The sequence below is a fragment of the Harpia harpyja genome, chromosome 2 (assembly GCF_026419915.1).
Source record: "Harpia harpyja isolate bHarHar1 chromosome 2, bHarHar1 primary haplotype, whole genome shotgun sequence".
NCBI lineage: Eukaryota > Metazoa > Chordata > Aves > Accipitriformes > Accipitridae > Harpia > Harpia harpyja.
This window is the reverse complement of record NC_068941.1, coordinates 75,817,499-75,961,677: the sequence shown is the minus strand read 5'-3', so window position 1 is coordinate 75,961,677 and position 144,179 is coordinate 75,817,499. Positions and strand designations below refer to the sequence as shown.

The 144,179-nt window shown below is 38.7% G+C and overlaps 2 protein-coding genes and 1 long non-coding RNA gene across 11 annotated transcripts; 2 read left to right on the top strand and 1 right to left on the bottom strand.

The window, feature by feature from the left end:
* The first annotated feature begins 37,318 nt into the window (after nucleotides 1-37,318).
* Nucleotides 37,319-109,922, top strand: STX18 (syntaxin 18). Of its 5 annotated transcripts, none has more exons than XM_052780485.1 (11): nucleotides 37,324-37,591; nucleotides 75,161-75,228; nucleotides 86,704-86,819; nucleotides 87,927-88,004; nucleotides 88,108-88,174; nucleotides 91,924-92,039; nucleotides 96,583-96,671; nucleotides 104,574-104,632; nucleotides 105,439-105,508; nucleotides 106,066-106,146; nucleotides 107,566-109,922. In XM_052780485.1, the coding sequence occupies exons 1-11, from the start codon at nucleotides 37,430-37,432 to the stop codon at nucleotides 107,659-107,661; spliced, it is 1,002 nt and encodes a 333-aa protein (XP_052636445.1). In that variant the 5' UTR covers nucleotides 37,324-37,429; the 3' UTR covers nucleotides 107,662-109,922. The 5 variants fall into 5 exon arrangements, with proteins under 5 accessions (XP_052636444.1, XP_052636445.1, XP_052636448.1 ...); XM_052780488.1 differs by lacking the exon at nucleotides 107,566-109,922 and adding an exon at nucleotides 83,242-83,408 and having other exon boundaries at nucleotides 37,572-37,591; nucleotides 106,066-107,127; XM_052780487.1 differs by lacking the exons at nucleotides 37,324-37,591; nucleotides 107,566-109,922 and adding exons at nucleotides 70,806-70,883; nucleotides 83,242-83,408 and having other exon boundaries at nucleotides 106,066-107,127.
* Nucleotides 108,065-132,709, bottom strand: NSG1 (neuronal vesicle trafficking associated 1). 5 transcript variants are annotated; one of them, XM_052780490.1, is made up of 5 exons: nucleotides 132,419-132,702; nucleotides 131,698-131,848; nucleotides 128,068-128,184; nucleotides 116,105-116,215; nucleotides 108,065-110,735 (listed from the first exon to the last, which is right to left on the bottom strand). In XM_052780490.1, the coding sequence occupies exons 2-5, from the start codon at nucleotides 131,824-131,826 to the stop codon at nucleotides 110,535-110,537; spliced, it is 558 nt and encodes a 185-aa protein (XP_052636450.1). In that variant the 5' UTR covers nucleotides 131,827-131,848; nucleotides 132,419-132,702; the 3' UTR covers nucleotides 108,065-110,534. The 5 variants fall into 5 exon arrangements, with proteins under 5 accessions (XP_052636450.1, XP_052636451.1, XP_052636449.1 ...); XM_052780491.1 differs by having other exon boundaries at nucleotides 131,698-131,851; nucleotides 132,483-132,702; XM_052780489.1 differs by having other exon boundaries at nucleotides 132,483-132,702.
* Nucleotides 132,710-132,873: 164 nt separating this feature from the next.
* On the top strand, nucleotides 132,874-138,184 carry LOC128138861 (uncharacterized). The gene is made up of 2 exons (XR_008234170.1): nucleotides 132,874-133,295; nucleotides 134,597-138,184. It is a non-coding gene; the product is annotated as an uncharacterized LOC128138861 (long non-coding RNA).
* Nucleotides 138,185-144,179: the final 5,995 nt, after the last annotated feature.

Here is a 144,179-nt window from a genome sequence, read left to right as displayed (position 1 = left end):
TTGCAGATTATTCCAGTATCAAAGTGGGGAGAAAAAACCCAAAAGTTATAAATAAGCCAAGATTTAATAGCACTAAAGAGAATTCAAAGCAATTACCAGATAATGTGTGTTTTACATGAATTCAGGCCTGTTAAAACTGATGTAATTTGCTTTTGTAAATAAAGAATAACATCCAAGCATACATGCTTATCTCTTTCAAAAAGATAAGTGTTCCATCTGCTAGTAGCCTCTGCCTAGGAGGCTGGGTTTTTATCTTACTGTATATTTTCCACATCTAGCTATCAACAGTGATCTTTCCCATGTGGAACTGCTTTGGCATTCTGACTTCATTTTAATCTTATTTTTAGTTAGCTACAATTGCACTTTAACACACGATTCATAAAAAGCAAAATTAGGTTGCCAGTGTCTGGGTCTTAACAATCAGTTTTGTGATGTCTGCTTTCCTGCAATAATGGTTCATATAAATCAGTGGAATTTAATGCCAGTAACCACCTGTACATTTCCCTCTTCTTATCCTTCAGCACTTATGACGGTGAGAATTATTGCTGTCTGCTTCAGTGCAGAAGGTGAGAAAAACCTGGCAGCAAGTTTATGTACCTATAATGTTGTTCAAGCTGCAAGCACTGATGTATGATATGCATATGTGATAAAATTTCTGAGAAGAAATATGATCAGACAAATCATTATGCAAGTTGTGGTTTCACTTAACCTTTTTAGTCTGTGAACATATTTGATGTTTTCTTACAGCAAATTTAATAAATTCAAACATCCCTAGACTTCCTAGCCACCACTGTCCTTTAGTGGTATGTAGATCTTTGGAACTTGAATAGCTTAAGGTAACTTACTTACACAGTCTGTTCATGCTACCTTTGCCACTTACACTGTAATCCAGTATAAAGCAAATAAACTTTCATCTTTTAGGCACTTAAGCTAATTACATTTAGCCAGAATCTCAAGTACTGGAATCACTTCTACACACAGCCATTACAAAGCCAAACATCATAAAATCCAGATGCAAAAAACATGGCAACTTAGTCTAACAAATTTTCTTTGGTGTGAAACATAAACAAAACTGTATCAACCACTGTAGCACTTCAGGTGTCAAACTGTTCATCAGTGTTTTAAAATAAAAACTTATTTTACTATGATGGTTGTATATATGTACATTATTACGAAAATGTACTTTGATTCAAATACTAGAAGATGTTAGTCTAACTAGTATGTTGAATCTTTGAAAGTATTTTCCCAAAATAGTAATCATAATTCATAAAGTCAACTTCAGTTTAATTTGATACTGTCTATTATTTTTTCCACTGAAGGGGTTTTCTGTATTTTCATTTCTATGCCACAAGTATTGGGGCAATTAATGCTTTTTCAAAAACTACTAGTAGATGTCATAATTATAAAGAGTCTTTTTCAAATCAATCCAACTTTTAAACTTGAGTTAACCCTACAAATTTCTTTCCAAGTCATACTAAACAGTTGATAAAATAGAACTAAAAGAAAGAGCTCATAGAAAAGAGTAGGGACATAATCTAGCTGTCTCATTTTTGGCAAAATATTTCATATATGTGCCAGGCTGTGTGACATATTAGCCTCCTGTCTTGCACAGGTGCATTAACACCCTGATTTGGGAGCATATTACTCCATTCTGCACAGTGAAAACTGCTTTTAATATTCCCTTGTTATATGTAGCCCAGTAACAATATAAATTAGTTCAAGGTCCAGAAAAGATCATTTTAGCTTTAGAAAGCTTTGCAGTGCTTGATTCTTCTCTTACATTGCTAGTGTAAAATTGTTCCAACTTCAGCGTTCTGATTCCCAAACTCACTCTCTAGTTCATACTGCTGTTCCTCTCTTTAGATTCATAAGGTTGTTCACATAAAAGTAAGCCTTTATTATTGTATGGATTTTATACGCTCCATAGTGCACCTCATTTTGGCAGTAAAAATTCCATTTAAGATAATTTGGGAGTTTTGTATCTTATTAATTCATTGTAACTTGTTTACCACTGGGTTCATTTAGTAAAAGGTGCGCTGAAAATGAGTGTGGGGTTCAGTTCCTCTTGTTGTTAGGAAAGTAATTTGAAAAATGATCGCCTGGCAATTCCTGGAGGCAGCCTGTGAGCTCATCTGCTTTTGAATCACTATGAATCCTCAGTGCCTGTGAAGCAAACGTGACACCTAGAGTTCAGCAGGGATTTCCTGTCATGTCATTTTCAATCAATGTCAGTCAAAATCAAAACTTCTCAGTGGGATATTTGCACCAGTTCTAATGAAGGTGCAATTCTTGTCCAAAACAAGACAAGGAGAGTAACCCACATTAGACTAGTCAGTATCTGCGATATGAGAGAATAAGGTTCAGGATTTAGATCTAGTAATTTTTTTTTTTTTTAATTTAAACAGATTTAAACAGCTCCTAAAAAAGACTGAGAAGATCCATCTCAAAAGAAGCAGATGGTGGAGTCATTCACGGGGGATTTTGAAGCCTGAGGCAGGGCATGGATATAGTAGGACAAGCTGAAAATGCTAGTACTCCCTTTTGGCTGTGGACTATTGCCCCAAAGCTCTGCTGGAGGAAAGAATCATGTTCATGCTGCCTCAGAAAAAGCCAGTTAAGTTAAATTAAATTGTTAGTGTAGGTGTTTTGATATTGCCTGATACAGGCTAAAGAGTGCTTTTGTAATTCTTCCTCCACCTTCCCGTTGGCAGAGAGAAGGGAGATTGCGCACAGTAGGTGTTGCTTGAGCTGGAGGGCACTGTCTTTGCTGCTTTAGATTCAAGTCCTTTGCATCTCAAGCAGCACATGACATGGTTTTTCTCGTAACACAGGTTTAGATCCTAACTACTGGTTGTCTCACCTTTTTCTGCTGTGAGATAGGAAATGTCTTTCCTTATCACTCTTACTGGTAACCATTATGTCAGAGAAACTGACACTGAAAGCACCTGAAGAGCCAAAAGGTGAGATGTTCCAGGATTCAACTCTGCTGCTGCCATGCAAAATGCCTGTTAGTCAAAGTTTGGCTAAAAGCTGCCTAAGCAAAACTTGTAAGTGGATTCCATGATTCCAGCATTCAAACACCAAATTAAATGACAAGCCTAACTTGACCAGTTAACACATTTATTTAAGCCTTTAAAAAAAGACTGACTAGGATTTTTTTTGTTGTTGTTATATTACTGCTGCCATTCTCTGAAACATGATTATTTCAAGGACAAAAACCAAAACAAAACCTAACCCATCAAAAAGAGAGTAGTAATACTGGCATTTTGAAAGGAGCCAATGTCACACAAGTTACACTCCAACTTCTTCACAAGGGATTGCTAAATCTTTTTAGTGTTTAGGGGGATTCCTTCCTTCACCTAAGTAAGCAATAAACCAGCAATACAAAGTTTATAATGCAGTTTTAACAACCTGTGTTATTTCTTTTCCTCATGGATGCTGCAGGTTGTCAGCTTCCTCACAGCCTTCCTGCGAGATTAAGTTCAGACATTTTGCCTACAGAAAAGCTAAATATGCTCTATTTACACTCAGTCCTGTTAGCACATCTCACACAGAAGTATACATTGAATCTAAATATTTTAAGTTTTAACTCTCCTTGTGCTCTAATTCATGCTACTGTGCGTCAACAGAAATTATACTCACAGGAAAGGTGTCCATATTATCCACATCAGAGTAAGCATGACTTATAAATATCTTCAGACATACCACCTATATGTATTTGAGGAAATCTGAATGTAAGGGAATCTGAGTAAGTATAATAACTTACCTGCATAAGAAATCTACTAAATATATTTAAAATATTTACAAATTTATATAGTTTCATTGGTGCAAACCTTTGCTAAAATAAGCTTAGTTTTCATAAATAAGTTAGGAGAGCAGGTCTGACATTTCTCGGGTTAATACAGATTTTTGCACAGTGAGGGTCTGAATTAGCTAAAGTGTGCAGGCCAATCTCAGTGTAAACTTGTAATAACTGATGACATCATAGATTTTGAAATGCATGAGTAGCTCTGGGTTACTTAGTTTCCACCAGAAGTCAACAGCAGTTAGATGACTAGTTTCCACGGTGATCCCTTCCTGTGCAATTTATTTTTCATAGCCGTTAGATTTCTAACTTACAAATACATTTTAAAGCAAAATAAAAGTCATTCTTCTTTCACACACTGCTCATAAACTCACAGCTTGCTTTCTCCTATGGAGAAAGGTGGTCTATGGGGAAAGATAGGGCCTGTGACCAGTGTGCAGTCACTATAGAATTAAGAGTTTGTTTTAATCTAAGTATTTGATCATACCTGAAGTACAATAAGCTGTGCAGTGTCCTCTGCATAGCTGCTGGGATAGTATTCAGACACCTAGGAAGTCTCTTCTAGCCAAACATTTTGTTTTGGGATCAGTTTGATGTTAGCATACATGTGCCATAATGCTTCATTAGAGTTAAAATTCAGAGGTCTTACTCTCCTCTGAAGTCAGGGTTCCCTGATGTAGTAAGGTCACATCTGCCTTCTGGTTCACTGGACAAGGTCTCATAGGAACTGTCTGACACAGGGCATTCAAGGACAGGACATTTATATTGGAAGTTCAGCCAGTTAAGGAGAATCAGGCTTGAGTCACTCAAGCTACAATTCCCATGAGGCAGCATGGCAGCTGAAAGATACACATGGCTGCAGGCCGAGGCTAGGCATTCAGGCACGTATCTGTGAAAATCTCTATGCTTTAATTTTCTTGGCATTAGTGATATTGCATTCCAAAGGAAGGCCTATTTCTTCAGATGTCTGGCCTAATAAATGAGTTACTTGAAAATATAACTTCCAATACAAAGCTAAAGAGGGAAAACCTTAATGTACTATTGAGTCAGCCATGTCCTTTGCTGCTTTAACCAGAATGACAGAAGAAGTATGTGTCAGCATTTTCTTAGACACTTACACATTCAGCTTTTCCAAGTGACATGGATATCTCATTGCAATATTTGAACTCCATTAAGAACAATAGTTTCTTCTAAGAATGGGGCGGAACTTTCCTAACTGTTTTTCTTTTCTTTGTTTTCCCCCCAAAATGTATAGTTTTAGTGAGGGTCCACTGGGCCGTTAAGGACTGTCTTTATTTTGGCTTTCCTTTTGACTGAGCCCTTTATAAGAGATGATGTGTAGTTTCCCTTTAGAAGGAGAGGAGTTTTGTGAGTAGTTAAGGGCAAAAAATTGAATTTGTTAGTGGTGCATTCCACACTTTTATGACTAAGCCCATAGCACATGTCTATGTAACTGGTACATAACATGATACTAAATCAGCCCGCATAACTAAATTGCAACATACCATTGATTTTAGTCACTAATAAAACACATACATGTGTTTCAAGTGGTTTTAATTATCTGTTTATTATTAAAGCATGTTTTCTTTGCTGTGTTTCTATAAAGTTTTGATGTAAGAAAGAATTTTGCTTCCAAATTTAAGCTTAACTGTATTACTTCAGACATTTTTGGACCAGGCAAACAGCGACAAATGGCTATTTACCAAACAATTGTTCTTTAACTTTGACCTCTTAAAGGTGCTACAGAAATCATGCCTGAGATCTGGTGTTCTGCAAAAAATAATTAGAGGTCTGACTCATTGCATGATAGGACTATGTCGTTAGCTTCACAGAAACGAACCACGTCTTGAGATGAGGCCAGAACAATCTGTGAGCCTGACTAGCAAACTCTCAGGAAACCATGACTCTGCCTCGCACTCTGTTCCCTTCTCTCAGTGATCCGATAATTCCTGCCTCTGTGATTCCCTGTCCTCCACATCTTCATTTTGTTTTTATCCCTTCTCTGACAGCAGACCCCTAACTCACTCCCATCGCTCCTTTCCCCTCTTCCTGATCTTGCACAGCACAGTATGACTTGGTGGCCTAGATGCTTTCCTGTACCATAGATGTGTTTTCTCCTCCAGTTTTGCCATTTCCCTAAGTAACATTCTTCAGAGTAAATCTACTTAATCCCAGTAACTATTTCCACATCTCTGACTCACTCCTTAAGCTTTCCATCCTCCTGTATCCACTTCTCTCTCTCCTCAAATGGCATCTCACTGACTTTTTGGGAGGAAATCAGCAAAGGCTTCTGCTTTGTCTTGCTTTCTCTTCTCCTCCCCAACTTTCTCTCCCTTTCCCTTGAGGCAGAGATGCTATAGTGGCTCTCTTCTTCTCAGAGTTCTGCTTTCTCCAGCAGCCCCATCCCACCACTTGATCACCCTCTTCCATTTTATCCATTACTCTTCCTACAGCTTTTGTCACTTTCCCCTTTCAGTCCAGTCCTGCTTCAGCCTATCCCACAGTCACCTCCCCGCCCTTGTCTCTCTAGCAATTGCCCTATTTACTTTTTACTTTACAAATTCACTGAATGAAAAATTTGAGTTTCTCTCCTCTGGATCCATCAGAGAATATCTTCCAACCAACACTTTTTGTATTCTACCAAAATGATGATTGCCAAAGTCTTTTCAAACCTTTAGACGAGGTATCCTTATCCTGCTTAGCATCTCTCATTCATTTTCAAATATTGGCTCACACAGATATTAACAGGAATGTAATGGTGTTCTCAGCAGTTTATACTCACATAATAAATTTTAAAACAAGTACCTTCATTCCTTTGCCCACTTTGTCCATTATGCTTGGGAGGAGCTACCCACAAATGTTGGCAGGACACAGCTTCTTCACAGTCTTGTCTTTCCTTGATGTCTGTGGATAATCAGACAATTGCTAGATTACTGGCCTGCAGAGACCTTTACTTATCACTACTTTTACTAAATTAATCCGATATTGCCTAGTTTCCTTGTACTCATTTGTCTCAATCTGTTCCTTTGTCTTATATTTCAATGATTTTTGAGGCAAGGCTGTGGTTTTTATCCATTCTTCATAGAACTCTTCCCACAGTGGGGTCTCAGTCCATGACTAGGGCACCACTTCATTTCAGTAATAACAGCCATACCTTAAAGGCTTAACTGAATTTCAGCTGTATATAAATGCACATAATTGTTAATAAATCAGACTCTTACTTTTATTGGAATTGTTTAAATTTAAGGCCTTTTTCAGTAATTTACTCTTCTTTGTAATTAACAATAGTGAGAAACGTGGTTATTCTTTTTGATCTGAGCAACTACCTGTATTTTGAGATCTCATAGGTTATTCCCATTGAATGGAGAAATTGATGGGGTAAATTTTCTTTGATGTTTATTTCTGTTTGTTTCTGAGAAGGTTTATTTCCAAGAAAGAAATTCCTGCTTTCTTGAAACCATCGGGATTCAAGCTACCAGGAATAATAATACATCCTCCAGTCAGTACCCAACCAATAATACACTCTGTAGACTTCTCCTAGGGCATATACTAGCATTGGTTCTTTTTATGTCTTCAATCTATTTCTGAGCTTTGCTCCACTTCTCAATTTGAAGTCTCTTCTACACACACATATATCCATGTATGTGCAAGCTAAGCAAAACTGCTTCGCTATTTTTATTTGGATTTGTGTTTTGAATCTGGAGACAGCTGCTTGCCTACATGGAGGGGTTGAATGATGTCTTACAACTATTATAAACAAACAGCAAGTTCATCCCTGCCCCAGTAATGTATCTATTAAACTGAGGTTTCTTTTAAGAACTGTATGCAGATGCATTTACTATGAATTTTGTGGCATGATCTGTAAAATCCTAACAGATAATAAAACTACTTTTGTATTTTGGCTTTGTAAACCTCTGGGAAAACTGTTTCACTCAAAAACATAAAGGATTTTTCATGGATCACTAGAAATGCAACATTTACATTGAGACATTGAGACATCTCAATTTTAAAGCTATAAGAAAAACATTTTTTTTCATACAGTAAGATAGATAAATTTTGTAGGAAGTCCTTTACTAACACTCACTGTGCTCTGTTTCGGAACCTGTCAGAAACCCAGCCAGAACCTTTGCATGTACCTGTAGGCTTTGCTGTTCATGTGCATTTGGAAGACTCATTTGTGGCTATATGGTTACTGCATGTAATTTTGTGGTGAAATGAACAAAAGACTTTATTATAAACTGTAAATAATGTAGTACAGGCCTTGTTAAAGCATATGTAAGAGCCGTGTTAGTTTTACCCGCACATTCCATAGCTAGTATTTTGCTGTCACTTTTTATTAGCACATAATAATTACCAGCTACCAGCTATTTTATAACTGTAATATATGATGATACATTAAAGAATGCATAATGTATTTATGTCAGGAAAAATACTTTTCACTTGCCTTATTTTTTTCTTTGCACTTCCAATTCTAGATTTGTTTGTATCTTCTGCTGTACATACCCTGTATGCAATAACTTGTCTTCCAGTGGCAGTCTGGCTGCTGTGGAGGAAAAAGCTAATTTGGGATTTTATATGAATATTTTGGGTCATTTTCCTTGGATCTTAGTTCACATTGAGATGCCCTTTGCTGCTTTAGTATTCCTATTGGAGCATTACTATTTTGGCTTTTTTATTCCCCCATAAGCTTTCCACCTTTGCTAGTTCTGCCAAATTAGAGTCAGTTCTACCAACACTGAGATTCATTGAGTAAAAGGAACATATGAATATGCCTTCAGAGACACAACAGACATGGGTGTGCCCTGCCCTGCTTTTGAGATGGCTGCTTACAAGCCTGCTCTAGTCAGAAGCTGGTTAGTTGTGTTGTTAGTGCAACATGATGTCTCAGCTAGTCAAATTTGCTGTGAAGGAGGTATAGTGTTTTGGGAATAGTGCTCCCTAACACAGTTGTGTGGCTCCTGGATTGTTCATTACTTGTGCCTACCAAGCTCATGACTGTGTCTATGCCTAATCAAGGTTAACATTCTGTATTTTAAATATTGTGTTCTTCACTTGACAGTGTTCAGATCACTGGTGTGTTCTCTTCATTCAGCCTTAGATCAGGCAGATAGATACAGAAAGTTGAGTGGACGACACCTGCTACAGCTGTATATATGCATCCTCAAATGATACGTGCAAATTTCTGTAGCCCCATGAAAACAAAAGTTCTTTTTCAGTCTCATTTATAGTATAACAAAGTAGTTGTTATAAACTGTAACCTTTCAACATTGATACTGATGAATATGCAACAAAAAGATAAGGTTTTTGAGAAAAGCAATCGCAATGATCTAACTATAATAATACCTAGCTCTTGTACAGTCCTTTTCATCAACTGATCTCAGAGCACTTTGGAAAGGAGATCAGTATCATTACCCCCATTTTACTCATTGGCTTCATTTTCTTACAGCGCATTGTCTTGATTTGCAAAATGTATACAAAACTCTTTATATTCATCTTTCAGATCTAATGTGAAGTGGGAGTTATACTCACTCTGGCATGAGAGGGTGCTTTTTGCCTTTCACATCCTCCAACCCCTACGCACACAGACCCCTCTATTTTTTCTGACTGAGTGGTTTTGCAGAGCAGAGATCAAAAGGAAATTTATCAGTATCTGTCTCCCTTCAGACCATTGAAGCCAGACTTCTGACAACTGTGTAGCAGCCTTAAAGCTGAAAGAGGCATCAAGAAAAGAGAGAAAAAGAAAAGTCCCATGGCTACACTGTCATTGTCAGATTATGGAGGAGGAACTCGCAGTGTGAGAGCACCCACAGATGCTTTGAAGGTAGGGTGGCAGGGGCTGGGGACTGTGGCCTGACTTGGTTGTTGGTTTGTCCAACTCAAAAGACTCCAGGGCCCCCAGTCCCTGAAGACCCTTCAGCTCTGAAGTTGAAAGCTCTGAGCATCCTCGTGTGTTATACAGTTGTGATTAAAGGTCACCTAAAGTGCTTTAAATATATAAACCTCCTTAAAATGTTGGATCAGTAGCAGAACATACATGTACAACCAGAAATGACAACTACTTCACTGAAAATGCAATTTAAGGTGCGTCATTTAAACACAGTCCTTCCTTCATCTAACTACTAAAAATGGGGCAATAAAGTTCAGAATTTCCTCTGTTAGAAAAGCTCTTGTGTATAAATGTTGAAACCTGGAGCAAAAAGCTTAAGAGTTACTGGTCTGAACTTTTCCAGACTCCAAGGGATTCGGGCTAGGGATTGTCTGAAGTCCCTTGCTTAAATACTCAGCCAAGTCTGCCGAGGTGATATTAGACAGCACAGGCTCTGTTCAGCTAAACCAGAGAAAAAGAATCAGTGGATCCTTTTATGTCAGATGTGCTCAGTATTCGTTCAACAGTGTCCTCTATCTACCGTATTGCAAGCGACTTCACTAAAAGCGCTGGGGAGATCTCTGTTTCTGCGTTGCTTTAAATAATCATGTTAGTAATGTGATTCACTGATGAAAGAGGAGCAGATAAATCCCTAAGCTCTGAACTTGGAAAGCAGAAAGAAATGATGGATGAACCTTCTGCACTGGCAATTCAATTGGGTTCAGATAATGAATCAAATGTTCAGCCGCTTATCCGGACCCTATCCCCCAAAACCCCTCCAAACAGTTATACCTGATACTGGGAGTTCATCCAGCTCCCTTTGAAATCAATTAACAGACTCTCACTGACTTCAGCAAGGAGGACATCAGGCCCTAGGGCTCAAGCAGGTTTGCTCTCATGTGACTTACAGATTTTTTTACATTTTGGCTGAGGTGGGGACAAGACTGACAGAACACTAGTCTAAAGATAAATCTCCAGTCAGGGAGAAATGGGACAAGTGAAAATGCCAAGGACTTTAAAAATCCCCTAAGAAAACCTCTGGTGGCAGACCATTATTATGTATTTATTCACTTAAGAAAATAGTTGATTCAGTTTGGGCTTTGTGGAAAAAAATCAGATTTATTCTTATTTTGACCATTCTGGTTCACCTGCATCAGTAAAATGCATTATATTTCATTGTCAATAGGTGATTATTTTGAACTTGATGTCTGAAAGACGCATTTTGTTAATGAGTGGGACCTGAAAGAATCTTTTTGAAAAACATTCAGATTTACCTTTGAGTTAAATAATGGCAGCATACATAGCAAATTCTCCACCCATGGTCAGGGGAGAGTTTAGAGGTTCCATATGGCAACTGGCACCAAACAAAAGGAAGCTGGTCAAAGAGGTTAATTAATTGGGACACATCCTCTCAAAGTTTTGCAGTGTCATTATTACCCACAGATATTCAACAGGATGTGGTTACATTTTGTCTTCTTGGCATTTCAGAAATGTATCTGAGACTGCATCGTTGAGCCCTTTTCAGATTTAAGAGCTGTCAGTCCCAATCTTTTTGTGTGACAGTGTAAATAAGAAAAGGATATATGTTTATATGGAGGTTGTCAACATAGCATTCATGTATTTACGGGGGGGGGGGGTGGAAAATCTCTGCATTTCTAGTAACTAGAAATATTTTTTTTTTCAGGGAACAACATTAGGTTTTAATTTTTTTTCTAACAGAAAATGTAAAACATTTCTAATGGAAATGTAAAAAAATGGATTGTATGTTGGAATTAAATATATTTTCTTCATATTTTTCTTGTAAAAAACTTTCAATCAACCATTTTCTCATGAAAAAAAACAGACTCTGATCAACAAAATTACACTTTCTGATAGGAAGAAACTTTGTAGTAAGAAAATGAGCCAGTCCCATTAATAACTCCTTGGATCTTCATAACTACTTGGGAGATATTTCTGGACTCCATGGTTTTCCTTCCAAATTAACCTTGTTAATGTGAAGGGGAGAAAAGAACACAGATGTTTCAGTCTCTGTGAAGTAGTTGGGGCATAGTTGCAGACCCTTTTTATTAATCTCTTGGTCCCTAGACACCCCAAAAAGAGTACAAAAACCTTTGAGGAAGTGAAGCCACAGCTTTCAGTGTGGTGGTGCCATTTTAGGCCTCATCTATCACAGCACTGAGCTCATCAGGCACAGCTGACAAGAGCTGCTGTAGAAATAACCATCTACCTAGTGTGGCCACGCACAGGCTCCTTCTCTAGGAGCACAAGTCACTCTAATATAAAAAGACTACATAGAGCTGTGACAAACAAGACCATACACACCCTCAGGTGCCTATTTCTGGCCCCTAGTCATGAAAATTGTTTCATGAGCTTCTGTGGAGTGACTGTGGTCTTTCTGAAGATTTTAGGCAGGGTACAATTTAGAATATGCCTGTACAAGGGGGCACAAATGCCAGACAGAATTGAGTCCAAAACATTTTTTAATCCAATTTTCTTATTATTACCTTCCACTTGAGTTAAATGCAAATGGAAAACAGTGTAGTCCATGTTACTTGTTTTTATAGCTGTTTTCTGGCTGGGTTCATAGTCTGGTTCTCAGGCACTCCCAGAGTGTTAGCTGGACTCACAACACTGGAAGGGAATGTTCACATGCAAAACATTTCCCTTTATAATGAGCACAGATCATGGCAATATTTCCATTCCTACTGTCTTTCAAAAACCAACTTTATGAAACCTAATTTGAGGCCCTAAACCACATGGCACAGCCCTTGTGATGGTAAAAAAAAAAAACATCTGAAACAAAATGTTCTTTTACCTACTTAGTTACTATTTCTGAAAGGTGTCGCATAGTTTTAACTTCCACTCAGTTCAGGGTGGTTGTGGTGAAAGTCGTTTTCTTGAGGAAAAAGGCAGACCTTATATTGCTTCTGCTAAGAACTAATGCATTAACTTCACTGCATCCGATGCAGACAAAAAATTAGGATTTGAAGTATGTTTCCTTCTGTGGCTCTTCCTTTGCCTTCTCTGAAAGTAATCTAATACCAGTCTTATCAGTAGCAGTTTACCTCTCATGTCTGGATCTGTTACTTGTGGTACAATGTACACAGTGCTTGAGAAGACAAAGCATGCCTGACGTGCCACATCAAAACCACAGGAATATCATAGGGCTTTTTCTTTAGTCTACATTTGTCTGAAGGAATTGGCCATAAATCCCGGTGCCTTGAGCATGCCTATCCAAACATGATCACTGTGAGGTGCAGTTTGGCAGATACTGTATCACACTGGTGTTCAAAGGCTGTTCTGGAAACATCTCCCAAAAGCGGGCATAAAGATTAGATGGTTTCTTTGGAGGGCTGGACAATGGGGACCTCAGGTAAAGGAACCATAATCCACAGGAATGACTAATGGAGTTGTTTGCACTCCATTACAAGACATTAGAACATAAGGCACAGATGATAATCATATTCAGAACAGTTTATTATGAACATCCAAATTCTACAAAGATCACAAAAAATTCCCCATTCCCTAGTGGTGTTTGTCACAACATGATGAAGCTCTCTTTCAGACTGTTTTGGACAACAGGTGCTTGTAGAAAACCACTTCGTGTTGTGGGTAACCTCACAGGAGAATGTATTCTTCCGTTTAATTTAGAAAGTATTGGAAAAAGTAGCTTTGGATTCACATCAGCATACTGGAGATCACATATAGTTCATGGGTGGAAAATCTTGCCTGTTTGTGAAGGTTATTCGGGAAGACTGTGCTGACACTGCAGTTTCAAGCCTGGTGTCACCATTCACCAGAGACATCTACTCTTTTTTGTCTAATGTGCATATGAACCAATGCCAGTGCAATTTTGCTGATGGAAGATACTGATTCTGAACTGCTCACACATATATTTCAAAAGTCAAAATCCAGCACAGAAAAGATATGTTCTTTACTGCAATTAATTAAGTTTTTTTTAAAAGGTGTTGTTTCTTAAGACTGTAGCTACAACCACTGGGACATTTCTTTGTAATGAAAAGTCTCAGGTGATATAATTCTTAATAGTCAGGTCAAACTATACATTTGCAAGTCTAACTGCTCCTGGAAAGGCATCCTAGAGCACAACTATGACTGGAGAGCAATTAAATTGAAAACTGGAAAAGCAAAACCAGCATAACAGATAGAAGAATGGCTAAATTATATGTTAGGCCCTTCCATTTGCTGTCTTCAGCAGGCCATATGCTGAAGTTCTTTTTCAATTCTTACTACCGTTTCTAGGAAAAACATCATTAAAGTTAAAAAGTAATAATTAAATGATAAATAAACATAGGAGGCAGATTTGGGATTGGGGGGATAACTTGTGTTAAGGTTGAAATTTTCAGTATTGTTTGCATGAGAACAGCCACATTTTGTAAGTACCTAACAAAGCAACCCGGTTTTCAGGGAAGTGGAATCCACACAGGGAATGCTCTTTTCTCGCTTGGAAAATTCTTTTTTTTTTTTCTTATTCTCTCCAGAACTCCCTCCTCCTTTCTTCTTTTGGCCTTCTTTGCTTATGACTATACCCATCATGATTGTGATGCGTTTGGAGAAAGAGAATGTGTTGATAAACCTCCTTACTTGGTTATGAACCCAAAATACAATTACAGCAATTACATATAATAGTGGCAATATATTTTTAAAAGCCTCCCTGAGACAGCTATTTTGAAACAATAATGAACATCCATGGTTTAAATCACTTATGACTGAGATTAGCTCTTTTGCCTTGTTTATGTTCCCCTATTTCCAAGAAACGCTTCTGGAAAATATTTAAGGCAGAACAGCATAGACTTGCCACTGAAATTTTGTGGCAAAACATGCAAGTAGACTTAACAGAGATTACAGTCACCTACTGAATTGCTCTAATTTCTTAATTACTTATTCCCACATGTAGAATTAAGGTCCTTAGGAAGTGTTTTAGGAAGACATGAACTCTTTTTGTGCCAAAATAAGTGGTCGATCATCAACATTTCAGCACCGCTTGACAGAAGAAAATCCCTCCCCATAAGCTCTGCCCTGGGATCTGCTGTGTGCCGAGCACATTTGAAATGTAAATCTCACTTACCTGCCCAGGTGGGTGCTGAGCTTTTCTGCAACTCTGGTCCTCTGGTATTCCAGTGATGAATGATCTAGAAAGAGTTACAAATGTCTGTTTCTTGTGGCTTAGACTACAAAATACTTTCAGGACAAAATCCAGGTGTTTATCCCCCCAAAATACACTTGCGTCTTACTTGAGCTAAAGAACTATCTACTGACTCCTTATAAATGTCTATCAATCAAGGCTGTTTTCCTCTTCTTCATTCTACGTCAATTGATGGACACTTTTATCAGATATACTTTTCTGTAGAGAGGGAGTATACAATCAGCATATAACCACAGAGTCTCTTCTTTTTCTCTGGTCCCATATCACCTGACTCACTATATTTTTAGACATCATCATCTCTTACTTCTAGACAATTTATAATTAACACTTTACAATGACTGGAGACTTCTGGAAAACTTGGATGATACTAAGCTATCACAATGTCACAAACTTCGCATATCCTTTAATCTGCATAACCAGATGTCACTGCAGTAGGCATGTGCATTAGATATGTATTTATTTGTGCACATTACAATGAGTGCAGTATATGCTGATGGTGGTGTTTTTCCATAAATAAGGACTTAGGCTCCTAAAGTGGCACTTAGGTAGAATTAGAGACTTCTGTCTCACTCATTCTTAACCTGTAATCACCAGTTAATAAACTGCATCTTTCTTCCCCTGTCATTGCATCTATTCTTTTAAACACCATTCTAAGCAATTTACCTTTGAATTGCATGGGAATACTTTGCAGTATTAAGTTCTTCAGCTCATTTCAGAGGACAAATGACAAAATATTAGCTATAGCACTATTTAGCATTGTAACTACATGCCTTCCGAGATACAGCTCCTAAAGTATTGTAGATGAAGCCTTCAGAGGAAGAGCAGGTGAAGAAAGATATAATAAAAACAATAACAGGACAGGAATGTTTACATAGCAAAATTTTAGTTGTGAAAAATACATTAACATGCAACAAGTGATTTATATTCCCATGCAACTCAAATGCATTTAGAGATCATGAGGAAAGCATTTGAGATCAGTTGGGAAGCATTAGGTATCTTGCAAGACTAGACCCACATGAGGTTGTCCTTAGAATTACCTTTTTTACTTATCACTAATCACTTCTACCTCCTTTTTTTTCTTAGTCACTTTATTTGTTTCAAGGGGACTGATAGGGCCCTTAAGGCAGTCCCATAATGATACTAATTAATTAATAATTGGTAGCAATTTGGGTGTGTTGAAGAGCTGACCTTGGATAATTCATGCATTGTGACATGATGTACTTTACAGTGCCAGCAGCAGAAACAGCAGGAGTGCCATCCTCCAGCTGCCAGAACTAATTATAAGCAGTTTGTCTTTTCCCTCAATGGCAGATTCTGTTTGTTTCACAACAGCCAATTTAAAAGTCACTTTTAATATCATCATCAACAAAAGAATACCTGGAAAAAATGCGCTCACTTTTGACTGAGAAACTGCAGAATGAGTTGGATTTCCATGGTCACTTTTGTTAATTCAAACAGTGAACTGAAGGCAAAAAGCAGATGGAAAGTCTCTCACAGGAAAGCATAAAAACTGTTACTGCTTCTGCACAACTGATGTGGTGCTGATGGATTAGTTAACACAGCAACTTAAAGCATAAAGTCCCTTTCTGAGGCTTTTACATTATATGATCAAGCTTCTGATAAAGGACCACAGGCTATATTCTCTATGAAAACTAATTCTGTGTAAATCTTAGTAGGGATAAGGTGCTGAGAAAGTCATGCAGTCTTCTAGAAGAATCTCAGTGTTTGTTGAAGTAGAAGGTAACTCACTGTTATGAATTCTCATCCTTCCTATTACTCAGTACACTCACACCATTAAAATCCCTTCTCAAAATTTCATCCTGCCCCTATAGTAAGGTGAAAAGGTTAATTCCCAAGGGACTAATCCTGAGCGGTGCTGAGCTCTCTCAGCTCCCACTGACTTCAAAGCTAAATATTTGGTTCACATGAAAGCCTCTTTAATTCCCCATTACTGTAAGGTATACTTGTATACAACAGTGGGAGCAGTTGTCATTATAAATCAGACAGTTTATCAGGGGAGCTATTCTCCAGGGCAGAGCAGATTCTAACACACCACGACATACTTTATTTGTTAGCCTCAATTCCACAGGAATTTTATTCAGGCAGACACCTCAAGGCATGCATCTTTTCAAAGTGTTTAGGCAGGAAGCGAAATTCAAATTAGATACACTTACGATGCAAATGCATTATTATTTAGCTCAAAACGACTGAGGCTCAGGGGTCGTAAATCCTGCCATAAAGAGATCTTTCAATTACCTTCTGTTCAGTGAATCAGAGAAGAGGAACCCTTTCCCTGGCTTTTTCATGCAGAACAAATTTGACTCCCAAACAAATATCAATCACCATAATACTCTATATTTTGGCCTCTATATAGACCTAACTCCAAGCTGTTTTATATGGGGTTTTCTTTTAAGACGGTGTCAAACCAAAACCTTGCATCTTTAGTGTGACTGAAATCTGAACCCAGTCTTGAATGGCTCCTCCCTTTGTGAGCTGAGCCAAAACTCCAGAGTAGAGGATGCTTGAAACCTGGAGCCAGATCTAGATCTGATTTAAGAATTATTTTCTTTCCTTTGAAATTTCATTTCTTCCTCAGCTCATCCCTGTCCTACATTCCAAACATCCAAACTACAGCTAAAATGTATTACTGCTTTCTCCCTAATGTTTCCACAGCATGACTTTTTCTGGTGGCTCACATTTCCCTTCACCTCCTTGCTTGATGTTTGGCTTTTCTAGCATCCAATTGCTTCTCCTTCTCCCTCTCTCCTGCCCCCAGCTGTGCCAGTCTGTTCTACATACCATCTGTCCCTGCAAAACACTGCTGCTATGGTCGTTATCCACCATATTGACCATGGTATCCATCACAGGCACCTTGAATCCTTTCATTAGTTACTCTCATTCCACTGCATCAGATTCACACCGTATTCCCCTCAGGATGCCTTCAACTTCTCCTTTCCCTTGCTTCTCTGTTGTTCTGTTGTATTGATCAGTTACACCGATCTGCTCGCCAGCAGCCAAATTTTACATTACCATCCTTGAGTTTTGTTGCACAAAACATTAGGAAATTTTATGTCTGCTTCTGCTTTGATCTTCTGAACAGGTATAAGACCAGACAAGCACAACATCTCTTTTCGTAGTTCTTTAAAAAGCATGTGAACACCTGTGTCCATGGACAGTTGCCTTGGCTGAGAGTGTTCCAGTAACTGTGAAGTGTTTGCAGTCAGCATAAGGCTTCAATCAGTACAGCTCTTGGCATGTATATCCACTCTTCAGATTGTCTGTAGGAAATTTCAGTTTTCTCATTGTACAGGGATGATTGTATAACTGGTGGTTTAAAGCTTCTGTATGACACAAACTAAAGGAAAGAAACGTCTCCTCAGATATACAAAGCCGTCCTAACAAAAATTCACAAAAAGCCTATTTCTCTGACATGGAGAAGTTGTAGGCTCAAGTTCTAAGTTCCTTGTATTTAAAAAATTCTTTAGGTCTACATTTAAATATCATTTGAGGCCACATGTATAACAATACACATATTCCAGCAACACTTTATGCAAATATATATTGTATATATGTTCAACAGAACAACATTTAAATACATCTTCTCAGCAAAACTTGCTAGTAAAGGTCACATTCATCAAATTAAATATTTGGTTCATTCGTCAAGTTAAACGTTTGGTTGTATTCTAATTGTACACATGTATTTCCTCACAGAATAAATTAATTGCTGTAGTTTTCAGTGTATTTTAAATCAGAGCGTGCTTTTCAAAAATAATGGTGTGGCTGCAGAGCTAGTGAAAGGTGCCAAATAAATATCTTCAGAGACTACAATTTTCTATGGGTTTCATCTAGAGACTATTACTTTACATCAACTATTACAGAAGTACAGGTCCTGTAGTTAGGGAATAGAGGTGTGTGTCAAGAGGTCAGGTTCCCCCTCCCCACCCTGCTGGACCTGCTGCCCCACCTCAGGCCAGCCACCTGATTGCTTTGTAATGCAGTTTGCCCATCTGTGAGGAGGGCTTAATCTTTCCTACCTACTCTGCAGGGAAGCTGTGAGGCTTATTTTGCTAATGTTCATAAAGTGCTCTGAAATATTTGGCTTGAAAGCAAAGCAGATCTCTTGTGGTGGTGTTTTTATCCATAGAACTGGTACCACATTTATAGTCATGGTACCAGCTCTCCAACACCACTAATAAAACTAAGTCCTCATGAGAAGAGTGGCTCCCATATTGTAACTTCCACATTTTTTCTTTCCTGTTTCCTCTTCCTGACAGTTCAGGTGATTTTTTTTCTTTGCTTTTTCCAGACTAAACCCACAAAGATTCAAAAGTATATAATATAATTTTCAGACTACCTCTCTCATTTTCAACCAAAAGGAGAACAACAACAAAAAACCCAAAAAACATTTGGACTGTGTACATTTAAAATTATTTGTAAATCAGGCTTTATGAGTATGTATAGTAAATAAATACAATGGAAGCCACCACAGTGCCATGGCTTAAAAGATAGTATCACTGGTTCTTGAGTTTGTGCAGGCCTACTTAGGTCTTTATCTGGGATTCCACTACCTAAACAAAAGCTTATCTTTCTTTGGCTGTCCTTATCTTGTTTGTCAGTTGATTGTTTGCTAAGTATCTCAGTGAACAAGACCCAAATGAAAATGACTGTTCAGGTATAATTTGTTTGGATCAGATTAAATTGGAAAGAAGGTAAAAGTGAGAGACAGAGAAAGTAGAATGGACTTTACAAACCAGTAGTGGAGGTCAAAATGAATTAGCAAACATTATGCTTGAGGTTTTCTCTTCCTCTTGTCTGCCTTTTCTGTGTACTTTCTGGAAGTGGGTAGCTATAACAGCATGTCCGAAGGAAATTCTTTAGATCATGTGAATTTGAAATGTCTCTTATTGTTGTAATGTAAGAAAATGTCTTGGGAAGAATAAAAGAATCTAACACAATTAAAGTTAACATAGTTCCCTTTGTCACACTGTTGCCTGCTGACAATCCTTCCAGTGGCTGCTATTACTTTCTGTTCTACTACACATTTCTCATACTGATTCATTTTAACTGTTTTATCAGTGCAAGTCTTTGATCCTACATTTCTTGCAAGAAGACTCAGAAGGCTGGCTGGGATGCGATTTGGAAAGGAGAAACTAACCACATTAAAGTCCTTTGTTGTTGTTCTGGTTTTGTATTGCAATAATACCTGTACCTGAGATCTGGACTCTGCTTCATTCAGAAGCAGCACTACCTTATGACTTTATTTCAAGTAGACAAGGCAATCAAAGAATGCCTGGGGAATTAAAAACCTTGCAGGACATCATGACTTGCCAAAGTCACAGCAGGCCAACAGCGGCAGGGCCAGGATTCTGGAGATCTGTTGTGCTTCAGCAGCATCTGCAAGCTGCTAGTATATGCGTCTTTCCCACTTTTCACCCTCTCCTCAGCTCCTTTTTATTTCAACCTCTCATAGATATAAATCTAGAGGAAAAAAATACAGTTACCTAGTCAATGCCCCTTCATTCTACAAGCTGGATAATTTTGTTATGGTGCCCGTCTTCCTTCCTTCTGGCCTATTTTTTAATTAAGATAGACTTGTTGATTTAAAACCAGAAAGCAAGACCCAACAACCCTATGTAACTTTGCACCCTTGCGTAACCTCTTCCAATGGTACATTTTCTAAAATGTATGATTTATTTTTATTTTGAATTTGTCAGGCTTCAGTTTCCAGATGTTGATCCTTGTTAAGTATTTGTCTGATAGATTAAAATCTCCTAACTAAATGGATGGTTTTGAATGGTCTTAGGCTTCTTTTAGATAAATTAAATAGATTAGGATTTTTAGTCCTTCACATAGATCTTTATAGCTTTTTTCTGTAGTTCTTCTACCTTGTCAGTGTTTTCTTTTGGGAGAATGAGTATCCAAACTTGGTACAATATGCTGCTTCTGCAGCAGTTTCAGAAAAGACCATGTACTGTTGCAATATTTTCCTTGTATTTGGCAAGTCCTCCGCTGACACATCCAGAGACCTTCCAGCCATACAATAGTCAGTTCATTATTTACCATGATGACTAAAAGTAGGTAACCTGTACATGCCTCAGACCTCTGTCCACACAGTCTTGCTGGTCTCCCACTACCACAAGATACTGATATTGCTTGATGATTCAACCCCCCATTTAACTGAATCCCCTCCCCCATCGAGTTACCTTCCCTCCCATGCCTAACCTCACAGCTCCCTATGTCCTCCTAAGTCTTTTCTTGCTTGGGCCTTCACTGAACCCCACAAACTCCACAGATCATTTTTCATCCTTGTTGTGAGCAAGTCCAACAATGTGATGTGATCAGTGCTAGCAGTAGGGAAATTATTTATGTCAGAGACAGCTCAAAATGAAAAGTCCTAGCCATCATTTCTACATGTTCCTAAAGTCTTTCTGTTGGATGGAAAAGGTCAATGGGAAGTCAACAGAAGAGAAAAGGAAAACATGTAGCAGTGTTCTTTCAACAAGCTACCTAGTCTACATTTCTATGCTGTATATGCATATACTTTTTAAAATTTGCAGGGCTGAGGTGCTTTCCTTTCTTTGCCTATCTCATGGAGACATTCTCAGGCTCATTTAGTCTCCCATGTGCTTTGAGATCCTCAATTCACAAAGAAACCTAAAGCATTATTTACTCACTGACAATTTATACAAAATTTAAAGAGAACCCACCACTCTCCCAGGGTGATGAAATCACAAGTAGTATTAAACAGCCCTCAATCCACAAAATGCCATCCTAAAGACTCTGAAAGGACCTCTTCTGAAACTCCATGATGGTAGCCTGACATTTCCAACAGCACACCCTGATCACCTCTTTCTGACTTTGGTACCTACCAGAAGGCTCATTTCGGCAATAAGACTCCTCCTTCATTGTGAACTGGAAAAGTCAGTAGCTCTCTCCTTAGCACCTTCCAGGAGAAAACGACAGAGCATATCCCTTTCCAAAATAGTATGGTTCACATTCGAACACGAATTTGACTTTTTCTGCCTCGTTTACTGTGACCCCCATGCAGAAGATTTCAAAATGCTGCCAGGCAGGCTATTCCTACAGGGAGGGAATATTGCATCGCGGGAGAGTGCGTAAGTGGAGAATAGCTTATCGCGCTGCAGCGGAGGACCAGTGAGCGCGCCTCTGAATTGCCCCGGCGTTGATCGACTTGTTCTGGCAGAAGGCCCGTGTCACGACATAAAAAGGACTATCTATAACTGTGCTGGGAAAGTGAGGAGTGAGTTAGTAGGACAACATCACGCGTGAACATTGGCAGGGTGGATCCAGTACATTTCTTGGTGCAGGCTAGGCCCTCGGCCTTTTGTGCGAGCCTGGCTTTCTGCCGGGCAGGGGAGTTACTGGGGCGGAGGGGCCGGCAGCCGCCGCCGGCGCAGGGCAGGGCAGGGCAGGGCAGGGCAGGGCAGGGCAGCGCAGCGCAGCGCAGCGCAGCGCAGCGCAGCGGAGCGGAGCGCAGGGCAGCGCTCGGCCCCGCGGCGGGCTCGGGTCCCGGCCCGCGGGCGGGGCGGGCCGGGCCGGGCCGGGCCGGGCGGCGACGCCGGCACCGCCGTACCGAACCGCCAGGCGCCTCCTGACCCTGCAACCAGGCGTCGTTCGCTCGAAAGCCGGCCTTGCGCAAACAAATATTTTGTGGGGCCGTTATGATTATTGTCAGTAACTGTCCCCATTGTTCGGGCGCGGGAATTCCTTTGGTCTCATAAATACTAATCCAAGCCCTCCCCTCCCCCCTTTAACTGTCAGATAATTACACAGTTGGCTTTAGAGTTTAACTTGTCAAAGGAGTTTCATTACTTTGTTCCTTTTGGGCAGCTTCCACTATTGTGCTTTCTGAACACTAAACAGAACCTATATTAACTGTCAGTTAATTACACACCGTTTTTCTTCAGTATTTACCAGTCAAAGGGGCAGGTAGGCTGCAATCCTATCATCTCAATCACTGTCTCTGCTCACAAAAGAATCAATAAAGATGAGTCACTTAGTGTCACCCAGTGTCTGATACTCAAAGCCACCCATTCCTAATTGCCTTTAGAGATGGATGATAATACAAACTTTGAAGTGATAATCAGCCTAATGAGTGGCCTTGCTGAGAGGGTAGATCATGTGTCAGAACAGTTTGCAGATGCTTACAGGCAAACAAAGCCAGCTTTCCTTTTAGACCTGAGAGGACCATGGCGAGTCTGGTACCCAGAGCCCAGCACAATGGCAGAGACTGGAGCACAGCAGGACGCTGTAGCCTGCTGATCACAACTGACTCCATCCATCTTGCTCTTTGCCTTTAATCAGCACAGTCAGAACAAGTCCTCCAGATCTCTGCATGTTTATGCGGGATGTTTAGGCAATAACTGTGTAAAAGATAAATTCTCTGATTCTGACTCGCTGGATTTAAATAATAGTGATTGGACTTGATAGGTAATGGCCGGGGATCCCGGCTAAAACTACTGAGTAAATGTAATTAAATACAATCGGGTGCAGTCAGCCAGGCAGAGGCAGCGACCATAAAAGGCTCATTCAGACAGCAATGAAAACAAACAACGTCAGCAACAAAAACAAAACCAGTGTTTGGTTTGCTAATAAGAGCATGATATGAGGCCTGATCTACACTCAATTTTTGCACCCAACAATCTGACCAAATCAATAATTTGAAAAAAACAGCATCAAACAAACAAACAGAAAGACAAATTAAATTGTTATAATCCCTTAGTCTGGATGCAGTTATATTATCATAAAGACATTTTCTTTTCAAAAGAGTTAAGCCGTCATAAATTCAGGCAAGTGTGAACAAATAGGCTATGACCATGTTTGTGCTGATACCACTGTCTCAATATAAAAGGGTTGTTTTGATTTAACAATCCTCTACCAATTTAGCTAAATTTTGACAAGAGCTGACTGTGGACATGGCTTCAGCATCATCTCACACAAAGACTGAGAGTCTATAGGATTACACCAATTTGATTTCAAAGTATAAATGAAATATATGAATGTGTATAAATAGACTGGTTAACATGTTTAGCAATTTGGACATAACAATTTAAAACTATTTTTGGGACAAACACTAAAATCTGTATTCACTTTCTTAGCACTAGTTTTCAGTGATTCACTGTGAGTCAGGGAGAGAAACGTGGTAAAAAAGCTGAACAAGTGGGTTCAGGATTTGACACTGTTTTAATAAGAAGCTGTCAGAGGTTTTAATATTTTGTAGTCAACTATGTTGCTTGTAAAACCTGTCATGCAAATAAGGAGTTATTGCAATAAACCAAATGAGAAACAAATTGTCCTAAAAGCAAACTAACCCTTTGAAATGAAAAGCAAGATTATTGCTGCCTTTTAAAAAACTACAGAATGAGGCTTCTTTCAGATTAAACCGATCACATTTACATATTTTTATCAGCTTTTTATCTGCCTTGCTTCCTATCTTCAAGTCAGTGAGGAAAATGCAATCTTTAGGATCTGAATGGACAGAAAAGATAGCCTTTTATTTTTTGTAGTTCATGTATGAATATAACAGATGTGCCAGTGGAAAGGTTTTAGAGCTGTCTGATTGTATTGGAGTTTTCATTTTGAGGCAGCGTTCTCTAAGTGATTGTCTAGTAATGCTGTATGTTCATATGGAAACCCAGAGTCAAGCTCTCTGCTATAATTAATACCAGTAAGTAGCCCAACCTAACACTATCTGAAACTGAATTCACAAGAAGGAGTTTGTTTAGTTCTTTTGGTAAAGAACATGAGAAAGAAAATACCTTACTAATTTTTAAGTGGGCTCCAGAGACATGTGTCCACCCGTGGTCATAGGCTGCCGGTGATCACACAGGTTCCTGAACTCACAAAGCTGAAAACACGTATGCCTGTCTGCCAGCACTGTGCTCTCAGTCTTGTGGTAGCCAAGCTAACTCAGCTCTGCTGAGTTCCCTCAGTGGCAGCTGTGAATGACACAAGAGTTTTCCACGTGTTGAGGCTCTGGGCTTCTTCCCTACAGACAAACTGCCCCTTCGTCTCTGCCCACAAAGCACCGCAGAGAACCAGACTTCTCTAACAGTGCTACCACAGAACTTTTGGGAAGTGGTTTCGAGCTGTGGAGGCACTTTGCCTTCCTTCTTACCTGGGGAATCCGCTGGGAAAGACCACCCCGGCCATACTAAAGTAATATTCTTCTCCAAGGCAAGTTCTAACCCACAGTTATATTTTTCCTCCAGATAATATTCCTTTAAAATCCTCTTAACTTACACAATCATAGTTCATATGATTCAAGTTAATTTTTAAGTAACAAAGTTACTAAATAGTTTTTTTAAAATTACTGAATAGCCCCATATGCATATGCTTTGGACTATATGCACACCATAGGTTCATGCTAATTTAGTTAAACACAAATGTATTCACAAGCATGCAAATCTAAAAATGCCCTTTCAAGCACAAAATATTGCTATCATTACATATCTTATCACTTACAATCACATTCCAAATCTCTATCTGAGCTCTAAAGTGTGTTGGACAAAGGGAAAACTTACCTGTGGTCAGACCTATAGAACTGAAGTCGATAATTTGTGATTAGTTAATGGAAATGTGTTGACATATGAATAACAGTTGTGAGTTTAAGCATGTATGTTGCAGGCAACTATGGGTTGGAAATGAAAGGGGACAGTGAGTTGAATAAATGGGTTTGGTGATGCATGATAGCTGATACCCACTCAAGTAATCTTGATTCAAAATTTGGATTGTAGGTAGAGATGTTAAAATCCGTGTGACATGATACACTGCAAGGAATTTACTAACTTTTTTTAAACAAAACAAACAGGACTTTTAATGCATCTTTGAAATACTAACCTTAGGATATGAGTTTGCTATTATCTTGATATCTCCTATTTGTATTATTGCATCTCATATTCATAAAGACAGGTTTTTGGATGCTCAGCTCTGTACAAGTAACAACCAAATAACCCATGTCTGAAAGACTTCCCTAGATATAAAGCCCTAAGAAAGAGAATTATAGCTATAATTTTCAGAAATGATTTAATTTTTTGGATCAGCTCAATTTGAGTGCCTTAAAGGGATCTGGTTATGAAAGGATTTTGAATTTCACACGCTCTAAAAATATCTTAAATTGGATACCCAGAAATAGAGGCAGCCATAATCACTAGTGATCTTTAAAAATCACAGGTGTGGTTTCTCCATCAGCGCATGTCACTCTTACATGGGGTCATTGCTGAAAAAGGGAATCCTAACCTCCCAGTTGCCTCTGGTTATGCACTCTCACTGCATTAAATATGCTGGCACTCGTGATCACGAGCAAGCCAATCTGATGGAAATATAAGCCTACAGAAAATGCAAGGTGATCTGGTTGACTGGGCAGCCACACAAGTGGTAATGACAGCACATGGGCATAGGCTGCCAGGGCCAGCAACAGGCAGGCCAGGTCTTTCAGCACCAGCCTGAATTTATATTACCTTAAGAGATGATGTAACTGCACCCCGAGTCTGCGTGCGTTTGCTTCTTGTACTATGTAAGCAGTCTGCTGGTGCTTTGCCAATAAGCAGACAAAGAAATACAAACAACAAAATAAATATTAACCTTTAATAAAAGAAATACTTTAACTTCATGTTAGAGTAAGAGAAGAGCAGAAGAGAAAAAGAAAGACCGGAAAGCTTACAAAAGAATGTAAACTAAGTATGCCCTTGCTTTAAGCTTTTGGTTTACATATTGAGATTTACAGCGATTATGAGTTTAAACCAGCATCTCCAAGCTCTTTTTCAAACATGTAGCTCTAAGTATTCTACATATACGTACAAAATTCCATAAATCTTTCCATGAGGCAGCAAAGCGTACCAGGAGCTAGTCACCTACCAGTGGAAGGCAAATACATCTTGAGGAAAACACAGCAGGATTAGTAAAACCTAGCAACACTATAAATAATAGAAACCACAGGAAGAAACTAAGGTGGTTAAAAATAGTTACTGGAGATGAAATTTGGCCAAGACATGATGGTGTACAATCCTTTTCCCAAACCCAATCCTATTAAAAAAATGCCAAGAAACTGGTAATGACAATCAGGAATGGGAATCTCCATTTGTCCCATCTGAGACCTATCTCCAGAGTAAGAAAGCAGCTTGCTTTTAAAATGATTAGCCCTGTATTTATTCCCTCTGAGCCAGTGTAAATTTTACCAATTATTTTAATTGGACCAGATCCTGAGTGTGCTCCTGAATAAATTACTAAACCCACCTCCTACTTTTCTTGGAAATGTCTCTATTGCCCATATTCATCCAGTCCAGCTCTTCCCTGAGCTGCAACTCTGTCAAGTATTAGAAACTACTAGGGCAGGAGAAAACTGTAACTGTGGAACTCTGCAGCAAATTTTGAACATTTTCTGTAACACATGCCATATGGTAGTATATTTTTAAGCAGATAAACTATATAGCAAAAGTCACACTCACAAGGTCAAATGTGGCTTTTGCAGTTTTTTCTTTTTTTTTTAAAGAAAACACAGTATATGATCACTGTTATGTTAAAATGCAGCCTGATTCAGCACTGGACTGTATTGCCTTCCCTCCTATTGACTTCAAAATGAATAAGCTCAGCCCGGGTATTTGAGAATTCATCGCTGCTAAGACATATTCTGGCAGGTCAACACAAGCATTATTCATAGGCCTCAATTCAGTCTGTCATCTGAAATGAAAGGGAGCCTTTCTTTAAAAAGCTAAAATCCATCTTTAATTTGTTATCCCAGTAACTGTATCAAAAACTGTTTTAAAATAAATATTAAAAATGAGTGTGAGATGATGAGCAATTGAAACACAGTAAAATAGATCTGGAAGTGACTGCAGGGCCGCCAAGTCCATGCTCCAGCTATTGCAGGCAACCAGCTCATATAATCTTTTTCATAAATATATCAAGCTGTGTCTTAAAAGCAGCTAGTTTTATTTCTTCAGTTACTGCTATTGTACAGTTATTTGTATTTCTTCCAGTTTGAGTTACAGATTCATAGATTATACGCCAGAGGGGACCACTGTGATCATCAGGGTTGACCTCCTGTATAACATAATCTGTAGGATTGCCCTGAATTCATTTAAGAAGCCAGTGATTTTGCAGCCATAAGGTTATTGGGGAAAGGGCACAAGAGCCATGGTATCAGTGTTAGACTGATGGGATTAATCAGCTCATGTTAGCACACTGATTATCATATAGTAAAGGGAAATGTTTCAAAAGAATACTCCAGTCTGAGACGTAAAGTGAAATCATTTGGACTTCCAGAGAGGTCATGGTTGAAATATCACAAAACTCTCTTTACTCAAAGCAGATGCTTATTAAGATTAATTTAGTGTGAAAAGTGAACCAGAATGCATATAAAAGACAATGCTTCCTCAATTATGTAATAGGACACCTCCTCATTATATTGTGTTCGTTGAAGATGATGGTATTTTCCTAGGGGATGTATAACTACAGTTTGCCAAAGTCCCTCTCCCTCATTTTAGATTAAATATCAGACTGCAGAGCATGAAGCCAAGTGAAGAGAAACAAGAGAACTCAAATAAACATCAATTTAAATGAAAAAGAAAAGGCCTGTTATGTGTATTTTCTAAGTATACATGTTCAAAATAGAAAATTACAATGATGCCAGGATACAAATACAAAGAAAAATTACCAGCATTTAATATAAACAGATATACCTCTTTCTTACATCTGTACATGGATTGAAATGAAATACAATATAGAGGTGTAAATATTCATGTAACTTTTCACATAACTGGAACAACTCTTTCTTGCCACCTTTTCTCTTTTTTTCCTGTCTCTTTATGTGAGCTCCCTCCAGTGTTCTCAAGGAAGTACTGAATGATTTCATTTTGGTATATTCCATTTTTATCACAGGAAGTACCATGATAAGAAAGATTGCATTCATCTAACAAAAATCATCTGCCTCAAAACTAGATGCCCAGTCTAAGCTGAAAGTCTAGTTTAAACTAGATTGTGAAAATAGGCACTGCAAGAAGAAGATGCATCTCACCCATCACATATGTCCCTTAGAATGAATGGCACACTTTGCCAAAAGGACTACTGGCTGTAGAGGTGGCTAGAGAATGATTTGAGACTGTGTACCAACTTTGAGATTATTTAGAGTTAAGGAGTATCAAGTCTTTCCTTCTTTTCCCCTTAGGGACTAACAAGAAGAATTTCTGCTCTAAACTGGAGGTTCATCAGTTGGAAAAGACAGACGACCAGGAAAGCCCGGATGCTGACTCTCAGTCATCAACATGAAAAGAACAAGTTGGCTCTAAGACACTATCAGGTAAGGTACATTCTGTATAGTCATAATAATGCCTTTGTACAAGTCTAAGCTGAAAGGCTAGGGGGATATGATTACACCCTGGCAGAAAGCATTCAGGGCACTGAATCCACAGTACGCTGTGGACATGCTAGCCTGCTTGGAGCCAGCTCAGGGATCTCTATACATTGCTGCTATGCAGGCTGTAAACATGTCATAACTGCTCTAACACCTATTTACATCAAGTTTAACTCCTGCTTCTACCCAGATAAGCAAGAATAGAGTCAGACACTATATTTTCTATGCCTCTTCCACTGGCTTTGTGGAGTTACTAAACTGAGCCGACATACAAATGAGAATAAAATTATTCTCTATAAGGCTACTCTGCCTGGTTTATTTCTGCTGGCTTGTTTTTTGGGTCTGTTCACTGGCAGAATAAACCAATACAAGCTGGGGCTGTTGCAATCCCTTTCTACCCTTTCTTCCTCAAGCTGTTTGTTCCCATCCCATCCCTTGTACCCACACAGTGCTTTGTGCAACTGGGCCATGAAAAAGTTCAGGGAGCTTAGCTGGAATAAAACTAGGCAAATGTTGTGAGAACATACATAAGCTTAAAGTTATAAGGAACAGAACTAAAGATAACTTAATTTTGAGTACTGCAATGTTAATTAATTTGGTGTCTTTACTGGTGTTTTATTGTGAAAGCCACCACGACAAGCCACTGTACTGCTAATCTGCATGATATCCAGCAGATAGTGAGACATTGCCTAACCTCAGAAATGTCAGAATGGAGCTATGGAATTACTCCAGTCCTTTGTGGGTTTGGCAAACACTTTGTAGGATCTCTAGTGACGTATGCTGGGCCTGATTCAAATCCCAACAACGGAAATGTCTTTGATTTGGCTTATTGTTATTTCTGACCCTATAAATGTGGGGAGCACTCAGGCATTAAGAAAGATATTGTTTCTCTGACATATCAGTTGGTCATTGCAGTTAACATCAAATGAAACAGAATGAAAATCCCAATTTGAATTTTCCTCTTTTACTTTCAAAGCACTCATAATAACATAAATTCAGTGCCCATCCAACCACCATGGTTTGTTATGTACACACCAGGATTTGAGTTTCTTATGAGAAAATTGAACAAAAATGGTCCATATTTCACAATTCCCTTCCTTATACCATTGTCTGTAAATAACTTCAGAGAAGCTCTTTGCTTTTTCTCTCCTCTTCTCCATTAAAATAATTCTTTAAACACATTCTTTTTACATTTTAATTTTTCTACCCTTTTTGCATTTTTGTTCTACCCATCCTCCTGCAAGGGCCACCGCTCCCACCACTTCTGAATGTTGTTAACATAGAATCAGTGGAAGATCACATTTAAATACAGTTCCTCTTTAATGCAAGACATTAGTATGCTCTGTACTGTGTTCCATGACTGAAGTTCACCTTAATATTTTGTAAAAGATTTTTTCCTTCTCCATTTTTATTAAGGGGTTGGAATTTTGGAGACTAGCTAGGTTGGTTTCACTCTTAAACCTATGAGTCTTCAGAAATAAATTGAATCTGGACTATGTTATGGGGAACTGCTGTGCCTGCGCTGCTTTTCAGTCTTCACAGGAGGATGGTTCCTGAAAACTGTTTCTTTCCAACCTCTCTCCTACTCTTTTCACAGTGGGCATATCAACATTATTTTTCTTGGGGAATTTCTAAAGGATCTCTTGCATGTATACTTTTAACTCTGCTCAGTGCCAGTAACTCAGAGCCCATGGGACTATGTGAGCATCCCACATATACAATATTTATTGCATATAAATTTTCAAGCCAAGTCCTCTTGCATCCAATATGGTGGGCAGTGGTGTGCAAAATCCAGTCCTGGCTGGTTTGTGCTCATTTTATCCCATTTCTAAGGCCCCATAGGCTGACAGCCACATATGTAGTTGTTAGGGATATTCATGCTCTTCGCTATCTGTATTAAATTATACTTGTAAGACCTCTATGTTGAGATTCCTTTGTGTTGGCTGCTGCTCAATTTAGAAGGGTTCGTCTACTCAGGGAAGGTTGTGAGCAGAAAACTTGGTTGTGAATGTACTAGACACTAAACCAAGCACTACCTAAAACATCTGGACATTCCTGCACTTAACCAAAGCTGCCTCTTAACATTCATCAGAGCCATTCAGAGAGTGATCAAAGGGCTCACTTTGTCTCAGATGGGTTATTGCTACATCAACATTCAGCTACATGGAGTTGTCTGTGCCCTGCCCCAAGATCTTCCAGTCCCATATTTGTTTTACAAGCTCTTAAATTTTTTTGCGTTACACTTTGCTCCCAGCTTGAATTTATAGTAAGATTTGAATTTGTATAGACCTTATCTGCATCTCTTCTTCCACTTTCCAGCATTCTTTTAAGCTCATTATACTTCTTTCTTCATTCTTAATTTCCCATTCTTCTAACTGCCATCACTTGTCTAATGAAGAAGCTCTTCAGATAGCAGTATGTTAAACTATAGAATATGCAAGTCTGCAAATGTTGCAGGTCTAGCAGCAGAGACGTGGTATTCTTGTATATGCAACATAGAATTGGTCTGAGTATATGCTCAACTATTTTTTCAAGATTTCCAAAATCAGTGGGTTTGGAAGGTCTGAATACATTTTTCATTCATGAAATGTTTTTCTTAAAAATACATGTAATGTGCATGCTACCCCTGGAGACCAAAATATAATGTTTTCAAGGCACATGAAAAATAACATCTTGGACTAGTGACAGTTCAAGCCTTCCTGTATTATCTTGCTAATATGTTAGTGGCTGCTCTCAAAAATGACTTTACTGATGAAAATTAGAAGGTAATCCAGCTATTTAATCAAGTGCCAGCTGTATTCTTTTCCTGCAGAGTTTCATAGAAGAAACCATCCAGTCTGCAAGAATCTAGGAGGGTATGGGAAGTTCTCAAAGGAGAGAGACTTTGAACGAGCTAAAATCTCTTCAGCAAAATTTAAGACAAAGAACACTGTTGGCTTTTTCTGGGTGTATATGCTGGTTGTGGGAAATGACTGCCATGGGTATTAATGGCCTTATTTATTCTAATTATGACAGTCATAATGATGTTATGTAGGTGCCCAATGTCAGGGCAGAGCGAGGACCAGCTGCTCGCTCAGGGACAGGGAGCTGGGTGCCACACCATAGCCAGCACAGCAGAGCCTCACCGGTGGAGCCTCCTGCTGCCCCAGAGTGAGGGGAGCTGGGCAGCCAGGGACACCCCCAGCCCAGGGCATCGGGCACCTCCCTGACATCAGCCCACAGGAAAGTCATGAGGGAGGCCCCAGAAGAGGCTGGCCAGGGACAGTCAAGGCTGTTGGTGAGCCCTGACACCCGAAACACACTGAAATCAAGTGATGTATAAACAATTTGAGTGGGATTCAGATCTCCTTAGGAGTTCAGCTCCTAACTACCTTTGGGGAATCTGACCTAAGGCTTTGATTCTAGGCTTCCTCTTAGCTACCATTGCATTGGATCCACTAGTCAGGTGCTATCCAAGTTAGATGATAATCTGCTTAAAACACTAGCAGCAAACGGAGTTATTAGTTGCACAAATACATTTGCTGTAACTACTGCTGCTGTTGGATCAGTCAAGAAGCAGCCATGATAATAAGGCCAAAACCCCCTAATATACACTGTACTATAAGGTTCAAAGCCTTGTAGGATAAGAAGAGATCTGCAGGTTTACAGTTTGAGTTGTGAGCAAAGAACTGAAGATTTTACCCTCTGAAGTCTCCTGCTTTGGAAAATAACATTTATTTTGGTGCATAGGTTAAGTATATAACCCAAGACATTCTTTTTTATAAAACCTTGCCCTATAAGGTAATGTTTTTCTGATGAAGACCTACAATTTTCTTCCTCACTTGGAATTTCACCTGCTTTTTACATACAATGTCCAAAGGCAGGGACAGTGTTTCCATTTACATGAGGAAGAATCAGCACTCCTGAGGATTATTCTTGCATGGAGTAGCCAGCTCTTCAACATTTCCATAGTTCAAGATTAATTGCATTGGAGACACACACACACACACTTCTTTGATGATGTAGTTTCAATAGCATATATCATGTTAGGATTTACATTACAACTAAAGAATGGTTTTATACATAACATCTCCAAGAATTAAACAAGCTTCTGAACAATCGGAAGATCAAGTTATCTTTTTTTCCCTGAATTTCTATTGTTAGACATCATATATACAGATACATTTTAAGGCAAAAATATATTTTACATGAGAGGTTTCTATTTTTTTTTAATTATTTTTGGTGTAAATTTTGGTGTGATGATCTAGTTTCAAGAGGAATAACAGAACCTTGATGTTACTGCCAATTGAACTCGTTACTAGTGGTCAGTATTTGTTGCCACAGACAATACAAGTTGCTTATTGCTATGCAATTCATACCCATTCTTTTCACAAAACTTTGTTTCATTGCACACAGTGACCATACTTCCTTTGTACAGGTTGTACTGTCTTCCAATCCTACTTTTAAACACCAAAGAAGATTTCTTTACACATCCACAAAGTTGTTCTATTTACTTTGAGTTTAAGCCAATAAGCATGCATGCTATTGGCTTAAAAGTTTAAACAGTTATCAAATACAGCTTCTTCCCTTTTGTTTGTCTTGATTACAAACGTGCACTGTAAGCAAATTGCCTTCCTTTTGATATTTTGTTCAGTTTGCAACACTGCCATCACATGAAGAAAGTAACTGGGTTTATGCCAGAAAAAATATAAAATGTATAAAATGGCCCGCATGTAGTTTTCTATTGTATGTGCCAAATTAGGACCTTTGTAGCTGGAGTGCATTGGAGGGGAAGACATTCAGGAGCTTTATCCCTTTTTTTTACCTCTCACACAAAAGGTAATTATAATTTGAGGAGTTGCCTGTCTCTGAGTGGAGATGAACCCCACCGGCCATCTTTAATGGGCACATTGATTGATAACCACAGGGAAACATGGACTCCTTTTCACTGGCAGGTTTGCCCAGGACATTTTGCTGGACACGCCTGTTCAGCAGGTACACCAAGACCTGATGATCCACATGCTGTCCTCACACTGCACACAAAACTGTTGTAAACTCCTAATTCCTCCTCTTCCAGACATGCTCCTGCTGGGGCACAACAGAGTGCGCAGTGCATGTGTTCTTACAGATTTACCTGCATTGCTTCTGGTGGGACTGTAGTCCTTTGTGTTTTGGAATTTTACTCCAACCTTAAAATCTTAAATTTCAAGGTTAATCTTTTTAGCAATTACAGGAAGCTCCAGCATGTACTATTGAAACCTATCTGCTCGAAAGTAAGCTTTAAGCTTTCAAACCAAGGTGGCTGTGGAAGTGCAAATAACTACTGAGTAGATGCAGTTACTGTATACAGGAAGCTAGGATCAAGTTCAAATAAAAGCTCTGGGCACCAGTTCTTAGCAACTGATTTTAAAGCAGTTGTAATCTTCAAAGCTATCTATTTATCTCTACAGCAGAGGCCCTGGGTATTATATACCTAATGAGTTAGACCATTTGAGCAACCTTCTTTCACATTAAAAAAGTACTTTAACTTTTTCCTTTGCCAGATTAACTGTTCAGTCCATTTCTGACAGATGAGATCAGCTATATGGAATTTTAATACTGTGTTTCTTTTAAAATGTGTCTCTGTTTATTTCCTTGTGCCTGAATGGAAGTTTTAAGACTGTCGAGGTTCAAAATTGGTTGTGTAATATTACTATTACTGCTTTGGGGTGTTTTTCAGTAACTACTGGTCACATACATAAAGCACAAATAAATAAGTAAAAGTAGAAATAAAGACGTGATCTTGTTCCCAAAGAATTTCCAGCTAAGGTCCTGATTTGGTAAAAGGGTTATGTGCTTAACTGTATGTGCCATGTGTGGTTCCGTTGACCTCAATGGGAGTATTCGCAGTATTCACAGTGGTTTAGTATGTGTATAAATATTTGCAAAGTTAGGAGGTAAACTATAGTATGTTAAAATTTACTTTGCTTTAATGAGCTGTAGCTTCTTTTTTCATCCAGAAATATACAGAGTATTCCAGTTATTTTAAAGTACCTAAATTTCATTAGAAAATGAGGAAACATCACACAGGCACCAATAAGTTGTTTTTTCTAAAAGCAGGAAGGGAAGGTGAAGTTCAAAATTTCAAAAATAGATTTCATATTTCTACAGTTTAAATGTAAAAAAGCAGCACTCCAATAGCAAAAATCTATAGATTCTTACCCAATGCCCACTTAAGTGGGAATACTTAAAGGGAGTGTAAATGTTACCTTCATTAAATGCTGGAACAGGCTATATAGCTGAATATGCACAAAATCAGAGGTTAATTCTAGCACTTACATTTTCAGGAGCATACTACTGTGGGCCAAGCTGTGAATTTCTTATTTCTATTGGCAAGAAGTTACCTGTGCAAGTGCCTGTGAAATGGCATGTTTGTGGAGTGAGGCATTAGGTACCGTAAGGATGGCAGAACCACAGCATATGAAAAGTACCATAACATGTAGCATTGGTGAACATGTCTCAGAAGTGTCTTCAGGGAGTTTCAGAATGAGGGTGTCAGCATGATCAAGACATTCCCGGAATTTTATTGTGTGCTTACTTTGTTTTTGGTAGTGCAAAGAAAACAACCAATTTTAGGAAACATACCCGAAAGTATCTGATTTACTATGTGTAAATGCTACACTGCTTTATTAAATATGTCCTTTGCTGAAGTATCTTTACGATGAATTTCTTGACCTTGAAAGAGCAAAGGCATTTGGCTCAAGGTTCAATCAAATACTGCTGGCATTTCTGGAATTAGAATTTTAATCTCCTTCGTTGTCCACTTTTTTAATACCTTGAATATATTTTCACAGTAAATCCAGCACCGAGGACAGGGACTTAAAACGGCCTATTCCTTTAATTAGAAATACATATCTGTACCACAATAAAAACACAATTTAAAACAGAACAATAATAACAAAGTATGAATGAATACTCATCACAATACAACTCGGAGGGAACCACTAACCTATAGCTAAGGCTGAATTGATGAGAATTGAACTGAAAGCAGAGTAGTAATCAACAAGGGAAGAAAGCCCTGGAGCAGACAGGAAAAATAGTTGTGGTTGATTAAGTTCCAGTCCTCTGGGGAGAGGCAGGATTTTGAAACTGTGTTCTTTGGAGACCATCTCGAGGAACGTGCTTCTCGTCAGCAAGAGCACAGTTAAAAACTACATGGTATCTGCTGGATCCCAGAGCATTACATGGCATATATATGTGTGTGTGTGTATATATATATATAAAAAACCCCACCATATATATAAAACACCATCACTGGTTATTTGGTCAAAAGCTTTCCCCTCTGTGTCACGCAGTTCCGTGTAGCTAGTCTACTGCACAGAACATGGTAATAAAGTTGCCTCAATAGGGAAGGTTATTTCACAAAGCTTTCTTCAGAATGAGATTACAAACAGCGCCTCATGGTAACGGACTGTCCAATGTATCTGCCAGGTATCGGTGTGCTACTGTCCTGCTGCCGGGGGACCTCGGAGGTCAGCTGCGGACCTGGGAGGTCAGCATCCCGGCTTGGAAGAAATCCTCGCTCCCCGCTCCGGGCGTAACAAGGCAGCTCCACTCATACAGCTCGGGCATACGTAACGGGGGACACACACACGCGTGACCATTTCCTGGCGGAGTCTCACACCAGCGCCAACCCCAGACCCCAGTGCAGATCCGCTCACGTGTATTAATCAACTCCAATTACCCTGCCTTTCCACGGCTCAGTTGCTTGGGAGGCCGCGTATAACAGCACCACCTGGCGATACCTGCCACGACGCCACAGACGTCAAAGTTTTGCCGGAATATAGCTTTTATTGCGCGAAGTTGCTATTAGATAGGAGGAGGCAGTAGCCGGGCGCAGGGGAGCTGCGTACGCCTCGGCGGGCGGGTAGGCCGGCGGGCAAGCAGGCAGGCCGGCGCTGGGTTCGGCTGCCGTGAGAGGCGCCGCGAAGGCAGCGGGCAGGCGCTTCTCCCCGACTCGAGCACCGGCAGCTGCCCGGGCTCGGCCCGTTGCACACCCTGCCGCGGGGCCCAGGCGGGCTCGGCGGCGGCTGACGGCGGCAAGGAATTAAACCGGGGGCGCAGGGAAGGCAGCGTGGGGACGGGGCTCTCCCCCGGCGCACCCCTCTCCCGGCCCCACGCAGGGCGGAACGCGCCGCGCGGGGCCGCGTTGCGCGGGGAAGAGTGCGCGGCGGCACCGGCCGGCGGCTGAGGGGGCGGGCCGCCATGGCGGTGGACATCACCCTGCTCTTCAAGGCCAGCGTGAAGACGGTGAAGACCCGCAACAAGGCGCTGGGGGTGGCGGCGGGGGACAGCGCCAGGGACGAGCTGCTCAAGCGGAGCGCCGCCCGCTCCAAGAGCGACTTCACCAGCCGGGCGCGGGAGGTGGTGAGTGCGGCGGCGGGCACCTAGGCCCCGGGACGGGAGGGGACGGGACGGGAGCGGGGGGTGTGACGGTGACGAGCGGCAGCCGGGCCCGGCGGCGGCCCGCGCTTGGCGGCGCCCGGCCAGCGGCTCCGCCTGGGCGCCGCCGCGGGCAGCCCGCCCCCCTCGCCCCCGCCTCGGAGCGGGCCGCCGCGTCCGGCTGTTCCCCGGGGGCCCGGGGCGAGCGGGCGGGCAGGCGAGCGAGCCCCGGAGTCGGCCGCAAGCAACCCCGGGGCAGCTCTTTCCCACACGGATGTGGGCTGGGAGGGCGGGAGCGCAGCGTGAGAGCCGGGAGCCCGGCGGCCGATGTGGCGGCTGGGGAAGGCTCCGAGGCCGCCCGTCGCCCGCCTTCCCCCCGGGCGGGGGCCCGCTCCGCGGCAGGGGCCCGCAGGGCCGTCCCGGGGGGCTCTGCTGGCTGCTGCCCCTTCCTGCGAGGGCTGACGCTTCTAACCCTGCAAAACCGACTTTCCTCCAGTCTGCGCCGCGGTCGTGCGCGCGTTCACACGAGTATTTCTTCGTGCCAGTTGCCACGTAAGAGAACGCCTCCATAGCACGTAGGAGCATAAGCGTTCATAATGTCGCACTCTGTATGCTGTCTTTAGTATTCTTTTTTCTTCTGTCACGCAGTATGGCTGTAAAGTGCCACTTTATGCATCTACATGTGAAAAGGTAATCGGAACATTTTAAGACTTGAAAAGGCAAGTGCAGAGAAGTTAAGGAATTGCAGAGCCGAAGGCTGACCAGCATTAATAATAGTCCTCAGTCCACAGTCGTGCTCTAAAACCAAATTCGTTGCAGATTATTGTCCTCCATACGGAGTAAAAGGCAGGGCAAAAAGTCTGATACCAAGGCAGGGTTTGAATAACACACGTTTAATAAGGTATTGGACCGTATTTTGAAAACCTAAGAGAAAAAGACTGCTGAGTACACTCTGAGGAGACGGGCTTACAGAACACATATGCAAGTTTAGGACTAAACAAAGAACGCACAAGTAACCTTGTTCTGTTGTTTTCTAACTTTTGAATAATTTAGTTTTCAAGCACAGATATTAATGTCATGTTTCTGTGCTCATTGCACTTTTCCCAATTCTAAGAGAGAGTACTTAGAAACTAATGCGTTTTATAACAATTGATGTTTGATGTTCAGTAGCTCAGTGATTGCTTTGAGGCCTAAGCAGAGGGTGTTGAGTTGGGTACCTGTTAAATCAACGTATAATTATTAATCATTGCAAAAAGTTGATTTAAGTGACTTGTCAACTGTGTCTTGTATGGTAGGGATCTATCTGCAGTGATCAGACCAGTCCATAAAACTACATTCAACATCTTTGTCCATGAGATCTACCTTTCTTCCCCCACTGCATCTCCTGATTTTAACTAAAGATATTCCACATTCTGCAGTGTTAGAGAGAACAGGTTCCTTCAGTCTTACCCCAGAACAGGGCAGCTTTTTAAATTTTTAACACAATTTTTGTGGGTGTAAATTTCTAGAATTCTAAAAAGGGTTGAAATTTTATCACAGGGCATCATGTTGACATTTATCTGCATGATCAACACAGCTGCAACTTTTAAATCTGCCATTCAGAGCTCCAGCACTTGGGCTGATGCTGAGAAGAGGTTGTTACCCTCTGAGGGTTTAGGACTAGATGGTGTTTGGATGCTTTGCCAAAGCGTTTCACGGTTATTTGTGGTAGCAGAGGAAGCAAGAGGAAATCCAAGGTTTTGGGGTTCAATTCTAGGTACTCTTATAGCCGCAGATTTCTGTTCATTCCCTCCAAAGCTTTTTACCTTCTGCCCCATTGCCTCCAGTACTGTCTCTGCACTTCGGTTCCTTCTTCTCAGTTTCAGTGTCTGTATTCCAAATAATTTATAGCCTTAGACTAGGCTCACACCTACTTCTTCCTCCCTCCTAGTCTTTTCTCTCTTCTCTTTCTACCACCAATGCTCCCTTGCTTTTGCTTCCTCCCAGTTTTGGTTTTCTTTCTTAAGTTCTGTTCATACGCAAGCCTAGCCTCACCTTCATCTTCTTCTCACTGCCCAGCCGTAGTTCTGTGCACTGATGGTGTGCTATAGCTACGTCCTTTTCCTTCTGCCTAAGTCCTTTGTTCCCCCCTGTTTACAGCTACTATTTCCTGTTGGTGCCAACCTTCTCTCTGAGCTCCTCGCCCTTTCTGACTTTCTTCAGGGCACTGTCCAGGCAACAGAAAGAAGGACAAAGATGTCGATAAAAGTATCTTCTTTAATTGCAAGAGCTTCAAGTGAAATAAACAGCTAATGCCAACATGGATGAGCTGAACAGTCTGTCTGAGGGGGACGATGGGTTTAATTAATGGTACTTGCATAAACAATGACTTTGGAGAAAAAGCCAAGGCTAAAAATGTGTTGCTGAAGCACGTCTGAACATAATTTCTGTCAACATGCTGATCAGTGAGGAGGATGAGATGAATTGGCCTTGCTCTGCTCCTGTAACTCAGTTACATTTGTGACAGTGAGCCAACAACCTGCCAGACCGGAGACCACCATTTTAATGTGTGAATAAAACATTGAAACTGCAGCTAGAAGAATAAGCTTTGTAGTAAAATAAATTGTGATTTTTAATTGCTTGTTTCAGCCAAGTACAATTTGGTTTGATTATGTATGTGTCAAAAGCTCTTTCAAATACTTTGTTGTAGCCTTGCAATTAAAAATTTAGCTGCTTCTACCAAGACTATGCAACTCAGCTTGCAAATGTAATCTTTGATAGATGCATTAATTCTTTAAGATATTTCTTTTTTTAAAAGCTCCCCAAAAGCTAGTGAATTCTTCCATGTCTGTATACAGGTTTTTTGTTTATTGTTTAATCCGAGGAACATATCAAATGGTTAATTAGTGTTGTCTTTAAAACTTCGGAAAGATACTGGTCAGAATCCATATAGGATAACAGTGGAGACCCCGAATAACCTACACCTAGTCACCAGGTTCCTTATGCCTTATTTGGTTGCAGAATAAAATAGTTTCAGTTGGAAGGGACCTACAATGATCATCTAGTCCAACTGCCTGACCACCTCAGGGCTGACCAAAAGTTAAAGTATGTTAGGGGCATTGTCCAAATGCCTCTTAAACACTGATGGGCTTGGGGCATCAACCACCTCTCTAGGAAGCCTGTTCCAATGTTTGACCATCCTCTCAGTAGAGAAATGCTTCCTAATGTCCAGTTTAAACCTCCCCTGGCACAGCTTTGAACTATTCCCATGTGTCCTATCACTGCGTACCAGGGAGAAGAGATCAGCACCTCCCTCTCCTCTTCCCCTTCTCAGGAAGCTGTAGAGAGCAATGAGGTTGCCCCTCAGCCTCCTTTTCTCCAAACTAGACAAGCACAAAGTCCTTAGCTGAAGATCTCCATTTGGCATGCAGATGTGGAAATACTGAAATACTTGTGTGGAGTCTACACACAGACCTACTCCTTTCAATGTTATGTTCTGGGTAGGTTTGCCTGGCTTCTTGCAGGTAGAGCTGTGCTGATGCTGCTTGCACTCCAAGCTGTGTGAGGGGCAGCCAGCCCTGGTCCAAACACATGGCAGCACAGCTGGAGTACGGGGCTGGGAGGGTGCTCAGCCTTGCCCTGGGGCAGCCACACAGCTGTAGGATCAGAATTCTCCTTTCTAGTGCATCCCATGGAGGTTTTGTATCACATTATTAATGTGTATGAGCACTTGGCTGAACTGTATTAAGTGATGTAACTCTCTCTATCATAGATATTATATTTTCTCCCCCCCCCCCGTCCCTGCAGGACTGAGTTTTGCTGTAGGATCTGAGGACTGTGGAAATGTTTACTTTTTTTTTTTTTTTTTGTCTTCTTCATATCATAGGCAGACTCTAAGTGGTGTTTAAGAAGGAAGACTGAAGGGGCTTAGCATTTGGAGAAGAAGCTGGCAAAGTTGTAATAGTTCCTTATTTTCTGTTGAATTTCATTTTTCTTTCCTAAGAAAGCTCTGTGTCTGTACAGTGGGCTTCTGTATTTATGGCAAAGTTTCATTGCACCTGGGAGATAGAGTTATTCTCAAACTTAACACGATTTTTTAGGTGGATTGAAGTAGGCATGGAGAATGGAATATAAGAGCTCTGACTTGAATCAATACTGCGTGGGGAAACCAGTTTAGAGATGGGGGGATACATTTTGTGTGCTCTTGGTATTTTGTGTTAGTCACAAAAAATACTTCAACATTCTGTATTTGTATTTTTTCAAAGCTGACTGTTTTATGCTCAGGTATACTGTATTGCTGCAGTCTGTGTGGAGCTGATGAAGGTTTTTATATTTGAGACTAAGTTGGTAACACAAGGATGTTAGAAGGTTATCTAAAACCATTGCAATGTTAGTTGCAGAGAGTGCTGTTGCTGCTGATATTGTTAAACTGTGACAAAACTGATCTGTTTGCCTATGGATGCTCTTCTAAATCAAAGAGGAATGTTATGGCTGTGATCTTTTGAAAGGATTTTCTTTGCCCCAGCGTTGACCCATCACTGTTTATTTGGTTTGGGTTTTCTTTGGTCTGTCAGCTGCATTGTACAACCACTGTGTTGTCTGATGTGTAATGAAAGATGACTAATGCTGTATGTATGGTGAATGTTTTTGGCGTCTTTCCACCTGTTCACCAGTTACATATTGACTAGGACCAGGTAAGAAATGGTTGTTGAGGGATTCCCTATAAGAAAGCTACAATAACAGTGACAGACTTTCCATTGCTTGCAATTTATAAAAAACTGTTAGAATTCATTATGTATATGTTAGTGCTTTTTGGTCAATTAAAAGCAATTTTTCTTTTTTCCTTTAGACTTTTACAGTGACATGGCTATTTAAAATGTGGTATACAGGGATATTAAAGTTTGCATTTCCTTGTACTTTTATAAGCTGACATAGTTGCTGTCGGTTGACCCTGGCTGGATGCCAGGTACCCACCAAAGCTGCTCTATCACTCCTCAGTTGGACAGGGGAGAGAAAATATAATGAAAGGCTTGTAGATCGAGATAAGGACAGGGAGAGATCAATTGCCAATTACTGTCATGGGCAAAACAGACTCGACTTGGGGAAATTAGTTTAATTTATTACCAATCCAATCAGAGCAGGATAATGAGAAAATAAAAACTAAATCTCAAAACACCTTCCCTCCACCCCTCCCTTCTTCCCGGGCTCAACTCCACTCCCAATTTTCTCTCCCTCCTCCCCACCAGTGGCGCAGGGGGACGGGGAATGGGGGTTGGGGTCAGTTCATCACACGTTGTCTCTGCCGCTCCTTCCTCCTCAGGGGCAGGACTCCTCACTCTTCCCCTGCTCCAGCGTGGGGTCCCTACCACAGGAGACAGTCCTCCACGAACTTCTCCAACATGGGTCCTTCCCATGGGCTGCAGTTCTTCATGAACTGCTCCAACGTGGGTCCCTTCCACGGGGTGCAGTCCTTCAGGAGCACACTGCTCCAGTGTGTGTCCCCCACGGGGTCACAAGTCCTGCCAGAAAACCTGCTCCAGCGTGGGCTCCTGTCTCCACAGGTCCACAGGTCCTGCCAGGAGCCTGCTCCAGCACGGGCTTCCCACAGGATCACAGCCTCCTTCGGGCACCCACCTGCTCCGCCGTGGGGTCCTCCCCGGGCTGCAGGTGGAGATCTGCTCCACCATGGACCTCCCTGGGCTGCAGGGGGACAGCCTGCCTCGCCATGGTCTTCCCCACGGGCTGCAGGGGAATCTCTGCTCCAGTGCCTGGAGCACCTCCTCCCCCTCCTTCTGCACTGACCTGGGGGTCTGCAGGGCTGTTTCTCATATTCTCACTCACTCTGCCGGCTGCTGTTGTGCAACAACTTTTCCCCCTTCTTAAATCTCTTATCCCAGAGGTGCAACCACTGTTGCTGATGGGCTCAGCCTTGGCCAGCAGCGGGTCTGTCTTGGAGCCGGCTGGCATTGGCTCTGTTGGACACAGGGGAAGCTTCTAGCAGCTTCTCGCAGAAGCCAACTCTGTAGTCCCCCTGCTACCAAAACCTTGCCATGCAAACCCAATACATTAGTTCCTTGGTACGGTATCAGATTTGAGATTAAGCTGAGTTAATGTGCTAAGTGATTGAAGAATTTTAAGGATTAGAGCAGAAGTATTTAAATTAAAAAAATTGGGCTTGAAGTAAGTGCTCAGTGACAAACATAAGCAGTTCAGATATGGCATAGGCCCACTTTATGTGACACTCGTTCACAGCTTTACCATGGTCTTAAACCTGCAGTTTTGGTTATTTTAAAAGATTGTCAGTTTTAGAAGGTGTTTGGCACTTGAACTTCTGTCTTAGGACAGTCTTAGGAAATCTGACTATTTAAGCCTTTCCTGTTACTTTTTTATGGCAGCTGTGAGCTACTGGGAATATAACTTGTCAAATATGCTTGCTTTTTAGTTATTTGAAAATATTGAAGGAATGAGAACTTTTTATCACTGCTGACTGTTCAATATGTGTTGGAGAAATGGAATCAGGGCTGATACAGCCTATTGACAGAAATAAAGATAAATTAACGGTCAAGCAGCATTTCATGGTGGGCTTGATTGCAGCCATGAATGAAATTTTGTGTTTTGCTGGGGAGATTTTCTTCTTTAAGGTTTTGTGAAAAGCTGAAAAATAAAGTGTTGGAGCATGAATTCTTCAAAAGCAATACCAGACATATCTGAAAACATATCCTTGAGAATGGAAAATTTGAAAGGTTAAATGTTTCTAAGTCTTTAAATGCAAAATTTCAGAATGATCAAATGTCTGTGTTTGAAGCTGTTGAACGCATAAGGATGCCAGATTCATGAGGCTACAACATCTGTTACTCATATAACTTCTGTGTATGGATTCTGTAGAATGATTAACCGATTCTTCAAAAAAATCAGTGTGATAGGCCAATATTCACATCAAAAATATGCTTGGCTGCTCTGAAGAAATATGTAATGAGGAGGAAAAATCCCCACATAAAACTTGTCTCCAAAACTAGTTCTTGTGAAAGCCAGAACAAATGACATTGTATATAAATTTTGAGCAAACCTTTTAATTACAAGGCCACCTGACTTTTGTAGTATACTGCTCTGGATACACAGAGGTTAGCGGTGGCTTTTTTTGTGTGGTGTTTTTGGGTTTTTTTTTCTTTTAATTTTACATACTCTGAGTAAAACAGCTTTTCATGCATGCCTGTGTAAGGCCAACATATCTCGTTTGGATGCAGCCCATGGGATAATTGAAAATAGCATTGCTATTAGAAGAGATGGAGAGCTGATGTTTTATGCTTGGTCCCAAACATGGGATCTTCCTGCACGTCTTTGCACAGTTTGGTATTTAGAGCATTCTTGTAGGAGAAAAAAGGGGTAGAGGTGTTTGTATATGGTGTTTACAATGGCTTAATCTTTACCCCTGTCACTGCATTAATAAAGCCTAAAAAAGCATGGGGAATGCCCAAACCAGTAGCTGGTCCCCCAAATTGACCACATAGGACCACCTTGAATAGCATGACATAATTATTGGCATAGCACAACTAAAAGTGAGTGTTTTTAAACATATATACTTTCTGATCCCTTTCAGACTCTTCAGGATCATTTGAAGAGGTACCAAGAATAAAATTCAGCCACTGAAATTTTGTAATGGGTCTGGTTATAGTACATGATCAGTAGCCAGTACATAGCGCTAATAGAGAAAGACAAGTCTGAACCCTCACTGGAAAATTTCTAGGGGTTTACAAATCAAAAAAGGTTTGAAAAACATTACTAGATGATTAGATCTAGACTTCAAACAAAGAATTCCTTGTGCTTAATACCATTTTAGTATCATAAGAAAAAAGAGTTGGCTTGCAGATTGGGACATACACAGGCTTTTCCACTGCCTACTTTTGGGTATGTAGTAGCTTTGGTGGTGGGCAGGTACCAATATGCTGATGCAAAGAGTAACACCATCCCTGTTATAAAAAGTAAAAGTTATATGAAAATAAAACTGCCAAGTATTAAATGTTTTATTGGAATATGACAATAACTACTATGCTGCTGCTTCCAAGTCAGGTTCAGGTTGGTGTCTCCAGAATGTATCAAATTATATCTAAGCTTTTTAAGAGCAAGAAATATAAAAAATAATGGAATAGCTAGCTTGCTATATTAACTTTTTATAGGATGGGATGTGTATTTGCCAGGTCTAGAATAGACCTGAATGGGGCTTAATTCTAAAAATTTGCATATCCAAGAGTGGTAGCATTAAAGTCCATGGCAGAACACAGGCAGTGCATTGAAGACTGCATGGTCATGTGGTGAACTACTTCTGTTGTACTTGAATAGCTGATACTAACCAGTGCTGTGAGGGAAGTGGCCAAAAATGGTTAAAATGGTGTGCTTTAATGTTTTTGGTTTTATACTCAAACTAAAAAATTCTAACCTGATTTACTAAGGATAGTTTATACGATCGTTTTGACTCTAATGATTACATAAGAATAACTCCCATGAGAGAATATTTAGATGCAAGGGAAATATATACTGCTTATGGTATAGCCAAATTATAGCCTTTGTTAGAAATTAATGACTGTGCCAAATTTTGGACAGCAAGTGATATTTCAGTTCACTTCTTAACTTTTAATGAGAGGTAAGATCTAATAAATTGGGCCCATAGCTGAGGTAATTAGAATTAATTCTGACTTCTCCCACATACAGTTATGAACAGTCACTTTCCTCCTCAAAGTTCACTGATAGTGCCGTATTTTGTACTTGTTTACACGCACGTGGGTTTCAAGGCAGAAAATGTGGTTCTAAATTATACTTTGTCAAATGGGGAGTTACAGTGTACTACTTTCTAATATTTCAGATTTATCTCTTCCCCTCTGCAAATTATGGTTAATGTTACTTTTTTATTATGAGCATTTATTGTTCTTACTTCTCATTTCCTTCATTCTTGTTAGAGAAGACATTTAGCCCGAGAGGTGGAAGGGAAAGAAGTTGATAATTTTAATTAGTAGAGGAGAAACACTTAAAAAGCCGGTTAAGGAAATAGCAGAGGAAAGTTTTTTTTTTTTTTTAAAGATTATTAGAGAGGAATGAAATGCTGACCTTGTTTAATGCAAAAGGATTAAATGCTAAATCACTGATGTTCCCCATGTGATGCCTCTGATTTTAGCAAAACTCAGATCAGTAATGGTGGTGAGGGTATAGGTTGGCCTTGGGGGAAGAGTTTTGAACTCTTACATTTTGGGAAATGTCTGTGCAAATGTCTGTTGTTGTTGTTGTTGTTGTGTCCCCCCCCTTTGTTTGTTTTTAAGTACATTCTTAACTCCATGGGAATTATTTTCTGACTATAACTGAACAGCAGGATTGAAAGTTGGCTTGGGAGACAACTTTCCTTAGTCGCATGTTAGTTTTGTTTTGACTAACTGGACCTCATGTGGTGCTGAGGAGTCCAAAAGTGTCTAAGGCTGCAGTTCCCATTTTGAGGATGCTGTCTTCACCCTCACCTGCTTCCAGGTTGGTCGTGGGAAGTTCTTTGCTGACTTACAGTTGTTGGAGGAATTGTTATATCATGTAGCTGGTCACCATGAACTTTTTCCTGACTGTGGCTGTCCATTAAACTGACACCTCCTGTGAGTTCTTGATTTGTCATCTTGCCACAAATAAGGATAAAATTTATGGAAGTTTTGAGTGCATATGGAAGCGGAAGAAAGCTGAGGTGTTTATCATGTGTAGCCTCCTTCTTTTCTTAAACATCGGTTACGTTAGCATGATATCTGAAGAAGGAGAAAGGCGGGCTGGGGCTGGGTGGTGGGTCCTGTGGCATCTGAAAAGCTGGAGAGATACAATGGAAGAGAAAGACAATAGAAAGTGAGCAGGCTTTGCTGGAAGAAAATAAAATTATGTAGGTTGGAGAAGAGACAGACTAACATGAGAGGTAGATATATAGGTTAAAAAAAAAAAAAAAAGAATACCAGGAAATGATACAGAGGTTATGATAGAATACATCTAAATAGGAAAGAAAGAAAGAGAAATGGAAGAAGAAAGAGTGAGAATGAAACTTAATATTTACAGGTCAGTGAATTTAATTGATGCATTTATGCTTTTTACTTTTTCTCCGAGTTCTTTATCAAAGATTTTGGAGCAAGAACAGCTCATTATTTTGAGTACTTTGATACACTGTCATTGCCAGAAGCTTTGGGCTCTGTGTTTATATTTTTTTTAAATACAATCTCTTGTTTGGGACAGAAATTAACTTAAAAATAAGCAGATTCAAAAGAATACTGGTGTGATTTGTTAGAGATTTAACTGCTGGGATTTATTTTTCCAGGTATTAGCAGTGAGGCCAAAATAAAGCTAATCTCTCTGGAAGTTAGTAACTTTAAGGTTCTGATTCTCCTTCTCCTCCTCTTTTTTGAAAATAGGACAAGTTTGGTGGATAGTAGCCCAGGGAACTTGCCTGTGACTCTTCCCAGCATCCTGCAGTTGTCATTTTCTATGTGCATGGCTTGTTAAGTTAGGTGGAGAGGGGTGTTCTTGGACATTCAGAAGGTACTACTTTTGTTAGCTTCTGCTAAATCTGGACTTGGACTAAGGAGTTTTCTTCTCTTGTGGCAATTAGCGAACAGAATTTCCAAGTCATCGCACGTTAATTGCTTTGAACTCTGAAGTGTACTGAAATATTAATAAAATGGGGAGATATTATAACATAGGATGCTAGCTATGCTTCACATGTGTGATCAGAAAAAAAAGTTTAAACTGTCTTAATCTCGGGGAACAGCTATTTCAAAGCATAAAGGTTTTGCAACTTCTCACAAAAATCGGTTACAAATTATTGCTTTCAACAAGTAGTACTGACACTTGTGTTTCTGCTAATTGGGGCTGGCTTTGGTCATCAGGATTAGTTATTGCTGTAATGCCGAGCTGATTCCTTGTGATTTTTGGTAATGAGTGGATTAAGTTTTTGTGTGTTTCACCATAGACAAAAGGATATAAATTTTCAGTGATTATGTAATTACATGCTCTGTCTTTGAAACTTCAGACCACTATGCTTGAAAATATTTTTCAGACTGGCAAATATTAAACCTTGGGATGATAGCTTCAGCAGTGAAAGCAATTAAAGGGTAAAAATTGAAGGTATGAATTGTTTTCAGCAATTTTGGGAAAATGTTCTTTAATGTTGAAAATGTTACAGTGTGATATAATAGCACAGAATTTTAAATTATGGATACTTTCTTGAAAATACAAGTTTTCTGACTTCAGGGTGGTGTGTCAAAGCCAAAAAATGACATTTTATAGTGATCCAGTACCAGCCTTGTGTTTGTTGTCCCTTTTTACCCTTTCATTCTGACTCTGCCTTCCCTTTTGATGGAGGGTGGTGAGAGCAAGAGAAAAGCGGATGTACTGCATCTGCTCATATTTAAATTTATTCAATTTCCTTAGGTATTGTCCATCATTTGAAAAATAAGCAAACAAAACAAAAACCAGATACAGTTAAATGTAATCCAGCTTCCTTTCAATCTTTTGCTTTTCCACTATTAATAGATTGTTTGGCCTTTTCCACTGGATGCTTCCTTTTTTGGTTGACTTTTAAATGGTTTTGAATGTGGATGTAATCTCACTGATTCTAAATTGAATATTTAATTTCAGTAGTACAAGATGCAACTGGCTGGTGGTTCCTATCTCTCCACGTCTCAGTTGGGTAGAAAGCGTGAAATGGGTTTCAAGTGAATGTCGGTGGCAGTTCTGTGAAGTTTTCCAGAAGCTCTTAAATGTTATGTTGGTCTATGGTTGAAAATAAGAGAAGGAGACTTGGCTTGACTCATAAGTTTATTAGAGCTCTAATATGGAGTAATATTCTAATTAGAATTCTAATATGGTCATTCAATGATTTTTTTTTTTTTTTTAGTGGAAAAAAAAGTAAGTCCTCAAATGTTTAGTACAGGTGAAAGTAAAATATCACTACATTTAAAAGACCAGAAATAATCTTGCTGCAGGACTTGTGGGGGTTTCTGGTATAAAATACACACCTGAGGCCTGGCAGGTAAAAGGAGCTGAGAACAGAGCACCAGCTTGTACAGCAGCCCACCATGAGTGCGGTGGGGACTCCTCCCCATGGTGGCAGCATGCCTGGGAGTGCAAAGTAGCCAGAGTCCTCAAACAGTCTCCAGGGAAGGGGAGAATTGATTAAAGGGGCAGGAAGACAGGGGAGTTTGTCAGGAGTGTGTTGAAGCCAAGGTGTTCTACAGAGTATTGGTATTTTGGGGAGGAAAACACACTTTCGGAGTTCTGAGTTGTTCTAGAAGTGCATCATCTGCTGGTTTTCAGATTGACGTGTAAAATACAGATGTAATTGCATCATGGATTTTTTTTCTTGCCTATTTTCAGGTGGTTTGGATGTTCTTACAAAGTAGAAACAACTTTAAATTCCCAGGCTTTTTGAACTTTCTTATTCTTAAAGAAATTCCAGCTTTCCTCTGAGAGTTTTTGGCTGAGCTAATGGTCTCATTTTCCCCCCCTACCTTATCTCCAGTTTAACAAGTTTTTTCTTCTTGCTTTTACTCTTGCTCTTTCCTGGAAAAGAAGCAAAACATTGTGTGAGCTGCAGAGGAACGTACTGCTTACTCTTATGACACTTTATGTATAACATAAACATGTTATAAATCTATCTTTTTTATAACTAGTTCACTTATATTAAAAATAAATGGTGATAGCAAACTGACATGTGAAAGACAAATGTAATGGTGATGAAAACCGTTTAATGATTAGTAGGGAAACAAATATTTATTGAAAATAAAAACCATGTCTAAAGGCTCTAATGCTGACTTTTGGAAACACTGCCATGTTGTGGTATTTGCAATACCATATGTCCTGTACAGTAGATATTGTTTAAAATTGCTTGGGAACTGGAGCTTGCAATTGTGAGCTTGGAATGTCCTGCAGATAATTAAGTTGTGGTCAGGCTTTAGAAAAATAAAAAGTTCTCGAACTATGATTTTATAAACATGCTACAATAACATTTCTTTATATTTAACAGTTTCTTATAGAAAGCTGATACTCTCACGAGGCATTGACTAAAGGTAAAACATCAAGAAAGAAAAAATATTAAATTAAAACTTCACTTGATGTTGACAGTTGGCTTGTAATATTAAACAGATGTGTGTGTTCTTGGGATATTCTTCTTTCAGAACCTTGTTGCATACCCGTTTTCAAGTGACAGCTACAAATTTTTGATTAATTTAAAATTCTCCCTTCTTCAGTTGTCTTTGCTATATATTATCTTCTTTGGGTCAATTCAGCTGGACATTGTGATGCATACTGTAGTTTCTGCTGTGATATTCAAGGGAAAGTGTTCCTTTATGTAGGCTTAAATTGAGGCACGGCTCATTCAACTATGCAGAAAAATTATTACGTATATGCAGAGATTTTTGGGCGTGGTATTACCTTTGCATGCATTAAGTAGGGCATTTACTGATTCTGGTTGTGGATATGGTAGGGCGTAATTTCACCTCTTTGGCTCCTAGTAAATACTGCACGTAGGAGTCAATACCAAAATAAAGAAACTTAAGTTTTTAAAAGATGTAAGTTTAATGAAACGTGGAGGTAATTATCAAGTAAAGGAAAAGCGTATAGCATTACTAAAATGACAAAAATAGTGTCCAGTTCTGATGTCAACCTTTTTCAGAAATATGGTGGTAGTGGTGGGAGGTTGTTTTTGTTTGTTGGGATTTTTATAGAAAAGGGCTACAAAAATGGTCTAAGGTCTGAAATATCTACTTTGTGGTGAGAAATTTTTTCATCCTACTTTGTTAGGGGACATGATCACAAGAAAAAAGTCTCCGATTTGTTCATGGGTCTTATGAAAAAGCAAAAATAAGGTACAGTGCTGAAAAAAGTACACATTATTGGTGGTATGATTCAGCTGATCCTTGATTTGGTAGACTCTGCATCACTTGAAATCTGAGTCAAGTGCATATATTCCAAAATACATATGGTACTCAACAAGTAATTCAGGAGTTAATACAGAGGGATGGCTCAGGAATTCCTTTTTACATATGGGACACTGCTTCATACCAAAGCAAAGAATTGGATACTGGTTTTCCAAATCCCAGACTACTGCTCCAGTGACCTATGACTCTGATCAGTCTGACCTTAGACTGTGTGAATGTATGAATGTTCTGTCTTCATTTTTAATAATAAATGAACTTACAGGAAACAATGTGTTAAAGTATTTCTAAAATAAAATAGCTGTTTTAGACTTAACAGGGTGCTTAATCTAATTATCTACCACAGAAGTTATTTACCGTGAAGTAAGGGACCACTTTTTAATGTTGGGGTGTTTTTTCTGGTGTCTTCCTTGCAAATTTCAGAGGGTGAATGGATGTACAAAGCCAGCTAAGTGATTTTTTTTTTTTTTTTAATGACTGGAGTCATTAACCAATGTGAGGTATTCATTGATTAAATAATATTACATTGCTGTAGTCTGCATACTGACTCAGTTTCATGTATGTGAATTGGATATCTCCTTTCTTTGTTTTTTAAGATTTGTGTAAAGACACAATGATACACCATAATGTGAGTGAGACTAGCTCATCGTAAGAATACACTTAATTTTTCTTAATGATGTTGTTTCCAATTCCTAAGATGTGGAACCCATTAAAGTGTAGATGGGAAATACTTATGAGAGCTCAGATGCTGTTTCTTGTGGTTTTGAATATGATATAAAGGAACGTACAGCAAATACAGGAAAATGCTTCTTAGAGATAATCAAAATGTGAAGGAGAAGAAAAAAGGAAAAAATATCAGAGAGTTAATTAGTTGGTCTAAAATGTGACCTAGTATAACTTTATATCATATTTCTTCTGTGTAACGGCATACAGAATGCAGGGTGCTGTGGTCTGGCTATTACTTTACCATTTCTTCACAATTTAACATCTGAAAAACTACAGTAGTTTCAGGAGTGGTTTGTGGGTTCACACAATACACTTGAAATACTTACTATAATTTTATTTTGTAGGGAAGATAAGGCATGTGCATTTTTTGAAGGAAATTTTTTTTACTTACAGTGAATGAAAAGAAGCCTTTTCTATACAGCTCTTAAAGATTGATTCTTATTTTATTGAATTAAGCATATGCACCCTATGTAAATTCTAATCTGAATATTATTCCAATTTTAAAGAAATACATTTAAAAGCATTCAGTAGAGATATGGGAAGGAAGATAATGCAGATATTACATGGATTTTATCTTTTGAGTAAATGTGGATTTTGGTTTTGACACTAATAATCAGAAGTTTACTTCAAAGACCGTTTTCTTTTTTTTAATTTGCTTATATGGGTTTGTTACTGATGCTTTTACATTTAAAAAAGAGCTACTATTAAACAACCTCATTGTTTGCAGGCATTTTGTGGATTGAACTGTTTTGAACAAACTGATTTCTATCAATCAGTTCTTTAAAATATAGTGGAAGAAGCTTCTTCCTTCAGTGAGACTCGTAAGTTGTAGTGGGAATTCTGCACAGGCTGATGATGATAGGCACGGTGTTCTGTCAGAGCAGACATATGAGTAACATGAGTTGTTATCATGCATCTTTCTGCTGGGGCTTTGTGGTGATTGGTTTTGACTTCAGGTTTTGTCCCTTGCATGGAGGACTTTGAAATAATGTGAATAAAATGTTAACATGGAAATTACATGAGATAACTTGCTATGCTCTTAAACCTCTTTAATTAGCACACTTGGAGGCAGAGGAAGATTATATTAACATATTTCCTATTATCCTTATTACTGGTGCTTAAATACTAAATCTCTGGCAGAACAACTCTATAGGTGTCTGATCCTACAAAGATAACTGTTTGACTGAGGCTGTTGCCAGTGAGATATTGTTGTTGGTTAAACACAAATGTATGTTGTAACAAAAAATACTTTCTTATTGGGATTTTATAAGGAACAAGATTGTTGTAATGCAAATAAACTGAAACTCTTGAATAGTAAGTTGTTTGGAATTAAGTTTGCTACCTCTTTTAGGACTATGAACTAAACTATTACATTGCCTTCTCATTGCGTGGTGTGTTTTCTGCTTTAAATTGCTATTGTGGTAGCTCTGGGAGTCCCTAACTGAGAGCAGAGCTAGATATCCTTTGTGGAGCATTTGAACTTTTAACTAAGCAAGACATTTGTCGTGGTTTAACCCCAGCCAGCAACTAAACACCACGCAGCCGCTCACTCACTCCCCCCCACCCAGTGGGATGGGGGAGAAAATCGGGAGAAGAAGCAAAACCCGTGGGTTGAGATAAGAACGGTTTAATAGAACAGAAAAGAAGAAACTAATAATGATAATGATAACACTAATAAAATGACAACAGCAATAATGAAAGGATTGGAATGTACAAATGATACGCAGTGCAATTGCTCACCACCCGCCGACCGACACCCAGCCAGTCCCCCGAGCGGCGAATCCCTGCCCCCCACTTCCCCGTTTCTGTACTGGATGGGACGTCACATGGTATGGAATACCCCGTTGGCCAGTTTGGGTCAGGTGCCCTGGCTGTGTCCTGTGCCAACTTCTTGTGCCCCTCCAGCTTTCTCACTGGCTGGGCATGAGAAGCTGAAAAATCCTTGACATTAGTCTAAACACTACTGAGCAACAACTGAAAACATCAGTGTTATCAACATTCTTCGCTCTGAACTCAAAACATAGCACTGTACCAGCTACTAGGAAGACAGTTAACTCTATCCCAGCTGAAACCAGGACAACATTTAAAGACACAAGATGAAATCCTGGTTGTACTGAAACAGGCTGCAGAGTTACGGTTGATTTAATTGAAGAAAAGATTTTGCAAAAAATTCTTAGCAGAGTGGAAGTTTAACGCTCTTTGTTTGTTCCACATTTTATCTTGTGAGTGAGAGTGAGGATAAATGCTCAAATAAGAGTAATAAAAGAGAAGTCTTCAAGTGCTTTTTAGGATTTTTTTATTAAGGTATGTTTCTAATCTTTTTTGGTTTGTAAGAAGTGAACTGAATTCATTGGGGCTATTCATACATTGTTGAATTGGGTCCTAAGAGAGCATTCTCAGAAACTTCTGACAAATGGGAAGGCATTATGAGTAAGAACATTTCTAATTTGTGTTATTTATTCGTATTTCCAAAGATACTCTGTACCCTAAACCAAAATAATTCTACAAATATTTATGCATAACAGTTGTTGGGTAAAACTTGCAATTTTTCAAAAAAGTGTAGTTTTGAAAATATGTACGAGTTGTAGCAATTAACCTACATGCACATTTATAATTCTAGAAAATGGACAGCATATTACATTCAAAGACTGGATCTGATAGACCCAAATTGCTTAAAACATCAGTTATTGAAGATGTCCCCCTGGGACTTTGAGAAACAGTTTAACAGATGAAAGTACATTTTGAAAAGTTTGACCTTACAGGCAATCATAAAATGAATCAAAACAGTTCTTTCCTCCCCTGAAATGTACAGAGCCCATCTGTATCTAATCCAGTAATTATAGACTGAGTTCAATTACCTTTTCAAACTTGGAGCAGACTGGAGACTAGGCAGTGAACAAACATAGGGTTTTGTCTAGACCTCAATTGACCACAGTCTAAAACTTGAATTTATATCTAATTTTATTTTTAGCTTTGTTTGTTAGTTTTTAAAGCTTTTATTTTGCTACCTAGTTGCTAGATCATGAAAGTTTTTACTTTTTGATCTAGTGTTTATGGCTACGTTTTTATCACAGTGAAGTTAATAAAATGTCACCAAGTCCTAAGAGTTTACTGGATAAATCATTTTAAATGTAACAAAAGTGGGTTAACCAGCTCTTTTGAGTCTTTAATATTGCAACAATGAAATTATGAAAGAATATGAACAAAATTGTATAATTTATTCTCTGTGCTCATATCTGTATATTTAATGTTCAGATTAAAAAAAAAAACTTTGATGTTTTTTGCTCCTTTAGAAGAATGAACCCCAAACCTACCTGACTGCAATATTGCCAGTAGTTGACACAGATTAGAAACTATGCTGAAAATAGATTTTTCGACTGTTTTAATTTATTTCAGTTAGAGCAAACAGACTATCCATTCAGCCATACAGACAGTGTTAAAGAATACATATGCGGCTACAAGTTGTAGCAGCTAGTATAGGTTATCCCTTTGACCACCAAGCTGAAGCCCAGCCATCTTTTGATATTATCCCACAACTGAAACAAACCACATAATGTACATCTTGCTGAGAAGTTTCTTGTGCTGCATTCACTGTCTGACATTAACAACATCACCAACATGATGTTCTTATTCCTTATATGACGAGTTTATGTGCAACCTTCACCTGAAAAGCGTTCTTTGCAATAAAGATGTGCGTAGTTTGCAGAAACCAACCAGAGTGTGCAAGACACTTGCTGTTACTATAGTACATTTCCTATCTCTTGGGTAGCAGTGGAGGAGCAATGATTAAGGACAAAATAAACACTATATTTTTAACTTTTAATTGTGCTGTGTGCTTTGGATGGAATGGTGTCTCTTGGCAAGTGAAGGCTATGATAATTGGTGCGTTTACTTTAACATACTGTTTCTTAATAGTAATCAGTATTTTGTAGCAGTTGCTGTAATTATTTAAGAATGTGGTTCATGATGACTTCCAAGTCAACACGTATTTAGCGAATAACGCGTACTGTTCCAATGAGCAGTAAATTTGATGTTACAAGCAGGAATCTTTTGATGTTTAATTGGTTTTCCTTGTAACACTTGAAAAAACTAATCTAATGAAACGTTGTGTAACTGTAAAGCTGAGAGGCCTAAGAGATTGCATTGATTATTCTGAATGTATTTTATAAGCATGGGAAAAGTTCTCTAATACTTATCTTCTGTTTTTTTGTAGTGTGTAGTAGTTTTCTGGATGAATGATAGTGTTCTGAAAAGGTAATATGGAAATATATCAAATTATTTTCATACTCATAATTTTAAAGCAAAATTTGTAATAGTATATGATGAGGATGTAGTTTTTTGTATATAACATCAGTCTGGGTTTTTTTCTTTCTGTCATACACTCAGAGGTCAGGAAATCCAGTTTTCAATTTCAGTCCTTCATCAAAATCCTATTTACAAAAGCACTGAGAACTTCTTGTTTCCTCCTTGCCTTAACTCCACATCAGGAGCTAAGAAGACCTTTCAGCTGTTGCTAATGGCAAATGTCATAATCTGTGGTACAATCATATTTGTATTAGTAAATTTATCATAGAAGATAGGACCATACGGTGTCTAAAAACATTGAGTGCTTCCAGTAGGACCCCTAGCACTTTTTTTTTCTCCTCTTTACCATAATGTGGCCATGAGAAATAAACAGTTCACCTGGAAATTCTGGTAAAGTTTATGCTGCCATTCAGCATACCACCAGGCTTTGTAATTGAAAGGATGGTTGATATAAATTTCTGAATTTTTAATTTATGTAATAAAATTGTGTTATAGCTTCATAGGAAAAGGCTCCTACATCCAGGATGCTGAATCTGTTACCTGTGCTCCATTTCATTTTATAGGGCTTCAGTGTTGCACAGAACTTCAGAAAAAGCATTTTAGACCAACAGTTAAAATGAGTATGTTCCAAGAGTAAAGTAAGGCAATGCCTTTAGTCTGTAGGTTAACTGAAATGAGAAGTCTAGATTTTTGCACTGTGTTTAGTCCATTCTAGATAATTGTAATTCTAAGGTGTAGTGACACTCTTCCTCTCACCCCAAATGCTAAGGCTACTAACAGTGATCATTAAAAGAGTAATGCCTGCTACAATAGACAAAAAATGTGTTATAGTAAAAATGGAAAAATGACTGTTTCATAGTATATCTCAAGATTTTTCATGACCTTATCAACTCTCTGTCTCCAGTGAGGGTTGGTGGGTACAGTTCCACCTCTTTGCTCATTAGCAAAAGGACTTTGTTTTGTGACTGTTGCAAGAAACTACTGAATTTTAGTTAGGAAGTCGCATTCAACTAACACTGGCTAATAGATTTTCTGCCATGTGCATTGCATACGCTTTATATTTGTAATGTAAGAGAAAAACAGTACTATTATTTTTTAAAAAAAACAACTGTTTTTTCAGTTTAATGGAAAGGGAAATTTTAAAAGTGAAAATATTTGTCCTTTGTGCTTCGGTGGATATTTTTGTGTTGATTGTTTCCAAACCAGATTACTTAAGTCGGCTCTTACAATTTTATGTATGTCCTCTGCCTCAGAGCACACACTCCGAACCAGGTGGAGAACAAGCATCTTTTAACTGCCTCTCTTCAAGTAAATGCATTTAATTTTCCTTGTAGGATGGCTCTTCAGGAGTTACCCCATTTTCTTCTGTTTCACTCATTTAAAAGGAGTAGCTTGGTTTTGCCTTCATTTGTTACTTCCAACTCTTACTTTTTTTTACAATGTGTGCTTTTATTTCTGGCTCTGTGTGTCGTATTTCGTCATAGCTCTCTGTTGAAATCTCTCTCACAATTTTAGTGTCACTGATTTCTTATTGTTGGCATTTTCCTCTTCGTTTACACTCCATTTGATTCCTTTGTTATTGTATTTGTTTCCTGATTTTTCTACCAGCACTTATCACAGAATTAATAGTTGCTTGTTTATTTAAATGGTAAGAAAACTTTAACTGCAGGAAGGATAAATTGGTTGCCTACAAATATCTAGTGAGTTTTTTGACTTTCTTTCTGCAGCAGAAGGCAGGCTTATTCATTTTTGTTGCGGCATAATTTGTCTTATAAGACAAAGAAATTAAAAGGAAAAGGGCAGTCCATGTGAAGCTCTAATCTATATAATTAATTTTTCCTTTGTCTTTTCCCCCCCCTCTCTTGCCCAGCTCTTGCTTTTTGGACTTTCTCCTTTTTTTGACTCCATATCATTAATTAGTATTAATAATGGCTGCTAATTAAGCAATAAAAAGATGCATGCAGTCATTAAAGCTATGCTTTTTTATTTTCTAAAGTGCAAATTCCTCAAATCAGTTTAAATAAAAGAAAAACCAGCTTGAGTTAGGTGAACTGTGTCTTTTTATGAAGTTTAAGTAATTTGATACAGTGCAACTAAATAAAGTTACATTAGTAAAACTTTCTATTTAGACAACGATTTTTATTTTCCTTCTCTGTTTTTCTATCATTAGTCATTTTTGTCTGTCTCTTCCATGTGTATTGATGCTGTAGCATGTCAGACACTTGAATTGCTTATTGCAGAAACAGTGTTTGAATCATTATGAAGGGGACTGAAGAAAAAAAATACCTTCAAACTGATTTAGATATCATGGCTTTCAGTATCTGCACTGCTGCTATACAGTTACACAGCTATGCAGGGCGGTCAACAATGTGCTTTTCCATTGGTATAATATTAGAGCTGCAGGCATTCGAAATTGTTGTGTGTTTCTGTGGGGAAAAATTATAATTTGGGGATGCTCTGGTTCTAATGTAGATGTGCCAAGGAGTAAAACATGCTATTAAAAACATGTTAACCCTCTTTTTGTTAGCATATATATAGCATACAGAGTTTTGTTTAGGCTATTTTGAACACTTTCAAGGAGAATATTTTGCATCCTAATAATTTAATTATTGGTTGGAGGGGGGGTTGTTTCTTTCCCCATTAAGTGTTTTTTGTTTTATTACCCTAAATAAGGGTTCCATTCTTCCAAGTGCATGCTAGCTCTTGTGTCTGTCACATGTGTCTCACGTTTACACTGAAAATACAATTATTGCTTTAGCAAGGATTTATCTTATGATGTTTTGGGGTTGGGGTTTTTTTTTTTTTGTTCTTTACTGCAGACCATGCCATTCTGCTGCTGTTTTTATTCTCTCTTTCATCTTCAATTCTTCCTTTCCTTCACTTTTCAGTGTTGCTCTTTATTTTTTCACCTCTGTGTGACAGTAAGCTTTCCCAACTCCTGTTCCATCTACTGTTACAGTCAGCTATCTGCTTGACATTTACCACGTAATCTTGACCAGTCTCTTTATGGTAAATTCTCTTCCCAATATTAAGCTTTCATGTTTTAATTCTGATTCATAGCCTTAAAATTTTCATCTTAAAGTTGCTAGTGAGATAGCTCCCCAGTGGGGAGGTACCTCATGTTTACCCTGCTCTCTTCCTAAGTACATCATGCCAGTGCATGGGCAGAATACTGAAATACAGATGAAATACATTTCAGTAATACTGACTCATCTGTAATGCAGAGCAGAACTGTGGAGCAGTGGTATGACATCTGTAAATCAGGTGTTTGTAACTCCAATAAAAACAGGAAAATGTAGTATCACCTCTGTCCTTGACATGAGAGACTGTTCACAGAATTCATCTAAGAGCTCTGAAACATTAGAGTAAAATGCTACTGCAATTTGCCACACCAACGTTGAGTGAAAATTGCATACAAACCAATATCCATCTTAGAAGAGATACTCCTATTTCTACATATGCATATCTGCTGAAACACAAGTATTTTCTGTCCAGTTGTTTTGTTATTTTCCCCTCCAATGCAGTAGCATTCAGCCAACCTGGGCAATCTGGTTTTATGGCAAAAGGCAAAGGGAACATTCATTTCTTCCCTGTGTACAGGTTGGCGAGACACAATGAAACTGCTTGATGGACACTGAATCTTAACACAGAGCTTCTTAGTAAGTCTTAATGGCTTAACCTGTAAACTTGTAGACAGTTTGTACCTGTTTACTTGTTGACATGGTGGTGTTTTAGTTACCTGATGGTTCCTTCTTGCCCTACATGATACAGCAATGCCCATATGTAGATTAGCAGAAAGTTGAGGAAAGTAAGGCCTCTATGAAGACTGTTAACGTCATTGAAATGTTCATGTGCCACAAGCTGTTGAAAAACTGATGTCGACAGTAAAATCTATCTTAAAAAATCGGAGGGGGCAGGGAAGCAGTCCCTGTTTTATTCTTTCTAGCAGATTGTTTCAAGTAAAATCAGAACTCAAATTCATTTTGCGAAATGGTGTTTTAGTAGATTTTTATCTTATGAAGCTCTTCTGATTCATCAAAGTTTACAGAATAAGCACAGTCTCTTTCCTCCCACTGGTAGTTAATGTGATCTTACCTCAGTGTACTGAGGTGCTGGATAACTGAAGTGTGCTCTCACTGCAAAGTACTTGTGAACATAAATCTGTCAATAAATACAAGATGTGTCAGTGTGTGTTTCACCATCTTGTTTCTTAAGATTGTCTTACAGCTGGCTGGGCGCTCAGTCGTATTTATAGTCACTTAGTAATTTCAGAATGGAGACTCTGTTGCTTTCCTGAGCAGCCATGAAGGTAACTGTACTTTACAGCCCATTCTTCTGGGAGGCTCTTTGGAGTTGACTGCTGGCTGAAACCTCAGGCTTGATGCAGCAGTATATGGTGGTGATATGTCTCAGTGCAGATGCTGTTTCCTTTTATTTCAGACAACCCTTTTGTTTCCTCTTCTTGTGTATCTGTACTAAGTTTTTCCCTTAGTTTTTTGGGGTTGTTTCTGTGTTCTCTCCCTATTTGCACACTGTGTATTTTCTTTCCTGTGGATGCATACCATCAAAAATCTACACACTATGTTAAGTTGTGGGTTCCTATGAATTTGAGGCTTTGTAGAGATAGACATAATGCTTTCAGAATTGAGTAATGTGTTGCAGGGAGAGGTAGCCTGTTACAGTAAACAGGTGAGTTAGCTAGGAGACAGGAATGGACTGTTGTATTTTCAGGTGTCTTGTATAGCCTTGCAAAGCTCACTTCACTGAGTCTCTTCTTTCCCATTTGTATTATAAGCCAAGCTTTCTTATGTTTGTATGAGCATTGAGTTTGGACAAGTCTCCTAGATCATTCTCCTTTATGGACTGGGGTAAGAGGAGGAGACCAGAAGCTTGTATCTCCCATGTTAGCATTGGTTAGGATGATGCATATTCATGCATCTTTTTATACAGTTGCTTAGCTCTCCCCAGTCACATCCAAGTTTCTTTTCTGCTGACTAATAGTGATGTTGCAAGAGCAAGCATCAATTTGGGCCAGTATGCTCCAGGCCCTAAATGTGTGCTATTTTGGCATATTTTTGCCATTGCTGCTAAGGAGCATTACTAGATACAGAGGTTTTCATAAATCCCTCTTTGAGGTGCTGATAAGAGGAACATATAGTACGTTCAATGTCATTGGGCTTTGGATGCAGCTGGAAGAAATAGAAATTTTTCCTGGGAGGGTGCATGTGTTTGAAGGAGGGAGTGTGGGGAGGATGACGAGGGCACGCAATTTACCTTTTCGGCAAGACAGGAGCATGTTACTTTGCCAGGAAAAGTTGCCTACGTTCTCTGTTTGAGAGAGATGACTTTGGAGGGAGCTCATGTTAAAATGTTGTCAGTGTGCCATTGTGTTACCTTTGTTTTCTTGGTGGTAAAAGTTAAAGCTGTTGTAAGTAACAGTTTGGTTTCTGACTGTGAACAAAGAGCCAGGTTCAGGTTTTGCTCAAATGAGGTTTTACAGGGGGATCTACGGACAAAAGTATTTGGAATAAACCAATAACACTGCAAATTGTGGTCTAGTTGGATTCATAGAGGCATCCTAGAACTGTTCATACATTGCAGTAGAGAATGTTGTTATTTTATGTATTGACAACAAAAACCTACTCTTTGAAATTAGCGCTTTTGTAACAGTTGCCCTTTTACATTCAGCTGTTCATTTCCTTCTAAAGAAGACCCTCAGTCAAGGAGGTAAGGACATTGCCATACTGGGAACTCATCTCTATCACAGGCAGTGAGAAAAAAATTAAAGTTGGAATAAAGTTTTAAATGATGGGAAACACTATGTTTTTTCAGCTGCAAGTATTGTAGCAGCTTGCTGGTTTTCAAATCGCGAAGCTAGACAGTGAGTCACCCCATGTAGAGGGGCTTCCTGAGGACTTCAGAGTTGGTACTCTGGCTTATGAACAGCTACTGTCTTTTTAGAAAATTCTGGCTTTAAAGCAGCTTAATTTTCTTTCTTTCTATTCTTCAGTTGTATATCTGTCATTGTATAATAGAATAATTGAATAATTGAGTTTAGAGTTCAGATTTTCACTTTCTAGTTGTAAATAAGGTTTTTGGGGGTTTGGTGTTTTTTTTTTTTTTCTGCTATGGTCTGAAAATTTCCTGTTGATATGATTGAGGGAGGCTTAGAAGAAGGCCTTATACAGGTAATGTAACAGCTAGAAGTGCCACATAATAGTTTATCATAATACATATGAGAATTAGAGAAATGATCTGTTAGGTTGTATTTCTTTTGATAAAGATTCCTTCTACTGTATACTTGTATATTTTTCACAATTTCTGTTAAATTTATGTGGCTGTTATGGGTGTTCCCAGAGGAAACTATTTCAATCTATTGTGATGTCAAAAATTTTCTAGGTTTTGGGCTATGATTTCTTGTTTTGATGTTATATTGTGAAGCGTATCAGTGTTTCCTCATGTGAACTTCAAGTTCTTTTCCTTGCTCTTTGAAAATACAGCAAATGCGGATGCTCTTTTAGCTCTTCCCTGAGCTATAAATATTTAATTATTTTAACCTTGAAGTTATTTATGCATTATTGTTGGTTTTGACGGTCTGCATGCTGGAATGTTTCATGCAACTTTGTAAATACTCTTAGTTTATAGAAAACACTGTGTTTTTTCTGAACAGAATGTAATTTTTTTTAGCTGTGCTGACATAGAAAAATGTTTCGCAGCTTGTGCTTTTTTTCTTCTCTGCTATTCCCAAAGTTTTACATGAAAAAATCATAAAAATTTTTGTGCTGTCTTCTTGTTGGCCTCACAATGTCATAGCAGTTTCTCATGATTGCTCTTATCATTAAAAATGTTTCTTACATTTAACTTCAGCTTCTTTAATTTGAAAAGTCTTTAACTTTTTTCTTACTGATTGGCATCTATCTTGAGTAAAATTAAAATACTCAGAAATCTGAATGCTTTGATCAAATTAGTTAAGCAAGTATGATTAAGTTGTAAGAAGTAGCCCATCAAGTAAAATCTTACGACTGCGTACAAAGCTGTCTGTTGAATTAAAAAAACCTGAACTTTCATTTGCAATAGCAGTGTTCTGATTTTCATTAAATAAATTATGTTTTACTCTATTTTTTTTTTTTTTTTAAACTCAAGATTAATTTCTATGGTTACAGTGGATATAAATCTCTAGATTGCTTTAAAAGGGATTGTTTATTCAGGACAGGGTTGACAGTCTCTCCTTAAGAGAAGCTATTACTTAATTTTATTTTTCTGAGTTTAAATGCTTAAAAAATATTTGTAATGATACCCCAAAGGCATCATAAAAATGTAAAAATAATTATACTCTAAAATTACCAAAATTACAGGAAATGACATTTAAAAAAGTCTTACTGAGATTCATGGCTGAGAAAAAGTGAGAAAGGAAAAGTGCCTGACTTCACAACTTAAATTCTTGTCAGGAGTTTCTGCTTTTCAGTGATTAAAAATATACTTTTGAATTGTCAGCATTACTCAGATGCAAAAGAATAGCATTGATTTCCCTTTTAATTACAGCTAAAGCTTACTGCTCCCAAATTCTGCAAGCACTTTCTTGGGAGAAATTTCTACATGACTATGTACTGGAATTTTTTCAAGTAGAAATTATTCTCCCCCGTGGTTGGGGAGGACCATTTTTTTCATAGGCCAAACCAGTTGGCAAATACCCAGATGGTAGATCAAAACCAACACGAATAGCATTTTGTGGTGAACAAATGCAGGGGTCCAGAGACACTTTGTCATGCCACATCATATGTTACCTTGGGAAGCTAATGGTCATTTGGTAGTTAACTTAATAGAAATAGGACAGAGCAATGTACTCTGAAGGAAGGGATTTTTCTCAGATGTTACGGCTGGACTTCGGTCATGTCAGAAGATTCTTGAGTGGGGACAAAGTAAGGTGCTTTCATTCTCAGTGATGCTTTTAGGCCAGCTTGTGCTCTGATAAGCTTCAAGCCCTTGCTGTGGAGTTGAGAACCTGTCATGGTTTGCCTTAATTACCATTTTATAAGACACTTCTGTTTCTTAGAAAGGGGCAGGGTGGAGGGAACGGGGTAATATTGGGAGAGTGGATTTCAGACTGAGTGTTAGTATCCCTGTCCGGTCCAAGAGTTATTAAAAGGATGATGCTTTTTTTTGCTACTGTTTTCCTCACCTCAGTTTAGCCAAAATTTTCGCTGTTAAAAGGACTAGTGGAGAAGAGTTATATTCCCAAGGGATTTATTTGTTTGGTTCTACTTCCTAGGTGCTATAACAGGGGAGTAGTAGCTTGCTCAGAAAATGCAGCAGAGCAGTCCATGTGAAGTGAGGCAGCATGGAAGAGATCTGTGTGCCTGACTGAGAAACTTGGTCTAGATTTACTGAAGATGTGAATAACCTCTATCAGTGCGTCACTCCATCAGCTACATAAGGACTTACAGTGACCAGGGCCCACTAAGTTCCTAAGATTTAGGGCAGATGATCCAGGTCTTGGGGTTTTGTGTTACACTGGGGGACGGACGACGGGCCCTTTGTCTTAATTTTTCTGCTGATACCATAAAGCACTTGGATGAAAATCTTAATGTGTACAGAATTAGCTTCTTTCCAGTATATTTATTTATTTGCTTTTGTGCCTGATCTATACATGTTCTTTAGGTAAGGAATCATAAACGTCTCATTTCCGACTGGGTGTTTTCTTGGTCCAGCCCAGTGTTTTAATGGGGGAGAACCTTACTTGGCATAAATGCTAGAGCAGCCGCTAAAGTAACGTTTCATCTGTGTAATACAAATGAAGGTGTTGAAACATAATGAAAGGATTTTTGCACTAAGAAGATTATTGTACCGATGATGAAAATCCAGAAAAATATTTGGACACTGAAACAGAATGGTGCTTGTCCCCTTGAACTGTATTTGACAGAGTGGTAGGATTTTGAGACAGAGTAAGTGCAGTGTCAGTTCATGCTGCTTCAGGTGTGTTAGTGTAAATACACCAGAAATATAAGAGACTCAATGAAAAGGGCCTGGCAGAGGAGCGTGGGACTGCAGCGTGTGCGAGGGAGGCTCAGGTCTGGCTGCGGCTTCAGCAGAGAGCCTGTCGGCACAGCTCATGCCACAGGCTGAACTGCTCTGGTGCCCTGTGATAGCTTCTGCTGAAGCAGATTCAGTTTAGTCCCAAAGTGAAGCACATGCACATGTAACTCTCTCTGAATTGCACTGCAAAAACTTGGATTCTGAATTTCGTAATGGTGGTCAGACAGAGTAACCTTTTATTACTGTCTGTCTGTTAAATGAGACTGGAAATCTCTTTATATCGTAAAACATCTTTGAGTCAAGAAAACATAGTACTAAATGAGTTCAGACTGTGAGAACAAGGGACAAGAAAAACATCTCTTACAGAAAGACACAAGCAAATTTGAATGCAGTTACTGAAAGGTTGTAAATGGAGCGTTTTGAACAGCAATGGTAAAGGCCAATTATTGCAAATATGTATTTTGACCAATTTACTTTTATCTCTCAACCAAAACATTCCCCACAATTGTTGTGGGGTTTATATTTTAGTCAATGAGGTTTTGGATGATTATGTAAAAGTATAAATGTTAAAGAAAGTTATGATTAGAGTTGGACAATAAACAAGAAAAAGGAAACAGTAAGTTTTATTAAAATCAGATGTTGCTTTTTTTTTTAATTGGAAGTATTTGTTGCCACAGAGAATAAATGAAGACTGGTTACTAAAAACGTTTAGCATGATGTTACATTGTAGAAAACCTACTGTTAATTTTTTCTGGAGGTCACCTCATGTTCCTATTGACTGTCTACAGACTTTTTTCAGAATATTTAGATGTGCTTCTGTACGTGCAGGTATCAAACCAGTGTGTTCCCACAAGACCTAAGAAAACAGTGACAAAATTAACACAGACCTCTATCTTAAATTCTACATGTATTGCAGTATTCTGGTTCAGAATTCAAATTCAGTGTTTAGAAGTAATTATCCTATAAAAAAAGATTTTTTTCTCTTCTGTATTTATAAATGCCTGAAATACAAAGCATTAAAATGGTTTTAAGAATATACAATATACTTTAGGATAATTTCAATCTTAAAATTCAATGGCTTCAAAAAAAGTTTTCTATACAATTGGAGTTTTTTGTAGGTACCACGCACATTTTTAAAACATACAGCAACCCCAGCCCCAAATAATACCCCAGTAAAACCTTCATCCAGTGATAATACTGGGTACTTTCACTCTTTACTGTGGTCAGTAGGGAACTGGAGCTTTCGAGCTCTTATGTATTAATTTTGCTTTACTCTTATTAGAAGAGTCTTGAACGAAAAATGTTTTGCAATTGTGTCACAAAATTCCAAACATAATCTCGTCATCATGCACTCGACCAAATTTTATAGCAACTCTGGATTATTTTTAAGGAAAGCATGGTAAGATGAAATGTGAGGCTTTTAGGCTGATAGTAAGTTATTTACTACCAGATTTTCCACTTTGTATAATAAACAGTGAATAAAAAATTGAAATAACCAAGTGCACTTTAGAGGCTAAGTATTTCAAATGTGAACTGATAGTAGCAAAAATCAAAGACAATTTTTTAACTATAGCAGTATTTATAAATACATGCTAAGTAAAGCAGGAATTAAAAACCAAAAAATATTTCCTTTAAAAGCAAACTTTTTTTTTTAACTGCACAAGGCAGTGCTTTCTTACTTTTTCCTTTTTGCCAGTTTGATACTAAGCAGAAGGAAGCATTTTGTGCTCCAAACCAGCTGTTAGGAAAGTGGCTTTGCTTCTTACTGCAGTTTAGAGGTTTCTTAATTGGTTCATTAATGATCACCAAATACTGCCTGTGGTATTCTGCAAACAGGTTTTATCTTCCAATATCCCACAATGGCTTATGAAATTTTTTGCAGCGATTCCTTAAAATTTTACTTTGGTTTTACAAAAAAATACTTTGTTATTTTAAATTAGAAATATTACACATTTTATTTTCAAAATATTTTTAAAGTTTTGTACCATCTTTACCTTGAAGAGTCAACATGCCTCAGTCTTAATTTTCATGGCCTTTAATTCAGTTAATTCAATTTTGAATGTTCTTATCCCACGTACCACACATTTTATTAATACAACACCCCCATTCTTGGTGATGTTAATTCCTTTGCTCTGAATGCAAGACTACTAATAAAATGCAATTATGTTTCCCTGCACGTTGCTGCTGCTGTAACATATATGCTGATGTAAAGCAGAAACTGAACAAAGTCACAATTTTCCTGAGATTAGAGGTAGCCAGGCTGGCTGTCTCCTCGCCTCCTGCTACCCGCTTCCAGTGTAGGGCCACCCCCACGCCACAGTTTAGATATTATTTGCTCTTTTGGGTTTCAGATTACAAGAGCAATTGATCTATGTGACCTGTTTTAGAAACTTTCACGTTTGCTGGGGAAACCTAAACCAAATGTATCCCCTCAAGAGACAAATCAGCTGAAAACTGGCCAGTTGACATTTGGAAGCAGCCAGTGCTCCTCTGCAGTGAATTCTGGTAGGACAGCACCACCTCATGGCCTACGAATAAGTCACCATCCAAACCCTTGGAAGTAACAGTTTTCACACTATTAAATTCAGAGCTGAAGCTTCTCAAAGGTTTAATTTAATTGGCTAAATATTTGTTGCATGTCACTGTATCGGAGAATTGTATCATCTCATCTTTTGAAGGTTCCAGTTTCCGAAATGTAGAATCCAGTAGTATTTTAAAACAAAATCTTGTCTGTTCTTGGGCAACATTCTGCAGGAGCCTCTGTGAATTCAGTGGGCTGACAGTGCTTAAAATATAGCCTACAAGGAAGCTGTGTGGGACCTGGCCTTTCATATGTTTGTACTTTTAAAAAGTTCACAACGCTATTAATCAAAGGTAGTTTGTAGTGGAAAACTTCTCCGTAGGAGTCATTTCTGCTTCAAAACTTTTCTAACTAGTCTTTCCCAACTGTAGTAGTTTAGGTAAGAGCTCAAGCTCTTAATTTTAAAATTTATTTAATATAAATTTGGTTTCTGTTTATAGTATCTATTCTGTTTGGGTTTTATTCCAGATTTTTGAAAATACTTGCCTTCATTACATGCACTAACCATGGAAAATTTCCTATCGTCTTTTTTTTTTTTTTTTTAATATGGTTTAGACATCAGAAACAATTTTTTTTTTTTTTAATAAGGACTAGCTTATGTTCTTACACCAGTTGCTGTATCTCCTCTTAGTACTGAGACTGTACTTTTTTTGGTTGGAAACACGCAGTCTCTGTACATCACCTAATGTCTTATTGAAATTCTTAATTTCTTCTGAAATAAGCAGGAGGTATGTTTGGGTTGACTGTATGTTTGGAATTGAAAACATCATAGTTGTCTAGATACTAATATTACAACAATCTTAATTTTTCTGCTCTTTGCAGAGGGGATTGTAGAATGTAGTCACCTTTTCATGAATCTGTAGATGGAATCTATTTAGGTAAGACAGTTGAAGATCAAGCTTTTTGGACATACTGAAAAATTAAATGTAAAACTTCTTTCATTTTTTTCTAAATTTATTTTTGTGGTTAATCAGACACTTCCATCAGCAGTGCTTGTCAGTACTGCTGAGTCAACAGTAAATGCTGTGTCTCTTACGACTTTTGCAAGAGCCTTTCTATTATGTTTTGGTTTTAAGTATTTTTAAAGTTTCCTTTAACAAAGTACATCTTTTAAAAATTCAGAGTGGCAATATAGTGTGAAGTGTAACAGTCACTTTTATATGGTAGTAGAGTAGTTGCTTATTGTTCTGATGGAGGAGTAAACTTGATAAAATGCTATGTTTGTTCAGTGAAAATGACTATTCAGCACTGTCGAATTCTCTCTACAATATGTCACGGGAACCTACTCCAATCATTTTAATCGTAAACAATGCTGCTTCTTCTTGCAGTGGGTTAAACGTATGCAAATTGGAACCTACTGTTTCATGAGTGATCAATTCTTTGTTGGGAGTGGAAAGAAATGTTGTACGTATTGCTAAGATACTGAAGGAAGCATAGTCAGCGTCTCCATTCTAAAGTATATGCATCTTTTGAAGATGCTGCTTTGCAGAGAATGCTTGCCTGTTTCTCTTCTTATTTAAAAATATAGCATGCTCTAAAATCGTAAGGAAAATCTCTAAATAGAGGAACATCTACCACTTCTAGTGAAGGCCCCAAGTATAAATAGAGCTGTGCGTGCCACCTGTGGTAGCAGATGGCAGCCATTCACAGCTTCCTTTTGTGCTGGACCTGCATTATATGCAATATTTGCTTTATGTTTTAATAAGAGTTGTTTAGAAAATCTACAGTGGCAACAAAACAGATATATGCATTAAAGAGGTAGTTTACAATGAACATAAACTTTTTAAAGTACAAACTGGAACCTAAAGTAATTTAAAAACATTACATTACAGGCTTTAATGTGAATTTATAGAGTGTTTTTTACTTGTGTGATGCTGATGCTTTTGTTGCCACCCTGTGGAAAACTGCTTCTGCTTCACTGTAGAAAATCAATTGGTTTTTCATGATCAGAACTACACTTGGGAGTTTTTAAATAACACCTGGAGTCTCCAGCTTTGATACTTGAGCTTAGGAGGTTATCATGTTAAGTTTCTTAAGTTGTAACTAAATATACCTCCTTTCACGGCAGATGCGTCTTTTAGCAAGTTCCCTACTAGTGCTATCCAGCTTCTACTCTCCCTTGTGCTGATACAGGAATTTGTGGAGTTGAAATGAAAGAAACAGATTCTTTATATTTGGTCTTTTGCATTATTAACTCCCATTTCCAGAAGAGTAATTTAAAAAAAAAGTAATTTCAGTGTTCTGGTGTGTGGTATTGACCCTTAAGGGAGTGCTGGTGGGAATGGGAAGAGAAGAGGGAGAGCCTGGAGTTTTGTAAGCGGTCTTCATTGTCAGGAAGAACGTAAGCCTCCGTATTCTGGTAGTGAACAGAAGCTCAAGAACATGCTGTTAGTGTAATGGTATAACCGATGATGGCAATATAGAGAGGAAACATATTTTTCTCCCATGATTCTCATAAAAATGTCAGTTATATCTGGAAATTCAGTAGCGTTCTTACCCATAAGAGAAGTTTAGTCTTAATGCAGTGCAAGAGTGCTGCAACTATGAAGGGCATTTCTCTAAGCCCTCCTATCCTTTCAGGGAGAAAAGGAAATAATTTTATTATTTCAGGGTTGAAGGAGAGGTTTATTTTTCTGCTCCAGACTTTCAGAGAAGAAGAAAGCTAATTTCCAGAGGCAAAGAATGGGAACTATGACAAGAGGCCAATGTTCAGGTGTGTTTGTGCTTTGTCTTCAAATTGCTTTCATCTATCCTTTTGACAGCTGTGTCAACTGGTGGTATAATTGTTTTGAAAACAGGCATATACAGCAAATAGAAAGTTGCAGTTATGGATGGGTAAATGGAGTGGAAAAAATGGATATGCTGAAATGCAAGTGGGATTTAAAATTGTTCTAGGTCTACTTGAAAGATAATTAGAGAAGATACAAAAAATTAGCCCAGAGGCAGTAAAAAGCAGGGGAGGGAGAGAGGCACTGACTGGCCAAGAAAACTGTTGCAGAAGGGAAGACTTTGTAGAGATAAAGTCAGGTTTGGCAAAATTCACAGAGAGTTAACTTAAATAGTTAAGTTAACTTTAAATCCCCCAAAGTTAAGATTTTCTTTAGCTGTGTAAATAGAAAGAGAATTAGCAAAAAAGTGGATTAGTCATGTAGCTGGAGTATAGATTAAGAATAGTTTAGGCATGGTCTCCAGACTAAATTAATAAGGAAAGAGCCATGGACCAGCAGGGTAAAGGCAAGATATGTACTGGGAACCAGAGCATGGAATTAGAAATCTGTACAAAATCTCAGGACTTTAATGCAGTCAAATTGTGGTTATCAGATAATCTCTGCATTGAGTTCAGACACGGGGGATTTGAGAAATCCCAGGTTCTGAAGGCAGCTATTTTTAATGAAAATACATTGAATTGAAGATGGTACCATTTGATTAGAGTGAAGCAAATTTAATGCCTATAATTAAGTCAGCAGAGGGAAACTGATAATGGCATCAGCAGGGCCTGATCCAGAAGTGGTCCAGAATTCAGAAAAGATTTCGAGGGGAAAAAGATAAATACAAAGCAAGATACAATGCAGTATAACTTGCTATCTTACTAAAAATAGGATGTGCCCAACCAACTTGATGCTTTAAGAAAATCTGCTTTTCCTTTGTTAAGATGACCTCGTGTCTGATGGTAAAGTGTCTGATGAAGTGCTAATAGGAAGTCTGGAGGAGATTAGCAGGGAAAATATTAACTGAATAAGATGAATAAGCAGAAGCAATTCTTCTGTGTTGAAGGAAGAGTTGGGCTGAAGACGGGTTAATATCAGAATTACTTTTTGTATTCCCCAAAATAAGAACAGTACTAAAGAAGATGAGTTTTAAAATCAATCCCAGAGTAAGATGGATCGGTAAAATTTACTGATGAGGGAATGCTGAGAGGAAGGAGAGGGAGGAGCATGAAATGTTACAGCAAGTGCTGAATGACTCTGGAGTCTGGAGTTGTGGGGAGAAGAAAGAAATTCAGCAGTAGAATATGTATTTAGAGACTGAAACAAAGAATAAGCTTGAAAGTAATCGATGAAAATGGTGGAAGAAAAGGTATTTCCGGCTGAGTTGCCAAGTAACCAACACCAGTGAATGCCCTTCTAGTCATCTGCATCGGAAAAGGAGGGATGTGAACTGGAGCAAATGCAAAGGAAAGTTATGGGTTAGGCAACTTCATAACTACATTGCAAGAAGCAGCTTGGGGTCATTTGTCTGGGGCTACAGAAGTTAGAGGGAGATAGGATTATTGACGGTAAACTCAAACATTCATGCAGGGAAGCAGAGCTTTTAAGGGAAAGGACTGTTTTGAAGCAAGAACAGATGGATAGAAGTTGGTAATCAGTAAGTAAACCTGGAAATTTGTCAGTTCTCATTCATAATGAGAGCAGTAGGATTCTAATAAAGCCATCCAGTTGGAATAGGGAGATGCTTTATTACCTTTAGGTTGGAGCTTGATAACTTTGTAAAGAGTGTATGGTGTGCCTCTGATAACCCCAGAATAACTGCAGGTTGATGACCCTTGAGGTACCTTCAAGATATATATTTGTATAATCAGGGATATTTTGTGTCTGCAGAAGATTAAGCTTAAGATTAAAATCTTTTTTTTTAAATAAAATTCACATTCATTTAATGCTAATGAGACCTTTTTTGTAAAAATTGTTTGATTTTGTTGGTATGCTAATGACATTGAATTCGAAACTATATCAGTAGTACACGGTAAGAAAAAGCAAAAGAGAAACAGCAGCAGCGTAGGATCGCAGGAGGTGCTGTTAGAATTTGAGGGAAAGTAGAACAAGTAGTCTCACTTCTGATGCAAATCTTGGGAACTAAGAGCTTGATGCAAGTATGGGCATAATGGTGTCATTCTAAATTCATGAAAATAGCTTTACAAATGAAGGAGAGGCAAAGTGGGGTCAGTGCAATTCAAACACATGATGACAATTTTAGCCTAAATAGAATGCTCTTTGTGACTAGATGAATTAATTACTGTAAGACAGTGTTCTTGCTTGTCATTCTGATTCTTTCTGCTTGTTAATCACTCCTAAATTGTAGCTATTGCAGTAATATTAGGATTTATTACTTGAAAATAGATTAGCAAAATTTTCTTAGTTTAGTGTTTGTTCACATATTAATATAAATGTTTTGAAATGTGTTTCTTATTTTACATTTCTAGTCTTTGTCATCTGTGGTACTTTCTTTCTGCCTATTAAGTATTATTGTTCTACTGAAACAGTGTATGACTGTTTTAAATGTTTTGCTTTCATAGTCAAGCTTAATTTACCTATTCAGCAAATTTCATGACATACCAAGTCTGAGCTAAGAAAGAGATTACTATACAGAAAATAAGTTCCAGTGGCAATGAGAAGGAACATCTGTGCCATGGTTTAGCTTACTCTTTGTGCTTTATTGATTGTGTAGTGATTTCAGTATTTCCCTTCTTGCTGTGTATGACAGCGCTAACACACTTCAGGAAACTTCGGATCTGCTGGAGGTACTAACAGAACTCAGTTTGCTATGAATGGGATTACATTTCCTTTGCTGTTAATCACATGGAAGACTTTAAACATGAAAACTGGGAAAATTCTTATCCAATGAGTTGTAGTAAGAATGAAACAGAAAAAAAAAAAGGAAATATATGCGTATTTGCACAAGGAAACACTTCTTTCTGGTTGTACAAATCACTGTAGTCTTACTAAGTAAATTTTTTTCATCTTTTTTCAAAGAGCTGCTGATCTTTTGAAAAAAAAAAAAAAATTGGGGGAATTAATCTTCTATTTATCCAAACTATTCTGTGTTCTGTCTCTGGGTTTTTTTGTTTGTTTAATTACAAGGAACATTTGCATGAAAATAGGATTTTAAGACTTGAACAGCTTCTGATGCTTTTTCCCAGATACATGGAGTAAACCACATTTATTGTATTTGTAAACTAAAATAACTGTTGTTTTGTAAAATTCCTTGCATGCTTTTTTACACTGAATTATTAATGAATATTTGAGAACATGCTTTAGAAAGGTTCCCCCTGCCTCCCCCTTGAAAATATATATCACTAATGTATATAGTTCTCCCCCCTCCTCCTCCCCCCATCACGTCTCCTTCAAGACCTGCTAAGGAAGTCATATTGGTAGTCATGTCATTTCTGTGGCCAATTAAACTAGATTTCTGTAATTCCTCCACTCTCTAAAATGAGCAGCATCTTATGCTACGTCAAATCTTTTAAATCAGACTAAAGATTGCAAAACTTCTTTCAGATTTTTAGGAGTTTTTTAATCTTTTCAAAGGATCTTTGTAAAGACTTTTAGTAAAGAAAATCAAATGGATTTATAGTAAAATGTATCCACAGTGAAGTGGAAATCCAGAAATAGAAATTTGATAGGGATGTATGCTCTGGCAAAACTTAGTAATGATTATCAGATGATAGAGATATTACTTTAGTTTGGGCACAAACCGGTCAGTCTTTTATGGCAAAAATAGAAAGCAGAGGGACAGCACCTTGCTCTACAAGTTCTAATAACTGAACTTGAATATTTGTATTGTATCTCATCAGTAAAATGTTTAAAACTTTGTGTGATCTTCTAAAATGAATTTATTTTCTAAAATATACATTAGGTTCTGGATTGCCAGTTTAGATAGTGTTTTGTGTTGTTATTATGTTTAGTATTTTTAATGTTTAATATTGTAGTTATATTTAGTGTTTAGTAGTGTTTAGTTTATGCTTTTTTGGATAGAAGACATTTTTACGACTCTTTTCTGAGTTGTACTTTCATACAACAGATATTTTTAGATTATTTTTATGTATTGACTGCTTGCAAAATATGAAAATTCAAATGTAAAAGAGTAAATTTTATGATTCTATTTAATTACAGAATAAATAATTTTACAAATTCATGTTTGAAGCATGGAATACTGAACTTTAAACATAAAATTAGTTATCTGACTGAAGTTTAATTATTATTTCTGTTCATCTAGATTTCTCATATTGGAAAGCTGAAAGATTTTCTTCTGCAACACAGAAAGGATTACATTAATGCTTACAGGTAGGTGTGCATCGTGTTTAAATAGATTTGTTTATTTATTTTCAGATTAATAAAGTGAACTGTTTAAAAATCTGTAGCATAATGACTAACACCAAAACATAGATTGCTTATTAATTGGCTTACTGTTAGCTAATTAAGATGAAGAATAGTGCTGTCACAAGAAGAAAATAGTCCTAAATAAAATGAGACTCAGAATTTGAAGAGAATTTCTGACTCTTAGGAGTGAGTTCTGAAACAAAACAACCTGGCAGTCTGAGTCCAATACCTTTTAAGGACCTACAGAGTAGATTTCTGAAGTGGTTTCCGAGACAGCAGAATACTAGATTCAATGATCCAGCTTTTCCCTTTCACTCTGTGACACTAAACCTACCTGTTATCACTAAGTATACAGTCAGTAGCATCAGCAGGTCCTGGAGGAGAGTGATGCAAACTCTTCAGACTCCAGAATGTGAATTCCAGATGAAGGACACCATTGAGAACATGGTGTCAGGGGACCGCAGCACAGGATTTCCTTTTCTGTGACGAAAACTGTAGGCTTCAGTTCTGGTAGTTGTTATTGTTTGGAGAAAGTTTTGATTCTCTTCAGCCATTCAAACATTCAAAACTGCTGTATCTGCTTACTTGCTGATAGCTTTAGTAGTAGGATTTTTAGAAGATTAAAACACAGTTTACAGGTTGGTGTTAGTAAGAAAAAATAAGAGTATCTTGTGATCTGCAGATTTAACATTCTTAATGAATTACTAAATCAAGTTAATCTAAGATCTAAATGTTACAGCAACTTGTATTTTGGTGAACTGAGTACAAATAACCATATCATTTGAGAAATGAAGAACTTGCTTTTTGATGACACTATTGTTACGTGCAAACTTGGTAGTCATATTATAGGTTGCACAATATTTCATTCCAGAAATAGAAAATACTTCATAGGTATCTCCACTTATTTAACTTTGCTGTTGTAAATAGAAGTTTAAGGGTTCCAGTTGAACTACTCACTATTTTATTTTATTTCATATTGTAGAAATGGGTTTGTGACACACGACTGCTACAAATATTTATTTGAAAAACGTAGATATCCTCTTTGTGTCTTTGTAGTGCAGACCCCACAACATCTAACTAATAATTCCTTTACTTCCTTCTCAGTCTATAGGTATGTCTAAGATAAAAAATGAACAGTGCAACATACCTGTCCTGGTTTCAGCTGGGATAGAGTTCATTTTTTTTCTAGTAGCTGGTATAGTGTTATGCTTTGGATTTAGAATGAGTAGAATGTTGATAACACACTGATGTTTTCAGTTGTTGCTAAGTAGTGTTTAGTCTAAAGTCAAGGATTTTTCAGCTTCTCATGCCCAGCCAGCAAGAAGGCTGGAGGGGCACAAGAAGTTGGGAGGGGACACAGCCAGGGCAGCTGACCCAAACTGGCCAAAGGGGTATTCCATACCACGTGATGTTATGCCCAGTATATAAACTGGGGGGAGGTGGCTGGGGTGTGCAGATTGCTGCTCGGGAGCTAACTGGGCATTGGTCAGCAAGTGGTGAGCAATTGCATTGTGCATCACTTGTTTTGTATATTCCAATTCTTTTATTATTATCAGTATTTTATTTTTTTTATTATTACCATTATTATTTTCTTCTTTTCTGTTCTATTAAACTGTCTTTATCTCAACCCATGAGTTTTACTTTTTTTTTTTTTTTTTTTTCCCCAATTCTCTCCCCCACCTCACTGGGTGTGGAGGGAGCGAGTGAGAGGCTGTGTGGTGCGTAGTTGCTGGGGTTAAACCACGACAATGACATACAGTGAATGCTGTCTTTTGGGGAAATATATTTGTGTGGGGAAAAACGCTCACCGAAACTGCCTGGCCTTTGTCATGCTGTCATTTAAAGTGGGTTGATCTGCCACCCTGGTTATGCATAGGGAAAGAGGTGTTCTGCAGGTTTCTGGGACACCATTTTATTTTGAGATTTGTGGTTCAAACCCAAAACTTTTAAAATTTCAACCAGATGTAAAATTGGAAGAATGTACAGTGTGTGCAATACAGAATGCATCCCACTTGGGATGCATTAAAGAACTGGGATGCACTTTTTATAAAGATGCCAATGAATTTCTCCCAAGTGAAGTTTCCACTTTAAAGAGAATGTCAGCAAGTTGTTCTTGAGGTGACAAAGGTGGATCATTGTGGCAATGCCCTTCTTGGGTGGAAGCGTGTGGAGTATCACTTAAAACAAATATATGTCTTTTTTTCCACAGTCATCTGAGAAGCACACAACTCACTTGGTTGTTTTGGTTTGGGGTTTGGTTTGGGGGGGGGTTGGGGCAGGAGTGTGTGTGTATATATCCAAATGGAATAGTGTAGGTAAGCTTTCCCTTTTAAAGGATCTTCTGAAATTTCACAATTTCCTGTGTTGTGTTTCTCCAGTCCCTCAACATAACTGCAGTATTGCATGGGGTAAGTCAGGCCTGTCTGCGTTTCAGTTCTGCCACAACCTGACTAAAGCTAAGCTGTTGCTGCAATTAAGGTAGAGAAAATACAGTCTAAAGTCATCTTGGATTGAAGACACTGAGTCCCAAGTCAACTTAATACCTTTCTCCAAAAGGCTTTACAGATACCAAATAGGAGCGTTATTGAGACAGATATCCATCCTCCAGAATACAACAGGAATAGATGAGCTAACTGCTGTTCCTTAAGTTCAGTCCACATTGGAGGAACAGTCTTTCTGAGAAACAACTTCTATGCCTGAAAGGGTCTTTCATAGTAATAGCCATACTATACAATCAGTGGTATCAAAATGTGTGCCTAAGTTGCCAGAAGACTTCTAGCGCCTGTTTTTGCCTCCCTGAGATTCTAAAAGCAGTATTTTCTTGGTTCAAAAATAAAACACAACAAAAAAAAGAAGATTTTGGCATGTATTATAAGTGTAAGGCCATGAGAGCTATTTGTAGTCAGTGCTGGTGAAAATGAAGCTCGGGGGGATGGGCGTCAATTCTGTATGCAAGGTGTATGAGGAACTGCTTTTCCAAGCAGCAAGCAGAAATGGTGTACAGCTATGTGTTATGACTAGCTCTGTGCTTTTCAGCTCCTGTTGGAATAGGTCATGAACAACACTAGGTGGAGCTACCAATTTAATACTGAAATAACTGTTTTTACTATGTGAAAACTTCGTGTGAATGCATAGGCTGAGAAACTGCAAATAATTGCAGTAAGAGCAAACAGTCAGTAGCAGTTAAATTTTGGGTACCATTTGTATTTTAACAGTAGTGTGCATAAAATTGAAGTGATAAGAGGAGTAAGAATTTGGCCAAGCTATTTTGGTTTTTAAAAGTTTTTAATGTTCTTTTTGTAAACTCTATTTTAACCAGTTATCATTGTAATTCTCAGTGATTTTTACCTCCCCACACCTTAGGTATTAACTATGGAGAGGAAAAAAGAAGTGTCATTTCCTTTATTAAACCATAAAATAATCCTCCAAATCTCATCTGTGATTGCAGTTGATCCTGTCCTTAATGGTCAAACTTATAAAATAGTACTGTCAAATTCCATACTAGATTGCTTATGCTGTTCTACTTTGTGGATGCAAAGAGGATCATTGGACTTTCTCTACAACACATGTTTTAAGGAAAAATAATAAATAATGAAAACACTGAATGAGTAGCAAAGACTGCATGACTCATGTTGTTATTGGTTACACCTACTAAGGGAAGGACCAATAACTTTATATGTACCATTGCTTTTATTTAACATTAGAGCCTTGTTTTGAAGAAAAATAACTTAAATTATTTTAATTATTTTCTTGCTGGTTTCATATACACATTTCAAACCTAACAAAGCCCTTTGGATGTCACATTCATGATCAGTGAACACAGTCAGTGGCAGGGTATTTTATAAGAAACGTGTAGCTAAATCATGGGACGTTGCATCATCATTGTTTCTGCTAATAGTATTTGTCTCTGAGCTGTCACCTGTGGTGGTGTTAACTGTAGTCTCTCTCCAAGAATTTTTGGAAAGAAGTGAAACTCAACAATCAAGAAATGCTTTATGACATTTCAGAGTATTTGAAAATTCATTAGTTTCTATTGGAAAATGCTCTGACAATACTCAAAAACAGCAATGGTAAACAGTATTTGGGTATTTGTTCATATCTGGTTTATGGCTTATCTCAAGGACTTCCTCACCAGCTTTTTCAAGTGGGCTTATTAAGCTTCATAGTGGTGTTTAGAAAGCACATGTGGGGGATAGTCCTTGAGGCAATGTATAAGAAAAATAAACAAGGACTTTTCCTTAAAACAGAACTGATGAACTTTTTTTTCTTAAGTTTACTAGATAATCACAAAAGTAATTTTCAATTTATGAGTAAATATGGTAAACACCTGACATATATTAAAACATTATCCCTGCTAAATTGTGATCTTTAAGGACTTTCCCAGCAATGTTGCATTTGGCTAATGTGTATCTTTAGTGAGTTAGTGATGCACAATACCTTTTTTTAAAAAAAAAAAAAAAAAAAAAAAGGGAAGAAAGCCCCTTCCTGACTCTATAAAGTCTGAACATCAGATTCTTCTCTTGTAAGTGATGTGCTGATGAGACTTTATTGACTTTAGTGGAATAATTTCTCATTTATGTTGCCATAACAGAAAAATGAATAGTACCTTTTCTTTTTTCAGTTCTGTAGAAAATGAGCTGTAGGGGTAGGTGGCTATTTCTTTCATTTCCCTTTGGTCATAAACTGGTCAGAACAAGTTGATCACTCTTCCTGGAAAGGAGAAGGCAGGGACTCTTGGTTCCTGAAGGTGTTAACAAGATGTGGGTGCTTTTTTTTATTAAGCAAACCGTGATCATTCCTTTCAGATGAGGATTGTTACTCACCTTCCCATTTTTAGTGTATGACTGCTATACATTCTATATATCCTTTCTCTCAGTTCATTTGCTATAATGCATTCCTACATTGCTTTCTGTGCTGTGTGAGATCCGATCTTCAGTCTTTGGTAAATTGTCTGATGTTTCATCTGTGAACAGCTTGTGCCTTTGCTTTTCATCATCGGCTCCTTCATGTTTTTGATCATTGAACCACCAAGACAGTTTGTATGTTTGTGTTAAATATAGTTTGAGGAACTAGCTGTAGTGCCCTAACACTTGGGAATTTGAGATGGTCCTCTTGGGATTCCTCCACAGCCTCCAGTTTCTCTGAAGGATCTTTCAAGGTTTAGACAGTTTAAAGACCAGTATTTATTCCTACTGTTTTAATCAGACATTGGAAAGGAATTGAGAGAATTCTAGATTTTTGACCACGGAACACCTCATACTTAAGGAAAATCTTTGAGAGAAGAGCTTTCCATCTGGGATTATTAGACATCTAATTTATTGTCTTTTGCAACTGCAGAGATACTGATGTAGTTCATCAGTGTAGCGTAGGTTGGTTCTGAGTAGAAATGATGCTTTTTCCACAGGAAAGGCTGGATGGGTGGCTTCTGATGTGTCTTCATTACATGCTTCTGAGGTCCTTCTGTGCAGTTAAGTGTTTAAACATTTCATATGTTGCTTATTGCAAATAATATACTCTGAAAAAATTCTTAACAAATTATCTTTCTGTCTTAAAAAATAATGTTGGTGCCCAGTAATTATGCCTTTTGCCCTAGCATTTATCTCCCTAGTAAAGCTGGAGGAAAAAAAAAAAGTCAACAAATCACGTAACGTGTTTGCCACCTAATAGAAAATCGTTGAATGCTTACCCTGTGTTTTGTGGAAAGTGTTCCCTTGGCTTAACCAATAAAAAGAAAAGAAGTAGCCATTAAAGGACTCTAAAAATAGTGTCTTACTGGCTCCTGTACAATGCCAGACTTCTTTCTTGTCTTGACTTAATCATGTTTTTACAAGAAGCATGGCTTTGTTATATGAAAATAGTAAAACATGTCGATGATCTGTAAGGACTTTCTTTGTGGAGGAGTATATAGTATTTTTCTGTTCTCCAGGGAATTATTTTCAAATTATTTCTCTTCTATTGTACTAAGTTCATATATCACATTTTAGAAATAGTAATTCTTCCTAGCAGCATTCTGGATTTTCTCTGCAATATTTTACAAAACAAAAAGTACTAATTCAGGTATGCCTGTACTGCCTGTTCTAGTAGCTGAAGCTTCCCCACAGACCTAAAAAAAAAAGTAATGTTTTAAATATGTTGTTGTGGAATGTTTTGTCATTTGAATAGACAAGTTTTTTACCTTGAATTTATGTCAGACAGCATGTGGATGCAAAAGGCAGTAAATTAAAATGCACAAATTGTAATAAATAATGTTTAAATTTAATAGTTAAATAAGAAATAAAATAATTTAAAACATACTGGATGCCCAAAGGGAAGAAGTTTAAAAATGTCTGCTGTATTTACAACTAGGGTTATACATACATGTACATATGGGCATATACCTATACACTTGTGTGTGTGTAAGAGTGTTTATGTATATATTTGTAAGGCAATATCTGCAGGTGGTAAGTTGGGCATATCTCTGCTAAAACAGTACATATTGATATTTTAGGACTCGTTTATTTCAGCTTATTGCTTCTCTCTCTTTTGTAATACATTGTTGGAAGAAAATCAAGTTTTTCTGCTTGATTTGGTGTCTTTATTGAATCAGTAAGCAGAAAATATTTTATGCACCAGCAGAAAGAGTTACTAATTCCAAAAGCTGCTGTAACGCCTCCATCAGCTCTGATTCCTTGTGCTTTGCCAGCAAAATAGATCATAGAAACGATAGGCTGGAAAGAGCATGGCTGACACATTCAAAAAGAGAATGACTAGGTCATTCTACCACTGTGTTTTGCTTGGTCTTAAATATTTCTTTCAGTAGAGATTCCATATCCTGCCTTTGCTTTTTCCTGTTTCCTTATCCATGCTACTAGAATTTTGTTTGTTTGTTTACACTAACTTATTTTGGTTTTCCTCAGTCTCTTCTAGAATCAACAATTACAGTATATTTGGGTTTTCATACATGTTCTTCTCAACCTTTGATCATACTTTTTTCTTCTCCTTTGGACACTGTCCCAGTAGGTGTTGCAATGAGGTGCTGAAATGAAACAAAACTCCAGCTGAGGCCTTGCCCAAAGCTAAGGATAGCAGAAAGATTACCTTTCATTCATAATGGATTATACTGCATTTATGCATCCCATTATAATGATGACTTTTTATGCAACAACGTGTTGTTGTTATGTTAGGTTTGTGATCCAGTATGATCCCAGATGACTTTCTGAAGAACTGTTCCCTAATCAGTTGTTCCCCATTCTCTGTGGGTGCAGATAATTGTTCCTGCTGCAACAAAGAGCCTCTGACCTTATTCGAATTCTTCATGTCATGTCTCCAAGTTGGCAGTATTGTTTTGAATTGAAGTCTTGTTCTCTTGATACAGTTTTAATTTGCTTAGCTTTATGCCTCTGCAAATTTAATAAGTGTATACTCCATTCTACTGTCTGAGTTGTTAATGAAAGTATTAAATAGCGTCAGATTCAGGACAAACCCCTGTGGAACACAACTCAGTGTGTCCTCCTCTTTTGGTATATAACTACTCCAAGTTCAGCTTTTCAAACAGTTTCACATCCATATGGTGCTTGTTTCTTCTAACTCATTTATTCACTGATAGCTTATGAGAATGTCATGTGAGATGGTAACAAAAGCCACACTAAAGAGAAGATATATAGCCATGATTGTTTTTCATCCATCCATAACACCTGTTACTGTATCCCAGAAGTAAATTACACTGTGTATGACTTACTCTTGATTCATATTGGCTACTGGTTATCTTTTTATTCTTTCATAAGTGCTTAAAAATTGTTTGATTATTCCTGTATTTTCCTAGGCTGAGTGGTCAATAAGTCCTCTGCTTTTTTTTTTTTTTTCCCCCCTTAACCCTATTTATTAAAGATAGTTGCTACGCTTCATCTTTTCATCAACCTAGCAGTTGCTTATTCCCCTAGTTCTTGGCAGTGAGGATACATCCTGTCATTTGATGCATTTCCTATTTTTTTTTTCCAGGGCCTGGTCTCCTGTTTCTGCACACTGTATGGATGTGCGTACACCCTGGGCTTTTCTGGAAGTCAGTTAGTTCCCTTCAAGAGTATACCTTTGGCACACAGATAGGAAGGATATATACTTCATCAAGTTTACCTTCAGCGTTATCCCAGGAGGCACTGCACCTTCAGGTACACTTGTGCCATGACCTGGTTTGCATAGCACTCTTTCTCATACAGTCATTCACTTAGCATCCTGTTATTAATATATCATCTGACACTTGTTATTACTGATGAAAAATCAACAAATAATTATGGTTTCTTTTTTGTTTTTAAAAATAATGGAGGTACTAAATTGGGCCCAGATGATTTAGAAGCAGTAAGCTAAAGGGAATAGTAACTGCAGCTTACAAATGACCTTAGTGATGAAAGTTAATGCAAAAAAAAGCAAGAAACATCTAGAATTTATTCATACTCTGCGTATAATTTTATTTCTCTACTGAGTAACAACCTAACACCATATTCTTAGGTGTTTCTCTTAGTAATGTTTGCAGAGCAGTCTCTTGTCACTGGCATCCCTTGCCAGTTGTGTCTCATCCTGCACTTGACCCTTTTCTGATTGTGTCCCTATATGCTGTGTTCCTTTAGACTTGTCAGTAGCAATCAGACCTAATTTGCACTTTCTGTATTCTGCTTTTTGTGTTTTGAGCTAAATGAAGAGCTCATAAAGTAGCAAAGTTGATGTCTTACTGCACTGCCTATTCTTCCAGTTCATCAAGGGCAGAATTGCAAATTATCATAATGTAATTTCTATATGAAAACTACTAGTTCATCTGAATTCTTTTCCTTTTTAGGTTTCCCTTTTCTATGCAGTTTAACCTAATTTTTCTAGACTGTTGAAGTCTGCCTACTTGATGGCCACTGTCTTTATCTTAGTCTTCACCCACCTTAAAAATCACAAATAACCGAAGTTGCCTTCCAGCCCAAGTTTCTCATGAAGCTTCCTCCTATTGATTAGGATAAAAATCTATAAGAATTTCTTTTCTCCCTTTCTCCCTTCTTTATCTGCATGCATTAGCCAGTGCATGTCTTGGCTAATTCTTCTGATTGCTTCTGAAAAAAATGGTTTGACCTTTCTTGATTTAGTGATGTATCAGTCCATTGGTATGATGCTGCCACTGCACTTCTGAGCAAGTATTTGTATCTCTGACATACAGGACATAGCTGGATTTTCTTGTTGTTGTTCAGTTGTTCTTTTTTAGGTTTTTTTGTGGTTTTGTTTTTCCTTGGCCTGTTCTTTTTGAGTGAATGGTTCTTTTTACAGTAAGGGTGGAGAATGGTGATTAGATGGATTTTCAGTATAATCTCTTGTGGTGGGTTGACCCTGGCTGGACGCCAGGTGCCCACCAAAGCCGTTCTATCACTCCCCCCCTCCTCAGCTGGACAGGGGAGAGAAAATATAACAAAGGGCTTGTGGGTCGAGATAAGGACAGGAGAGATCACTCACCAATTACTGTCACAGGCAAAACAGACTCAGCTTGGGGAAAATTAACTCAATTTATTACAAATCAACCACAGTAGGGTAATGAGAAATAAAATCTCAAAACACCTTCCCTCCACTCCTCCCTTCTTCCCAGGCACAACTTTACTCCCGGATTCTCTACCAACCCCCCAGCGGCACAGGGGGACGGGGATGGGGTTTACGGTCAGTTCATCACACATTATTTTCTGCCGCTTCATCATCCTCAGGGGCAGGACTCATCACACTCTTGATCTTTCATCATTCAGAAGCTGCTTTCTCAGAGAGTGCAAATTAGAGTTACAGCTTAAAAGACTACTGATTACAGCTGTGATAGGGATTTTGCCACAAATTTATGAAACCTGTCTGTCCTGACCAATGGAGAGCAGTTCAGCTAGTAAAATATAAATGGAAACAGTATATATGGCTGCATTTCTGTAAGTTTTCTATAAGTTATAAAAAATAATTTTATAACATCTAGAATAGTTTTAACCAGAGGGGGGAAAAAAGCCCTGATATTTAGATGTCAAATACACGGCAGTGTTGGAAACAAGTAAAAGATAGAATATTACTTCTAGTTAGTTTGCCTTACTGTTCACTAGCTAATCCATGCTTGTGTACTAGCTGGCCAGTAAGCAGAAACTGACTTTCAAGCCAGATGAAACGTGCTGCTTTTTTCATGTGCGACCAGTCACATGGGATGAGAAAGAATAGATTTTGGTGTAATACTCAGGGACCTTAGAGTAGGCTTAAAACTTTGTGGAGGACATCTGAGACACCTGTGCTGATGGTACATTGAAGATGCAGGAAGAAACTGATGGGTTTGTATGTGGTGAGAGGTGATGAGATGGGATGATGTGAATTGGTTGTAGGCATTCCTGTGGCAGGGATTACAGCAGACACAGGGAATATTTGGTGTTATTGCAGTGATGTGTGTGAGATCTCTCTAAGGGTATCAGGCTGGCTTTTGGAACTGAAGATCCCTTCTTTTTCCTTGTATTACTGCATTAATATAGTTGCATTATACATACCTTGAACAAGTGGGGAAATCTTCACATATATTAAAATCTAAATTAAAATGAGGTTATGAGTTGGGTTTTCTTTCCTTTTTTTAAAAGCAAACATGATAGGCTGTAATGATTATCATCAGGAAACCCAGGATGAACATAGGATAAGCTGCTGTAGCAAAGTTTTATTATCCTGTCATCTATGGCTGTGGAAACACTGTTAAATACCTTTATACAGTATGCTTTTCTGGTGGTTATCTACAGTGTGTTAATATTTTACTGACAGGCCTCCATTTTTATTAATTTAGTAACAAAAAGATATATTAATCCTATTAGAAAATATTAAATACATAATGTATTATCTAAAATAGAAATAAACAATGGGAACAGGTTTTAATAAATCTTATAATCGACTTGATATTAAAAATGTGCATTATTTTCCAGTATTATTATTTAGTCTGGTTTGAATTCACAGATTTCATAGTTACAGCTACTTTAAAAATGAAGCTCAGTGTTTAGGATAATGAAAACATACATTTAAGTAAAATAAGTTTCAATTTTTTGTACTACTTTAAACATTTGAGCTATTCCTTTGTCTTACTTGTTTTCCTGGTTTTAGAATTGAAATATGCTTCAATGGAGTAAGTACTGAGGGTAATGATATATTTTTCTAGTTGCATTTTCTCCTTATCTGCTCAGTATTTCATTTATGTACAAGATGATAGGCTATATTGCTTTTTCTACATCTTTTACTAGTCAAAAAATATTTAAAAAAAACCTCTCAACTTTATAGCAGTGGCATTTTTATCACTGATAGTTATTGTACTTTTTACTTTTTTCATGAAAATCAGTGTTGCAGAAAAGCTTCTGTGGAGATGGTGAGTGGGAAGAAGGTCTAAGATGTGTACTTGTAGATTTTATGTCGGGGATTTCTTAAGTGACAGTTTGTCTTGTTTCTCAGCCATATTATGTCTGAGTATGTGAGGATGACAGATACAGAGCGTGATCAGATAGATCAAGATGCTCAGATATTTATGAGGACGTGTGCCGATGCCATTCATCAGCTGAGAACAGAAGGTAAACTGAGGAACTCTTAAATGTTTTTTCTTAGTTATTGATAAAGGTTAATATAATGCTGAATATTGGATGGTGAATCTGAAAGGCTTTTGGAAAGAGATTTGGTGAAGACTCATTGCCTTTTTGTTTGCATCTGTGTAATCCTATTGACTGATTAGTACTGTACTTAATTTTCTTTAGTGTTAGTGGAAGAAGAAACTAGAGCATAGAATTTCATTTATTTGTTCAAATACACTAATTAGCAAGTGTAAAAAAGATAGTCTTAAATATTTACCACTCGAATAGTAATTTAGCACTGTGGCACAGAGGCCTGAACCATAGCTCACTAAATTCAATGGTTGTGTCTGTCTTACTTGTCCATCTGTAAAGTATTACAAATACAATCTTTCCAAGTTTGAGATAATTAAATAACTTTAACAGAGTCCTGGTAAAGTAAGAGCGTTTTTGACAACTTGAGTAGGGGAATCATGCCTTTACAACACTATCTTATGAAAGTTCTAGAGAGAACTTCTGTTTTGCCATTTTCAAGTTGACTTTCTGTATGTGTGTGTTTTACCAATATACCAAAGATTTTCATCAGCTTTGAAATGCCATCTAAACATAGATGTAGCATTATTCAGAATCATTGAAAGTCAGTCATGCATGGGCACAACATAGTATCAAAATAAGAAATACTAATATATGTGAATTAAAAGTATGCTTGACATAATAAATCCCAAAGATTTCCACATAGTCTATACACTGGAGAATTCAAAATGTTAAGAAGTTAAATATTTTAAGGAAGTTAAATCTCTAGATCTGTTTTGCTATGCTTAGCTTGGTGACATCTATTCTTGTTTAGAAATTTAATTGACATAATATGACTCAGTGGCATATATGACAAATCAATAACAAATATTGTAAGACACTAGCTGTTTTCAGCTTGTTTTGTTGTAATTATTTGCTGTTTTACAGAACCTATATTTAAATATAGCTGTGTTTAAATACTAATATATAAAATCTTAATAGGCTCTTGAATATAACTTGCATATCAACTGAAAACGCAAACTTTCGTGCAATTCAGTAAAAATTTAAAAGATTGTGTTATATCTTTCTTATGTATTTCAGCACACAAGGGTGTCCAGTCTGCTCAGGTAAAGGAGCACAGAACAGCTGTCTTGGACTTCATTGAAGATTACTTAAAAAGTACTTAGTATTTATTGAATGGTTAAAAATGAATGATTGCATTTTCCAAGAGAGAAATAATGCTCTTCTAACCTGAAATTTTGTTTACTGCTATCTTGAACAGGAGTGTGTAAGCTGTATTCTGAACAAAGAGCCATACGAGTTAAGCGAGTGATAGATAAGAAGAGACTGTGAGTAGTGTCAAAATTTAGTTTAACTGTGCCTTTCATTTGTAGGACATTCAACAAAACTATTATTCATGTTTAGATTCTAAGGAGATTGTTTTAATGGAAATCTGTAGTTGGATGAGCAACTTTTGCTGTCAACAGGTACATTCCAGGGCTCTCTTACACTTCTGGCATGTGAAGTTAAATCTGTAAATGGCAGAGTGCCAATATAGTGTTGTACTTCTCACTTATGTAAATGATTAAAGCACCAAATCAGTAAAATGTGGGTTAATAAACCTGTTGGACTTCTACAAATGCAACAAAATATCTTTGTGTGTCCCATTAAGTAATATTCTGCATAAAATAATTCAGAATGAAATCTTGCACATTGGTAATATGTCTCAAAGATGCCATTTAGGATACCATCTGTTTAGGTACAAGAGATGTTCACTTCTCTCTCCCCGTCTCTTTTTTTTTTTTTTTTTTTTTTTTTTAAAGCCACTATCTTTCTGCTGAAGCAAGTGATTATGTTGTGAATAAATGCTACTTGAGATGGCAGGTCTTCATGGCAAGTAGAAACATGATTAAAATAAAAATCTTGAATGTAACTTCTTAACTGAAACAAAAGAGTTTCTGCTTCCTGTCATGGCATACATTCAGGCTGTTAATGTAGAGGTGAAAATGCCTAGAAGTTAAAGATCATGTGCTTGCTGGCTTTTTGGTCTGTTGTGATTTTTTTTTTTTTTTTTTAGTCAAGTATCAAAAAACATACTTTTTTCAGATTTTTTTCTGCACACTCCCTGGTGTAAGAATGACAGGGAGAATGAACAGGTTTGCAATTTATTTAATACCTGAAAGGCTTTCCATGTCTTCTCAGTCTGCATTATTTGAATTCTAACCTTAAGTTCCATTATGTACATTTTAATTTAAAAATAACAAATTCTAGAACATACACATCGATAAATAAATTCTTGAGTGTTTTTCAAAGACTTGATGCTGCTTTATCAGTTTGGTGTTTGGCTCGATTAGCTATTTACATTGAAACTAGAGAGATGTTTTCAGAAGTCCGTAAGTACATTTTATTCAGAGTGATTCAGCATGATTAAGCACAATTAGATTCACTCAAATATATCCTCCTAAGACACAAATAGTAGTACAAGCCAAAACCCAGTAAACAAAGTACCCCAAACCAGTTGTGAAATTTGGTAAGAAGTAATGAGAGAAAAGTAAGGCATTGGTATTTTTGTAACTCCTGTAACTGTTCAGAAAAAACATACAGAAACAAACTGTGTGATATTTTTCATGTGTAAAAATACATAACCTTATTGGTATTCTTCACACTAAAGAACTTCAAAGAAAGATAGCATGGTTCCTGCAGTTATAGAATTGGCTAACAAATACCACCTCTTCGGTTTGTGGTACTCTTATATTATTGTTTCCATGTGAAACCCCAGGTTCAAGATTTCTCAGATGACTACACAGAGAAAACAACTCAATTTGATGTATGCTAAACATGGAGCAATGAAAGAGCTATTTCAGAAGTTAAGAGTACAAATAAAGAGCAATAAGGCATTAAAAAATAATCAGGAAGATGCAGTCCTTTTATGTAATATTGGAGGATACTGGAGATTGCCTCTTTTTATGGATGTAAGAACTAGAAAACAGATGTTGCCCAGGTGGAGTCTGTATGCATTGCAGATATGATGTAATGGCTAAATTGTCATTTAAATTAAAATTGAATTTAAATAAATTACAGGGCATAAACCAATCTTTATGATGACTTGAAGAAAAATTCTCTTTTTTCATATGCCTTCAACTAGTTGATTTGTAATTTCCCCAAGGATTTCAGCAGGCACTTTATGTGATAATAAGAACATGTTTCATCGCTTAAAAGAACTAGGCGTTCTTTAAATAGTGCATCCCAGGCATCTTGTTCGTTTTTAATTGAAAACTTCATACATTAACCTACTGTTCAAAGTAAGGACAACAAACAATAAAGGAATACATTTCTTTAAAAGTAAATTAATCCTAGTGCAGTTCTTCTTTCCTGCAATTTAGTCAACTTAAAACAGGAGCGTATCAGACAATACTGAAAAGTTTGCAGTAAAAATATACTTCTTTTATATTGATAAGCTTCCTAAGCTCTTCAATAAATTGCTTCAGTGTTATAATTTTCTTACATAAGTTGCCTTTATGTATTAACTTACATTATTTGATTAAAAATTTCTGCCAATTACATAGGACTAGTTCCCCAGAATGAAAAGCTGAGAAATAGAAAAACAAGCAGCGTTTTCTGTAAACGTACTTCGTTGTGATTTTCAGTTTTTATGTTTATTGGTATTCAAAATTATATTTCATTTCAATTTTAAACTTCCTTTTCCATTAGAGTGTCTTGTGAATTATGTATGTAATTATTAAAATTAAGCTGATATTTTTATTATCTGGGGAATTGGTGTTTTATTAGTATCAGACCTAGTTATTTGAACTGCAAGGACATCCAGATAAGTCTTTTCTTCCTCATTATTAGGCAAGTTTGGGACTTGAGAGGGAGGAGATGAGAGAAAGAGTTCTTTTTTGCAAAATTACCAAAAGCCCAGTACTTGCAGGGGTTTTAGAACTACGAAAAGTTCCCTGTTACTGTTTTTTCCTGTTTAAATAACATAGTCACTCAGTGATGACTAATGCATTATATTCTGTTTTTCTCAGAATTTTCTAATTATGGGTTAGAATTTAGACACAATACAAAGAAGGAAAGGAACACAAAATACAACACCTTCTGTTAAGCAACAGGGGAAGATTGCAGATCATAATGAGATTAACTGTTGATTATATTTGAGAGGGGAGGAAGTGATGAAGGTGGCATAGGAGGTGATTCAGCCCATTGCTTTTTGGTTTTTTGTTCTTTAGCTTCTCTAACAGCATAATTGCTAAGCATTTAACTGTCTAGTATGTAGCAGTTACAGAATTCATTGTAGACAACAATAAACCACAGAAGTTTACTGGAAAAAATATTGCCACCACTTTTAAACTTTTTTTGGTGCCACAGCGAAACATGCTTGACAAGTACTTAATATATAATCAATGAACATGCTTCTCATTTGTTGCATTGCCTTTGTATTAAAATTACATAGCAGGGACTTAGATGTAGTATATATCTGTCCACTGCATACGTTTTTTCTTTTCCTTCTAAATGGTCTGTTATGTCTTTTGGCACACAAAGTAAGGATCACACTCATTATCATTAAACTATTCTTTAAAGCTAGTTAAATAAAAATACTTGTTTTGGGAAAAACTAATTCTGTCATATTTTCTTACTTTTCCTTTATGGTAATCAACAATATAAAGTAAAATTGTAATTATTACTTGAAAAAAATAAAGTAGTGGTTGGTGTTGGCTATTGCTACTAAAAAGAATTTTCAGTATGACTAAAATGTCGTTTGTTTGCTTTTTTTAAAATACATATATTTTAATACACTGGATTTTTGAAAGGAAGTTTAATAAAATGTCTTGTATTTCTATGCTATAGCCTTCAAAATTCTCCTCAACTCTGAACATGTAATGTGTTATGTTCAGGAATACTGTTCGTGCTTTCTTTGCTTTTGTAACAATATCTCAGTGAAAGTTGCTAACTACGTTTTGTATCTTGACTGGGAAATCTTTAATATGAAGCTTGCAAGAGTTTAAGTGTCAAATTTAATAATCTGTGGTTGTTCTCATTTTAGAGAAATTCAACTGTGTAATATCAGTTAAATTATAGGCTCTTGTGCTTCTAGGTCCAGACTTGAGCCTGAGCAGAGCACTGTGTCCAAATCACCTCTTTCCCCTGAAAAATCTTCACAGAATCCTTTAGATGATTCTGAAGAAAAACTTTTTGCTGAGGAAAGCAAAGGTAAGAATAAACCATAGTTACATTTCACTTTTGTGGCAAGGCCTGTCTGTTACATTACAAGGGCCTGTTCCTGTGACTTGCACCTTTTCTATTTTCATCTTCCCTGAGTTGATCAGGCTTTTGTGAAGCACATTGTGAGACTGAGGAAGCAAAATCTTAAACTTTTTGACATGCTTTTTCCAACCAGCTAAAAAAGTCTTATGCCTTGCTGGATTCCTCATCCTCTCAATAAACTCTATGTGAACTCTTTCCTTTTTATTTATTTTTATCAATATCCATCTACTTATTTTGAGATCTGTCTGATTTTTCCACATTCCTTTCACTGATGGCAAGGAATTGGAAAGTAGCTCAATGACTTTCTGGGAACATTTTCTAGTTTTTTAAGTACAGAGACCTTGAGTTGGACACTCCTACAGTAGGAAGTTGAAGGTAGAATATGCTCATAGAGGGGAGGTTACTGGCTGGCCAGATGCAGTAGTTTTGGGGATGTTCTCCACAGCATTGAGTTTACCTGCTAGAAGGATTACATCTCATCTTTCAGTGGGCAGGAGATAGGCAGAAGTCTGAAGCAGTATTTCTGACCCCAGGGTCATTTCAGCTGGTGCTGTTCTTGACAGGACTGGTGAACATTGCTTCTTATTCCTTGGTGGCCTGCTTCTGAGGGCAGGGGACGTAAGTCCCTTCTCTTAGCTGTTTCGGTCTGTCCTGGGGTGTGTATGCTGGCAGAACTTTGTTGCAGAGTGCCTTTCAGAGTACCACCACTATGCAGATAATTTCAGGTTTCACACCTAAAGAGAAGTCTCATTTCTGTGATTCTGGAGTTGTTTTCCCTGGCTTGAATTCTCCTGCTTGTGCTGTCTACAGGAGTCCAAGGCACTCTGTGATTTACAGTGTGAACTTTTTTTAATTTTTTTTTTTTTTTTTTTTTGAGAGAGAAACTATGAAAGGTGACATTACCTTAGGATAATACTTCATCAAGATAGAAGAAATGCACTGGATGGCCACATTATTCTGATAATCAGTTATTGTTTCTTTGGTGATTATTAAAAGAGTAAAGTTCCTCTGGTTGGTGGCTGTAGGGCCATACAAAGGGTGGATTCACATGAAGTGGATGCTCCATTTCTGGATGAAGACTAATACTGAATTACCTGACAGTGTGTGAACGGTTTCATTTTCTGATAGGGCGTTGCTTATCTTCCTAACCAGTTTGTACTTCTGCAGGCCCTATCAGTATGCTTCCCCCCGCCCCCAACACTGAATTTATTGTAAGAAGTAAAGGCTTTGATTATGTGTCGTTTCTAGTGCTTACTATGTTTTTATAGTATGTCTTAAGTGATGCAGCACATAGGCACATAGATGAGTTTCACCTTAACACGTTATCAGTGTTTTGCAGCTGTGAGCTAGTGCCAGCAGAGAAGCAGCAGCGTAGTAGCATCTTCATTGACCTGTGCTCTTTCCTTGTTACTGAATGTCTCCGCAATCTCTGAAAATGTGCACTCCCACCACATAATAGTGTCATTACAATTTTTAGCTGCAAAAATCTGTGCTACACTGTGGAAAACGCTTTTCTTTGCCTTGGACACAGCAAACCAGTGCAGTAAACAGAAGTGAAGCTTTGTTTATTGCACATTCATTTTGATTACTCCAGTTTTCACTTTTATTAGTTTATGCTTTAATTTTTTTCAAGAAAGTAGGGTTCCTGTCACGTAAGTGATGCTGATGCCATACTTACAAGGGATTGCTGACTAGTCTTTGAGAAAACTATGAAACTTGTGTATCAAAATAAATCTGTCTGAAGCAGTTTGTAAATGCACACAGCCTGTGATTCCTCACATAAGAGTAAGTCTTAGTTGCTGCTGCTTATAGAAGTCAGCCTTGAGACTTTTCTGGTAGGTGGTTGTCAAAGCATGGAAATAGCGTGAACAAGATGACTAGGAAACAAGAAGCTCAGTTTAAATCTTATAGCCTTTGGGTTTTTTGTTGGTTTTGTTTTTTTTTTTTTTCAAGTAACTTTTCAGATTTTTAAGAAACTGGAGAAATTAACTGCATTTAGAAAGAAACTATTTCATCCTCAGGATGTTGGTGGTTTAGAGAATGGTCATCATTGGTATTTATGAATTAGCCATCATCAGCATGCCTGGCTCCCTTGCATTAAATATCTCAGCTGTAAAGATAGTTCTTCCAAGAGCAGCTTGTGGTCCTGTTCTTAAATTGAACATTATGATGAACAGCTGAATGTCCTGCTTGGCGTGCTGAAGCACAACTTGGGTTTTGTCTTTTTTTTTTTTGGCAGAAACCAAAGCAAAATGTGATTACATTTGTTTTGAGGCAAAGCACCTGTTTATATTAGAATTATACTGGACGTGCCTCATGGTAGGAAAATAGTCTCTCTGGAGACTGCTTTTATATGCTGACAGTATTTATCTGCATATTACAAATTGGCATTTAGTTTATGGAAATAAATGTAAATAATGAGTAGCTTTTGAACTGGTCGACAAGCCTAGCAGCTGTCTCCTTTCAGCATGGAAAAGGGTTCACAGCATTTGATCATTACTTTGTATCTCCGTCATGGGTTAACTACTTCTCTTTCTGCAAAAGAAGTGTAGTTTGGCTTTTGCTGGGTGAATTGTAGAAAAGCATTAATGTCAGGTCCATGAAAGCTGCAGAACAACTTTCCCAGTAGCCAGAAATGTACCACAGTGACAGGAGGAACCCTGGGGAGATACATGTTTCTTGCTTACCTCTTACCATAAGTGTATTTGCTTATTAGCAATCACATTGGATACAGGTGCTGGTTTTTTAACAGTGCTGACAGTGCCTGAAAGTAATTGGTTCCTCTGGGATAAAATAGGAATATATCCCTTTTTTTTTTTTCTTCGGTCCATAAACTAATTATCTTCTTTTCTTTGAATCCAGTAAATACTTCATTATAATTTTGATATAATGTAAATACATTGATTACCTAAACAAGTAAGTTTTGTGTTTCTGTGAAATAGACTTGAAATACTGAAGATACCCCATGGAAAACATAGAGATGAATCCTTTCTAAACAATTTTAAAAGATATTCTTGTTTTTATTTGTTATTACTTGTAAGAAAGAACAGATCTATTTTTGGTTGTGGTTTGGGTTTTGTGTTTGTTGTTGTTGTTTTTTTTATTTACTATATTCCTTATCCACATCCCTCATTTATAACATTGTCATTGTTTTTATGTTGTCAAGCAAAATAACATTTATAAAGGAGACATAGACAGCAATGCTCTTTTATAATACTTATTTTTCAATAGTTTTCACAAATATTATAGTGAAGGATAAAAGTGAAAATTTCTCCTTATAATCCTTTTCATATATTTGTTTATAAATAGGACTACTCCTTTCAGAGGCTTCCCGAGTCAGTATCTGAATGATGGTGCATCCGCGCTGCTTATGCATTTGAAAAAAATTAGGTTTAGAAGGTTTTAACAAAACAAATGAAAATACTTATAAATGCCTTTTAAAAAATGACTGGGTTAAATAGGAAGTCTGAAATCTATGAAAAAGTAAAAACTTTCTGTATTTTAATTTGCAGCCTGCATCTGGTAAGTCAAAGCAGGTTCAGCTTTGATCCGTTTATGGGGTGGTGCAAATCTCTCTTTTGGGTTTTGTAAAAATGCCACAGCCAGTAGGGAAAAGAGAGGACCTCTCAAGAGTGCAGTCTTATCATTGGGATTTTAAACACTGATGCTAGAACAGCTTCAGAAACAGTAGGTTCCTGTTTCTTTTCTTTAGTTTCTTTTCTTTCCCATGCTAACTTCTGTGTCTATAATCAGAAGTATATAATTAAGCATAAAAATAAATCTTCCAGAAGGAAATATCCCAGAAATAGCCATTTAAGATCTTTTATGCCCAACTCCTGCTAAGATTTATGCAGATTAGCTTTAATCAAAGGGGAAGTGCTATTGAAATCAATGAAGCAGCCATGATGTGTAAGGGTTAGTTTGTGGGATCAGATCTGATTCCTGTTGTATGCAGGAAGACGCCTTGCACAGTGCGCTGTAGGATTTGCACTGTAATACGCAGTTTGAACAACAGCGTGAGGAAATTGAGCTCGTCCTGTGAACTTTGCTCAAAATGTCTTTGAGATTCTGTTTTTAGTCTTTGGAATGAGGAGCTGGTAGTTCTGTCAAGTCTCATTGGAAGATAATAGCTTTGCATATAGACTGTTATTTTGAAAACTCTGTGTTATCTTCTGTTAAAAAACAAATGCTACAGTATTTTGTGCCCTAACAAGTCTTAGTGCATTGCGAGTTGTTTTACATCCTTCACTGTCAATATATTAGTGCAGCTCCTCGTAGTTCACAAAATTAAACTCATGCGTAGACTTTTGTTCCAGTTTAGAAGTTAAATGTTATTGGTGTAATTTTGTGCTGTAAATATAGGGTGAATCTCAGTTAATGATAATGAGATATAACAATTTCATCAGCATTCTGAAATGGATGAAGAATGATTTTCGCTCTACTATTCAGTGTCCTGCATTGTCTCAAGTGTTTGGTGGTTCTTTTACAGACAGGAATCTGCCTGATGCCCAAAGTAACCTTGGATTATGGGGGGACGGCAAAGGTGAAGACGAGTTGTCACCTGAAGAAATACAGATGGTAAGTATATATTGTGTCTTATTGTCCATTTCATTATATTTTCTGCTGTATTCATATGTGTTAAAGTACAGATTCACCCGAACTCATTTTCAACTTTCATTTTATGCAGAATAATGCCATAACAAGATACACCTTTTGTGTATGGCTTCCTGGTTCTTCTGGTAGCAGCTAATATTTAAAAGTGCTTCAAAATACATACATAGAGGCATGAAATTATCAATGATTGAAATTAGAATTGTTTTTAAAATTACAATTATGAGTTCCTTTTTTAGTCAAGAAACAATAGAAGTCAAGTCAACATCAGAAGACGCATTATGAAACTTCTGAAAGAATAAAGTGTTCGCCATTTTTTGCTTGGACTATTTCTAGAACACACCTTAAATAGTTATACTATTTAAGTATAACTATGAAGTTATACTTCATTTTATTACTTTTTATTTTTTTGGATTATCAAAATCAGATTGGTTTACTAGAAGAAATAGCTACAAGCTTGCTGTTGCAACAGAATCTCATGAATTTTACCTTTTGTTCATTTCCCCATTATCAGCACGTTTATGTATTGTTTGATCCAATTCTGCTTACAGTTGAACTGATATACTACAAAATTTCTGACGTAGGCATGATTGCTGACAACCTGTATGTTAGACTTTTTGATATTCCTAAAATTTATTGTTTTGGACATGGCTCAAAATTCTTAGAAAATCTCTCCACATTAGCACCCATTGCCTTATTTTATATAAAGAAGGAAAAACTGATTTATAACTAGCCAGTAGATGTGCAATTTTCAAAATGATGAACTTTACTAAGGCAAAGGGCTCCTGCAGTATGAATATGTGAAGCTTCCTTGGCAGCGATTAGAGATCTTCCCAAACACAATATGCATCACTCTTCCCGCCAGCGATGAGTAAGTTGCACATAATTATGGCATGGTTTGTCAAAGAGAAAAGGTTCTTCAGAGGCTGCTCTTGATGCTCTCATGTTGTCCTTGAGTGCCAGTCTGAAATCTAAAGGCTTACTCCTGCTTTCTTTTTAAAGAGAATTCTTTACATATTTTCATTCTTCTGTGTTTAGGCACAATATTATTAGCCCCCTTGCTGTAATCTTCCAGAGGATCAGGAGGGAACAAGCATCAGAGGTGATGGCTCTGACAGCGTTTACTAGTAACTGACTACTAAATGTTGGATTGCTTTTTGTAGGCCTCACACTGTTAATTAAGTTTTACACATTACATCCCGTGCCATGGTACTTTGGGAATAAATACATTCCTTTTTCATGAAATCCTTTTACACTTTTTAGAGTAAGGCCCCAGATACCTCACGACTTAGATGAGTTGCTGAAGTCTGTGAGTTTTGTTCTGTTTCTGTTATCGAGTGAAGAAAGATAAACATCTTAAAATGCTGATTTTTGCCCGCCAATAATTTGAATTTTTCCCTGGAATAAGTTCTCTTTATTGACTTGTGAGGGGGAGTGATTCCAGGCTTAAGTAAGAGAAAAATTACGTTCATAGTTTAATGCTTTGAAGGATTTCTAGACTCATAAATTGCCAATCCTAAACCGCTTCATATTAGGCATTCAGACAGCTCTTCCTAGGGTAGAACCAACAGGCACTTTTTAAAAATCCATTATTATTCTTTACCCATTCAGAGCTCTCCTGTGCTATGCTTTTTTTATTATTATATATTTTAAAAACTTTTACTGGTTGTTTTGCACTGATTTACTTCTGTTGTGCTTTCAGGAGTTGCACTTCCTGTGAAAAAGGGTATAAAAATAACACCGATGTTCCAAATTAAATGAACTTTTAGCTCAGACAGACTATAATATGTCCTTATTCTTAGCCTACACAGTTCTGCCTATAGCTTGCAAGAAAATTTATACTATATAACAGTGCCTTGATGTCAGTGCCATGATTAAGCTTAGAAAAATTACTTCTGCTGGAAACTTTAGATGTCAGCTTAGATCAGTCTGCTCCGTGGGAAGAGAGACACAAATGTACTAGTCTGTTTAGAGAAGCAGAAGATCAAAATGCTACCAAAATAAAAATAACATGTAGTCCTATATATATTAATCCACTGAAGTATTATTACTGCTCTTGTGCCATAGTTTGTTCTTAAATTTCCATGTGTGAATTCACATTTAAAATTTATTTTTATGTGCTCTCAGTACTTGTGTTTTAGTACTGACACTAGGAAACCAGATTTGAAAAAAGCATACAAAGGGAAGTTACCGCTAGAATAGCCTCCTCTCTGCTTATAATTTATTCTGAGTTTTGCAGAAATCTGGTTCTAAGGTGGATGTCTGAATCTCCTGTTGAATCTTGCTGTGGCTCCAATCTGACCCAGAGCTGTTCTCCCCTGTTGTAGCTCACTGCAGGCTGACAGTATGACCACCAGCAGTCAGGGCTGTCTGTCTCACACGATGAGTCTATGCTTCTGGCACTGTTGTGAAGAAATACAGGCTTACTTTCTACTTCTCCTAAAAATGAACAAGCGTCAGTTACTCCCACGTTATGCCTTGGAAGGAGTCTACATTCATTATGATTTAAAAGAAAAGTGAGTCAGCATTCACGGCAGTGTTAATACAGACATTTTTTTTCTTTCTCCACCAAGTTGCCAAAGCGAGCTGATTGTTTCTAGTTATAGTTAATGCCCCCCAATGAGGGTCATTTCTTGTCAGGTAATTTTTTTACTGTTGGATTGGATTGCATATTATTGGAGTTGTCAAACTGTAAACAGAGTTGTATATTTGTGTAATACATATATGTGCACAGTAGAGTTTCAAATGTAAATGTTGCCACTAACACGTTGATGCTCAGAGCTGAGGAAGCCATCGGTCTGTTCTGTGGACCTAGCGTGATTTTTTTTCTTCTTTTTTTAGGGTTTGGGGGTTTTTTTTCTGAACACTATAATTAAATACTTTACAAAGGCTAGGGATGTATGTGGTGACTATTCCACAGCAAAACTGCTCTTTCAGTGTATTTTTGAGGCAATTTATAGCTAAGAGTTGGCCTTTATTAGTAAAAGTTGGATATTATATAATTGTACTCTTAATGGACTTTAAAGTCACTGGATCCGTTATTCTAATCTTCAGGTAAATTTGGGTTCAAGGTGCAAATATAGGTGTAACTAGCAAATAATTTGAGTATTTGAATGTGCATTCCTTTTTTCATTGCTCGCATAAATCCTTCATACTAACTTAGCAATATTTAATGACTTCATTGTGCTTTTAACGCAGGAATCAAAGCATCTTTACAAACAAACCCTCACCCTTTAGTTAATTTATTCACTCAAAGGACAGTTAATTATTTCTCCTCTGCATTGTTTGCTGTTACAGAGAAGTTAATTTCTACTTTTTTAAAATTTGACTTGTGAAGAGTAGACCAGCTGCATTTAAGTTACTCAGAAAATCCACCAGTTCTCAGAAGAGGGTAGGTTACAGTGTAGAAACTGCTGTGTTGGTTTTAAATTGGAATGTGTTGTGTCAAATCATACTTAACAATTCTCAATCATGGTTCCATGATCCTTCCTGGGGGTAAAATAATGAATTAAAGCCCTATCATATTGCTACAGCAGCAATTTCTATCAGTATTTTACCCACAGGAGAGAGCTTTACATTGTTCAAAATGGTTGCAGGCTATTGTATGATTTGCACAATAAATTTCAGTTTATAACCCTGAGTACAGGTATATTAATGGGTTTTATAGTTATTGTGAGCAGATGTCTTGTGGTTGCATTGAGTGGGAAAAAATCGGGCTCTGCTGTTTGAATTGTGAAAATACCTTTTTCTTCCTTGACTGTATCTTTTTTTTTTTTTTCAGTTGGTTTTGTCTTAAATTCAGGTATAGTACATATAATGACTTCTCTCATGGGATAACAAAAAAGAACTGATCATTTCTTCTTATGCATTAGATCTTTAGACATACCTTAGGCAGTTTGTCACTTTATGCCATACTTTGGTAACAGAATATTTCACTGTCATAAAAGAAGCTACTTTAATAAGCCATAAATCATTGAGCTATGCTGATAGCTAGCATTTGGTTTATGTTCCCCTCATGTAAATCCCTTTGTGACACACTGGCATATGATGTGTTCTGCGCTCTAACCTTTTGTTCAATTGACTGTTTTAGCATATCTTACCGCTGTCTGTGCCAAGCGGTCCATCAGCCATGATTTCAAATTGCAAAAATAATTTAGCAGTTTAAAAGGCAATCTGTGCCAGTGGAGGGTTTTAAATATCAAAGGGACTTTTGAAAGAATACTTTCTCAAGTGGATTTGTGCTATTTGTAAAGGATTAAAATCATTCACTGTTTCTTTATTGAAAATTTGCCTTCTAAATTAGTTATCATCTCATTTTTACTAAGGCAGCAAAATAGGGAATTTTTGATGTTGAATATTTGTGCAGAAATACTTATCCTTACAGAAGTTGGAAAAACAATTACAGTTTGCTGGCCCCATTTAGTCACTTAAGGACCAACCAGTCAACTCGGTGCTATATCTCATGGCTCTATTTCATTGCTCTGTTCCTTGGCTTTGTTCTGAGGTGACTCTACTAAAACCAGAGACATACAGTGGTGTGAATGCACAAGTGCAGTGATGAAACACCTTTAACAATCTGCCACTGTAAAGTAAATATAACTGTATTAGTCAATTATATTTTAACAAATGCTCTGCTCTGTAGGAGACACTACAGACAACGGTGACAATGGCACTTGAATGTATTGCAACACTGATACTTTTTTATTTAACAAAACCACTGGATCTTTAGGGTGGAAATCAGTGGGACTTCAGGGAGCTGTGCAGTATGTTCCTCTCTGTTTCCCCTGAACCCATGGGGCTGGGCTCCTTTCCCAAGGCCTCCACCCCACAGTGAAGGTGACAGTGCCTGACAGCCTTCCTCCTCATCTGTGATCTTGGACCCTCTGGAGTCCTTTAACCAAGGAGAGAAAGCTGTTCTTAGCAATCACACAGACAGTGAACCTCTAACACAAAAAGAAATTTGTATTTTAAAAGAAATAAAAAATCATTTTTCATTATTTTTCATGACATAAATTGCCTATGTCAGAAGACTAAACCTTTTTCTATGAGATTCACCGTTACCCTTCTTTAAACACACCTGTCATTTCACACTCACTTCTGTGAAATTAAATGTACTGCGTTAAAAATCAGAAATTTGTAACCTTTCCCCCTAAGTCATGCAGGTTGACGTTTAATTTGCTGTTGGCAGAAAGTCAGGTACTGTTTTTCCAAGTGTCCTGATGGGCCTGAAGCAGGATGAAAAATGTTACAGCACAAAGTGTGGGGGACAGTGGTGATGGTGTGGGGTATGAGAAGGAGGGAATGAAGGTGAAGGGTATGAAAGGTAGCTTGCCTCTTCTTATTTTCTTGCTTTTCTGTTGGGTCTGTGGCAGTGCAGAAGTCTTGCTCAGCTCCTGCTACCCACGCTCCCTTAAGCCAGCCCTATCATCTGGTCCTGTGGTAGGATTCAGTTTACTAATCTACCAGAAAACGCACAAGGAAAAAATGGTTAGTGAGCTAAAATGTCATACCGTGAAACCAGATGAGCAGCAAGCAGCACTTGCTTGACTGCATATGCGGGGAGAGAGAGAAGAAGGACAAATTCCTTAGTGGCTGCACTAGATCTTTTTCACTTCACCCTGAGTAGTCCACACACTTTATTTCTTCTCTGTGTTAGTATTATAAAAGTACTTGATAGGGCAGAAGTTTCAGCTTGAACATTCTGTATCATTTCAAGGGATGCATACATCAGCATATGAAGTAATGCGCACGAGGAGTTGCACAAGCTGTATAAAGATCTTAGGGATAGAGATGCTGGTGGCATGACTGGGGCAGGGTGGGGGTCACAGTGGTGAGCCAAAGATGGTCACCAAACAGAGCAGTATAATAATGTTAAATTATTACAGACTGGCTCTGTGAAAGAAGCTATGTGTCAGATGAACTGTATGTCATATTATAGCCCCTAGTTTTCATGTTGCATTTTAATGACAAACTGCGTCGTTGTTTAAACTACTTTGAAATACTAAGTGCTTCATTTTCAGCTATTTCAGTAGCACTGCTCTAAAAGCAAAATGCCCATTTGCCTTTCACTGAGGTAACATGACCCTCGGTGTCATAGTAATTCCCTGTGATTCAGTCTTTTTGCCCCCTCCTTCCTTCTTTTGCTTTTTGCACAAGATGATAGTTGTTTCCAAATACTTACTATCTTCTCTGGGCAACACCTCCTTTTCTTGCAAGCTTAAGCTTTGGGTGTATGCTCAGATAGTGAGCAGTTCCTATTGTACCAACTGAAAACCAAGTCTGACTTGTGAGCAGTGCTGCTCTGTTGGCATTTTCATCTTTAACACACTGCTCTGTCTTAAAAAGGATAACGAGACCTTGCAAGGTGACTGAGGGGACTGCTGTGCTTTTACTGCTAATGAAATTGTAATGTGATTGAATTATGCCAAAATCCCAGTGTGTTATGAAGGCTCATTCAAAATAAGGAGATTAACTGAACTAGAACAGGCCTTGCTGTCTTGCACAGCTCCCGTGTCGAATTCCTTGCATTCTGAATCCTGTTTTCTGGTATTTGCACTGCTGCATGTATCACTCGGGTTCGTCAGAGGTGTGCAGCAGGTACTGTTTTCAGCGAAATGAATTTCTGTACAACCGCGTAGACCAGGTCTTTTCCAGCGTTGTGAGAAAAGTGCAAAGATCTAGTCAGTCATCTGTCTCCATACCACAAAGGTCCAGCTGTTACTGGGGCTTTGGCCGTGTAGAATTAATTGGCAGAATACCCTGAATACGCTTCCCTTCCTTCTGCCAGAGTGGGACTTGTGACCCTTCCAATACAGGGTGCTCTGCTGTCCCTGACGGCAGGAGCCTTTTGGCTGGGGCTGGGGCAGGCCACGGAGCAACCCGAGAGCGTGAACGTACTGCCCGGAGCCCAGTGGCTGTGGGGCGGAGAGCTGCAGGCCCCCCTCGGGCTTTTAACCAGCTGTAGCTGGCTGCCAGACTGCAGGGTCAAGCTCGAGTATTCAGGCACCTTGAAAATCCCAGCTCAGCACATCCTAAAGGGTTCTTTCTAAAACACAGTCCTTAACGATGCTGTTTCCAACCAGTTCCACTACAACATGGGATACCTTTCTCAGCTGTGTTTTGGCTGTGCAGTTTTTGTGTCAGCAAATAGTGTCATTATACTTGCTGCATGATCACTTGTCCTGTAATGAATCCCAAATGATCTGACAGTCAAGTACATCTGAAAAGTCAAAGCTCATTTTCCTGTATGAAGTCTTCTATATATGCTTGTATTTGAAAAATGTAGTGCTGAAAGTATATTTAAACGTTTCATTGACTACTGATGAGTTTTAAATAGAAGAGGTCTGCTGGAATAACTAAAGCCAATGCATTTGTAAAGCATGAAGTACTAGATGTCAAAATATTTCCTATTGTAGCAAAATCTAAAAGCTCTTAACTTCATGCCATGGGCAGTACATGAATAATGTGAAGGACATTGCAAAGATCTCATGAAGAGAATCACATGCTTTCACAAGCATGAAAGCCTTCCCCACTCAAATTTCTAAAATAATAAAAAGGACAGGTTTAATCCACTATATTTTTCCTTACTGCAAAGTAACTTGAGCAAAATCTTCAAGTTATTTTGGGGTTTGTTTCATTAATGGGAAGAGAATGACGAGTGTTACAATGACTGGTTACAAATAAGCGGATTCATATTGTTTATTTAGGCCAGTATTAGTAATTCTTGGAAGATCTTTTTAGTTGAGACATACCGTAAATATATTGCAAGGAAGGGTAGAAGTTGGTTGATCAGGGGTGGGGGTTGAAGAAAGTTCTCTGAATCCAAGCATGTGAACTCATGTGTGTCATTTCCTTCTTCCCTTCTTCCAGTTTGAACAAGAGAACCAGAGACTTGTGGGTGAAATGAATAACCTCTTTGATGAAGTCAGGTACAGTTTTCTGTGAGCACACCAGTCCCAGAACCCACACACAGTACATCTGCTGCAGGACACCTGGCTGCCTGAATTGTAGTGGTGTGGTAGAAGGAGGGATGAAATAGGAGTGCCCAGGAAACAAACTGTATGAGTTTACACATTGTGCTGTCCCACAGTGTAAAGAATGGTTCTGAGTGACACACGGACTATCCAAAATAGTACTGGTTAAATTTGGACCGTTTATGTTCTGTCTCACTTATCTAAGTTTAAAAGATTAGTTTTCCATTCCTATGACGTTGTCTGCTGCATATACAGACAGCAGGAGGGGAGGTGCAATCACTGACCCCCATGCAGAGACCTCTCTTCACGGCAGAGCAGCGGTGCCGCTTGCTCTCCACTCGCTGTGCAGAAAACTGGAATGGCTAACTCAAGTGAGAGCTTTACTTTTGGATTATTAGTACTAGGCAAGGTGAATTCTGCACTTCATAGTAGCATATAAAATGTCAAAATGAACTACTTAGGGTCCACCATAGATTTTGTTACATTAGGTGTAAGAAGGAAGATAGCTGAAACCCTTGCAAGTGAAGGCTGGTATCTGCAAATTTCTGGGTGGTGCCTTTCCCAGAGCTTCACTGCGGGCCGGTTGTCTTCCAACCATGAACTGTCAGAGCACCAATCACAGGCTATTGCTGCGTAACAGGCGGCTAACAAAATAGCCGTGCCTTTTGAATAGCCCGCTTACCGGGTTGGAGAATCTGAATCTGCAGGAGCAAGAAATGTTTGCACTAGTTTCTAATGGAGTATTTCTGTTCTTTGCCAAGACAAATTGAAGGAAAAGTGGTGGAAATCTCCAGATTACAAGAGATATTCACTGAAAAAGTCTTGCAACAGGTTAGTATTATTTAATACTAGAGCAGCAAATACAGTTGGAAGATTTTCTTGGGGGTATTTTGGTCTTGGTTGCGCGCAAGATGTAAACATAAGATTAATGAATCTTTGACGCAAATGTGAAGGAAAATTTTTTTTTTTTTCAGATGTGAAATCAAGATATTTACTGTTGTTACTTAACAGTATGTACTGGGAATGGAAAATGCAACATGTGTGTTAGAATGATCCCTCTGCCTCAGAATTAGTGTCCTGTTAAATATGTCACTTAATAGCATCTTTTCTGGAAATGGTGGCACCTCTTCCAAAAGAGTTGGCAAAAATTAGGTTAGATTTGATTCTAGATAACTGGGAGACTCCCTATTGATCTTGGTGGTCTCCGTTCAGGCTCATAAAATCACAGATAAATTACAACTTAATTGTCTCCGTACCTTTGCATCATTGAAACTAAGATGTTAGTAATACCAGATTTTATTTCTGAGTTCTGCTTGTTCCCAAAGTCCTTGGAAGTGTTTTTTCCTAACATACATCACTGTTTCTCAATTATTTTTTTTTTTTAACAGGAAACTGATATTGACAACATCCATCAATTAGTTGTGGGTGCAACAGAGAATATCAAAGAAGGCAACGAAGACATACGAGAGGTAACGCTTCTAAGTTGTGTTTTAAACTCACTTGTTTCTCTTAACTTTCAGTTTTGCCCAGGTGTTGCTTTAAACAGCACATGTGAGCTCACCCAGAGTACAGGTGCAGTGTGTGCTGGGGTGTCGGGACATGATTTTGGAAAAATTGTACAAGTTAGTGGAGGTTCTTAATAGTTTGTGTTGCTTGTCTCACTAACCATGATTTGAATAGCTATACAGGTCTGCAGAAATCTACTTGGCCTCACCTGTGTTTTAAACATGAATGTCACCTGGCATGCATTTAAGCACCTGTGAAGTTTGTTTAAAAAAAAATGAAGAGGGGGAGAAATTGTAGACTATGAATGAAAGACAGTGCTGAAATTGTTGGAACTAGAGTTAAATGCTGAGTGTTAGCAGAAGACTCTCTTTACCATACTGAATGCATCTTGCATGCTCCTAGTAAACAAATCTATCCCATTGTCTTACTAATTAGAATGAAATGATGTTTTCTTTCAGGACCTGAGATTTCAATAAAAAGAGAGTTCCTAAATTAGGCTACTGAGTAAATGGCTCAGTTCTTTTTTTTTTTTTTCTCCCTCCTGAAAGCATACAGAGTATGTAGCTCACCCCTGAGTTACCTTCTGCTCAGCTCTTCTGAAATGTGCATCAAACATGCATGAACTGATGTTATTTTTGCCACAATTTTCACATTTGTAGGTAAAACTAAGTTTCCTAAACTACGCTGAGAAACAGTAGAGAAAGGTGACAAATACAAAACTTTGTCACTCACATTAATGTTTGTATTGCATTAAAAAGTCTATTCCACGTGTAAATCTGAAAAATGAGAGAGAAAAACAGGTCCCCTGCTATATGCCAGTCTCAGTTTTGGGAAGGAGAATCAAAGAAAAATACTTCCTATTCTTGTTCCTTGCCCTACTTGCTCTGAGACTGAAATAAGTGAATGACAGTGCTAAAGCAACTTCCAAAACTAGCTGTCAGGTTTTGGGGTTTTTTTTGTTTTTGTTTTTTTTTTTTTTGTAGTCAGAAGATGTTTATTAGAATGATGAAGGCCTGATTATTTCTAATCACAGAATTTTACTTTTGGAACTTAAAACTAACCTTTATGCATGTATGTTTTGATGTAGTTCTTCATGTTTTAAGTGTATTTCCATTGTGTGGGATCTTGGGATTTTTTTGTTGTGTGTGTTGGTTTTGGTTTTTTTTAATGACCAATTTTAAGATTTTGAGAGAAATTGAAGTGTGACAAATCTAAAGAGGTGTAGCCATTAATTTCAAGTGAATAAAAGTAAGGTTGGCTAGTTTTGTTCTCTCTTGTGGGAGGGAGGAGTGAAGCCACGAACAGTCATCCTGGGTTGCCACTGTTGAAATTCTACTGTATGTTTACTGGTGATGATAATGGCGATAACCTTTTCCTCACAGGCCATCAAAAACAATGCTGGATTTAGAGTATGGATCCTATTCTTCCTTGTGATGTGTTCATTTTCCTTGCTTTTCCTGGACTGGTATGATAATTAAAAATATAATATTGTCTACATGCTTTGTTTGTAAAACTTTTTGACATTTTTTTCAATGGAGCAGGGTATATATGGCATACCTGTGTCTTTTATGCATTTTTTTCATACTGCTATGATGGAAATGTTTTCCAGTAAATAAGTATGTGTATATATCCATTAGTGCAGAGGGAGCAGATAGGATTCATTTTAAATCCCTTTATCGAACATAAACCCACACTTAATCCTGCAAATAACATAGAAACCTTTGAAAGAGCTGCTAAGAAAGCTACAAGCTGGAGCAGAGCTAGCAGAAGAAAAAAAACGATAATGGTTTTATCATAGTCACCCACACATCTGTCATGTTTAAGTCCAGCTCCCAGTGTGCAGACCAGATCAAGAGAAAACTGTTCCTGTGCAAAAGCATCTACACTCTCCCAGGCTTTTATTTAATCATACCACTTCAGTACATAGTGATCACTTTGCACATGTATGACCTCTACTTCTAATCCTTCGGAACTACTCGAGTCAGAGATCAGGTTGATTTAATAGTAATAATAATAAGTCAGCTAGAGAGCTTTACTTCTAGGTGAAAAGAGAGAATACAACACAAACAGATTGTGCAGTGAAACAGATGTTCTGGGATGTTGGAACAAAGCCAAAGGATAGACAATATTTAAGCTAAACTCTTCAAAGTACTAAAATTGGGAGCAATTTGTTAACTAAAAAAAAAAGTCTCAAAACCAACTGTAGATAAGAATCAATAAACTCCCTCCTGTTAAATTGGAGGAAAAAATGGTTTTGACTTCAAGAAGCATAAGCAATCTGTTTCTCCTAGATTGTAAAGCTTAGTATTTTTTAATGTTTAGTGTTATGAGAGAGAGAGAGAAATAAGTTTTCTCATCAGTATTTACTTGTGTGTGCATTAAAGTTTTTATTGTCCTAAATTTAAGGGGAGGAGATGTATCATGAATCACTTCTATGTAGGACAGTCTTGGGGAACAGATCTTTCCATCTTGTAAAATCTGAATGTCCTCTGTAAATATGTTGATACGAAATGTGTGTTTTGCTATCTCTCTTCTGAAATGTACATTTCTATACATTATATGCAACAAGCAGCATCATCCTCATTCTTTACTTTGCAGAGAGTGAAAATGTCAAAAGTTACATGTGAATTAATTACACTCACTGAAGCATATGCCTATTAGAAAATGCAAACATGGTATGTTTTGAGTATCTTAAGCTTCAAATTTTTAAATGCAAAGAAAAATTTGGCACATAATTTATTGCTTTTTATGCATTCCACATACCATAATGACTTAATAAAAAGCCTTTTACAGATACACTGTGTAATGCACATTTCATATCAAACCTAGAGAATTAAGTAATAGTGGTTATTTTTACTGTATTAGTAAAAAAGGTTGTTGATAAAGCAGTTCTACTGGAGAAAAATAAAAGTAGAGCTGAATGTGTTTGTTCTACTACCGATCTTCAGAAACAGCCCATACCCATGTTTGCCCTTCATTTTTGTATAGTCTCTACCAAAAAAAAAAAGGAACTTTTGACATGTCCACTACACCTTGTCCCATTCAAGTTACATGAACAAAAAGGTGACTTGCTTGCCCAGATGTTTCACACACTTACTTTGTCTGTTAAATTAATGTCTTTTTTGTAATATATATTTAAGATTTATAATAAAAATGAAAACATGGTTTCACACAAAGAATAGATAAGTTTGTAATTACAATGGAACTTTAACGTGCATCCACAATACTATGTTCTCCTACGTGTTTTCCCCTCCCAAGCCATACATAAACAGTTCTACTCTTCACTCTGGTTCACATGTAGCTTTAAAACAGCCAGCTGTGTTATCTAATATGCTATTGTTTCACTTGTGATGCTCTGTGTTTTAAAAAGTATCAAACTGCAAACCATACATAAACTGAAAGCTCTAATTAATAAAAAAGGAAAATGTTAATGTAATAAAAGAGAAAAAATTTAGACATATTACTCCCTCGGTTGTATCCATCAGATTACATAATGGACTACATCTACTATGAATAGGCTTTCTGCCTCAAGTATGATCAAAAGATGTAATTTCTCATTAGAACATCCTGAACTGTATATTTTTTACACTTTCCTCAACATCAATCACTAAAACTGGCTGTGTTTTTCCATAATGTCTATCTAGTTTGTGTTTCAGTGCACATCCTTACCAAGATGCTAAAGCCACAGTGGAAATGCAGTTAAATCCTGTTGACAGCAATAATAAAACATTGAGCATGCCTTGTTGCAGAGAACTTCATTATCACTTACAAATAAACAGCAGTAAAGAAAATGTAAGAAAAATGCTACCTGACAGTTTCTTTCTCCATACAAGTCATTACATTATGCCCTTGACATCAACACTGACTATCATTCTTGCTTGAGCCAAAACTAAATATTTAATATAGCTTTCAGCTAAACAAGAGATCACTCTAGTTATGGCTGGGGTGTTTCAGTTTGCAAAATGACAAAGAATTAAAATAATAAATAAAGTATCAGTTCAGACAACAGAACACATGATTTATCTAAGGTCCAAGCCCCAAAAATCCAGTGAAGAAATCTGTCAGTATCCAATAAACTGCAAGAACATATCTAACATTGGATTTTTTTTTTTTAACATTGAAAATGGTGTCCAAGCTCTAAAGCAATGCTGATATGCACCTTGTTTTATGCCCATGAATGTTCTGCAGCAAGTTTTTTTGGTTTTTTTGCAAAGCAGTATCAGCAAACAGAAGCAATTGCACCATAAACATGAGTAACCTCTAAATTATCCATAATTATATTTAATGAAAAGTTCCTTAAAGTCCCTTAGTTACCTTCAAATGACATAGTGTTAATAATTAGCTTATCATACTAAGCTGATTTCTCAGCGGCTTCAGTCTCCTGTTCAGATAGTTTCTCTTCTGACAGTACTGTCATCCATGGGGACACTGAGCGCGTGATGGTTTGTTTGGCCAGATTGTAGTGGTTTATGACTGTGTAAAATTTCCCTCGAGCACTGGAGTCTTGCTCGGAGTAGTAGTTTTCCAACCCAGCTGGAATGCATTGATTATTCTGAAAAGAAAATCCATCACTTAGATTACAGATACAGCCCCATACACACCAAAAGTAGGTTAGGGGTTTTTTCCTTTTCCTTCTAGTCTAAGCCAACATCATTCAATTTCTGTGAGTCAAGATGCAACATACAGCAATTAACTACAGTGTTGTCCTACTGTGTTCAAAATGTTCTTCCCTGCAATCCTTAAACTACTCCTGCATTTGCCAGGAAGCCGAATCTGGGTTTATATGCCAGAGTAATTAACATACAGAAACATGCTTGCCTGAAATTATTTTTAAAAGGACTCAATCTCTAGTTCCAGCCATATTTTGCTGTTTTTTCCTCCCCACCTAGTTCCAGTGTTTGGTCTACAATTACAGATGTCTGCATCCCACTGTTAGATTAGCTTCAGGCACTTCAATACTGTGGTTTCAGTCTGAGGGACAGAAATTAATACAGATATATTGGTGCCAACGTATGAACAGTTTTACAGCCCAGTAAACAAGTCATACAGGGAACACATTGTGGGTGGCCAAGCTTATGTGCAAGTGTGTACACACACACACAGAAAATACTTCACGCTTGGTTGTCAGAAAGATGTAGCCAACAGCAGGCTTTTAAAAAGCTATCTTTAGCTGTGGGACTACATTATTTAATCTCCTAGAAGTGTAAGAGCACAACATAGAAAATGCTAGATGCTCAGAGCTTTTGAAAGTGAAATACCTGATTTAGAAAGTTAAATACTAAGGAGGATCCAAACTTTGCTGTCATCTTAAAAACCAAAGTGAATGTGCACGTGCAGTGCATTAGTCGGCAGTTATCCTCTAGCAACCGTTCCAGTGATGATGCAGTAAAAGCCAACGAAGCAGCTAGTTGCACTGAAGGAAAAAACTGACTTAGACGTATCCTGTGACCCCCCCCCCAGGTTTTGCTCCAGAAGGTCATGGGTCTCTCCACAGGTCCTCTGCCATCTCTGCCAGTCCAGACAGTCTTGCCTGATACCTCAGACTGCTGGGGTAGTCATCTGGGCAACTAAATTGACCCTCTAAAATACAAGCTGTAAGTAGCTGCAGCTTGAGGAAAAATAATCATTTCTACTCTGACTGACTATTTTAAAAAGAAATAGGCTGTTCGGTCTTCCTGCTTCCAGCACCGCAAGACCAACATTTATAATACTACAGCACAGCAACTTTGAACTGCTACTGTTCTCATAGAACTTGGCAAATGAAACTTAATATTGGAAATTTCTGAGCACAAAAACACATGCAAAAATGTCATGGTTTTTAGGACCAGATGCTATCTATCTCAAATGTGTCCACATTTACTTTTGGGTTGACTCTTGTCCTTGTCAGACCAAAAAAAAAAAAAAAACCACAAAAAAAACCAAACAACCAAAAGTGGCATAAATAAGCACCAGTAACAACAGTTTCAAATGGTTTAAATCATAAAGCTCAAAATGACTGGGGGAAAGATCCAGCAGACAGTCTTGGCTGAATACAAATTTTGCATCCTAAAAATGTTAGACTGAAAAAAAGCATCAAAAGGGATGAAAGTAAAAAGCAAGACTTGCCAAAACAACAGGCCTACAGGTAGTCTTATGAACCTGCCTGCCCCCAGAGAATACAATCCTGTGGCAAATCTGACTGCTGAAAAGTACAGTCGCTGTCACAAGACTAACAGTCCTCCCACGGAGCTAACACCTCATCGGCTCTAACCTGCTTGTGTGACAGAAGCCTCGATGTGTGTCAGACTTGCAATAGTGCTCAAAGTTACCACATCCACCCAGGTTCAGTTTATTTGTTACCTTTTGTTAACATAGCAACCAGGGCAAATCTTCCCTCACAGTTTTGTTTGAAGTAGCGCTAGAAATCAGATGGGATTTAACCCTGGCTAAGAACTGTTTTAAGTCAACAGAGGTTTCCCCATGGTCATAATCATCATATATGCCAGCTGCAAGCCTGGGACATAGATTTTTAAAAAAATAATAGTCCAGGAATCTGGAATACAGCTATTTGATATGGATGTTCACCTACAACAACCATGCCATCTTCTAGAAGTACCATCCATGCTTTATCTGGGATAACTGACACTACTTCTGATGTGATAAAATGACTAAGTACATAGACACAGACATCTTTCTAGTGATTATTTCACCTAGTCATGGGATGTAGTCACAATTCTAAATATTTAAAATGGGGGAAGGAACACAATCCATTGATCTAATGAAATCTGCCAAGGAAATTGAAGCAAATATAATTATTAGCACTGAAGACAAGCCGAGATTACTGCCAGTCTAAAAAAACCGCCACAGAATCTTGTGTTGCTTTTAGAAGCAATTTGCTTTGTAACAGGCAAAATGACTCAGTAATGTTATTTTTTGTAGTTACAAGCACACACAACATCTGACAAGAGCCTAAAAGAAACATGCAGCAGAGTTTCCATCTTGACTGCATTTTTGCTCCCGGGATTTCATGCTTCTAGAAAAGACAGGAAAAACTTCCCCCATTGCTCATTGTTCCTTGTGTACTGCCCAAGGACAGCCCCCCTTTCCTTAGCTCTTAATCAAGGCAAGCCATGCAGCACTCAGGAGTGACTGAGCGATGGGAACTGGTGCTGATTCTCATCCTGCCACTTGCCTGAGACCTTCAGCTTATGCAGAACATTCCTCTCCGTCCTTTTTATTTGTTTCCGTGGTTCCCAGGTGAGAGAAGTAATAAGGAAGGCCATGAGGAGACACTGGGATGCTCCACAGTGAGTTGCCAGTCTCTTGTTTCTTTCACAACCCTTCTATTTCAGAAATTGATTATGGGTTAAGGCCTTTGATGCCAGAGAAAATCCTGGTTGCCAGTCTGTATCTGGCTGTATTAAGATGACTCCTTTGTTCCCTTGACATAAAGACCCCAGTGGTATTCACTTATAAATAGTATCTTCTGTCACATTAACTTTGCTGGGTCAGCAATTCCAAACTCAATAGATGATGGTGTTGTCTTTAATGCATTGAAATTACTTTGTTGTACTGTCCATGAGTCTGACAGAATGCAGGTGCCTTGGCAACGAAAGCTAAAGGGTAACAGATGCAGTATGGAGCATACTGAAGCCCTGGAGAAATTCCTCCAGGATCCAAGTGCACTCAGGTCTTTGAGAAAAACTCCGGTGAGTCTCACCAATAGCCAGTAAAGAGTGCTTCAGAGTGACCTACACAACAGCAGTATCAGGGCTGTGTCAGAAAGCTTGAGCAAGCACAAAATTGAGGCTCGTGCAGTTTAAGATTGCTATACAAAGGAAAATAAGCACCTTTTTAAGCACACCTTCAAGCCCTGGATGTGTAGGACAGCAGAAAGGCTGAAAACACTGAAACCTTTGGAACTGCTCCATGTATGAGAGCATCAAAGCAGAAAAGAGTGAGTCTGACTCACAGCTGTGGTAGCTCAGCCTTTATGCAGAGATTCCCATGGTACCAGGCTTCCTGAGGCAGGGGACACCTTTGCCCTTATCCAGAAAAATCACATCAGCATCCAAAGCCAGAGGACATCCAGGCCAGAGAATGCTGTTGAGTTCACCTGAAGCACGAAGCCAGTTCACAGAGACATTGGTCGCAAGGTGACAGACTTCTTCATCTCTCTTAGGACATCTGTGCCAAGCTATGCCATTATGTGTTATGAACTCTCCCAAAAAAAGATGCAAAGGCAATAAATACAAATTCACGTCAACACTGCTAGTTTCAGGCCTTGTGTCATTTGCCAACATGTTTATCCTGTAAAACTCTCAAGAGTTACATGACCAAAGATGCTATGTCTCCTGGCATTATGCCATCAAGCAGCTAGGAAACAGCTTCCACAAAACCCAACACTGGGGGAGAGTAATAGTAGCACAGCCCTGTGTATGTGCTGCACCTTAAAAACAAAGCATGAGCTATGCGACGTTCTGTGTGACTTCTGTTTCAAACACAGGGCCCTAAGGAGAGAAACCCAAGCAGATTCTGTTCGCAGTGTAACTGAAATATAGCTAAGAAACTGTTCTCCCCTTCAGTGTTTGTGACACTAGGAAGAAAGAACAAAAGAAGCCATAAGGCTGCAACTCAAAGCAGGGGACAACATGGTATGAAAGGAAGCAGAAGCAGCAGACTGTTAATAGACTTATGACAGGAGCACGTAACTGGCCATTCCTGTCAAGTCAGGATCACATCACGATAGGCTCGGTAGGGATGTACAGTTCATATCCCAAATTGCTCAAAGCCAAGCGAAAGCTTAGAGAAAAAAAAAGGCTATCGTCCCATGAGACATGAGCACAGCAGGATTTCAGTGCTTGTCTGAGACAACACAAAAAACCAACAGCAGAGCCAAAAGCTGGATCTCCTAAGTTACAGCCGAATATTCTAACCACAGGATCTTTTGCCCTTGAACCAAGGGAAAGCAGTAACCTAATACTGAATCTTTGAGCTAAGTTAATCCAGCAGGGCATCACTGATTATGACAGACTAGATTCTTGTAAGATATTTATGCACCTGAAGTGACAGAATCAAAAGTCCTGAACAGGATCGTCAAGGAGTGCTGAGGCAGCCACTCCTTCTTTAATCCTTTTGAAGATCACACTAGGTACCCATTTGATTCATTACATAACTAAATATTCTTAAAAAAATTAGAGGGAAGAATGCCATCCTCACTGTTACTTTTCTTATCTAATTACAGCCAAATTCAACCCTGCTAAATTTACAACTGAGAAATCAATGTTACCTTTCTGACTTTCAGCCCAGGTCATAGCTGAGGAGCCAGCACTACCATCTCACACAAATGAAGTGAGCCCCAGACTCCCTTTCAGTTAGCACCAGGATTTTTTCCAGTAAATGTGTTTTCCCTTTTTTGGCATCACTTTTAGCCTGTGGCAGTAGGGCTCAGAGGTCACTGTTCTAGAACAAGAAGTTCTTTCTACAAAAATAACCCTAAGGTAACTGCTACTCTTAATGAGAACATCATTCTACTGTTTTTGATGCATATTCCAGAGTAATTTTTTTTTCCCTCCAGGTTTTATCATTCTCTTCTTTCTTAAGACACATGAACTTGGAGGAACATGCAACACTAAACCATACGATCCAATAAATGAGGGCTTTGTCCAGACAACTGCAGATAAAGTAGGTTTGAAGGACGCTGGTGTTGGGTCTTTTGCTATATTTTCAGTGTTTAAAGCATTAGCAAAATAACATTATGGAAACTGTGCAATAGTACAACCTCAATTATAAATTAGGCAGAAAGAAACACAGCAGGAAGCACACTAACGTATGAATACAAACTTCTATGCAATACAGCGTGACGTAACCAAGGTTATGCAGAAAATACCACAGAGAATATTACATACTCTCCCATTTTTCTAGAATGTGTACACAATTTACCTTGAAAACAAATCCTTCTGGACAGGTATGATCATACTTGTAAACCTTGTAGACTACCAGAAATACAACACACGTTAAGAATGCAAGGGCAAAAAGGACCAGCACGGTTACCTGTGAAGAAAAACAGAACATGCTTATGTTAGTAATGCACTGCTTATTATATTGCTGTTTGTTACTGTAGGCAGCAGAAGCCAGCTATCAATGCAGTTAACAGTAAAATCAAGCAAAGGATAAAAACAGATTCTTAATTATTGAGGGAGAACAGGGAAGCAGCACATTAAGTGCTTCTACCTCCCCCTTCTCAAAGAAGAAACTGGGTATCTGGTCAGTGGCCCACTGCCTCTGTACTGCAAGGCTTTTTTGGTTGCATTTCTGTTCAGCGCACACAAGGCCAGAAGGACACATCCGAGGTAGTGTGGGTCTGCTGCTTTTTCAGTATTTGGATGATGTAAGTGTAAGTCTAGTTTATGTCAGCTGGTATGCATGTTTGTTTTCTGTGCGCCTGTCCAAGAATGGAGTCAGGTGACAGTAAGTTAGCACAGGTGTCATCCAGATAATACAAAGGTGACTAGCAGGGCAAGGAGAAAGTGATGTCTGCCCTCTCTTGTTAGGATGAGAATTTGTTACACCTGCTATGCATGTATGGATAGTTACACCAGTAGTCTGCATACTTGGTTGCTCAATGCTCCTTAATTTATAGGTTGAAACAGTCCATCGTCATCACACAGAGACCGTACAGAAGTAGTTCACTGCCAGATCCATAAGGGAATACACCATGGTCAACATAGGGCTAGCCTCGAGAAGTTCTGTTGCAACTCTTTCCACAGTGCTCACAGGGAAGCCTTTACAGACTGCATTACATGGCACTGACTTTTTACCTCCCTGGTCCTGAATTTGGGCTGGAGGAAAATCCAAGACACACCATAAGTTGAATCTGAAATCAGTGTTAGTATCAAGCTAACCTTTCCCAGGAGAAAATTCCAAGCAGCTGGCAGCCTTTTAGGTGAGATGAGAGACAGAACTACCTCTAGAATTACCTCACCCACTGACAAGAGAAAGCACAAGGTTTTGGCTTTGCGGTTACGCTGCAAAGCTCCCTAATTCAGACCCGTTTTTGTGGAAGGTGTGAGCAAATAGCATTCATTACGTGGGACAGTGTCCCTGATGTGTGTTTTTATTATTCTAAAGCTTCTACTGATAGACAAATGAGTAGCTCAAGGAGATTACAAAGTAAGAGTGGTTGAGCTTTTTTTTATTTTTGTCAAGTTAGAAAGAAGCCAGCATGTGCTACGGAATAAGAAACAGTAATAAAGCAGAAACAAACAAGATTATGTGATTAATTAATTAAAGTATAATATGATCTAATTTTTAAAGAAAAATGAGTAAGCTAGCTATACACCTCCTAAAAAGAGAACTTTGGCACATCAGGGTCAATTATGCAAACAAGAATAATCTGGTATTTGAGAAAGCAATAAAAAAAATTGTAGCTTTGCCTCTTGGTAAAAAACCCCACCACACACTCCCTTTATGATAAACCCCAGAACTAATAGGATTTGCAACACTGCAAACTGCGTGTGGCAGTGGGACTAGCATACTGAAGGACCGAGATGAACTTTTAGGGACTTCTCATGCTGGGGAAGTGAACTTCACCATGGGCAGACAACAGTGAGAGCTGATTTCCTGGCTGAAACCAGGCTGGGGAGTATCATGTGCTGCTGAAGCCAAGGATTTTATGAGGATTTTTGTTAGACAGAAAATAAGCAAAAAAAAAAGGAGGGCTGGAGGAGAGGCACAGAGAACTGCAGATCAGAAAGTAATTTAGCAGAAGAAATACAGATATTAATGTAACAATGCCAATCAAAATAAGACATGGAGCAAAGGACCTTCCTGGTTAACAGCAACATCTTCAGTTTCTCAGAACAATCACTGGATCACAAAAAAAAACCCCAAAAAACCAAAAAAAAACAACCAACCCAAACATATTCTTAATCACCCTCAGAAAACCTCACACTGACATAAATTTTAAATCCAGCTACTCTTTCCCCAAGTTTATTACTCATCTGCATACACAAAGGTTAACATGGATAGATCACTCTGTCTTGCCAACCTCATGTTTTCTGCTCACATGTCCCATGTCTCAGTATGTCCTGCACGAATCCAAGAGATAAAGTGCATTTTGTTTTCTGGTCATCCTCTCTGGCCCAGTTTAATAATGAACAACGTAACCCCCACTCCCCCCATTCCTGGCCAAACTATGCCCTACCTCAGCCCTTCTCATATGTTTTTAATCAGGCCTCTCCCTTTTTTCTTCTGTGGTTGGTTGGGTTTCTTCACTTTCTTCCTGTGTTTCCTCAGCTCTCACCCACACACGTGTACAATGCCCTTCACACTCCGGCTTGGCCCAAACCCTGCATCCCATCTTCCAGTGTTTTCCCCTCCCCAAAACTGTAACGAGCCTTATTCTCTGTTCTCCCCCCAAAATTCTCCTTGCACTCCAGGTTCTAGAAAAACTGACCTTTCTCCCCTAAGCTTGCAGTTCCCACTTGGGGCTCCTTGTCCGACCTCTCTAATGCCTTGCTGGTATCTCCAGGTCCCGCACACTGCCTGTGTCACGCTGTACCCGAATGCAGATGCCCAGGGTACACCTGCCCCACCAGGCCAAGGCGCCCCAGCACAAGTCCACAGCCCTGTCTGCCTGTGGGGCCATGGGCCCAAGGCCACCTTTCCCCACGGAGCTCCAGCTGCTGCTGGGCAGCATGGGAAGATGAGGAACCAGAAAGGAGGAAGCACTCCTCATCCAGCCCAGCACCTCTACAGCACACACGTGGCGTGGCCCAAGTTGCAGGTTTTGGGTCATTCACTTCCCACTGACTCAAAGTGTATGTTACACTGTTCCTTTTGCTCTGCCAGTCACTGCTCTTTCCCTTAGAGCAGAAAGGCAAAAGAGAGACTAGAAAGTGAAGATAGAAAAGATAAAATCCGGATGGGATTATTGCTGAGGCTGCCCATGCCTTACAAGGTATATTCCACACAGCCTTCGACAAAGGCTGCTCTCTCTAGGAGCACAGGCCTGTGACATGGGACACGGCCACCAAGCAGAACTATTATTATGATACCTATCAATTCAGCTCACATTTGTCTCCTCCACAGATAGGAGTAAACAGTTTAAAATGCTTTGAAAAATACTCTCAAATCTCAAAGCATTTTAACCATATTCCCTGGCCATCCTACTAGCAGGGAATAGTAGAATTGTAACATTATTTCCCAGTTATAACCATTTTGACATACAGATGAGGCCTCAGGAACATACTGTAAAGCTAACAAGCTATTTTGTAGTTCAGACCAAATATTAGACAATAGAAAAAGATCTGTATTTCCACGGTCACTGCAGGATCATTCTCCAAGGCTCTGAAACTGTTTTGGAACATAATTATGTTTTTTGAAAGAGGTCAAAAGCCCAGTGTTGCGTGGATTGCTGGAGCCTGGCAAGTTGCAGAGCCACAATCTCAGGGCTGATTTGCTGAGACATGGAGCATTTACCTGTTTTAGCGACCTACATGGAGCTGTGAGTTCTTACTGCTTGTACAAGTCACATCCAGCATGGTTCTTCCGTTGCCACACAGTAAGCCCCTGGGAAGAGCTCTCAGGGCTCCTGGTTCATAATTCTCACTGAATCTTTCTCCCTCACTGTATTTCCTTATTTTATTAATTTTGGTATTAACATGTAAATTTTTACTCTCATTATCTCCAATAGTTCGCAATCACACTCCATTTGCAAATCCCTAATCAAGTAAGCTCTTGTCTCCTTCCTATTAGAAGAGAAGCTCCCTTCTCTTACCATCCTTCAGGATACGAGTAACTTCTATTTAAGTAAAGGACAGTCACACATGCAAATGACACAGATAGAAAGAAACCCATCACTGGATTCCAAGGTGATAGCAATCACCTCTTAATCCAATCCACTTCTCCCTTATAAGCTGAAAATCATTCTCTTCCTTCTAATAGCCATTTTCCTTCACTCTCATAATAACCCACCACTGATGGTCTACAATTCTCAGATCCCCAGGTTCACTTCTGAACCTGAGGCAGTCAGCTTCTCTCCCCCATGAGTAACACTGTGCAACCCTACCTCTCTGCCTCACCTTCTGAGCCCTCTCCTCCCAGATGCCTTTCAGAAATAAAAACATGGAAAGAAGGAAGGCGACAAGCTGCTCTTTAGAACACAAGCACTACCAAAGCTGTCATTTTATTGCTTCCTCCCACAGCAACTTTGCACACTCACTATAAACTAAAGGGAAGTTACTCTCTTCTTCCTACCGAGGCACTAGCAGCAACTTTCCCTCTTCCCCTGTTCAAGGTACGGGAGGATGCAATGCATGCGCAAGCACCACTCCCTCTCTTCTGGAAGGAAATCTTGAACCTCTTCTCTTTGCAGTAGCCAGCTGGCTGAGTGTAGGACCCCACACAGTGGCAGCAGAAGTCTTTTGAATTACTATGATCATTCACTGCCATGTACATCCTGCAGAACTCCAAGGTGACTGTCACACCACACGAGTGATGGGCTTTTAAAATACTTTTTATGAAATAACTACAACATGGCACAACCAACCATTTCTTTTAACTAGGAACTCAAAGTGTGGTCTTGTTTTCATCTTGAGAGTGTCCTTTAAAGTTGGTTTTAAGGGGATCTGGCAGCAAAACTAAGTGAACAGAAAAGATGACAAGATACTATGTATGTGGCAGATTTTTTAATAGATTGTAAGTGAAGAGCAGAAGAAGGACAATGTCTAGCCAGAAGCCATTACAGTAATCGAAATGAGAGATGACTAATGAATGAACTAAGTGTACCCACAGCAAAAAAAAAAACTGTCTTCAGACTCTGTAAGCATTTAGCTGAACAAATGAAACTCACTAGATCTGACAACTACACTAACATGTAAACCGCTTGTGATAAGGCCTTACCATCAAGATCTGCTAGATCTTCCCAATCAGTCTGTGCTCCAGCTGCAAAAAAACTGCAAGCTGTATTTTCTCTGCCTGGCTACTGTAGTCTCCTCCTTCCTCACTTTGCTAACATTTATTGTGCTCCCTTTTTAATCAAGCCCAAATATTACAGCAAAATTCCTCAATTGCACCAACTGTGCCTGCTTCTCTTCACACCCCTTCCTGACTCCTGTCCCTTTCTGAACAAATTACAAGCCATGTTTCAAGGCATGCACAAATCTGCCCCTTTTGCTCCTCTTACCTCTATCTCCTTCCATCCCCTTTTGCTCCTCTTACCTCTATCTCCTTCCATCCCCTTTTGCTCCTCTTACCTCTATCTCCTTCCATCCCCTTTTGCTCCTCTTACCTCTATCTCCTTCCATCCCCTTTTGCTCCTCTTACCTCTATCTCCTTCCATCCCCTTTTGCTCCTCTTACCTCTATCTCCTTCCATCCCCTTTTGCTCCTCTTACCTCTATCTCCTTCCATCCCCTTTTGCTCCTCTTACCTCTATCTCCTTCCATCCCCTTTTGCTCCTCTTACCTCTATCTCCTTCCATCCCCTTTTGCTCCTCTTACCTCTATCTCCTTCCATTTTGCCTGTATCCCACTGTCCCACTAAAGCCTGGATGCCATCTGGTTTTCCTCTGCCTTCACCTCAACTTTCCTTGTCATGCCTCCTCCTCTTGCCTGAAATTCTTTCATTAACCCACTCTTACTGTGCTGCTTTGCATTGCCTTCCTTCACGCTTTTCCCTCCATCATGCACCTTTCGGCACACAAACCGACCTAGGAGCATTCCTGTTATTACAAGAAGTGGAACTAAAGTGGAACTAACAAGACATGCAGTCATTTTCACTGCTCAATCACTGCCACTCGGTCACATCTCATCTCTGCTCTACATCTATGCATTATCTGTTTCAATTGCAGCCTCTTGGGAACACAACTTTAATTTCTGATTCGTCTGTAAAGTGCTACACACAGACTTGGTGCTAGCACCAAACAAGAAGAGTGAAGACATACATTTATAGAGCACCTTTCATATGAAGTGATTTACAACCAATTTATGCTTTGCTCACCAGTGAAATGCAAAGCCCTCTGGGATGAAATACAGCAACTCTGTACAACATTTAGGACAGGAAATTAAGATTATTGCTATCCAATTTAAACTACAAGAGAATTTTAGGCAGGCAGACTGTAATTACAATAGATTGCGTCTGGCTACATCCTACAGACTAAAATTCATAAAACATCACACTGACTTCCCTGCAAATGGCCGTGACCTCCATTTCACCTCTCTCCACTAAAATCCTGCATCTCCAGCTGCACAATGCCCTCTACCAGCACGTTAGAGAACACTGAAATCAGCCCTCCACTTCCCCTAACATTCCTGCTTTTCCAAAATTATATTCTTGTTTGCTACTACCTGGGCCTGTCCTAGAATTTTACATGAAAAATGCATCTGAAACAATGCACTTGAAGATTAAGAAATGTTCAGTTTGAAGTAAATGGCAACATGAAAGAAAAAAGGGAATATTCACATCTATACATGCAACATTTGACTCGTATTCATTCATGGAGTAATCCAAATTATACAGAACAACTTGGTACAATTTCCCATACTTGCTGTGGGAATATACATACATATACAAGATGACTGGTGACTCAAAACACAACCAGGTGCCTCATTTCAGAAGAGTATTTCTAACATCACGTCAGTCATTAGCTATATGACTGGTATCTATCAAACTCAACTTCTTCACCAGAACGTTCCCATCAAAGCTTTGTGCTCAAAGAGGATGATAGTTTTGGGGTAAACTGTACAGAAAAAGCGAGAGAAATCAAAAGACTGTCCTTCTCAAACAGAGATGACAAAGACGAAGAGAGAACTGGCTCGGATGCTTACCTGGAGATGACTGGGAGTAGCAGCAAGAAAGGCAGATAAGGTTCATGAAGGACAGTAACTGAAAAGAAGCTACAGACCCAGTGCTTATTAACAGCAACAGTGCAAGACAACAGAACCAGCCTGCAAAGAAGTTCATTAACGAAACCTGAGGGAGATACTGTTAGACAAAAACAGGTTAACAAGGCAGTGGCCTTGAGAGTCTAGCACCATGGCTTAACACAGCTGTTCAAGACAGTGTTCCCATCATCCTCCATCACATGGCACCTATTAGTTTCTTAACTACAGAGATCTGAGGAAGCAGTTCAAGAAACCCTGTGGCCCTGAGCTAAGAACCTTGTTACCTTCCCATACAAACCCAAAAGATATTACTGAGGCCAGGAGAAAGGCTGGAAAAGGTTACCACAGAAGAGGAAAGGCTATTTGATTGTTACATCTGGAGAGACCCAAAACATCTTCTGTGTCACCAGTGTCCCTGGTTCTGCTCCAAGAAAAGGATTTCTAATGGATACAATGGCAGAGGACACCTGACTTAGAGCAGGGGAGCTGCTGTTAGGCATCTACTTTATCTAAATCTTCCAGCTCTGACTGTAAAAAACCTCCTTTTAGCCAAAAATTTAGCGGGAGGATTGTCAATGTTGTATCAGAGGATTATCAAACATTTTAAAAAAAGGAAAAATGACAGTTGCCATGCAGTTAATTACATCAATTGTTTTAAAATAGCAGTTACATTGAAAGAAGAATCTCCTTTCTTTTTCTTGCTTGAAGTAATAACGGAAAAATTCAAAGCCTGCCAAATGCTTATACTTGTGAACAACTTTAATCCTGTGAGTAGTTCTACTGAAGAAAACAGAACTACTCATGGCAGTAAGTACCTGTCACTCTTCCAGCACTAAGTGACAGACACAGAATATACTTAAGGAAGTGATACCCTGTACAGGAATCAGCTGACATCTCATGCACCTAGCAGACTTTTTAAGTGGGAGCAAAGAGCTACTCAACACACAGACTAATCACACAGAAACAAAGAAAGAAGTATTTTCCTTGTCTCTGATTATTTTTTGCAGCAGTAATAATCATTGGTATTACTAAGAACAGGTAAAAAAGCCTTGAGGCAGAAATCTGTTATAAAGGATGCCCCTTTAAGACAGACCAAAAGTGGAATATTTAAATATGTTGCATACGTTCTTTCAGTCTTAAAATAACCAGGTAAAAACTGCAAGAACTGATTTTGAAAGGAAGTCTCAATTCCTCTTCCGTAACCTCATGCGCACATTTCAACAACTGCTTGCTACTTGATAGTACATGGCTTGCACCATATGGTCTTACCACAGAAATAAGCTTGAGGCTCTGCAGTTAGATGTATGTAGAGATGTCAAGGATAAAGTCTGAAGAATTGAATTGCCTTTGAACAGAACCAAATGGTTGAAGGCATACCACAGCTTGGGTTTATTTAAGGGCTTGAGATTTATTGGGAAACGTGTTTGCTTTCAAAATACTTCTGAATGTTCTTTATTCAGGTTTCCCCAAAGACAGAAAAAAAAATCTGATGCTTTGATACAACAGACATTTTTTTTAAATTGGTGTGTTTGTACACAACTGTCAATTGTAGCCCAATTCAATGGGTGCCAGAACAAACATCCCACAACAAAATCCAACTGGAGTTTGTAAAAATGCTGCTCTGTCAATGGGGGATGCAAAGGTTTGGCCTTGGGTAACTGATACCATCAATTTTCTCCTGCAATAGCTTCCTCCTATGTCCCAATTCATAAGACTCCTTTGAAATGACATTTCCAGCTTTGTTGTGTTATTCTGTACAGCGTTCAATTTACAGAAGAAAAATCTGCCACATTCAAAGTTGCTTTCCAGATGTGAAGGACCAACTCCCCACATTAGCCTACGCTGTTCAAAGAACAAAACCAAGACTTCTATTTCTCAATGAAAAATAATCTTCAGTGAAAAATCACATCTTCCTTGGTGTGGTTAGTGCCATAGAACTAAATTAAGACAGCAGGGTTCTCAGAATCAGTAAGTCTTCACATTCTTCTGACAGATTCTGATTTGAATTCAGAATGTGGCTTCATACAGGAAAATTATACTTGCAGTTTTCTTTGTAAACATTCTCAGTTCTGTTGTAATAACTGTGGTAATGTGGACTGAATACAGAAATACATTTTATAATTTCTTATTCACCCAGCTGCTAAACCACCGAATGATCTACATGACATATGCACATGCTGTAGTTGCTTCATTTGTTATAATGTATAATTTCTCAAGAACAGCTTTAGATGATCTGCACTGCTGAATCCCAAAAATGCAATCTGCTTTGTCCTTATTTAAGGAGTACATCTTAGAATACACATGTGAATTATTTGTAAATATGACTTTTTTTTATTTTTAGCACAACATTTGGGCTGTGTCTTGTGGCAAGCTTATGCATCGGTGATGTACAATATTAAAGTCATTAAAATGGCATCTGAAGCTTTTTTCATGAACACAAGCCAAAGTCAATATCCCACCAGTTAAATAATGCATTTCATAATTATAGCAAATATTTAATTTTCAAACAAATATCCTTTTGCTCTCTCAGAATCAACAGCAGCAGTTAACATGATGGTTCACAATTAATAAGGACCCAGGAGAAAACCTCACACAATCAGTACTTTTCATCTACATATTTATGAAATTTCATCAATTATTCATGTAATATTTACTACTGGGAGTGGTGAATATGACAATCATCCCTGCTGGAGAACCAGTCAGTTCTCTTTAAAATGTTGCAAGCAGCATAATTCAATTCCAGAACTGTTATACAGAGATTAAGGGACATTTTTAGGACCTGAATGTTCTGCATGAAACTATTGTTTTCAATTAACTAAACCACAATTTTCCTAACTGATCAACCCCCACACTCTTCTTTAGAAGCCTAGACTTACAGCCACAGTGTGAATCACCCTGCAATTCCCAAGAGATACCAAATCATACTGAAACCTCTCTCTGATGCAGTAGTTACCTAGCAGCAAAACCTAGCAACCCTGTAGTATGAGATTAATCCCAGAGTGATCATCATGAAGTAGTATCTAAAAGATATTTTATTTAAGTATGCCATCCAAAGGTATATAAAAACACAACGCAAAAATGTTAAGGTTTCTAAATGTTTAGCTATACAAATTAGAAAAGACTACCCAACAGCATGACAAGCTATTTATTTGTTGTTCAGCGAGGTCTCATTTGCTCAGCTCTCCCAACAAAGACAGAAAGAAACCAGATCTACAAAGGGATGCGCAAACATTTAGATGTGACTAAGATATTCAAAACCCTTCCTTACCTAGCATTTAAAGTTCAAGCGATGAAATCCCTTAGTCCCTACAGCTAGTGGGTAAGTGCAAAATTCCTCAGGTATAGGTTCTGCTCAGTTGCTTGGAACCAAAGTCCTAGCAGGGTACTCAGACTAAACACTTTCTGCCCTTTCTCTTCTACAACGTAGTAAGCATTTGCAGATCACCTTAGTGCGTGACCAGGACACGCACAAAAGACAGCCGGACATAAGTCCTCCTTGTTCTGAGCTGTCCATCTGCGTCTTACCCAACAATATATAGTACACAACCCTCACCTGAGAGGAAGGGGATTACTCTCAAGGCCTAGTACTATAGTGCCAGGAAGAGAAAGAACGTTAGTCAGAATGTAGCATTTTCCCTGAGGGATGGGATGTCCTTGCTCCAAATCAGGGAATAGAAAAACTGGAACTAGGTTTCTCACCTCCTTAGTAAATCCCTGCCATACCCCATAACATCTTTTATTAGCTATCTGGGGTGGTTCCCCACACAGCTTACTGGGAACCTACACGCTTCACTGTATGGCTGAAGCCTCCACCAGGTGACCTGCACTTAAAACATTTGTCCTGGCAAAAGTCTGCACAGTTCCTTCGCAAACGTAGCCCAAAGTCTCTAATGCCTCCTTGAGCCTTCCCTTTGTTTAGCATGCTCCAATTCCACAGAGCGCTGTATATACAATTCTGAAGGTAGGCTTGGGCCTGGGCAGCTTTTAGAGGCACTCACAACAGAACTATAATTTTTGGGTGTGGCCTAAAACTCCTATCATACAAAGAGAGGTTAGAAGTATGCAATATAAAAAGAATCCACATCTTTACTGAAACTCCGTATTTTTCCCTCCTACTAAACGTTAGGCTTTCCAAATGCATTTGTACTTGCGCCCTGAACAGTGTGGTTGCCTACTGTTTAAAAATGCTTTGGCATCCTTGGGCAACATGCCAAATTAACAGCACTGAAAAGCTGTAGTCTTCCTTTGTTAAGAGAATAGCTAGGAAAGCATGAGCTAAGTGCCAACTTTCCTGTTTTGCTTTACTTACACAGAGCAAGAAAACCTATCCTCCAGTGAGAAGGGGGAAAGGTAGTTCAATCCTTGCACCAGTTAAGCTCTCAGCTTTCCTCTGGGACTACTGAAGGGAGCAATACGGGTGTGGACACTAAAGAAAAAATCCGAGTCAGATTCTTGCTGAACTGCCATCTGCCACTAACGGTCATCACCAAGCTGTAAGATACAACTGGACCAGGAAAACAGATAGCAAAGAGCTCTGGTATACATCCCTGAGCTGCCAAGTCATACATTTTAACTATAAAAAAATACATAATGGGCTATGACAGTGCTTTTAAGAGAATGGTTTGGCCGCAGTGAAAAATAAGCAGCCAAAAAGAAAACAAATACTCTTGTGGTTCTTGTCCTTCAACACTAACAGGAGCTTTATGCATGCCATGAGAGCTACCTGTGTGCAGCCCACATACATGCTGGCCAGTCACGTTCCGAAACCCACACGGTGACAGAAGTGCCTTCTGAATTCATCTGCCAGTGAGGGATTACAAGCAATAATTCTGCAAGATTTACTTTTGCTTCTAATTGCTAAATACTGAACTACTATATAATTGAATTTATTTTTCTCATATCCAGCTATACGCACAACAGCCACTCAGTTATAGCTAGTTCTGACTACATTCAGCAATTGATTTTAGGGACTTCTGTGGACACAACTGAGTCATGAACATCTTCAGATAGCACTGCTTACCTTAAATCTTTCTGAAACCCCTTCAGTGATGCTGATTGTGAATTCAGCTATTTTAGGAGTACGGAACTTTCCCTTCTTGCGATCAGGTTCATATTCTGTTTTCGTTTTGACCACAACCTTTTAAAAAAAAAAAAAAAGAATAAAAAAGCTGTCAGCTGAAGCCAGCCACAGGAATCTTATCTATTCATTAACTCTTCTTTTCCCTGCTTACAAGCGTGTCTAGCACAGTATTTTTTTTTCCCCCACTTTGTGTAACTCTTCTTTGGAAGCTGTAAGTTGTTATTTTTCCTGTCATAGCCATCATCAACAAAATTATCTCTCAAAGTGGTTCTGATAGACCTACAGGAAGACTTGTTATGCAGCAGTTTCACAAACATTCAATTTTTTCAGCTGTGGTGGTATTGTGCTGCTATACTAAGCAAGCATCTACTTAGTTCAAATCCAAATCATGTAACTTCCTGCTTTGTATAGTTTGAAAATAGCCACCTCCATTTGCTTCAGGAGATCCCATTAATGGGATTTCAAACTGGTGACCGATGAGACGGCGACTGAAGAGTGCCCATAGAAATTTAGCAGATGATGATGCTGCCAGTAGCCATGTTCTTTGGTGGCAGGATTTTGAGTTTAAAAGAAGTGAAATGACCCATCTAGTTACTATTCACTATGTGCTAGACTATAGCTCTTGGCACTCTAATTTTTAACATCTAACTTTTAAATTTATCAGCTGCAAGCAGCAAGATGCACACAAACCCTTGTGTTAATGAGATTTCTTGAAACACCTAGGGCTCTAACTTCAGTTTATTCCTTGCTATGAGCTACTGCCCCAAGCTACACAATTTAGCACCTTACCTGTATTCCTAAAATATTCATTACGTCAGTCATATCTCTAGCTCTCTCCTAGGCATTCTAATTGTACAAAATTTTCACATACCTAACCTATTTGCCTCATTTTTGGCTTCTGCAATTTTTCAGGATCTTTTTCAAAGTATCACTCTTAAGATAGGGTGCAGTTTATCGTGTTGGCAGTGCTATTAAGATTTGCTCCATTTTCTCTGTTGTTCCAAAGAATAAGTATCTAGACTCTTTTAGATTTTTAGGACCAGATTCTATCTTTAGCACAGCCCATGGTATCAATAGCAACTACATTATTCTGAAATTAAGATTGTGACACTTACAGGTAGCCGGACACTGGAATTAAAGCTTTGGGTTTCCCCTCTCCTCACTTCCCTGAAATGGTATCTAGCTAGAATGTGTAACTGTACCTAGACTCAGTACCACAAAGCTTATTAGACACTTTTATAGCATTACACATATACATGCAGGACATAGGTTTAGAAACTACTATACCTATTTTCAGCTATAATTAATAAAATAATAATTATTAACTATATAACTTTACAACTGCCCAACAGCATCATGGAAGTAAACTGCCTGAAGATTCCTGGAATGCTTTTTAACATTTTAGTTCCCTTCCTCCCCCCTTTATGTTGCATAATCTCAGGCAACTCAAATCACATTCAGCTGACACTGAACGTACAGTTCTATCTGCTTGGTTATGTAATGTCTTCTTTTGTTTAACATACCTAAATATGAATTTAAATCAGTTCACCCCTTTAATTTAGAACCTGTCAAAATCCTCAAATTCTTAGCACTGTAGTCACTACTGTTCAAGAAGTTATGCTTCACTGCCATACTGGAGCCTTGTGAGTAAAAAGCATAGATATATGAAGTATGTACTCCTATTCATTATACATGAGTGTCTTCATACTTCAGAATTTGATCTGTGTGTCAATCTTAATACTGTTTCTTTTTTTCACATCAGTTGCTCTACTCCCTTTAAGTCTGTAGCAACCAGTAAAGACGCATTGACATGACTAACCAGATAGTTACAAAAAGAAGCCAGTAGGACCAATGAATACATTTTTAATTTTTCCCCCCTCTATGTTTGCAAAAGGAAAGGAAAGCTAATATACAAATAGACAATGGAAACAGTAGAAGAGCCAATCAAATATTCCTTTATTTAAGCTTCTAGCCTAGGGGTGCATTTGCTTTCGTTCAAGGCAAATGCCGTGAAGGTGGGAGGAGTTCCACCCCATTCTAGTAGGAGTAATGAGGCTGGCACAGAACCTCCTGGGTTCATTACAGAGGCTCTGCTCAGGTTAAACCTATTACCATACAGGTCCCTAGTTCAGACTTCTGCTTAGCAGTGCAGTAACATAACAAATTCCTTTGGACATTGGTCCTTGCTAATCAGTTATATCCAGTCACCAGTTGGCAGGGCTACCAGACACAGTAAGACTTAACTTGTTTTAAAGCCTTAGGGTGCAATTTTGTCCTCAGTTACAAGATTTACACCCACGTAACCGAGGGCAGAAAATGGACCCTCAGGCTCTCTAACAGCTGTTACGGCTTATTGCATTTATGTCTGCCAACTGGTCACCACACACAACACAGAATGATGTTGATAGCAATTAAAATGGAGGTCACAAATTTATTTGTATTGCCTACAAGCAACGCTCTACCGAGGCAAATATCACAAGCTAAAATTCTTTACCCCAAGATAAGATTATGTGAATTTTTTTGACCTATAAGGAACATACATCTACCAGTTTATCTAGAAGTAGAATTGAGCTCGGGCAAGACACAATGCCAAAAATAAAAATCAACATGAAGATATTACTGACCACTTCCCAGATAATTTTTTTTGCAAAGACTGCAAAGCTTTTTTACCAGATGCCTATGTGAGAAATGTGCAAGTAAGTATCCTACTAAAACAGAGTACTGAAAAAACAGAATATTGAAACATCTGAAAAAGTATCCTACTACTGTATGCCTTACCTGTAGTAACACTTAGTTAACTGAATTCTTTATTGTGAGGAGAATAAAAATATTTACAGGCTATCACATCACCTCCCTAAATCCTTAAAATTAAATCCTTAGTAATCAAGCCATGTAATGAGGAATCCAGGATGTACATTTCCCTTCCAACCTGTGAGCAGCATGTTCGACTGCTCCCTTCCAGCTACAGAGTATCTGAATCACCTATTTGGAGGGTTTTGAACCCTTTAAGTTGCCCAGGAGAAAACTCAGTTGCCTGTTCTCATCTCGTTATTTCAGCTTGTCTGGGGCTAGCATTAATTTCCTACTGAAGCACAGAAGGCACATGGAAGTTCTTTCTCTCTGTAGCCAGTCTGCCCATGCCCATCTTGCAGAGAAATAAAGCAGTGCTTTATCCCCCCATTAGGGGGGCTTTTTCTGGGTGGAGAAAATTCACATCATTCCCAGAGAATACACAGTGCCTTCCAGATACAAAAAAGAAAGATAAAGAATAGGAAGGGCTATGACATTACAGCATAGAGAAGCTTACATGTTTACGTATTTCATACAGCAGCACTGAAATCTATATATGCTTCTTGCTAACATTTCCCACTGCTTTTTAATGCAAATCACTACTACTGGATTTTCATGAGCTTAGCTGTTAATTTTTTTCCCCAGAGGGAACCGACATGCTTTAAAACACCCCGTATTCCTTAAGATTTCCAAGCCGCTCGTTACACGTAACCTATTCTTTTGTTGTTTGCCTGAGATTTGGGTGTGATTCTCCAGGGTGGAAACTAAAGCCTACTGTACCTTATCAGGAGGTGGGAACTGGAGCTGATTGACATCCAGGGGTGTAATCAGGGGGATGGTGTCAAATCCATCCTCCAAAAGGGGCTGCTTTGTGCTCTTCTCGCTGAAATTATTCCCCAGTTTCACCATTCTTCCAGGATAGAGGGATTTTCTGCTGGCACACACACACAGGCACAGAAATGCAAAACGTCAGAAACTCGGGATGCACCAGACCTTTCCCCACTCCCCGGGGGAAATATCTTACGGCAGAAGGAAAAAAAAAAAAAAAATACGCGTTGGTCGCTGTGACTCGCTTACATTTTGGCGTTTCGGGAGGTAAGAAGGATGGCCAGCGCTTTCATTGTCAAAGTTAAAACAAAAAAACACAAACAAAAAAAAACCCACAAAACGCCAGCAAAACCCCAAAGCGCCCCCAAATCCCCGACACGTTAGCCTGCTCCGAGCGAGGACGTCCCGTGCGGCCCCGCTGCGGCATCGCCCCTCAGCCCGCGGGGTCGGGCGGGCTCCGGTGCTGGCCCCCGCCCCGGCCCCACCGCCGCTCACCTCCCCGCCCGCCCAGCGCCGGCTCCCCTCGCTGCCAGCCCCCCGCCGCGGGGCCGTGCCCGCAGGGCACCCCGCGCCCTTCTCCCGCCGCGCCCCGCCATGGCGCTCCCCGGCCTCCCCTCACAGGGGCAGGGGCAACGGCCCCCCCTCCGCGGCCGCCGGGCCGGCCGCCACTCACCGCCGCGGCTCCCGGCCCTTCCGCGAGGGACGGCGAGGTGCGAGACAGCGGCCCCGCCACTCACCGCCGCGGCTCCCGGCCGTTCCTCGGGGGCGGCGAGGCGTCGTTCCGCCGCGGCCCGCGCAGCAATGGCGGAGCGGGGGGGGGGGCGAGGCGGCGGCTCTCCCTCCGCGGGGTGACTCTGGGCGGCCGCAGCGCCTGGGCCGTGACGCACCCGCCGCGTGGCTGAGGGCAGCTCTGGAGCAGCAGCAGCAGCACAAAGGGGCCCCGCGGGGATGAGGCGGGCGGCTCCCCCCAGCCGGCTACTGGCGCAGCGGCAGCAGGTGGAGGAGGAGGAGGCGGCGGCGGGGGGACGGGACGGGACGGGACGCACCGCCCTCCGCGCCCCTCCCCTGCCGGAGCCGTACGGTGCCGTACGGTACGCTACGGTACGGGGGGAGCCGGCTGCCCGCGCCCTGCGCTAACGGCTCCCGGGGCGGGCGGGGGCCAGGGCGGCCGCCGCCCTGCCCCTCACGGCAGCGCCTTGTCCCTGAGGTAGGGGCCTCCCGGCCGGGCTGCCCCCGCCCCAGGGGAGCCCCGGCGGGGTCAGCCCCGGTACCTCGGGCGGGGAAACTGCGCTAAATAAGGCGGCGGCGGCGAGGGGGCCCCGGCCTCGGCTTCCCCGGGGCTGGGCGCCGGCTGCGTGAGGCGGGGAGAGCCGGCTTGGGGGGGGTTTATCACGGGTCGGCTAGCTTCGTCCTTAGCGCTTCTGCTTTTTTCCCCTCCAGTCGTTCCTGCAGGGAAAGGACGAGCGTACTTGTCAGGACGGTGAGAACGGGTTTCCTCTCTGCCAAGGGCGGGACGCGAGTATTGGAACCGGCGCTCGCGTCACTTCGAGGTAAATGCGTATTGCAGGGCTGTGCGGCCCGAGTGAGAGAGGACATCTTATGATCTCGTCTGTCTTAAAAAAAAAAAAAAAAGTGATTCGTATTCAGTGTGCTGTCTCTATAACCCAAGGCAACCAGCATGCTCGTTTTGTAGTCTTGCAGGTGCATTGTTTCCAGCGTGTGGAGGGAAAACCACTGTAGGCGATGCAACAAGTGACTTGGATGGTAGGCAGCTCTCTCGAGAGAGGAGAGGCAGACGGGTGCTCAGCCTAGAGCCAGTTTTATGCTTCAAAACCAACCAACCTCACAAATGATAGCATGAGCAGCACTTCTCTTCTGTGCTTTGAGCAAGCACAGATTACAGGCAAAATATTGTAAAGTATTAAAAATCGGATTGTAGAACTTGAAAGTGACTGCAATTCTTATTTCAAATTTTCTTGCTGTCAGAGCATCACTGTGTTAGTTTATTCTACCATTTGGACAAGATTTGTCTTGGTGCCACGAGGGGCAGGGACTAAAGGTTTGCTTGTGCTTGGGATTCAGCTGTCAGTCCACAGAAATATTTAACAGTGCTGATGCAAATGTGAACTGCAGATAAAAGTCAAACCGTGCTGATCACAGCTTCTTTTATCCTAGGAACTGATGTTACAGACGTGGCTTTCCTGCTTTGCATTTAACAGCACCAGACGCTGGTCATCGGTGGCTGAATTTGAGCTAATTCTAAAATGGGCAAGGTCATAATGTGTGTAGATGGACAATACCAGAGATATTTCAGCAGTGAGCCCTTCCACGAACAAGTCAGAATTTCATGTCTTTCATGGGAATTTAGGCTTTTCTATGCAGACCATAGCAAAACTAAGGGTTGGTTTGGTTGGTTTTTTTAAATCTCAAAAAAAACCTTATTTTTGTGAGTATTGTTTTTAAGAATTTTATTTTGTCTGAAAATCACATTAGCCATCTACATCCTTTTTTGCTCTCAGGCAAGGTCTTAAGTGAGTGTTAAGAGTGCAAATGAAACCTGAGTTCAATTACAGTCACTGGAGAAAGTCCTGTTGACTTCATTGGAGTCACTATTTCACCCACTTCACATGTGAGAATCTCAGTGAATCTGGTGCAGAGTTAATGACAAAAATGTACTGTTTAACATCCTATTGCTATAAAAATAAATCTCGATCTCACAGTTAAAAATGATAATAAGATTTATTTTTCATTGGTCTCCTAAAGAAAGATGCTCTGGTTCTTATCATCTCTTTTCCTTTTTTCTCTGGCAAATAATTGATTTTTTTTTTTTCTCCTCCTTTCTTTCTCACAGGGCACAGAACAATGGATTTTCCTTCATTGGCTTTGGTTTTTTGTCATAAACATCATTGATAATGCTAGTGTCAGCACAGTTCTGGGAAGTACAACTTAATTAGTTAAACTGCTGGCTGGGTAACTACCTTTGCAGCAGCCAAGTAAACATACTGGAAGATGAGAATGATCAGTGGGCTGATACTTATTTTTAAAACATTCTCAGTTGAATAGGTTACTTCAAATGTAGAACAGAATACTCCCAAACCAACACAAAACATTTTCAAGGTAGCAGTTGATTGTTGTGTCTCTGAATTACTGAGCAAGCAGTTCTGATTTTGTTGTTGTTGAAGACCATACCAAATAGATAAGAGGAGGACTCTGAAGTAGTGAACTTACCTCTGAGCATTATGAGGGCAGCAGCATTTACACACCTCTCGATGCCTTATTTTTGCAGCCTTTCATGTTCAGAGCATCTAGATGCATGTGTCTGGCAGATATGGCTGACATTCAGTCATTGGCTCTCAATACATACTGATTTCTTACATGGTTTGTTCCAGTTGTCCAATCCAAAATGCATTCCATCTCTCTTTTTCTGAGGTCAATGGTCTGTAATGCTAGAGGCCCAGATTCCCTTCCTGGCTGTGGCATAAAGCAAGTCATGTCTCTGACTATGGATCGTCTTGTCTATCTCATTTATTTCCCCCATCAGTGTTCTGTTCTGAGTAAATAAACTGTAAAATAAGTTTGTCTTACTTGAGTAACATTTCATAAATCATACTTGGATGTGTTAAGTAGAAAAAAAAGTTATTCATTTTACATAGAAAATTGCACCTGTAAGTGGAAATGAAGGGGTTTCTCAGAAAACAAGCAGCACTTTAATTATTTAATTTTGGCAATACCCTTGTGTTACAGGCAAGTGTTATTGAACAGAACAGATGAATAAACCACGGAAGGATGAGTGTAAGCCATTCATTTGTATGTGAAACCAAAGTCATTCAGAATCTAAATGACATCAAAAGTCCAAGTGATGATCAGAAGTATTTTTGACAGTATACTATAGGGAGCCAAAATAACACAGCAAATGGTTTAACAAATTGACTGACTAGGTCCTTTCATCTCCAGCTTCTGTGATTTTATATTTGAGCCCTTCTGTTGGCTGAAGATGGTCAAAAGCAATGGGCAATTGAGTATTAAGTGTGTGCCTGAGGAAGTATCAGTATCAGATTAAGATGAATGGATGTAAATTCCCCAGTTGAATCGTGAAGCCTTTTTTTCAGTTATTTGAGCATATTCACGGGGTACTCTGTTTTAGTGTCTCTTGTAGAGAAAAGGAGAATTTTGGATAGTCTACCTACAGTGTAAGTTATTCTTCTCTTTGGCACCGTGCGTTTCTTTAATGGTAATCTGCCTTTTATGAACTTACTAGGCATGGTCTTATCCAGTTCTCTAGTTTTACGGAAAAATCCTCACCTAGCATTTTTGTTAACTAGATACTGCACTGTTGCCACTCGGTACTACTACAAATACTTGGCTTAACGTTTTTCATTTTAAGTGCATTTCACCCATATACTATGATGTAACAGAAAAAAGATACGTGTTTGTGCGTGCATATGCATATACATACATACACACACAAATATCTGTGACTAGTAAGTGTCCTTATTGGCCAGTTATGCGAAATGAGCAGCTAAGAGGGTTTCATTTCTGATATCAAATGACCAACTATAGGTTGCTACTGATGGTTTTAGAAGAAAGAGTGAGGTAACTTACTAAGAAAACTGGCATGCTTCCTAGTCAGAAGTTGCTGCCTTAAGGATGCAGAAAGGTATATATTAATCTAAAGAATATTTGAAAATAAATGTGTCTTCAAAACTAGCACACCTCTTTCCTCCAGGGCTCCTGCTGTAGGTCATTTTGCTATGGTTATTCAGGGGGTTGTAAATTTTGGGAAAGGGCTGTCCTCTGTACCTTCTACAGAGTAACTCAAGTTCCAGGTGCTTAACAAAAAAACGCACATCCTTGCTGAGGCACTTAAGTGTCATGGCCAGCAATCTTTATCTAATGTTAGTGATCTCTGAGGAAACACAATAGCTCCTTGTGGGTTTTGACTGGTACATAGGCAACAGAAAAAGCAGCCAATGCACAGAATTGATGACCTAGCGGCTAGTCTCATTAAGTCAGATTGTACCCTGATTTACTTACTCTGAAACCTTAATGGTCTCAGTGAGGTTAGAATTCACAGTGTGTACCATCAGCCTAACTGTGAAAGCAGAAAATTTGCACTACTGTCAAGCAGATGTAGTTCTTCCTAATGAACTAACTAATGGAGGGTAAAAATAGGAAGTAATGCTAAGCTTGTGTCTGCTGGCACTTGCTCCAGGAAATGATACAGAAGTCTTCCTTAAATAACAGTAGGCCTATGTCTCACAAAAGCTGGAGAAAGACCAATTGCATGGGACAGCCTGCATTTTGACCTAAACCGAGAGCGCATACCAAGTCCTCATTTTGTAGAAGTATGAAGAGTGAAGTTACACACTCCCTACAAACGGAAATGAAGGAAATACTGTAAACTGGTAAGTGCCATAGCGCTGGACTGAATCATCACAGGCAAAAGCTCTAGAAATTACAGGGTTTTTTTCTGCAAAATACTTAAAATGAGGACAAAAATTGTGACCATTAACCTATTATTTGTGATTTGATGATGCTTTATTCAGATTGGCCACATGTCTTTTTCTTTGTGGGTTGTAGTTTATTGACATAATCAACTGAAATGGCTCTTCTGGAGCCATTACAATTTGTTGTGTTAGTGCAGCTGAAAACACTTCACCATACCATGTGTCATGCTTTGTCAAGTTAACAGTTGATGTTTCCAAATCAGGATTAGGAACAGTGCTGATGCAGTGCAATGCAGCAATTGCTTGTGCAACATAAGCATGCATGAAAAGCAGCAAACTCTGCTGAAGTAAAGCAGCACTACCTATTGTTATTTGTCAGGTGTCCTAGCAGTTTATTTACCCTAAAGCATCAAGTGGTCCATCCCTTTGGTATCTGAGGTTACTTAATACCAAAGGAAGAAAAGCATTCTCATATAAACGCTCATGAACCACTAGTCTGTTTAACAAGCCAATAATCTTCAGAAATTATATTAAACTCTTGTCAGCAATAGGGAAACACAGATTAAGTGATGTACCAAAGGAGATGCAAGAAATGCATGGCAAAGTCAGACAGGTAGAGCCAACTCCTGCACATGATACAACCAGGAGTTCACCTCACCAGGTAGTGCTAAGGTTTATATAGCCCCGTTAGTACATCTCTCTGCCCAGTAAATCCACACTGGGACAGCAATGAAGCTAAAACTGAACTTCCTCTTTAGGACTATTTTATTCTCTGATTTGTATATGTGATAGGCTTATGTGTGAACATCTCTAGAATTGTTACATTGATGCTGAAATGGGTAAATGGATGGTGAACCTGTGCACGAACAATAGCGATACCTTGTTGATGACAGAAAATAGCAATATGAAAAAATTGTGATTTTCAGTTACTGCCAGTTACTGTCAGATCTGTAGAACTGCTGAATGGAAATAAAGGTATTGATATTGAAGAATGCGTTTCTGTTATTTCCAAAATCACTGAAAAGGAGGAGATTGAATTCTTCTTTGATGGGGGAAAAATGGAGAAATGGTCACTGGAAAGCTGTGAAATTCTTTAAAACATCAAACAATTCTTCAAGCCTGGCTTCCTAATGTTAATCATCCTGAATTCATATGCAGAGATCTAAATAAGATTTTTCAGAAGGAAAATAGTTCCACACATTGGCATAACACTGAGACAGAGGAAGTTCTAAGCACTCAGATTCTCAAGAGCGGCATTTCTCGAATGGTGAAGCAATCATCAGTGATATACCCACATAAAATACAGCGCAGTAAAAGCCAGAAGGATTGCTCTGAGAGTCAGTACTCTGAGCTTGCAGATGCAGCAGGAGGGAGAAATTGCGCTGCAAGGCAGATGATGTACCGTACCTCCTCACACCGTCTGTAGACCTGCAGATTCATCTCTTAGTGAAGAGAAGGTGCCAAAATACAGGAGGGGAGATGAGCACTCTGGGTCTGGGGGAGAAAGGGAGAGGCAGTACTGACAGACGAGGCCTCTTGCTAGTCCCAGCTACCAGACCCACTGCTTTGCTAAGCTGGGGACGAAAGGTGACAGTCCTGGTGAGGAGGAGGCAGAGCTCTGGCAGAGGGATTTGGGGAGACAGCAGTGATGGGATATACTTAAAGGCAAGGAAGCACTGCTTTAGGGGTAAAGTGAGGTTGATCTTTTACTGATCTCTTCCCAGGTTAATCCTGCTTATGATTTAAACAGTCATTTAAATGGCTAAAGTTATCTGATTTAGGAAAGCACAGTAATGTTTTGGCTGTTATACAAATGGATTCTAAACAGCATCTAAGTAACACAAGGTCATGCGGATACCCAAATGATCCTCTATTAATTTAGAATATTACATGAATTTAAAGGATAAGATCAATTTCAACAGAAGATTGACTTAACCACTGAACCATTTATTTAAAACAAAAAGTACATAAACAAACCTTTCACCAGGAATGCTAGGATGCGATCCTAGACTTCTCTTTGGCCTTGAACCACTTCAGATTAATTGGTTTGGAGCCAAAGGAGGTGCATAATATAACATCACAATTTATATTTAGGAAAACTCATTAGAAATGAAGAAGTTATGTAACTCCTCAGAGAAAGCAAAAGAAATGTAGGACAAATTATACTCAAACACTGCAGTTAAATTATTTTAACAGCAGGGTAGCTTTAAAAAAACTGTTAGGACAAAATCCTACATAGCACGGGGGAAAAAAGCTTTTACATCTTACTGTAATTAGAAACTCATCAGGTTAATGGGGCAATTTTTCAAAAGCTGCCATTTAAGTTTTTGCACATGGCATTGATCTTGCTGTATTTCAGTTTGCAAATAGAACTTGTCCAGGGGAAAAAAAAAAGCAATCGGGCATTTTCTAATGTACATGTAAATTCAAACCTCTGTATCTTTGCATCTATGCTTTCTCATTCAATTTGTACTTGTGATAGAATTCTAAGAAGATTTCACTTTCACTTCAGTATCCAGTGATTGAAATTGCCAAAAGCAGCAAGTGATTTGGGGTATCTCACTCAGTCTTTAGCACTGAAAGGCTTCAAGAAAGCAAAGGGAAGGGAGCCAGCTAGTCAAGATCCACACTTAATTTGAGCACTTAAAATCTGAGGCATGGGAAATTAATGATCACTTTTGATAATTCAGGTCAGCACTTTTTAAAGTTGATCAATATTTAAATATATGATGAGAAGAAATGGTGAAATGGTGAAATGAATGGAAAGGGATGGAGCATAATGGAAAAAGTTTTCCGAAACAGCCAAATGAGAGAGGAGCCTAAATCTGTTGGGATTTCGTTTATTGACTATGGCAGTTTTCATAGGTCTTGTTTTGTGGCTCCTAAATATGCTTCCTATTTACAAAGATATCTAAATATCTAAAGACAAAGACGGGGGATGTACAAAATGTCTACTCACTTCAGATGACTAACAAGTGAAATTATGAAGAAAAATAAGAGGGAGCCTGCAAAGCAAGTCATGAATGAGCCAGCTACCTTTACTGAAAGGATGAATTGTTCCTTTAGAAGTAATGAATTCTTAGAATTAGGTGCCTAGACTACAGCAGCTCTTCACTGTAAGTAAACTTTTTTTTTTATAAAGTTTTAAATACAGTACAGTGAAAAACAGAGAACTGCAAACAGACATGTTACTAAACAGCAAGGTACTGTGCTTACTATTATATTTTTCAGGGTGGGTGGAGCAAGGGAATGAAGTAAATAGTAATTCAATGAATTAAGTAAAACTAACTAATTAACTAGTATCAGAAGGGGACTGTTGACTTAAAAATGTATTGCTATTAATATATAATATTACTAGTTTTATATCCTGGATGGAAAGGGTTTCACAGGCACAAGTCTTGCCTGTTATTAAGAGCCGTAAAAGTAAAACCTCATTCACAGCTTATGTGCACTGCATATCACACTCATTTGTAAGATTAGAGCTTTATCATGGGTTTGAAACAGCAGCGTTTTTCCTATCCTGGTAACCCATTTTGCATTCCTTTAAACTGACAATCCATGCAAGAGAAGATACTTTGAAAAATGATGACAAAAAGATGTAGCAAGCAGTATAGTAACTTCAAAGAAATATTATTAACCCTGCAGGATCTGGTTGTACAGGAATAATTCCTTCTCTGCTAGCTGAAAAAATGAAAACCAAGACCAGCTACATCCAGACAGCACAGATGTTGATTAGCACAGGATTATTGGTACTTCACAGCAAGGGATCCAAGAACTTAAAAAAAACTATTTGTATTCTGTAAAATATGCAGCGTTGTCACCACTGCAGTTGAATTACTTATTTTATGTTACTTTAGGAAACTGCAACTGAGAGCATTAAACACCCTGGATGCTAAGAAATCTAAACCCAGTACTTAGGAATTTTAAATCAATCAAATATCTAAACGTGGTGCACATTTGAAAAAGAATTAGTCAAAATGAAAACGCAGTGAAAAATAGAAAATAAAAATGCCAAGCAAGGAACAATTCCAGAAAGATAGGGTTCCCACTGAGTGTTAAAGTACAGCAGTTGAGGAAATCTGCCAAACACATTCAGGACTCTCCATAAATGGGGTTCTTGAATCAGTGTCTCAATCAGAACTGGCAGTAAAGACATCCAGTTGCTTTGTGGGAACAGAAGGGGAGCAAGAGCTCCTCGAATGCTCGGCTAAGGGCAGGCTGTGGAGAGCAAATATTAGATTGCTTTGCCTGAGGAGAATATGAGCAACTGTACCAAGCAGCTTCCAAAAATACTTCACATCTTCAAAGCACTGGACAAAGATGAACTAACAATTCCCTCCTCCATTTCCCATTATAGACAAAGCTGAATTCCAAAAGAAAAGCAAATCAGGCCTGAGGCTTGACAGACAGAAAAGGACAATTTTTCAAGAGTGTTGGGATGGCCAAGCTAATTCACAGTAGTGGTTTAGTGACAATCTCCAGGTTATAACCCCTACAGACAAGTCCAAAGTGGTGTATTTTAATACCTTCCCAACTGCCTAACTGCATTTTCCTCAGCTGAACTTGATCCAACTGGTTCTTAACAAAAAAAAGAATTTGCAGATAGTCATAAGATCATAAAGCAACAGCTCACTGGACACGGAGAGGAGCAGGTGGATATTTTTGTTGTTTCCCAGTAGTCTGTTCTTGATTTCGTCTGTCTCCAATTATCGTACATAGGTGTCAACTACTAGAAAGTCAAAAAGGAGTGCTGCGTAAGGAAATATTCAGCAAAGACAAGGAAGTATCCGTCACTTCTACTAAAGGAGGACATCAGCCATTCAAGAGCTTTCCTATCTGTTCTGCTGATCTAGTCCTACTGTGCCACTATGGATATTATAAAACATTCTGGAAGCAGCAGGGACTGGTTGCCTTCTCCCCACTTCAGGGGAATAACTTTTAATCCGTATAGACATTTTTTCTTAAACTACATCATACTGAGCTTCAGTAAGTCTAAGTCTCTAATATTTACTTTTGGGGAAAAGTTGTGATCTTAATTCACAGAGGCTTTTAATTACTCTTTTACTCAAGACATTTTTCTAGAGGATCAGTGTATTAACTCATGGAATTTCAGAGAAAATTTAAGCCTGTTCAAAGGACGATTTTTGCTCAGGCTACAACTATGTCAGTTTGGGACATGGGTTTTTTTTAAAAAACCAATTATCATCATGCCCACAGAACACCATAGTGCAACGGCAGTTCCAGTTGTATAAAGTCATCTCATCCTGATCAAGCTTATTCTTTCTCTCATTTGGGAAAAATTACACATATGTCAAGCATAAATAATGATATTGACTACAAATGGATAGCAAATATGGTTCACGTGTTCCTTCAGTAGTCCAACCAACCCAACGTACATTGTATACACAAACTCTAAAGAACACCTATGTCCAGCCTTGCTGGAAACTGAAGGCCAAGTTTGAAGACATTTTTACATATGTCTATGGGTACCTGTATATAGGTAGGTACAGGAGGGTGTCTTTTTGAGACACCTGAGTGCTTTTACAAATCTAACAAGGAGCCTGAATATCTTTAGCATCCTTGTCCAATGTACATAACTCATTTAGATTCCTTAAAGAAAACCCAGTTACCAAGACACTACTAGTACCAAAATATTAAAAATATTTGGAAAGTAATCGTTTTCCACAAAATAATTGTTGTAAAATAATAGTTGTTTTAGAATGTGTTTGTGGAACAGTATTTTAATGGATGTCTATCACAAATTGATGGATATCTATTACAATATTACAATTTACTAATTGCCTATTAGTAAAGCAATTGACAGTTCTGGTAGAACTGAGTACTTAAAATACTTACGATAAACAATCATAGTACTTGTGGTTATCAGCTGCTGTGGACTCAAGAAACACAGAAAGCAATATGCTTTCAAAGAGTAACTAACATGTAAATAAACACATTTACATTTAGTTAAGATTCACTTGGAAAAGTACTACTGAACAGAGCTGAAAATGCTATAGCAGTAAAATCCCTGTTGAAGCAAGAGTGAGGTGCGCATCCTGTTCCAGTTTAGGCAATTGTGCTGATTTTGGCTGGGATAGAGTTAATTTTCTTCGTGGTAGTTTGCATGGGGCTATGTTTTGGATTTGTGCTGGAAACAGTGTTGATAATTCAGGGATGTTTTCATTATTGCCGAGCAGTGCTCACACAGAGTCAAGGCCTTTTCTGCTTTTCAGACCGTCCTGCCAGCAAGTAGGCTGGGGGTGCACAAGAAGCTGGGAGAGGACACAGCTGGGACAGCTGACCCCAACTGACCAAAGCGATATTCCAGACCATAGGACGTCAAGCTCAGCATATAAACTAGGGGGAAAGTTGGCCAGGGACCACTGCTCGGGGACTGGCTGGGCATCGGTTGGTTGGTGGTGAGCAATTGTTTTTCATTTGCATCACTTGTCTTTCTTGGGTTTTACTTCTCTCTTTTTTTCTTTTTCTTATTTTCTTTTTCATTATGATTTATTATTATTAAATTTTATATCAGTTATTAAATGGCTGTTATCTCAACCCACAAGTTTTCTCACTTTTACCCTCTGATTCTCTCCCCCATCCTGCTGAGGGGGGAGTGAGCGAACAGCTGTGTGGTGCTTAGTTGCTGGCTGGCATTAAACCACGACAGCAATCTGTTGTTTTTCTGGCAATGACACAGGTAGTAACAACGCGGCAATACCAGTTATAGTGATAACAGCCCTCACCACAAATGGTAAAGCAATGAAATGTAGTTGGGTTGTAAAGCTAAAGTACTGACAAAGTCATAGCATTTGACTCGTAACACTTTATAGATACCTTTATTGCTGCCAGACCTCTAAGCAGGTTTAAAACCAACAGTAGTATTTGATCTGCGTCTATTACTAACCTGTACAGCCAAAATCACAAAGCCAAACATCGCAACTCCCTATCGAGACATCCTTGGAAATTACATGTAAGGACCAAAAT

Excerpts from the sequence above, each read along its gene's own strand:
- STX18 (XM_052780484.1), top strand. The coding sequence starts at position 37,430 with ATGGCGGTGGACATCACCCTGCTCTTCAAGGCCAGCGTGAAGACGGTG. Across the intron at positions 86,820-87,926 it reads TCATCAGCTGAGAACAGAAG|CACACAAGGGTGTCCAGTCT; the intron begins GTAAACTGAGGA and ends TATGTATTTCAG. Across the intron at positions 96,672-104,573 it reads CACCTGAAGAAATACAGATG|TTTGAACAAGAGAACCAGAG; the intron begins GTAAGTATATAT and ends CCCTTCTTCCAG.
- NSG1 (XM_052780490.1), bottom strand. The coding sequence starts at position 131,826 with ATGGTGAAACTGGGGAATAATTTCAGCGAGAAGAGCACAAAGCAGCCC. Across the intron at positions 128,185-131,697 it reads AGTTCCCACCTCCTGATAAG|GTTGTGGTCAAAACGAAAAC; the intron begins GTACAGTAGGCT and ends TTTTTTTAAAAG. Across the intron at positions 110,736-116,104 it reads CAGAAGGATTTGTTTTCAAG|AATAATCAATGCATTCCAGC; the intron begins GTAAATTGTGTA and ends TTTTCTTTTCAG.